Source organism: Xenopus laevis, chromosome 1S, assembly GCF_017654675.1.
Source record: "Xenopus laevis strain J_2021 chromosome 1S, Xenopus_laevis_v10.1, whole genome shotgun sequence".
NCBI classification, from domain to species: domain Eukaryota; kingdom Metazoa; phylum Chordata; class Amphibia; order Anura; family Pipidae; genus Xenopus; species Xenopus laevis.
The window spans coordinates 12,450,640-12,572,874 of NC_054372.1; the positions used below are offsets into that span (position 1 = coordinate 12,450,640).

The window sequence follows — 122,235 nt, forward strand, 5'->3', positions numbered from 1 at the left end:
GCCGAAAGTCGGCCAGATCTCGATCGGATGGGATTAAAAATCCCGTCGGATCGCGGCCGCATCTGTTCGTTGATGCGGTCCCGCGATCCGACCGCCCGTTTGGCGAACGCTAGGATCCGATCGTTGGGCCCTAGGGCCCACGATCGGATCAGCCCGATATTGCCCACCTCAAGGTGGGCATATCGGAGGGAGATCCGCTCATTTGGCGACATCGCCAAACGAGCGGATCTATCCGTGTATGGCCACCTTAACTATATTAGAAACATTTTTTTTATTTTGCACAGCCTATCTATTTACCCAGTTTTTATTTTTACACTGAACTGTTCCATTAATAAGCTAGAAAAATACATTTAGTAGGTCGCTTGTCAGTCACATCCTTGTAATGTCCAAGGGAAAGCTTCTGTTCATCTTAATCATGTTTGTCTGCAGGCATTCATAATTTTGAGGTGATACATCAGTGATATGGTACACTAGGGGTTCTAAAACTCAACATGCTGCTTACCTTTGGGGGAAAAGGATGCATTGCATTGAAAGCAGCCCGCTGCATATGGGCCTCGAGTGCTCCCCTCTTTCCCCGACAGGAAGCCCTTTTCAGCCCCGTGTGCCATAGCCCATGAATTGTTAGGTCACATTTTAATCCAGGGGGGAAAGCATATTACTCCTTAGCTTTTCATACGCATTTCACGCCCTCCCCCCCTAAAGGTAGCTTGCATGGACATAAAAGAAACCACTTAAAGACAACGCACAATCAAAATGAAGATGCCGAAATCCAAGAATCTCCACGGAAGAGGCTCCGGATGCACAATCGAAAGGTAAATTCAAATTTTTTTTCCTTCCTGAATCCACCTTGTAGCACTAATGAACTTCCATGTTTAGCAAAATGAGAAGAGAAAGCTTTGAGAAGAATTACTTTCTCCCTTAAACTCCCAGTATTCTCCACTAAAAAACCTTGCGGCCCCATATTGATAAAGTATCTGTAGAGGATCAACATTCAGTACCCAAACATTTCTCACTCTAGCTGTGTATTTACAGTTTGTATTCAGCTTTAAAAACAGTCATCTAATAAAGTCTGCAAATCACATAATTTACCCATAAAGGTCTAAATCATGTAGCCTTCATTAATATTTTATGTTAGTGATTGTGTGGTGGTATTCAGCAGTGCTTAGTTGTAATTTCTATGCAAAATCATAGGCAGGAAAATATATTACAAAACACTATAAATACTTTGGCAGGTTGAGTAATTGCATGACTTTCTACATGAATATTTCCCTACTAATGGGTCTTGCAGTCTGCTCCGAAGAGACCTTAAAGAATGGTTGGTTCTATTCAGAGCACCCTGTAGAATAATGTTCCTTTGTAACTGTTGCTGTTTGGATGCCCCAAGCACACTCATCGAAATAAATCTTTCTCCGGCACTCAAGCTTATATAAACATCACATTCTCAGTGACTTCCAGTGTCCTGTGCTACTATAATTGTTCCCACTAGATGGCATGAAAACACTTTTAATATGCTGGTACTCAAACTATCCAGTGAAAATCATCCTTTTTTTTAGAATGCTATAAATATTTATAAGCTTCAGCAGGCATACTAATTGTCCAGTTATTCCGCACTGCAATACGATATTATAGTATATTCGTACATGATCCTCGCCATCCGTTCATATTTGACCCTTTAAAACACTATGCCTTTAAAAGGCTGTCTCTGTATTCAGAATGTCTTGCATTCGGATCTCAATTTATCGGTTCCAAAGAGCTTTATATATTTATATTACAAGCACACCTAGCCTAGAGTGCAGTATATAAAGTATATGTACATATATATGGCTTATAGCCTTTACTTTTTCTCCTGTAGCAAAGGGAAACCTGCAAACATCCAAAAGCAAGAGCATCTGCCCCAGTAAAGAATTCTCCAGGTAACGACTCATGCATATATTATGTGCAATAATCTTACTACTCTGTGGCATCCAGTGGGCTCGAACTATAGGAAGCCACAACCCTTTGCTGCTTATTCTTCTGTAAGAGGAGGCATTACTGGTTTCAGTTCATCTACGTGTAGCATAATTAATGCACAACTGGATTTTATATTGGTAATACCTTGGTTCTTTGGGCTACGATAAACTTATGTAGGAGTGGCCTAGTTGGGATATTCCACCTAGCAATTGTGCATCACAGCTTTCGGCATCTGACTGACTGAGTAATGTGGGGGCTATAGCCAGGATGGGTGTAGATTGGATATTCCATGCCATATAGGGACTATAGCCAGGGACATTATTTGCAGTTAGTTTTAATTTTCATTGTTTGCATTATTTATTCTGCAACTCTCTAGTTTGTAATTTAAATTATATGGTTACTGGGCTCACTGACCTTGGCAACCAGTGTTTGATTTTTCAAATGAAAGAAGAGGTCATTTATACAATCTAGTTTCACAATTTTTCTATTTTTATCGCTAAGTTTCTTCACCCTGCCGACCATATAGCATTGAAAGTTTCTTAAGACCACTTGCAAAGGTTCTTTTATTTCTTCTACCTGCAGCATACTAAAGGTTAATATCAGTATGAACTTCCCCTTTAGAAAAACGTACACTGCCTTATTCTTATGTCAATTGTCCGCAATGCTATGGCACAGGGCTACCTGCATTCATTCTGTGCCAACATTAAATGAATTCACAAACAAAACACCAATGGCACATCCAATGCTGTGAAATCAGCTGTGGATTATTTATTGAATAAATATAATAATATAAATATAATATTGGTGTTTTGTTTGTGGATACTATTTTGGGCCCTTGGCAGATTTTTGGGGCCACACACCTAGAGGCACCTGATACCAAACAGGTAATACTGGAAGCAGCACTCCATTTTGGTACTTCTATAGAAATAAGTCAAATCAACTGGACTTGCTGTGTTTTTTCTTGAAGACGTTTCACCAGTCATCAGAAGTGAATTGAGAAAGCCAGTTGGGTGACTGGTGAAACGTCTTAAAAAAAAACAGTTAAGTCCAGTTGATTTGACTTATTTCTATAGATATGATCTGGATGAATGAGAACTTTCACAAACATATTGCAATCAATTCTGTATCAAATTATGTATGTATATGTATATATATAATATTAAATGAATTAACATGAAATAATCACTATAGCCTGAAATGGAAATGTGCCTTTTAATTTACCATGAATCTGTTGCGGGGGCCTCATTACTGTAGCTTGTGACCCATGCACCATATTATCCAGCATATTCTTTTGTGTTTTTACGTTCAACTGCCATTCCTGTTGTTGGAAATTGTTTCAAGCAGCAAATAAATAAGGTCTTGAGGCAATTTAGTGTTCTTGTTGAACTATAAATGCCTGTATTATATTTTGGACCCTAATGTGTAAATTTATTCCTAACAGCAGTCAAGTCTCGTATCGCACGGATTTTTTTGCTTAGACTTTGCTAAAAGGAACTTTTACATTTTCATGGACTGATGTTCTAACTGTATAACTTATTGTAAATTGACATAATTGGTGGGGTGGATACCTGCAATTAACGTATTTAAGGAAGGTGGTGGGTGGTTTTGAGCAACTGACGAAGGGGTACGCCCCGAAACATTATTATTGTTGGATTGACATTAAACACGGGAGTAATCCCTTGAGCATGTTACATGTGCTGGAGTTACTTTTATTCATTAAATCGTGATGGGGCCGTCCTCCTATACCCCAGGCACCGTACGTAACTAATTGGAGAGGCCAGGTGTGCGTGTGCAACTTTTTGCCTATTCAAGCAGCAGAAACAATATATTTTTGATTCGATACTAAATCGCGAGGCAACGGCAAGGCATTTTGCTACAAGTGTACACGTAGATGCAAGCAAAAGATGGCCAGAGATTAAGGGGAGTGTATTGGGGATGTGTATCTTTAGGTTAGGGTTATGTGTCTGAACATGTAGAACAGCTTTGTGGCATAGAAAGAATGAGCGTGTAGAATTTTCATTTTTGACTTAAAGGGTTTCTGTCATTGATTTTTATTCCTTAATGACACTGCTTACACTGCAAATAATTCACTCTACCACATAAAATTGAATTCCTGAACCAGCAAGTGTATTTAGTTGTAATATTGGTGTGTAGTTGCATCTCGGTGTCATTTTGCCTGGTCATGTGCTTTCAGACTTTAGGATGGAACTACTTTCTGGCAGGGTGTTGTTTCTCCTTCTCAATGTAACTGAATGTGTCTCAGTGGGACCTGGATTTTACTATTGAGTGCTGTTCTTAGATCTACCAGGAAGCTGTTATCTTGTGTTAGGGAGCTGTTATCTGGTTACCTTCCCATTGTTCTGTTAGGCTGCTGGGGGGGGGGGAAGGGAGGGGGTGATATCACTCCAACTTGCAGTAAAGAGTGACTGAAGTTTATCAGAGCACAAGTCGCATGACTGGAGGCACCTGGGAAACTGACAATATGTCTAGCCCCATGTCAGATTTCAAAATTAAATATAAAAAAATCTGTTATTTTGAAAAACAGATTACAGTGCAGAAGTCTGCTGAAGCAGCACTATTAACTAATGCGATTTGCACAATGCAGTGATAATGCCCCTGCCCAGTCCTTAATAGTGCTGTGTCTGATCATTTTAGTAATTCTATCCGCTTCCATGTAAACAAGAAGAAATAATCTTTTAAAGTATCATTCCTGAAACACACATTAAATCCAAACAGCTTCATTGAACCGTTCAGGCTAAAAAGCCATTTGTCTGCTGTATTGAGGTAACATAACATTTGTTGTCTTTTCTATCAAAAATAAATGCCTTAATGTTTTCCAGCAATGTACAACCTGTCGGATGCATGTAAGCCTTTAAAGAAGAGGAACAGGAGTTCGGCAGTTTGCTCGGTTGCCCTTCCTGTGAGCAAGAGTTCTTCTCCTGCTTCACTGACTGAGAATGAGGTAGAAACAGCTCTGTTGTAGGCACTGTTTGTTTTCATTGCGATTGAACAGAACTTTAATACACAGTAGATCTCTCTCTGCCTTATTAGATCTGTTACATTTAGATGTATTACACTCCAAGAAAACTACATTGGAGCACAGAAATATAACTAGCATCGAGGCGCTTACAAGGAGCTACTTTGTTCCCCACAGCTTTAATAAATATATATATATTAACCACTTACTAAAACTTACAGAGAAATTCAGCATAGGATCATATACCACCACTTTTCTTCAAGTGACTTGTACAGGTATGGGATTTGTTATCTGGAAAGGTCTCCCATAGACTCCATTTATCTAAATAATTACAATTTTTAAAAATAATTTTCTTTACCTTCTATTACAATTTTTAAAAATAATTTTCTTTTTTCTTTACCTTCTACTTGAGCCAAACTATGATATAATAATATAATAATCCTTATTCGAAGCAACACCAGCCTATTGGGTTTATTTAATGTTTATATGATTTTTTAGTAGACTTATGGTATAAAGATACAAATTACAGAAAGGCCCAGGTCCTCAGCATTCTGGATAAAAGGTCCCCCATAAATGTGTATACAGATATAGGACCTGTTATCCAGAATGCTCGGGACCTGGGGTTTTCCGGGTAATGGATCTTTCTGTAATTTGGATATTCATACCTTAAGTCTACTAGAAAATCATATAAACATTAACTAAACCCAATAGACTGGTTTTGCTTCCAATAAGGATTAATTATATCTTAGTTGGGATCAAGTACAAGCTACTGTTTTATTATTACACAGAAAAAGGAAATCATTTTGAAAAATTTGGATAAAATTGGAGTCTTTGGGAGATGGCTGTTCCGTAATTTGGAACTTTCTCGATAATGGGTTTCAGGATAACGGTCCCATACCTCTGTGTGTGTGTGTATGTATGTATGTATGTATGTATGTATGTGTATATATATATATATATATATATATATATATATATATATATATATATATATAAATATAAATAAAATTTTATTCATTTTTTTCTTTTTTTTTAATATATATAATATATTATATAAAATATCCTATGAAATCTCTGACTGTGGTGTCATGAACTTATCTGTGACCATATATTTTATAACAAAAGTGTTATGTAATCAGTACCGGGAGCTCGAGTATTAAAGGATTTCTTTCCATCATGAAACAGATTTCCATGTAAAATAAGGTTCATGCTCTGTGTGCACTAGAGCTCATCTAGAAAATTCGAATCCTGCTGAAAAAGGCTGAATCCTAAACCGAATCCTGGATTTGGTGCATCCCTAATAAATACATATATAGATTTTGAACCTTTTGCATTTGCCTTTTACATAGATCTTAATGTTTGTAGTACAAACTCTATTGCAGGTCTCTGATAGTCCGGGGGATGAGAGGTCAGAATCCCCATCAGAGAGCGCTGACGAGTCTCAAGCAGAAATATCAATGCTTTCCAGGAAGTCCGAGAGAGGAGCCATGAAAAAAGAACTTGTGTGCCAGGTAATGAGTTGTTCCAGGCAGCAGTTTCCTCCAGCAAAACACTCACAAAAATATGTATAAGTTTAAAGGACCACTAAAACAAAAATTACAAATTGCTTCAAGTTTCACAAGTCTGTTGTGTTTGTTAAAGCATCAGATTATACATATTCATAAACTGTCCCCAACATCCCTCCCAGAAAAGCTACAGATTTTGATCAGTGCAGACGTTTTTATATAGATTTTTTTAGTACCTACTTATTTCTTGGTCTTACAGGTGCTTAAATAATGTCGGTTTTAAATCCGGAGTGGCTAGATAATAAACAACAGTAAAAGCTTTAATTGACATGGTATTGAGGTTTGCCTCTTTAAAGTAATGCTGACACCGCTGTATTAATGGTAATATTTTATTATTGATAATAAACGAACCACAGGTTGTACAAATTGCCTTTTTCTTTTAAAGCTCTCCATAGCTTTGATGCTTTTGATAAGACATGCTTCTTAAAGGGATTGTTCACCTTTAAGTTTGATGTAGAATATTTGCAATTGGTTTTCATGTGCATGGGGTCTTATTTACCCTAGCAACCAGGCAGTGGTTTTAATAAAAGACTGGAATATGAATAGAAGAGGGCCTGCTTAAAAAAAGATAACCGTAAAATGATGGCCTCCCAGAGCAATCGTTTTTGGCTGCTTGGGGCAGTAACCTCCATTTTAAAGCAGGATCAGCAAAAATGTATAAACTATACAGTTGTAATGCAATGGGACATTTTATAACATACTAAATGGTAACTCATACGTGAGTTCATGTTCTTTAGAGAGCAAGCTCTTCTATTGTGAAAGACAAGAATGTGTATTGAGTGTATTACAGTAGGTAAAAGGGCCTTCTTAATAGAGCTCTTTTTGTAGTTCATTATTACTTTTCCTTTAAAGGGAAACTCCGGCTTCCAAAAAAAGAGGCCCACATAGCACATAAACCCCAAATATATCCATCAAAGTTACCGGTTTCTACAAAAAGCAGGAATACGTGCCATTTTCTTTCTTCATCATTTGAAATCCTGGCAGGGAAGGAGGGACTAAACACTGATGTTACAAATTGTAACAACTTCTCCACGGCTTACAGACAGCATGCAGGAACTACATAACCCACAATGCATTGCACTGGGATGTTCCTTTCCTTATTGAAATCACGTGTGCAGGGAATTATGGGGTTTGGAGGATACAGGAGGAGGACAGATGGCTGTTGATACAAAGTAACAGTAGTCAGCCAGCTCAGCAAAGTAGTCAGATAGATCAGCAGGGGGCTAGGCTTAGGGAACTGTCAGAAACTATTAAAAATCATGAAAACACTGCATATTTTTTAATTGATGTATAATGCAAAGTTGCTTGAAATTATGTTTACTTTTCAAAAAGCAAGTTATATTTTTGTTCCTTTTTAATCACAGTATGTTATTGTCTGAAAATGCTTTCCTCACGTTTTCTAGGTCTGTGAGAAGGCCGGAGACCTTTTGCTGTGTGAAGGAGTGTGTTGTGCTGCCTTTCATTTGTCCTGCGTTGGCCTTTCCAAGCGACCTGCTGGGAAATATATGTGCAATGAATGTACATCAGGTTGGCCTCACCTGTTTTAGTAAACTTTTTATTTATTTTGCTTCATTGTCACAATCCCGTTAACTGTTTCTTAATGTTCCTAAAATGTAAATATTTTTCTCTGCCTGTGACCTTATCGTTTTATATTCCTCTTGTGACTTCTAACATATAGCTGCTTGAGCGGAACAAGGCCCTCGGGTCTGCTTGTCTGCCTATTCAACTGCAGTTGCAGTAACCTGGATTGAAAATGTGTTTGGACATGCATTTCATTGCAAAAGTGCCTCTTTTGTACCCGTAAAAGCCAAGAGACCAGGTACCTTAGGCTAACGACAGATGTGGCTGATAATCAGTCTGCTGAAATATGAGAATCAGCCCCTACTCTGGCATTAGCATTCATACTGTCTGCACCTGGAACAACTGTCAGCTCTGTGTGAGCACCCGGGCTGAGACCATTGTTCCAGGTGTACACAGGACAGAATGCTAATGCCAGAGTAGGGGCTGATTCTCAGGCTGTATATTTTAAGAAGATTTTCAGCTGCTGATTTCCATGAATATCATGAATTAGAAAACCAGTTTAAATTTTGCAGTCTCTGAGACAGGAATAGCTTTCTTGTCACTGCCAAGCTGAGGCAGGCATTAACATCCGTCAGATCGTTCCAGAGTTAGAGAACTCTTCCAGCCCATTAGATTTCATTTTGCTGCAATCAGCTAACCTAAATCAGATCTGTCTGACTTGAATTTCACTCTCAACTAATGATGAAAAATGGCTTCAACCTTTATTCCCAAGCATAATTTATCCTGCCTGAAAAGTGCCGACTTGTGTATCTGTCTGGAGAATGGGGGGGAGGGGAGGACTGCTGTAAACTAAGGGGCAGAGTAAAGGAGAATTCAACCCACCCTAGGTAGACCCCCCCCCCATCTTCTCCCAGCCTACCTGCCCCCCGGGCAAATGCCCCTAAATTTTTACTCACCCCTCCGTGCAGTTTCTGGCCTCAGAGTTCACAGCAGCCATCTTCTTTCTTCGGTATTTTTCGGAAGTTTCAGAGCATGTCCAGTTGGAGTGAAGTTCCGCTCCTGAACCACCGAAATGCGCCGAAAGTCACAAAAATTTCCAACAAATTTACAGAAATTTTTGTGACTTTTGGCGCATTGGTTTGGGACTGGAAATGTACTCCAACTGCGCATGCGCTGAAAATGCCGTCAATGCACAAAGATTACTGGAGAAGAAGAAGAAGGCTGCTGTGAATTCTGAGGCCAGAATCTGCATGGAGGGGGTGAGTAAAAAAAATTAGGGGCATTTGGGGGGTCAGGTTTTTTAAACTACGGGTTGAATTCTCCTGTAAGGGTGGTGGTAGACGTGGCAACTGTGGGAGATTAGTCGCCCAGTGACAAATCGCCTCTTCTTCGGGCGACTAATCTCCCCAAAATGCCTTTCCGCTGGCTACAATGTAAATCGCAGACGGGACGGCACTCGGAACGCTTTGTTTTCTGAAGTTGCCTCATGAGGAAACTTTTGGCAACTTTGGAAAGCCAAAGCAACCAGAGTGCCGTCCCGTCTGCGATTTACATTTTAGCCGGCGGGAAGGCATTTAGGGGAGATTAGTCGAACAAAGAAGAAGCGACTAATCTCCCCCCAGTAGCCAAGTCTGCCACCACCCTTGTTAAGGGTCGAAGTGAAAATTAGAATTTACATTTTCTAAAACAAATTTGCGTCAAAACTATCAAATCCAAATTGTGAAGTATCTAAACTCTTGCCTGAAAAGTGCCGGCTTTTGTATCTGTATGGAGAATGGGGGGGGGACTGCTGTAAATGAAGGTGCAGATTTATTAAGGGTGAAAGTGAAAATTAGAATTCACATTTTCTAAAAAAAATATTTTGGGTCAAAACTCTCAAATTCAAATTGTGAATTATCCAAACTCTTGCCTGAAAATTGCAGACTTGTGAATCTGTCTGGGGAATTGGGGGGGGGGGGGGACTGCTGTAAACTAAGGAGATTTATTAAAGGTTGAAGAAAGAATTCGATTTTTTTGGGGGGTCAAAACACTCAAATTCGAATTGTGAATTATTCAAGCTCAATTCGAGTTTTAATTCAAATTTCGAGATTTATCATACTCTGGCCCTTTAAGACCTCGCATTCGACTTTTCGCCACCTAAATCCTGCCGAATTACTGTATGTCAATGGGAGACGTCCAGGGATCAATTTGGTGATGTTTGCAGCCTTCCTGACATTCACAGGGTTGGTTTTTTTTTTTTTCAGAGAAAAAAAAACTTGACCCAGGTTTTTTTAAATTTGAATTGAGTTTTTCTAAATCTAATTAAATTATAATTTTCGGGTATGAATTGAAAAAATTAGATTTTTTTTTTCCCTAATAATTTTCAATTGGTTGAATTTCAAAATGTGATTCTTTATAAATGTGCCTCCCAAAGTTGGCCAATGGTTTCCAGAATAGTTACCAGAAATATACTTTTTTTTTTTGTATTTCAGGTGCCCATTCATGTTTTGTGTGCAAAGAGAGTAACAGAGATGTGAAGCGGTGTATTGTGTCTCACTGTGGCAAATTCTACCATGAGTCCTGCTTGAGAAAGTATCCACTCGCTGTGTTTGAGAGCAGAGGCGTTCGTTGTCCCCTACACCGCTGCGCCAGCTGTTACATCTCAAACCCTTCCAATCTGAGATCATCTAAAGGTAAAGGTCCCTTTTTGCAAACAAAATTCTTTCTTTTCCTGAACTTTCTTGTAACTCATGGGGGGGGGGGGAATTCACAAAAGTGCTGATATTGAAACAAAATAAAAGTGGAGATAAAAATGTTGGTTTCCCCGCCAAATTCACAAACCTCTATCTCCACTTTAGTGAATTTGTCTTTTAAACAGACACTTTTCATAGTTAGTTACTTTTGCTCGACATTTTAAAGGGCATGTAAAGGCAAAACAATAAAATCCCACTTTTACTTTCTTTAATGAAAAAGAAACCTATCTCCAATATACCGTGTGTACCGTTTTTATATGAAACCTGACTGTATGCAGTGAAATTCTCCCTTCATTTACTGCTGTGGATAGGAATTGTCAAACGGTCCCTAACTGCTCTGCAGGGAAACAATCATACTTATGAACAGCAGGGGGAGCCTTACTTACAAGCAGCTTTGTTTGTTTCCCTGTAGAGCAGTCGGCGACTGTGTAGAGATTTGTATTGGATTTTATTTTTGCCTTTACATCCCCTTTACGGTTTCCAACTCCAGCTGCAGGGACAAAGATCATGGAGCCAGATTTAAACAGATAAACTGGGATTCTATTTGGAGGATTATTTTGCTGCAGCCACTGGTTCTGCAGAGTTGGAGAAAGTTTATATTAAACAATACAAAAACTATAAAATCCACATTAGATTACATGACAACACAGGACTCAGTACAGTCTGTATATTCTGATTATTAATCAGTCTTGTTGTATCGGCTTCTGGCAGATATTATTTGACTTGTGCGGTTTTGATCATTTATGACGATCCCTAAGCAGCCCAGACCACACTGAGCATGTGCACAGTCTTAGTCTTGCAAAGATGTATAACAAAGTTACAAGATGGTGACCCCCTGTAGCCAACTTTGAAATCATAAATTATTTGTTTGATTAGGCTTGTGGTGCAGTAAGTTCATATTTATGTTTAGTATACAAAATACAAAACATATGCACTAGTTCACAGTACTCGCCAGATAAAGTGCGGTCCGTGTGCTCCAGCCCCTCATACAAGGGAGCAGGAAACTGTAAATAATAATTCTGATGACCTGTGTGGATTCCTCGAGTTCCCGTGATCTATTTGTAACAATATTGCTTCATAGATAGTGTTCAGTCTTTTTCAAAGACCTATTGCACAGTGCATTGGAAACTCTATTTTGCATTGTGTGTGTTTTATTTTGAGTTATTAGTCTCAACGGTATAGATAGCAGCTCCCTGACACAAGATAACAGCTGCTTGGTAGATCTGAAAACAGCACTCAATAGTAAAATCCAGGTCCCACTGAGACACATTCAGTTACATTGAGAAGGAGAAACAACAGCCTGCCAGAAAGCAGTTCCATCCTAAAGTGCTGGCTCTTTCTGAAATCACATGACCAGGCAAAATGACCTGAGATGCACCTACACACCAATATTACAACTAGAAAATTATATACAGTACCTGTTAGATTAGGAAAAGGGATTTATACTTACGATAAATGTTTTTCTAGTAGGCCCGAACTGTCAGTGCAGACGTATGGGTTATGTCCAGGTTCACCTCTGGAGGCAGGACAGAAGAATTGGTCTCTTGGCCCCTCCCTCAGGATATATAGGCTGGCTCCACCTCTGTTCCTCAGTTCTGTTATAAAGCTCAGTGAGGTGGTTGAAGAGACAGCAGAATGAAGGAAGGGCAAGAGACAACAGTAGGAACATAGAGAGAGAGAGACAAGAAAACAGAGTCCACAGACCCATACTAAAATCAGCCTGGGTGGGACTTACTGCACTGACAGTTCGGGCCTACTAGAAAAACATTTATCGTAAGTATAAATCCTTTTTTCTCTAGTTGGCCCTCCTGTCAGTGCAGACGTATGGGACGTTCCAAAGCTGTCCCTCAATAATTTGGGTGGGTATAGCTGATTTAAGCCAAATGAATTTCAGACATGTCTCTCAGCAACTGCAGCGTGTAGAACTTTACGGCCAAACACGGCCGATGTAGAAGCAAAAACGTGTAACTGGTAAAACTTGATAAAAGTGTTGGGCGAAGCCCATGTAGCAGCCTTGCAGATTTGTTCTGGTGTAGCTGAATTCTGGAGAGCCCATGAGGTGCTCTGTGCTCTAGTAGAGTGGGCCACCACTCTGAACGGTTTCGGTTTGTGGCTGAGCAGGTAGGCTTGGTTGATAGTCTCTACGAGCCACCTAGCAATAGTGCGTTTGGACACCGCTAGGCCTTTGTGCGCAGGTGAGTAGGAAACCAAAAGAGAATCCGATCGTCGAAAACCAGCCGTTCGCTGTTTGTAAATCCGAATTGCCCTCACAACGTCCAACTTGTGAAGTTGACCTTCTTTGTCATTATGTGGATTCGGGCAGAATGAGGGAAGAACAATGTCCTGATTAATATGAAAAGCCGAGACGACTTTAGGGAGGAAACCAGAAACAGTGCGAAGTACAACCTTGTCGTTGTGAATAACCAGCCAAGGCTCTTTATGCGACAATGCCACTATCTCAGACACCCTCTTGGCGGAAGTGATCGCAATGAGAAAGGCAACCGTAAGAGTCAACCATCTGAGGTCACAGCTGTGAAGAGGTTCAAACGGCTCCTTTTGTAAGACAGATAAAACTAACGTCAGATCCCAAGGAGGTGTGGGGTTCCTAAAGGGAGGCCGGGCCCTCAATGCCCCTTGGAAAAACTGCTGAATATCCGGATGATCCGCCCATTTCACTTGGAATAGAACAGAGAGGGCAGATATGTGAGCCTTAAGAGTGCTAGGTGCCAAACCCTTTGCAAACCCTGCAGCCAGGAAGTCAGTAATAATCTGTGACGTGCTACTTTCCCATGACTGCTGATGGTTGTAGCACCAGTCAATGAACGTCTTCCAAACTTTGTAGTAAGCTTTGGCTGTATTCTTTTTTCGGGCTTGCAGCAGAATATCTACAGCCGCCGGGGAAAACCCCCGCTCGGACCACAACTTGGTTTCAAGTGCCAGGCCGTCAAACGCAACAGAGGCAGGTTGGGGTGACGTGCTGGTCCCTGCAGGAGAAGGTCGGACCGCATGGGCAGTCTCCAGGGCCTGGAAATGGACATGCTGATCAGATCTGAGTACCACAGTCTGTTGGCCCAGTCCGGAGCAATGAGGATAGTGGTCGACCCTTCCTGTTTGATTTTGGCAATGATTCTGGGTAGAATCGGAAGCGGTGGGAAAGCATAGACCTTGTGAAAGTTCCAGGGAATCACTAACGCATCCGTGAACGCTGCTCCGGGATCTTTGGTTCTGGAGCAATAACATGGAACTTTTAAATTGTGTTGGGATGCCAGAATGTCGATGTCTGGTACCCCCCACATGTTGGTGATTTGGGAGAAGACCTCGGGATGCAAACTCCATTCCCCCTGGTCCAGTGTTTGTCTGCTGAGGAAGTCAGCTTCCCAATTGAGGACTCCTGGAATAAACACCGCTGAGATGGCCGGAACATGGAGTTCGGCCCATGTCAGAATCTTGGTAGCCTCCAGCATCGCTTGTCTGCTGCGAGTTCCCCCTTGCTTGTTGATGTAGGCTACTGCCGTGGCATTGTCTGATTGAATCCTGACCGGGTGCGCCCGGAGAAGGCTGGACCAGCCCTGAAGGGCCAACACAATTGCTCGAAGTTCCAGCACATTGATTTGTAGTTGGGATTCTTGGGGATCCCAGCGACCTTGCAGAGTGTGTTCGCGCTAAACAGCTCCCCAGCCGAACAGGCTAGCATCGGTCGTCACCACTTCCCACTTGACTGGAGCCCAACTTTTGCCCGATTGTAGGTGCAATCGGTTGGTCCACCAAGAAAGGCTGCTCCTGGTGTGAGGAGAGATGGGAATGGGTTGCTGAAGGTCCTGATGATTTTTGTTCCAGCATTGTAAAAAATTGCGTTGTAGAGGACGCAGATGAAATCTTGCAAACAGAACTGCTTCGAGAGCGGACACCATGAACCCTAAGAGCTGAAGGCAATCGCCGGCCGTGACTGTGGTTTGTCGTAGAAATTTGGTGGTATTGTTGACAAGATTGTTGATCTTGTCCTCGGGAAGTTGAACCGTCTGGTGTTGGGAGTCGAATCGAAGGCCCAAAAAAAATTATGCTCTGGGAAGGAAGGAGGGAGCTTTTTCGGTGATTTATCAGCCAACCGTGTTGCGAAAGAGTTTGCAGAGTGATCTCTGTGTCCCTGACAGATTGCTCCTGAGTCGGAGCTTTGAGTAGGAGATCGTCCAGATATGGTAACACATGAATCCCCATAGTTCTCAAGTGAGCGATCAATGGTGCAAGCACCTTGTTAAACACTCTTGGAGCTGTGCAAAGTCCGAACGGGAGAGCCACAAATTGGAAGTGTTGGTCGTTGACTGCAAAACGGAGAAAGGGTTGAGAACTGGGGTGAATGGGAACATGGAGGTACGCGTCCTGGAGGTCGATCGACGTCAGGAAACAGTCGGGTTCCATGAAAGCTATGGCCGACCTGATCGACTCCATTTTGAATTTGTGGTTGTGAATGAATTGATTTAACCTCTTGAGGTTCAGTACTGGCCGGAAGGATCCTTCTTTTTTGGAGACCAGGAAGAGATTGGAATAGAATCCCTTGAATTTTTGAAGGTGAGGCACAGGAACGATAACTTGTGATTGTTGTAGGTCCAGGACGGCTTGTTGTAAGGCTTGTCGTCTGTGTGGAGGTACTACGGATGGAACAAATTTTCTTGGGGGCAATTTGGTGAAATGAATTCTGTAGCCATTTTGGATAATTTGCAGAACCCAATTGTCTAGGACGTGAGTTTCCCAGCATGACAGGAAGTTTGACAATCGACCTCCTACTTTGGATGCTGGGTCGAGGTGGGGGCAGTCAAGTAGAGGTGGGTTTAGTGGTGGTAGGCTTTCGGTGCCTACCCAGTTGTTGCCACTGCGTCTTATTACGTCTTGCACCTTGGTCTGAGCTGGTGTTACGAAAGTTAGGTGAGCGAAAGGAACGAAAATTGCGGGTAGGAGTGGACCATGTCCGCCTATTGGTGGATCTGTTGGGTTGATCCATGCGCCCTCTTTTTCCTGGTGGAAGGAAAGTACTCTTCCCACCGGTAACTTCCGTAATGATTTGCTTGAGGTCAGGGCCAAACAAGGACTCACCAGTATAGCACAGTTTCAATAGCTTATTCTTAGAGGCGGTATCCCCTGACCAGTGACGAAGCCAGAGAGCTCGTCTGGCCATCACCGAATTTGCGGAAGATCTTGCTGCTAACCGAATAATTTCTAACGCAGCATCGGCTAAAAAGGAAAGGGCCGTGTTCAGTCTACTCATGTCCCCTGTTAACTCCTGGGCTGAAGTAGGAGGGTTCTGGGCAATTTGTTGTGCCCAATGTCGAGCTGTGCGAGCAAGGCCTGCTGCCGCTGTGGCTGGTCTGAGGATTGCTGCCGTTTGAGAGTATGCTCGTTTGAGGGAAGACTCTAATTTTCTATCCATGGGGTCTTTAAATGCGGACTCTTCAGTTGGTAATGTAGTTTGTTTGGAGAGTCTAGAAATGGCCGAATCTACCCTAGGAGGCTTATCCCAAACTTTGCGCTGTTCCTCAGGAACAGGGTAGGTGTCATAAAAACGTTTTGACAAGGTAAAACGGCGGTCAGGTTGTGACCATTCAGTATCAATAGTTTTAGTGATGGATGTAAAAATAGGAAAAGCACGGGATTTCTTTTGATGGACCCCCAGCACCTTATCTGCTTTTGAGACTGTCACAGTTTCATCTTTTATTTCTAAAGTTGCCATCATCTCCCTCAGGAGTTTCTTTGAAATATCAGGTTTAGCAAAAGTAGGCTGTTCAGTGTCTGAATCACTCTGTGAATCTGAGCTCAACTCCCCTGACTCTGGTGCAACTGAGTCCAAACAAGACATGGCATCTATGCGGGAGGAAGGGCCTGCCTCAGAATCTGAAGCATCAGGTGTGGAGTCCAGCGCCTTGCGCTTAGTGGTGTGTTGTTGGAAAGTGGGTGGCTGAAGTGCCGTCTTTACCCATTCTAAGAAGTCCCCTAGTTGTGGAGGAACTTGTGGTGCTGCGCTGCCTGTGATTAGTGTATGAGGCAAAGAATTATCATTACTGTGTAATTCCAACAAGGGTGAATTGTTAGTTGTGAGCTGTTGAGGAGACAGGATGGGTGGCTCCATGGGGCTGCAGTCAGTACAGTATGTGGATTCTGACTTACGAAGTGTATGCTTACATTTCTTGCATTTGGCCCCTTTGACAGGCTTTTTAGCTGGTTTCTTAACAGATTTGGCAGCCTGTATATCCTCCCTGAGTTCTCTTAAAGAGTCTGTCCTCTCCATATTATAGAAATATGATGGCTTTACCAGATACTGGTGGCTGTAGAAGCTGGTGGCTGCTGAGATGCTGCTCCTTCAACTTAACTGTGATACTGGAAAACGCCAGAAGGGGTAGAACAGACTGCGCGCCCTGCAGGTATGCGCTCGTGGTAAAACCAAAATGGCGGCGATGACGTCATCGCGCTGCGCCATATAAGGAAGCCGCATGTGCGCGACCTAGGCGCGCCAATGCAAGACGCACTGTGATCGCGTCACCGTTGAATGGCGCGCTCACCACGCAGCCTGATCGCAGAATGGCCTGTAGTCAGGATGCTGCTGTTGTGGAGGGCGCGCCCTTACAGGAAAGGTATGCAGGGAATGAGAGGTATAGCGCAAAGCTGGGTAGAGTGCTGATTGAGGCAGCGCCAGTCCACTTGCTGCAATTGACAGCAAGGAGGGATAGGCAGACTAAGGAGTAGCCAAACAGAGCCCCGTGGTATTTAACCTCCTGATTCCACTTGCTGCAAACTGCCAGCAAAGGGAGAAGGCCCAGCAGGGAGGAGATAGCCAAACAAAGCCCCATGGTTTGTGGCCTTCTGATTACACTTGCTGCAATCTGCCAGCAAGGAGGGAACAGGCATAGTGCTAGTATATAGCACTGGATATATCCATAGGATGTGTGGTCAATATTCCACTTGCTGCACATGCCAGCAAGGAGGGAACAGACAAAACGTTGGGAGACAGCACTGCATGCCTCCATCTGTAAAGGAAAATAAAATAAAAAATTAGTAGTGAGATTTCTATCCTTCACCTCCAAGGCAGGACAAAAGAACTGAGGAACAGAGGTGGAGCCAGCCTATATATCCTGAGGGAGGGGCCAAGAGACCAATTCTTCTGTCCTGCCTCCAGAGGTGAACCTGGACATAACCCATACGTCTGCACTGACAGGAGGGCCGACTAGAGAAATGATATTTTATATGGTGGAGTGAATTATTTGCAGTAAACAAGTGTATTTAGGAATAAAAACGACACCAAAAAAATCATGACAGAATCCCTTAAAGGTGTTCATTTCTCCAGTGAAGATTTTTAGATTCTCACAATTTTTAACATCAGCTATAATGAGGGACTTAATTAATGGAAGTTATAGGTGTCAGCCCTTCCAGCATTCCTTGTAATCAGCCATAACGTCTTTTTTCCAAGGGTTAGGTTTCACAGGTACAGGTATAGGACCTGTTAACCAGAATGCTCTGGACCTACTGTATTCCGGATAAGGGATCTTTCCGTGATTTGGATCTTCATACCTTAAGTCTACTAGAAAATCATATAAACATTAAATAAACCCAATAGGCTGGTTCTGCTTCCAATAAGGATTATTATGGATCAAGTACAAGCTACTGTTTTTATTATTACAGAGAAAAAGGAAATACATTTTAAAAAAAAAATTGGATTATTTGATTTTAATGGAGCGTATGGGAGACGGACTTTCCAAAATTCAGATCTTTGGGGATAACAGATTTCCTGTAACGGATCCCATACCTGTACCTAAGAAATTAAGTACATGGCTGGTGACACTGTAATTTCTGGCAGATGCCTCTGATGCCCTAATATTCATACTGCTGCAAAGGACTAAATTAATATACATTTTTTTTTTTACTTTTTTATTACTTTTAGATACATGTTTTTAAGGGAAAGTCCATGTAAAATTTGCATCTGTTGCAGGTAAAATGATCCGATGTGTTCGATGTCCAGTTGCTTACCACGGAGGGGAATCCTGTGTCGTTGCTGGATGTACAATGTTAACTCCTACCAGTATCGTCTGTTCTGCTCATTTTGCTGCTGACAAAGCAAACAGCCATCATGCCCACATCAATGTTAGCTGGTGTTTCGTGTGCTCCAACGGTAACGCATTATATCTGTTCCCTTATTGTTCATAATTAAAGAGCATGTCAACCCAAAAATACAATTTTATCTACTGGAAGAAAAAGTAATTCTAAGCAACATTCCAATATACATTAAGTACATATTTACATTGTTCGTAAATGTAATTGGTATTGAAATGGGTAATTGTCCCTTTCTCTTCTCTGGCGTTGACTTTTGTAACGATATGTGAGAAGCCTGCTGATAACAAAAGCCAGACCCTGCAGCAAAGACAGGTCTGTTAAAGAAGTTAAAGGCAATAGTAGAGAAAGGGATAAAAAATACTGTAATTACATTTATAGATTTATTTTGCAAACACTTGGGGTGCGTTTACATCTTAAAGCTCCATTAAAGTGTTAATATTAAATATTCATGTTCTAGTAGGGATGTGCAGTCATGTGAAAAAGTTTGGGAACCCCTCTTAATTCTTTGGAGTTTTTTTTTATCATTGGCTGAGGCCTCCTATAGCCTTTGATGAGTGTCTGGATTCTGGATGGAGGTATTTTCGACCATTTGTCCATAGAAAATCTCTCCAGTTCAGTTAAATTTGATGGCTGCCGAGCATGGACAGTCTGCTTCACATCATCCCATAGATTTTCCATGATATTCAAGTCGGGGGACTGTGACGGCCATTCCAGAATATTGTACTTGTCCCTCTGCATAAATGTCTTTGTAGATTTCCAATGTGTTTAGGGTCATTGTCTTGTTGGAATATCCGACCCCTGAGTAACTTCAACTTTGTGACTGATGCTTGAACGTTATCCTGAAGAATTTGTTGATGTTGGGTTAAATTCATCCAACCCTCGACTTTAACAAGGGCCCCAGTCCCTGAACTAGACACACAGCCCCACAGCATGATGGGACCTCCACCAAATGTGACAATAGGGAGCAGGTGTTTTTCTTGGAATGCGGTGTTCTTCTTCTGCCATGCAAATCGCTATTTGGTATGACCAAATAACTACATTTTTGTCTCATCTGTCCAAAGCACTTTGTTTTCTTGGCCTGTCAGACCTGGGTTTTACAGCAACTGTGCCTGTGGCCTTCCATTTCCTGATTACATTCCTTACAGTTGAAACTGACAGTTTAAACCTCTGAGATAGCTTTTTGTAGCCGTCCCCTAAACCATGAAACTGAACAATCTTTGTTTTCAGATCTTTTGAGAGTTGCTTTGAGGATCCCATGCTGTCACTCTTCAGAGGAGAGTCAAACAGAAGCACAACTTGCAATTGGTCTTAAATACCTTTTCTCATGATTGGACACACCTGCCTATGAAGTTCAAGGCTTAACAAGCTAATCTAACCAATTTGGTGTTGCCAGTAATCCGTATTGAGCAGTTACATGCATTCAAATTAGCAAATTACAAACATTTTTGCACAGGCAGTTTTTCACATTTGATTTAATTTCATACGACTGAATACTGCTTCACTAAAAATATTTGTTCAGAAAACACCCCAGTACTCAGATGTTCCTGGGAAATGAAAGACATTCTTTCCTGAAAGAAATTAAAGACTGTTATCTTTTTTGTTGAAAATGGAGTAAATTATTATGCAGGCTGAGTGGTTCCCAAACTTTTTCATATGACTGTATGTTTCAATAAACAGTAGTAAGCGTTTAACAGAGAAGATTTTCTGCCACTTTTTTATTATTAATAAAATCTGCTTAGATGGAAAGCATGAAAGCTAAAATGTCTATAGCCATAGGCACTGATAATCGTATGCATTCTGGATAACGGATCTGTCTGTAATTTGGATTCATACCTTAAGTCTACTAGAAAATCATGTAAACATTAAATAAACCCAATAAGCTGGTTTTGCTTCTAACAAGGATTAATTATATCTTAGTTATGATCAATTACAGGCTACTGTTTTATTATTACAGAGAAAAAGGAAATCATTTTTAAAAATTTGTATTATTTGATTATAATGGAGTCTATGGGAGACTTTCTGTAATTCTGAGCTTTCTGGATAATGGTTTTACATAGAGCTCCATTGGTACATTTAACGCATGCCCTGCTTGTCCTGCTATGTTGTATGGTACAGTAACATGGATCTACAAGAGGTGGACAATTGGTTCTATGGCTGAAGAGTTGCTCTATGGGAATATTTCTTCAATTGTCTGCATCTGGTTAAGAGTTATGCATTATAGAGATCAATGCTTTATCTAATGGAGAGTGGTGATTAAAGGGATACGCATCAGTTAATAGTGCTGCTCCAGGACAATTCTGCACTGAAATCCATTTCAGAGCAAACACATTTTTTTATATTTAATTTTGAAATCTGACATGGGGCTTGACATATTGTCAGTTTCCCAACTGCCCCCAGTCATGTGACCTGTGCTCTGATAAACTTCAATCACTCTTTACTGCTGTACTGCAAGTTGGATCAGCCCATCATCAGAACAATGGGACGGTAACCAGATAGCAGCTCCCTAACACAAGATAACAGCTGCCTGGTAGATCTAAGAACAGCACTCAATAGTAAAATCCAGGTCCCACTGAGACACAGTCAGTTACATTGAGTAGGAGAAACAACAGCCTGCCAGAAAGCAGTTCCATCCTAAAGTGCTGGCTCTTTCTGAAATCGCATGACCAGGCAAAATGACCTGAGATGCACCTACACACCAATATTACAACTAAAAAATACACTTGCTGGTTCAGGAATGAAATTTTATATTGTAGAGCTAATTATTTTTAGAAATAAAAACGACATTGTAAAAATCGTGACAGAATCCCTTTAACTATTTCATGCAAAATCCTTTATTTATTGTCTTGTCTCTGTTATATTATCTGCGATATTTGAATGTATTCTTCGAGTGTTTAATATAACATTTTTGTGTTGAACACAGGAGGAAGCCTACTATGCTGTGAGTCATGCCCAGCAGCCTTTCATCCTGATTGCTTGAATATCGAAATGCCTGATGGCAGCTGGTTTTGCAATGACTGCAGATTAGGGAAGAAACCACGATTCAATGACATCATTTGGGTGAAGCTGGGGAACTACAGGTGTGTGTGTGTGTGCTTGGAATTGGGTTTTAGACTATTTTTCTTTAATTGTTTTGCCTGTTTTGGTTTAAAGGGCATGTAAAGGCAAAAAAAATAAAATCACATTTTTACTTTCTTTGATGAAAAAGAAACCTATCTCCAATATACTTTTTTTTAAAAAGTGTGTACCATTTTTATATGAAACTTGACTGTATGCAGTGAAATTCTCCCTTCATTTACTGCTGTGGATAGGAATTGTCAGATGGTCCCTAACTGCTCTGCAGGGAAACAACCATACTTATGTACAGCAGGGGGAGCCCCCACCTTACTTCCCAGCCATGCAGAACTCAAGCAGCTTTGTTTGTTTCCCTGTAGAGAAGTCGGAGACTGTAGCAATTTGTATTGGATTTTATGTCTGCCTTTACATCCCCTTTACTGTTTCCAACTCCAGCTGCAGGGACAAAGATCATGGAGCCAGATTTAAACAGATAAACTGGGATTCTAATTGGAGGATTATTTTGCTGCAGCCACTGGTTCTGCAGAGATGGAGAAAGTTTGTATTAAACAAAAACTATAAGATCCACATTAGATTACAGGACCCAGTGCAGTCTGTATATTCTGATTATTAATCAGTCTTGCTGTATCGGCTTCTTGCAGATATTATTTGACTTGTGCTGTTTGATAATTTATGATGATCCCTAAGCAGCCCAGACCACACTGAGCATGTGCACAGTCTTAGTCTTGCAAAGATGTTTAACAAAGTTACAAGATGGTAACATAGTAACATAGAAAGTAAGGTTGAAAAAAGACACGTCCATCGAGTTCAACCTTTTTTTTTATTTTATGGTGACCCCCTGTGGCCAACTTTGAAAGCTTAAATCATTTGTTTGATTAGGCTTGTGGTGCAGTAATTTCATGTTTAGTAAACAAAATACAGCATTTCTAGCCTTATTCAATTTAAGACTTTACTTCCCCTTTAAATAAACTGCTGTTGGACTGTGTGTATTCATATAATATTTTATATACCTATTTAATCTTTATACAATAGGTGGTGGCCTGCAGAAGTATGTCATCCTAAGAATGTACCTCCGAACATCCAGAAAATGAAACACGCAATTGGTGAATTCCCTGTTTTCTTTTTTGGGTCCAAAGATTATTATTGGACTCACCAAGCTCGGGTGTTTCCATATATGGAAGGAGACAGGGGTAGTAAACATCATGGAGGCAAAAGCATTGGCAAAGTGTTCAAAAATGGTAGGTACTTTTTGCCCTCTCCTCCGGTCCATTATTATAGCATGGTATAGTATTTTATTTGTTTACTTTATATTCCTGTATCTTGAAACAAAGTATTTTATATGAGTGAAATGAAAAATTCAAGTTTTCAAGGTTCAGGATTTTTTGTCCCATTTCTATCTGCATTTATCATAGCTCTGCAAGAAGCCGAGGCCCGATTCTGTGAGATCACACGCCAGAGGGAAGCAAAAGTTACTCAGGAAAATGATAAAAAGCCACCCCCGTATAAACATATCAAGGTACACCATTACTTAATAGAACACTGTAGCTCTTTGTCCGTGCCACCTTTTTACTTACTTGAAATATTTTTAAAACAGGTGAATAGACCTTATGGAAAAGTTCAGGTTTACACGGCTGATATATCTGAAATTCCCAAATGTAATTGCAAAACTACCAGCGAGAAACCCTGTGGTTTTGACTCTGAATGTTTAAATCGCATGCTGATGTACGAATGCCACCCTCAAGTGTGCCCTGCTGGAGACAGGTGTCAGAATCAGTGTTTTAACAAGCGCCAGTATCCAGAAACCAAAATCATCAGAACTGAAGGGAAAGGATGGGGGCTCATTGCAACAAGGGATATTAAAAAGGTAAGTTTTGGTGTTCAAAAATATATCGACGTTATATGGCAAATGCCATTGACTAAGCATTAAAGGGGTTCACCTTTAGGGCAGAGACACGCTGAAATTCGGTAAGATTAGTCGTCTGGCGACAACTGCCTTCCCGCCGGCTAGAATGAAAATTGCCAGCAGAGTGGCATTCGGAGCGCTTCATTTTTTGAAGTCGCCCGAAGTTTCCTCGTGAGGCAGCTTCAGGAAACAAAGATCTCCGAGTGCCATCTCGCCGGCAATTTTCATTCTCCTCGAATTGCAGCGTGTCTCTGCTCTTTAGGTAACTTTTATTATGTTATAGAATGGCCAATTCTACGCAACTTTTCAATCGGTCTTCATTATTTATTTTTTTTGGTTTTTTAATTATTTGCCTCTTTCTTCTAACTCTTTGCAGCTTTCAGATGGGCGTCGCTGACCCCTTCTAAAAAGCAAATGCTCTGTAAGGCTCCAAATGTAGTGTTATTGCTAATTTTTATTACTGATCTTTCTATTCAGGTCCTGTCCAATTCATATTCCAGTCTCTTATTCAAATCAATGCATGGTTGCTGGGGTAATTTGGACCGTAGCAACCAGATAGCTTAAAATGCAAATTGAAGAGCTGCAGAATATACAGTAAAGCTAAATAACTCAAAAACCTTAAATAATTATTAATGAAAACCAATTGCAATTTGTCTGAGGATATCTCTCTCTACATCATACTTGTTATTTCAAAGGTGATCAACCCCTTTAACACATCAATCTGTTTATTTTAAGGTGTAAAAAAAAGGGGCCATTGTTGCATGTTTGGTCTGATTTCTGATATCATTAGTACTGACTATCCAAGGACTTGTGCCAGGTCTTCCATCAGGGGGTAGAGGGCATACTCCAGAGAGGGCCCCAAGAGATGTAAAAGTGGGATTTATTGGCTTCAAAGTGGATGGGCCTTGGGTGTGGATGGGCTTTCTGCAGATTCTGGGCACAGGGTGTAAAAAGAAGTGTCTGGGGTAGGAATGGCCATGCTTTCATGGGACATTTTTTTTTTTTTATTATTGGAGCTTCATTCTACTTGTTGGCAGGGCCCACTGCCTAGGAGGTCTGCTGATCTGTGGCTATTTGACAGGAAGGGCCCTTCCAGCTTTTATGGGGGTCCAAGAGTACTGATGATGGCACTGCCTTGTGCATGCTAGAATTACTGATGCAGGATTGAGATGAATCTGTAAACACACTGAAATCAGATTAAAACTACAGGTACGGGCCTGTTATCCAGAATGCTTGGGATCAGGGGTTTCCTGGTTAATGGATCTTTCGGTAATTTGAATCTTCATACTGTTATGGGGAAAAATATTTTTTTCAAAATGAATCCATAAATAGTGCTGCTCCAGTAGAATTCTGCACTAAAATCCATTTCTCAAAAGAGCTAACAGATTTTTTTATATTTAATTTTGAAATCTGACATGGGGCTAGACATATTGTCAGTTTCCCAGCTGCCCCCAGTCAAGTGACTTATGCTCTGATAAACTTCAGTCACTCTTTACTGCTGTACTGCAAGTTGGAGTGATACCCCCTCCCTTCCCTTACTCCCCAGCAGCCTAACAACAGAACAATGGGAAGGTAACCAGATAGCAGCTCCCTAACACAAGATAACAGCTGCCTGGTAGATCTAAGAACAACACTCAATAGTAAATTCCAGGTGCCACTGTGACTTGAGTAGAGGAAACAGCCTGCCAGAAAGCAGTTCCATCCCATTTTATATTGTAGAGTGAATTATTTGCAGTGTAAACAGTGTCATTTAGAAATAAAAACTTCATCATAAAATCATGACGGAATCCCTTTAACTCTACTAGAAAATCATGTAAACATTAAATAAACCCAATAGGCTGGTTTTGCTTCCAATAAGGATTAATTATATCTTAGTTGGGATCAAGTACAAGCGACTGTTTTATTATAACAGAGAAAAAGGAAATCATTTTTAAAAATTTGGATTACTTGATTATAACAGAGAGACAACCTTTCCGGAATTCTGAGCTTTCTGGATAATGGGTTTCCGGATAACGGATCCCATACCTGTATTGCGGCACTGCAGCATATTACAACATTAGTGTGGACATCTAGTTCATAGCAATATTGATCTATTGGTAATTGTTTCCTTTTTTATAGGGAGAATTTGTGAATGAATATATTGGTGAACTTATAGATGAAGAAGAATGTATGGACAGAATCCGCCGTGCACAGGAGAATGACATCACACACTTTTACATGCTGACAATTGACAAGGTACTGTGCTATCCATGTTGGATTAAATTTACGCTCAACCCCGACAGCCCTACATTATTTCATGTCGGACATTGTTCAAGGGATTGAGCTACATAAAATGTATTGCATTGGGAGTGCCACTTCAAGCCTTACAGTGACACTACAGTAATCAAAACAACAAGTTTGGTTTTTATACTGTATGTTGTGGTAGGACTCGATCCATCAATTTAATTATATCATTTTAATGGTGCTTTATAAAATACGTAAAGGTTTAATTCATGGCCATAGAGGCTGAAAAAGCTACAACGGCCATTTTAGTTATTGAAAATGCAATTAAAGGGATGCTTTCATGGGAATAAATATTATTCTTTTTCAAAACACATCAGTTAATAGTGCTGCTCCAGCAGAATTCTGCACTGAAATCCATTTCTCAAAAGAGCAAATAGATTTTTTTATATTTAATTTTGAAATCTGACATTGTGCTTGACATATTGTCAGTTTCCCAGCTTCCCCCAGTCATGTGACTTGTGCTCTGATAAACTTCAGTCACTCTTTACTGCTGTACTGCAAGTTGGAGTGATATCACCCCCCCCCCCCTTTCCCCCCAGTAGCCAAACAACAGAAAAATGGGAAGATAACCAGATAGCAGCTCCCTAACACAAGATAACGGCTGCCTGGTAGATCTAAGAACAGCACTCAATAGTAAAATCCAGGCCCCACTGAGACACATTCAGTAACATTGAGTAGGAGAAACAACAGCCTGCCAGAAAGCAGTTCCATCCTAAAGTGCTGGCTCTTTCTGAAAGCACATGACCAGGCAAAATGACCTGAGATGCACCTACACACCAATATTACAACTAAATACACTTGCTGGTTCAGGAATGAAATTTTATATTGTAGAGTGAATTATTTGCAGTGTAAACAGTGTTAAGAAATTAAGAGTAGGGTGATTATATGGCTAGTTAAACAGAATAATTTTGAGAAATGAATTTGTTGGTATGTGGTTCAGAAGCTTCATCTTCTTTCTCTTTCAGGATAGGATTATTGATGCAGGGCCCAAGGGAAACTATTCCCGATTTATGAATCACAGCTGTCAGCCAAACTGTGAAACCCAGAAATGGAGTGTGAATGGAGATACACGTGTAGGTCTCTTTGCAGTGCGTGATATTCCTGCAGGTAAAAGTGTCACAATGATGCAATAAATTAAAACAAAGTCGGAGACCCCAACACAAGGCTTTTGGCAGCGATCAAAATGCCTCGACTGCTCCATATCGATTCCCACAAAGTAGGGATGCACCGAATCCACTATTTTGGATTCGGCCGAACTCTCGAATCCTTTGTGAAAGATCCAGCCGAACCCCCGAATCCTTTGTGAAAGATTTGGCCGAATCCGAACCCTAATTTGCTTATGCAAATTAGGGGTGGGAAAACATTTTTTATTTCCTTGTTTTCTGACAAAAAGTCACATGAATTCCCTCCCCGCCTCTAATTTGCATATGCAAATTCGGTTCGGCCGGGCAGAAGGATTCGGGCAAATCCTGCTGAAAAAGGTCGAAAACCGAATCCTGGATTCGGTGCATCCCTATTTTTTTGACAACTTTAATAGAGCTGTGCAACACGTAACCCGATACGAACACTTATATTTGCACATATAGAATATACTCTTGGCAGCAGAACACGTCACACAGGGGCAGGATCAGTTTCTTTTTTTTACATTCACTAGAAAGATCCGTGAACACCGCATCAACGAGCATTTCAGCAGTTCGAAAGATTAACATTATATTAAATCTGAACGTCTGACATTGCTAATAAATGTTGCTAATAAAACACTTGATCATATTTCTTTAAGATATTAAAGGGATATGTACATGAAATTAAATTGCTCTGTGACTGTATTCATTTATAAATTTGCACATTTTGTTACCTCGATATTGAGATCCAGTGTTTTCTTTCTTGTTAGGAGAGGAGTTGACCTTTAACTACAACTTAGACTGCTTAGGTAATGAAAAGACCATCTGCAGATGCGGTGCCCCAAATTGCAGTGGATTCCTTGGAGACAGGCCTAAGGTTTGCTGTTATATTTCTTTTCTTTGAAAATTTCCATTCCTTTTGCCTGATCAGCTTTTCGCTGTGTTTCAGAAATATAATCTTAAATATAGCTATTCATTTTGATGACTTAATTTTTAATGGGACCAGCTAGGCCCTCATGTAAATTCAGATTTGACTTTTAAGCCTATAATGGCTGCAGCAAGAGAGCAATGAATGTTGATATTCATACTATACAGCTATGGGACCTGTTATCCAGCATGCTCGGGACCAGGGGCTTTCCGGATAACAGATCTTTCCTTCATTTGACTCTTCATACCTTAAGTCTACTAGAAAATCATGTAAACATTAAATAAACCCAATAGACTGGTTTTGCTTCCAATAAGGATTAATTATATCTTAGTTGAGATCGAGTACAAACTACTGTTTTATTATTACAGAGAATTGTTTTTTTTTATATATAAATTTGGACAAAATGGAGTCTATGGGAGACTACCTTTCCGTAATTTGGAACTTTATGGACACCCGGTTTCCGGATAACATATCCCATACCTGTACCAAGATTTCACTGATTACCAGTGAGGCAAAGCATCAAACATTTCCATATAATATAACATTTCCATATACACTGGCTTTCAGATATAATCAGACCTTTGAAAAGTTCCATCATTTTAATAAATATTACATTTTCATTTTGTACTTAACTTTTATAGTATATATTATAGAGTTGCCAACTCTTTAACTGGTCTAAATTGATACATTTAATTGATATATTCGTTATCTTTGTCCCTGCAGAATCCCTGAGTTTCATTAAAGGAGAACTAAGCCCTAAAAACGAATATGGTTAAAAATGCCATATTTTATAAATAAATAAGATGCAAAGCAATTGAAAGGTGTCTTTATTTCTGGGGAACAATCTGAAAACAAAAAATAGTTTGGAAGGCGAACAACCTCTTTAAAGCTTTTGGAATAATATAGGGCTTCAATGGTTTAAAAACTTGTGCAAGGAATTGTATGTGTCTCAATGGCTATAGGAAGTAACATGATAAAAGTGCTGTTCATGTATAAAACCAACTAAACTGTATCCGTTGTGATGTTGTAGAACAACTCTGCTTCATCTCATGAAGAAAAAGTGAAAAAGCCCAAGAAAAAACAGAAGAGGCGTCGCACAAGGACAGAAGGGAGGAAACAATCTGAAGATTACTGCTTTCGTTGTAATGACGGCGGAGAACTTGTTTTATGTGACAGGAAATTTTGCACAAAGGCCTATCACCTTTCTTGCCTGTCTTTAACCAAGATGCCTTTTGGTAAATACATTCTCTTTCTGTAAAAGTTTGCTGCTGTCTATAGCCAAATACATGTATACCTTATTACAGTGATCCCCAACCAGTAGCTCGAGAGCAACATGTTACTCCCCAACCCCTTGGATGTTGCTCCCAGTGGCCTCAAAGCAGGTGCTTATTTTTGAATTCCAGGCTTGGGGGAATGTTTTGGTTGGATAAAAACCAGTTGCACTGCCAAACAGAGTCTCAATGTAGGTTGACAATCCACATAGGGGCTACTAAATGGCCAATCACAGCCCTTACTTGGCACCCCAAGAACATTTTTCATGCTTGTGTTGCTCCCCAACTTCTTTTACTTCTGAATGTTGCTCACGGGTTCAAAAGGTTGGGGATCCCTGCCTTATTATATAGCCAAATACATTTATGCCTTATTATATAGCCAAATATAATTATACCTTATTATATAGCCAAATACATTTATACCTTATTAAATAACCAAATACATTTATACCTTATTATATAACCAAATACATTTATACCTTATTATTTAACCAAATACATTTATACCTTATTATATAGCCAAATACATGTATACCTTATTATATATAACCAAATACATTTATACCTTATTATATAACCAAATATAATTATACCTTATTATATAGCCAAACACATTTTTGCCTTATTATATAACCAAATACATTTATACCTTATTAAATAACCAAATACATTTATACCTTATTATATAACCAAATACATTTATACCTTATTATATAGCCAAATACATGTATACCTTATTATATAACCAAATACATTTATACCTTATTATATAACCAAATATAATTATACCTTATTATATAGCCAAACACATTTTTGCCTTATTATATAGCCAAATACATTTATACCTTATTAAATAACCAAATACATGTATTCCTTATTATATAACCAAATATAATTATACCTTATTAAATAGCCAAATACATTTATACCTTATTATATAACCAAATATAAGTATACCTTATTATATAGCCAAACACATTTTTGCCTTATATAGCCAAATACATTTATTATATAGGTGGCCCTGCAACAATGTGGGAACAGCCCTTCTTTCCTGTATTATGTGACTAGAGAGAGGATACAGATTTACAGCTACTGAGCCCTAAGGCACCAGCTTATATGTGTGTTGTGTGTACATATATATACTGTACACTGGAGAAGGATGTCATGAGCATTCCTTTACAACATTAAAGGACATGTTAACCCCCTCTACAAAAATTTAACCAGTGAACAGTCTTTTTGAAATCTTTAGATAACTGCCTTTCTGGTAAATGGTAAGGCTGCAGCATCCCCTTAATCACTTAGAAATCCTTCTCCTCCTCTAACCCCCTCAGCCCCCTCCCTCAGGAATTTGCTTTGGCTGTTGATTTATGAGTATGCTCAGTTCTTCTCAGCTCAGATTACTAAACACACCCTCCAGTTTAACAGCCAATGGACAGATAGCATTGCTGGTTCCCATAGAAACTCTAGCTGTCTGATCCTGTTTTTTTCTCCTAACCACCTCTCCTGAGCTCAAAGTAACCATTACAGTGCTCAACCCCAGCAGAACTTTTTATCAGAGTATGTTGTGCCTGTGTAAAGCTGCATTCTGCATTGCATGAACTTTACAGCATACATGTCTCAATGTTACTGATGATGAGTCAGAGGGAAAATGGCCGCCAGGTGAAAGCTGCTATTTGTTTTAGGAAAATTTGTTGGTGCTGGCAAATGGAGGGGGGTACATGCAGTACAAATGATGTTGCGGGGGGGGGGGGATATGCCCAATTTATATACATGGTAGGAAAATGTAGGCTTTACGTGTCCTTTTAATTTTGATATTAGCACAATGGAATTTCTATGCTTTTACTATTTATTTCTGTAGGAATACTCTGATCTGATTGCTTCTGTTTTTTTTCTTAGGAAAATGGGAATGCCCATGGCATCACTGTGATGTGTGTGGAAAGGCTTCAGTGATGTGCTGCTCATTGTGCCCTAATTCTTTCTGCAAAAATCACTGCGATGACAGCCAGTTCACAAGGACAGCAGACGGACAGTTGTGTTGCCTGGAGCATGACCCCGAAGAGTCTATTGAAAGTGAAGTTGTTAAAAATCTGCCCAAGAAGAAAATAAAACAAAGAAAGAACAAAAAGACTCGATAGTAACCTTTTATCTTGTTAATCTAAAGGACTGCAGTTTCAGCTGCCAACACTAGTATGTAAATAGAAAGCAGTTTGTGAATAAGACACATTTTTTCCATTTTACACTGTAGAGTACATACTTCAATTCAGGACAAAAATGTTATTGCTGAGCCTTCACCAGCGGCAGATTCCGCTGCCTCTGCACTGATACTGAACTGTGATTGTTGCAGTTCATAAACTTGTCAGGAAAAAAAACACAATTACACAGCATTACCGTTATCCTTTATGGCACATGGGGGGCATCTTGGCCACTGCTTCGTTCAAGTGGAAGCAATCATAGCAGTGATTGGCAAATGCTCGGCATGGAATATGCTGGAGTCACCTTTTTGTGCCATAAGCAAAGATATTACAGATGTCTTCCACCCAGGGCCGGATTTACATAGCGGGCACCACTAGGCCCGTCCCCTCCTTCCCTTTGTTTGTGCAAATGCTCAAATTTTCATCGTTGGGTCCGGAGCATTGGGGATTAGCGCATGGGGAATGGAAAAAAACAATAGTATCTTCTGCCCATACCCAGTGCTCCCCAAACAATGCAGACTCTCCCCGATTTGTGGTAAGGCCACAAAGGTCCTGGCCTAGGGCGGCAAGATTTAAGGGGCAGCATGGCGCTCAGCAGCAACCTACAGAGCTCTGGGAATGCGTAATTACGCAATACCCAGCGCTCCAATGTTTGCGGAGGGAGGGGGATGTGTGGGCGCCAGAAGCCAGCGGCCACAGGAGCCGGTGCCCACGGGGTACCAACAGCCGCAGGAGCCAGCGGCCCGGAATCCAGACCTGAATGCAGATGTGGTGGTGCAGCATGCTGCTCCCTAAAATCCTGCTGCCCTAGGCCCAGGTGTTAGTGGCCTTTTCACAAATCCGGGCCTGCTTCCACCTGAGATAGCTACAATTAATAGCCCCATGTGGCATAGGTTTAAATTGTCATGAATATGGGTTGAGATTTATGGATGTAATTCCAGCACGTGTGTCGTGTAAAAAACAGAGACACTATTGCTGCAGTTAACCAGTGCCTAGGTCATTTAGTTACTTTTTTATAGTACAGACAATGCTTCTGTGTAACCCCTATTTTTTATACAATAATGTTACGTATAACTCAATGTTATTTTAATGTTTTTCAGGGGATTTTCAGTATTTTAAAGTTTTGGTATATCAAAAATCTGCATGCAATTATGACGCTCACATGCGGAGACCAGTTGTGTTTGTGAGCGTCTACGTTTCAAGTTATGACGACTGCATTTCTGTTGTGGAAGAGAATTTAAAGTGGCAGTGTAATCGTTTTACAAATGCACAGTTGCTACCTCACCTGGTTAAGATAGTGACCAGCGCTCTTTAAACTTTCTCTTTAAAAACTTTTCTGCACAGTTCCTTCAGGCAGCAAACAAATCACAATGGCAATTTGAAACGATCCTCTTCTCTTTTTTTTTTTTCAGGGTTGTTTTTACCCCCCTCCCCTGTTCTTAAACCCCTTAAAGTTGTCTAGTTTTAAGAAGTGTGAAGATGAATGTGGTTAGTGGCATTTATAAAAAGGGTGAAAAGCTTTTTTTGCAGTTTTACTTGAACGAGCCTATAACCCATAACCCTTTAATATAACTTTTAGTGTTGCACATAAAATAACATTTAGCTGTAGGCAGCCTTCTCTAAAAGGATAATCAATGTATGTACTCTGATAATAGGTGTTCAGTGTGAATCAAAACATTTTACATATGCCAAGGTTTTCTGTGGTTATTTTTTTAATTTGCGCTCTTATGCTCTTAAAAATAATAATAATAATGCAGCTGTGCTCTAAAAGGGATACCGTCACTTTTTCTGTTGCAATTGCGGATATGTCATTAAAGGAACAGTTCAGTGTAAAAATAAAAACTGGGTAAATAGATAGGCTGTGCAAAATAAAAAATGTTTCTAATATAGTTAGTTAGCCAAAAATGTGATGTATAAAGGCTGGAGTGACTGGATGTCTAACAGAACAGAATAGAACTTCCCGCGTTTCAACTCTCTAACTCTGAGTTAGTCAGTGGGGGTCATTTATCAACACTAGGGATGCACCGAATCCGGGATTCGGCCTTTTTCAGCAGGATTTGGCCAAATCCTTCTGCCCAGTCTAACCAAATCCTAATTTGCATTTGAAAATTAGGGGCGGGAGGGAAATAGCGGGGCTTTTTGTCACAGAACAAGGAAGTAAAATATGTTTGCCCCTTTCCACCACTAATTTGCATATGCAAATTAGGATTCGGTATTTGGACAAATCTTTTGCAAAGAATTCAGGGGTTCGGCCAAATCCAAAATAGTGGATTCAGTGCATCCCTAATCAACACCGGGCACATTTGCAATAACCCATGGCAACCAATCAGATTGTTGCATTCATTGCAGCTAGCTTTAAAAAGCTAATCACTGATTGGTTGCTATGGGTAACTGCCCATGGGCAAATTTGCCCAGTGTTGATGAATGAGCCCCTGTGTTTTTAAGGGGGGCCACGTGGGACATAACTGCTCAGTGAGTTTGCAATTGATCCTCAGCATTCAGCTCAGATTCAAAAGCAACAGTTATGACACGTGCTCCCATTGGTTACTGCCTAGTAACCAATCAGTAAAAACCAAGAGAGCTGAAAAGCAGGAAGTAGTGTTCTGGCTTTTATGTTACACATCCAGTCACTCCAGCCTTTATACATTACATTTTTGCCTAACTAACTATATTAGATACATTTTTATTTTATCTATTTACCCAGTTTTTATTTTTATACAGAACAATTCCTTTAACGTGACCTGATATCCTTATACTAGGATATTTATGCCTACGGCTATTCTTATTTCTAGGTCTAGAACTACCACCTTTTTTCCTATTTGAGTTAGAAATGTGTTGAATACAGGATTCGTTTCGGGATTCGACCTTTTTTAGCAGAATTCGGTCAAATCTTTGCACCTTGCCAAACTGAATCCGAATCCTAATTTGCATATGCATATTTGGATTCGTTTTGGTATTCGGACAAATCTTTCCCTAGGGATTTGGCCAAATTTAAAATGGTGGGATCTGGCGCATCTCTAATTTGAGTGCCCCAGTTGGTGAGAATTCTGGCTTTTGTAGCTCTACCAAAAAAGGTGATTTTTGCCAGACCTGGGCATGACCGCAATTTTTAGAAAACTGTCTGTATCCCTTTAAGTAACAATTCCGCTTGAAATGTTGTTTTGTTTTTTTTTTTACCTCAGTTGTTGATTTTTACTCAATGCACATTGCGAGTACTGATGTGATTCCTGCAAAATGTTCTGTGTATTCTTTGTTATTGTATGGACTTGTTTGGTCAGATAGAGTTGTCCATGCAAACAGGCACATTCTTAATAAATGTGTAAGTAAGATCCTCGCTTCTACAGCAGAAAGTCTGAACGATAAATGTAGCGAGTACAATGCACTGAGGCTTCACCGTGTCCCCCATAGAGATCACTGACGTGTCAAACAATTATCCAAGTTCTTTCTTCCCCCCTTTTTTTTTTATGCATAACTTCCTCTAATGTGATTATTCTTTACTGATCAATATAAAGGACGCACTTTATTCATTCCCAATATTTTAATCTCCATGCTAGATCCACAGGTCGTTCAGTTTTATTTATATATATATAATACACAAAAGCCATGAATATCCTGTAAATTACCGTATATACTCGAGTATAAGCCGTCCCGAGTATAAGCCGAGGTACCTAATTTTACCTCCAAAAACTGGGAAAGCTTATTGACTCGAGTATAAGCCGAGGGTGAGAAATGCAGCAGCTTCTGGTAAGTTTCAATCAACAAATTGAGGGTTTCTGCTCTCATTGGAGGTGCCTGCGTCTCGTTTTTGGATGCCGGCGACCATTCTTGGACGCCAGCGAATATTCTTGGAGACTATTCTTGTACGCTGGCGACTATTCTTGTACACCGGCGAACGTTTTTTGCGCTTGACCCGAGGTAGAGTTTTTCAGCATATTTTGGGGGCTGAAAAACTCGGCTTATACTCGTAAATACAGTATATCATTATAAACGGTGAGTTCTGATGTCATCAGTTATAAACGGTGAGTAGTGATGTCATTTCTGTCACATGACTCACTGAAACTTGTGTATTATAATAAATAAAGTACCCCCAGTTGTAAAATATGAGGATATTAGAAGTTACCTCGGAGTTCCATGACCTGTATAAAAACACTCGGCCTTCGGCCTCGTACTTTTATATGGTCATGAAACTCCTCTGTAACTTATAATATCCTTATTTTACAAAAGGGGGTACTTTATTCACTATATATATATATATATCTATATATATAAATATATATCCTGTTTTTTTTTAATTTTGTTGCTTATATGTTTTTAGTTTAATAATTTCCCTGACATAGTATTTTCTTCCCTTGCATCACAAGAACTGTGGTCATAATTGTAAATAATTGTTCCTGGCACTTCAGATCAGAGTCCTGAGTCCTGCTTGTAAATGGACTGGACATAAAGATTTTTACTAAAGAAGTAAATCATTTCATCAGCTCAGCCTTCGTTTTTATAGAAAAATGAAGGGAAGAAAATGTTTGCGCTATATGAAGAGCTGCTCCTAACAAATAGGTTGCTAATTAATAGATTCAATTGGACCTATTTGGTCTGCTCGCTGTTGCTTTTATTTCTTTGCAAAATGGCCATAAAAAAGGTTCCGATCACATGACTGGGGCACCAGATAACTAGGTGTGTAGCTAATTTGCACAGTTCTGGTTGTATAGAAGTCTGACCGAACAACTGAATTATAGTGGGACCAGGTATAATTTTTTTTTTTTTTTCAAATCGCAATTTCAAGTTTCCCAACCCGATTGGTTGAGGATTTTAAACAGAATGTTTTGACGACATACAAAGTTCTAATAAAGGTTGAAATATGCCCCAATTGGATGACCAGATCTGATTGGTGGGCAGCTATTGAGGGCTTTTCCAACGCACAAGAAGATAAAAGTAATGTTATCCATCCTTCAGAATAAATATTGTTTACTTTTCCTTTATTTTAACCACTTGAATAAAACATTCCCTTTACTCCGCTTGGCCACTGTCCCTTTTATAGATAAACAATGCAGAAGTTTTTTTGTTTTAAAGAGGTGCTTTCTCTTATTATAAACAATAATGTACAGGTATGGGACCGGTTATCCAGATTGCTTGGGACCTGGGGTTTTCCGGATGATGGATCTTTCCGTAATTTGGATCTTCTTACCTTAAGTCTACTAGAAAATCTTATAAACATTAAATAAACCCAATAGGCTGGTTTTGCTTCCAATAAGGGATGCACCGAATCCACTATTTTGGATTCGGACGAACCCCTGAATCCTTCGTGAAAAATTAGATTTGAATCCTAATTTACATATGCAAATTAGGGGTGGGAAGGGGAAAATGTTCTCTCTTTTGTAACAAAAAGTCACACAATTTCCCTCCCCCGCCCCTAATTTTCATATGCAAATTCGGATTTTTGTTCGGCCAGCAAAAGGATTCGGCCAAATCCGAATCCTGCTGAAAAAGGCTGAATCCCGAACCAAATCCTGGATTCTGTGCATCCCTACTTCCAATAAGGATTAATAATATCTTAGTTGGGATCAAGAACAAGACACTATTTTACTATACCGGAGAAAACGGAAATCATTTTTGAAAATGTTGAATATTTAAATAATATGGTGTCAATGGAAGACAGCCTTTCCATAATTTGGAGCTTTCTGGATAATGGATCCCATACCTGTATTTAGATCAGTAGCCTGATGTAATTTCAGACAGGACGGATGGATGCAGATCAGAACTTCATATATCTATGGGTAATACTTCCATTATTTTGAGCATCATTCCTTACAGGAGAACTAAACCTAAGAAAGAATCTGGCTAGAAATGCTTTACTTAACATACTACTGTACCAGCCAAAGGTTCAGCAACCCTATAATATTAATGATCCAGGGCTTCAAATTAATTTGCAGCGGCTCTCAATGGTATTATCTTTGTTAGGCCCTCATTTGAGTGTCAGTGGCACTGCACATGCTCAGTGTGCTCTAGGCTGCTGTTGAGAAGCTTAGGGTTCATCCGAAATCATCAAAACAGTAGTTCAGTTACATCCGTCATAGAAGTTGATGCCACAGGACTGATGAAGACTGAACTGGTTTCTCTGTGGCCATGTAATGTGAACCTAAATTTCTTACCAGGCCTTTATTGTGAATTGTAAATATACTGTATATTGTGAGTGAGTCCCTAAGCTTAGGTAAGTGACAGCAGCACAGAGCATACACTGTAAGGAAGACTGGGAGCAGCCAGGCCTTTGGAGGAACCGAGTACTCCAGCCGAAGCCCACTCTTTAGTAGAGAAGAAGCCCAAAATATGGTGTAGGAATTCTAGGCCAATTCTTTGTTGGATGATCTTTGGAGTAGCAGGTATGATTTTTTTCTTTATTCCCCATGCTTTATACTTGAGGAACAGTTCAGCGTAAAAATAGAGGTGGGTAAATAGGCTGTGCAAAATAAAAAAATGTTTCTAATATAGTTAGTTGGTCAAAAATATAATTAGGTGCACCGAATCCACTATTTTGTACTCGGCCGAACCCCCTAATCCGGTGATCCCCAACCAGTAGCTTGTGAGTAACATGTTGCTCACCAATCCCTTGGATGTTGCTCCCAGTGGCCTCAAAGCAGGGGCTTATTTTTGAATTCCAGGCATTGGAGGCAAGTTTTAATTGCATAAAAACCAGATGTTCTGCCAAACAGACCCACCTGTAGGCTGCCAATCCACATAGCGCTACCAATAGCCAATCACAACCCTTATTTGGCACCACCCAGGAACATTCTTCGTGCTTGTGTTGCTCTCCAACTCTTTTTAAATCTGAATTTTGCTCATGGGTGAAAAAGGTTGGGGACCCCTGCCCTAATCCTTCGCAAAAGATTTGGCCGAAGGGGAACAATTTTTTTACTTCTTTGTTTTGTGACAGTCACGTGATTTCTCTCCCCGCCCCCAATTTAAATATGCAAATTCAGATTCAGTTTGGCCTGGCAGAAATATTTGTCCGAATCCTACTGAAAAAGGCTGAATCCTAGCAGAGTCCCGAACTGAATCCTGGATTCGGTGCATCCATAAATATAATCAATAATGTCTGGAGTGAACAGATATGTAAGTTAATGAGAGGGGACATGATTAGACTTTACAAGTACATTAGAGGACATTATAGACAAATAGCAGGGGATCTTTTTACCCATAAAGTGGATCACGTACCAGAGGCCTCCCCTTCAGACTAGAAGAAAAGAACTTTCATTTGAAGCAACGTAGGGGGTTCTTCACAGTCAGGACAGTGAGGTTGTGGTCCCTCTTCAAGTCGCTGACTAACTCCGAGTTAGAGTTGCCCCAGAATGAATAAACAATGTACTGTATGTAATACTACATGGCATATTAAAGGAATTGATCAGTATAAAAACTGGATAAATAGTCTGTGCAAAATAAATAATATTTCTAATCTAGTTTAGGTAGCAAAAAATGTAATGTATAAAGGCTGGAGTGACTGGATGTGTAACATAATAGCCAGAACACTACTTCCTGCTTTTCAGCTCTCTGAGTTAGTCAGTGACTATAAGGGGAACCACATGGGACATAACTGTTCAGAGAGTTTGTAATTGATCCTCCGCATTCAAAAGTAACAGTTATGACTCATGTGGCCTTGTGTACCAGCCCAGGGCAACCACAGCCCTTTAGCAGTAAAGATCTGTGTCTCCAAAGATGCCCCAGTAGCTCCCCATCTTCTTTTCTGCTGATTCACTGCACATGCTCTGTGCTGCTGTCACTTACTGAGCTTAGGGACCCACTCACAATATACAGTACACATAGAATAGAAATGTCACAATATAAGGCTGATTAGTAATTAATACACATAATGACTACATGGCAGCACAGAAACCAGTGCAATTAGCATCAGAATTTAATAATCAGCAAACCTGTAGCATCAGCTTATATTACAGGGGAAGCTCATTTTCTGCTGGATAATTAGTGACGAGCCCTAAGCTTAGCTTCTCAACAGCCAATCAGAGCCCACTGAGCATGTGAGTGTCACAGACACTTTCCAAGATGGTGACCCCCTGTGACAAGTTTGAAGTCCTGGATCATTGCTGCTATTGACAAGCTCAAACTTTAGCCTCGTGCAATAAGTTCAGTATAGAAGCCTGTTTTACTAACATTGGAATCCCCCCAACAGGCACAGCTCCCTCTAATTGTTGGTCCGTGTTATATGGGACCTTCCTCCCTGTTATTAATCAGAAGCATCAGTATCACAGCACAGGGTTTATAGAACAGCAAATAAACAGTCGGCTGGAAAAAAAAAAGATACATTTTAATGACAGCAAAGAACACAGTTCTTAATATCGCGATTAAAAATGTCACCGCTTTAAATTTGATCAGAAGCTGCACAACCAGCATTATTATTCCCATTCTGACCACAAAAGCCAACCTTAAATTATATTCCATAACATTTACACCTAAATCTGGCTGTATTTTATATATTAGAAAGGAAACCTCTGTCATCAAAACTTCACAGAACAAACAGTGGAATTGGACATGCGAGGCCTGTGTTACTGTACCTTGGGCTGCGATCTTTCCCCTGCACACATCTGATTATCCGGAAACCCATTATCCAGAAAGCTCCAAATTACACAAAGGCCATAGACTCCATTTTATCCAAATAATCCAAATTTTAAAAATGATTTCCTTTTTCTGTAATAATAAAACAGTAGCTTGTACTTGATCCCAACTAAGATATAATTAATCCTTATTGGAAGCAAAACCAGCCTATTGGGTTTATTTAATGTTTACATGATTTTCTAGTAGGTTTAAGGTGTGAAGATCCAAATTACGGAAAGATCCATTATCTGGAAAAGCGCAGGTCCCGAGCATTCTGGGCAACGTGTCCCATACCCGTGTGTGTGTGTGTATATATATATATTTTTTTTTTATTTGTTTCTCTCCTTTAATATTCCACAGTAGATGCTCAGTAATCCTGATCCTACAAGTGCAAAGACTAATTTACTGGCTGGTGTCAGTATTGGGTTTTTTCTTAGGTTCATTCTTTTGGGAAAAAATAGGCACTGGCCCAAACTTACTCTGCCCCCAGCTTAGAGCTTAAAAGGCATGTAAAGTGTAAAATAGAATAAGGCTAGAAATGCTGTATTTTGTATACTAAATATAAACATGAACTTACTGCACCACAAGCCTAATCAAACAAATAATTTATGCTTTCAAAGTTGGCTACAGGGGCTCAACATCTTGTAACTTTGTTATACATCTTTGCAAGACTAAGACTGTGCACATGCTCAGTGTGGTCTGAGCTGCTTTGAAGGAGAACTAAACCCTAAAAAGGAATATGGCTAAAAATGCCATATTTTATATAGTGAACTTATTGCACGAGGCTAAAGTTTCAGCTTGTCAATAGCAGCAATGATCCAGGACTTCAAACTTGTCACAGGGGGTCACCATCTTGGAAAGTGTCTGTGACACTCACATGCTCAGTGGGCTCTGATTGGCTGTTGAGAAGCTAAGCTTAGGGCTCGTCACTAATTATCCAGCAGAAAATGAGCTTCCCTGGCTGTAATATAAGCTGATGCTACAGGTTTGCTGATTATTACATTCTGATGCTAATTGCACTGGTTTCTGTGCTGCCATGTAGTAATTATGTGCATTAATTACTAATCAGCCTTATATTGTGACATTTCTATTCTATGTGTACTGTATATTGTGAGTGGCTCCCTAAGTTCAGTAAGTGACAGCAGCACAGAGCATGTGCAGTGAATCAGCAGAAAAGAAGATGGGGAGCTACTGGGGCATCTTTGGAGAACACAGATCTTTACTGCTAAAGGGTTGTGGTTGCCTTGGGCTGGTACAGAAGCACAAAACATAATGTACAACAGCAACTTCTTTGGATAAGCTTTAGTTCTCCTTTAACATATCCCCCTCCCCCAAGTATCCTTGTCCTTAAAACGTGGCTTTTGGGAGATGCCAGCAAGTTGTTTACTGAAGTGTAACAGCTGAGTGAGTTGTTTCTGCTACTGGGGAACAAGTGAAAAGGAAATACTTTTTATAACATAAGTTCTAGCAAAAAATACAGAAAGCACATTTTTGATATACATGAAAACAAAGTTTTGTGAAGCTGCACTTTCTCTTTAAAGGGAAAAAGTGTTTGGCTTCTACCCGTATATAAAGCAGAATGTGAGAGTCACCACCCGGCATACACCGGCTCAGTATCGCGGGTAACTCCATACAGATAACTAGGGGACATCTGGGGGTCCAGCAGTCGGGACTTTGAGCTGCAGCTTCTCACGTTTCTTTCTACCCTAGTTCTCTGCTTCCTCACTGCAAACAAGATGACGATGATTAGGCCTGCAAAGGAGAAGCTATATATTATATAGTGAATAAAGTACCCCCTCTTGTAAAATATAAGGATATTATAAGTTACGGAGGAGTTTCATGACCATATAAAAGTACGAGGCCGAAGGAACTCCGAGGTAACTTCTAATATCCTCATATTTTACAACTCGGGGTACTTTATTTATTATAATACACAAGTTTCAGTGAGTCATGTGACAGAAATGACATCAGAACTCACCGTTTATAACTGATGACATCACTAGTCACCATTTATAACTGAGGACATCAGAACTCACCGTTTATAAGGATATAATTTACAAGATATTCATGGCTTTTGTGTATATCTCTCTATCTATATATCTATATCTATATATCCATGAATATCTTGTAAAATATATCCTTATAAACGGTGAGTTCTGATGTCATCAGTTATAAACGGTGAGTAGTGATGTCATTTCTGTCACATGACTCACTAAATATTTATTATAATAAATAAAAGTACCCCTTGGTGGAAAATATGAGGATATTAGAAGTAACCTTGGAGTTCCGTGACCTGTATATGTTTACAACCCTTCTATTTCTCACAAAGCACAAGTGACTCACACGTGGCACAAACGACCAGCAATACAATAGTGAGCGGCGCAACTTGGCACGTGTCTCCGGCTTTACGGAAGAAGGTCTCCATACAGTAACTCGGCTCTGTGCTTCCCGCTGGGCAGAAGGCATCTTCTGGGCATTGAATCGGATTAATGTCTGGGCTCTGAAATAATCAAAATACTTTCACTATAGAGTTGTTTTAATTAAAGGGGCGGTTCACTTTTGTGTTAACTTTTTTTTATGCTATAGCACAAGGCTGCCCAAAAGTTAGATCGGGATCTACCAGTAGACCTTTAGCTTGTAATCAGTAGATCTCAAGGCTGTTAACGAACCGCTTGACTAAATTACCCTTCTATTTCATGCTTTTCATTCAAGTATTTATTATGCCAAGATTACGTAAGAAATAGTAGTTTCTTAAAAATAGCAATATAAATCAATATAATATGTAAGTAATACTTTCCATGGAACAGAATGCCAACAATGATATTATGGATGTAGATCATTATGGGACAACATCACTAAAAGTAGATCTCTCAGTAAAGTATGGGCACTCCTGTTATAGAAAGACCAATTCTAAGCAACTTTTCAATTGGCCTTCGTTTTTTCTGTTTCATAATTTTTTAATGATTTGCCTTCTTCTGACTCCTTTCTGCTTTCAAATGGGGGTCACTGACCCCATCTAAAAAAAACAAATGCTCTGTAAGGCTACAAATGTATTGTTATTGCTACTTTTTATTACTCATCTTTCTATTCAGGTCTCTCCTATTCATATTCCAGTCTCTTATTCACATCAGTGCATGTTGCTAGGGTTATTTGGACCCTAGCAACCAGATGGCTGAAATTGCAAACTGGAGAGCTATGGAATAAATAGCTACATAACTCAAAAACCACAAAAAATAAAAAACAATTGTAAATTGTCTCAGAATATCACTCTCTACATCATCAAAAATGTTATCTCAAAGTTGAACAACCCCTTTAACTAATATTTAGCCTAGGGCAAACCACACTTTGGTTGACCCTAATCATCTAGCCCAGTGCTGTCCAACTTCTGTGGTACTGAGGGCTGGAATTTCTCTGGCCAAAGTGGTGGAGGGCCAATAAAAGAAGCCAGTGTGGACCATGCCCCTTTTAAAACAAACCCATGTTACCACAAGATCATGTTACATGGTAACACACCAAAAGACCCAAATGGTTGGTGCTCACTGTAAGGATATCACTTATCACTCATGTGAAAAATGTTAGTCATATCCTTTAATCCATAAGATGTTGCAGCCTCCTCCTCTGTCTATAAAACAGCACCCCCCCCCCCCAGCACACGGTTAAATACCTTAGGGGCCCTTAACAACAATTTCCAAATGCTGACAAACCCTACAAGGTTCTCATCTCACAAGGTACAAAGAACGACAGGAAACATAGGACAGGCAGAGTATGACACACACACACAGCATAGAAGAGGCAGAGTATGACACACACAGGGATCATAGGGAAGGCAGAGTATGGCACACACAGGAAGGATAGGACAGGCGTATGGCGCACACACAGGCAGCATAGGGCAGACAGAGTATGGCACACACTGGGAGCATAGAGCAGGCAGAGTATGGCACACACAGGGAGAATAGGACAGGTGTATGGCACACACACAGGCAGAATAGGACAGGTGTATGGCACACACATAGGCAGCATATGGCAGGCAGAGTATGGCACACACAGGGAGCACAGGGCAGGCAGAGTATGGCACACACAGGCAGCATAAGGCAGGCAGAGTATGGCACACACAGGGAGCATAGGACAGGCAGAGTATGGCGCACACACAGGGAACATACGGAAGGCAGAGTATGGCACAAACAGGGAGCACAGGGCAGGCAGAGTATGGCACACACAGGCAGCATAAGGCAGGCAGAGTATGGCACACACAGGGAGCACAGGGCAGGCAGAGTATGGCACACACAGGCAGCATAAGGCAGGCAGAGTATGGCACACACAGGGAGGATAGGACAGGCAGAGTATGGCACAAACAGGGAGCACAGGGAAGGCAGAGTATGGCACACACAGGGAGCACAGGGCAGGCAGAGTATGGCACACACAGGGAGGATAGGACAGGCATATGGCACACACAGGGAGCATAGGGCAGGCAGAGTATGGCACAAACAGAAAGCACAGGGCAGGCAGAGAATGGCACACACAGGGAGCATAGGGCAGACAGAGTATGGCACATACAGGGAGGATAAGACAGAGAGTATGGCACACTCAGGAAGTATAGGACAGGCAGAATACAACAGGAGACAGGGAAACCTATCAGGACTTTAAAGATGGCCAAAAAAATCTTACAGGACAATAGTGATATTCAGGACACACATCACAACTTGCTGCTCCCCATTTGGACTGATAATGACCATCTTGGCAGAACTTGCACATGGCGTCACCAGGCCCTTTATACGAACCTGAAGACAAGAGCAACGAGACACACGTTACATTTATGCAGAGATATATTCCTGGAGCAACAGAATGATCTCAAATGGAACAGTGGCTTCAGGACTTATCAGAACTTTGAGGCCTAACATTTAGTGAGGACCCCGTTAGCTTAGAAACATTGATTTCATTCACTCATAGACTGGTTGGCTGTTTCAGCCCTACATATTATATATACATATGGGATATACTGCATAACCAACAGGCTATAAAGTTCTGAATCCCAGCAAAGGGAAGACATACCTGGGTGACAAAAGGAACAGTCTGTGGAAGCTTGTGCTAAGGCTTCTTCTCCATTGGGACAGACAGTGCAGGTGAGGCAGCTGGAAGTGCTGGTGAAAGAGCAAGTTGAGTTATTCTTGCTGGGTAAAGTCAGAGTAATTAGTCTGCTAAAGCAACGAGCTGCCATAACTTGAATGTCAGTGTTGGGAAACCCAGAGAATTTAAGGTTGGCAGTGGTCCCTGACTAATCAAATAATCATATTGAATCATATTAGAATCATAGGTACATTGGGTTCTTAATTCAGTAGACAAAATAATAAAGAAAATATACAAAGTATAGGGGGCCCTATATGATAAGAAAATGTTCAAAAGAATACACAAGGCCCTGTAGCAAGAAAGCATTTAAAGGAACAGTAATACCAAAAATAAAAATTTTAAATAATACAAATACAATGTACTGTTGCCCTACACTGGCAAAACTGCTGTGTTTGCTTCAGAAACACTACTATAGTTTATATAAACAAGCTGCTGTGTAGCCATGGGGGCAGCCATTCAAGCACAGGATACACAGTAGATAACAGATAAGTACTACTATAGTTTATATAAACAAGCTGCTGTGTAGCCATGGGGGCAGCTATTCAAGCACAGGATACACAGTAGATAACAGATAAGTACTACTATAGTTTATATAAACAAGCTACTGTGTAGCCATGGGGGCAGCCATTCAAGCACAGGATACACAGTAGATAACAGATAAGTACTACTATAGTTTATATAAACAAGCTGCTGTGTAGCCATGGGGGCAGCTATTCAAGCACAGGATACACAGTAGATAACAGATAAGTACTACTATAGTTTATATAAACAAGCTACTGTGTAGCCATGGGGGCAGCCATTCAAGCACAGGATACACAGTAGATAACAGATAAGTACTACTATAGTTTATATAAATAAGCTGCTGTGTAGCCATGGGGGCAGCCATTCAAGCACAGGATACACAGTAGATAACAGATAAGTACTACTATAGTTTATATAAACAAGCTGCTGTGTAGCCATGGGGGCAGCTATTCAAGCACAGGATACACAGTAGATAACAGATAAGTACTACTATAGTTTATATAAACAAGCTACTGTGTAGCCATGGGGGCAGCCATTCAAGCACAGGATACACAGTAGATAACAGATAAGTACTACTATAGTTTATATAAACAAGCTGCTGTGTAGCCATGGGGGCAGCTATTCAAGCACAGGATACACAGTAGATAACAGATAAGTACTACTATAGTTTATATAAACAAGCTACTGTGTAGCCATGGGGGCAGCCATTCAAGCACAGGATACACAGTAGATAACAGATAAGTACTACTATAGTTTATATAAATAAGCTGCTGTGTAGCCATGGGGGCAGCCATTCAAGCACAGGATACAGGCCCGGATTTGTGGCAAGGCCACATAGGCCTGGGCCTAGGGCGGCGCAATTTCAGGGGCGGCCCAGCCGCATCAGTAACTAGCACTGGAGACTCACGTCAGTCTCCAGTGCTGTTCCCAAGTGTTAAGATGTGCGCATTCGCGCGCACACACTGAGGGGGAAGAGGACGGCACCTGGAAGGGGAGGGACATTGCTGGACAGGGGGAATCGAAGGGGACGGCACAGTGCTGTTCCAGAGTGTTAAGCTATGCGCAGAAAGCGGAAGTCCCTGGAAGGCAAGGGGACATCGCTGGACAGGGGGAAACCGGAAGTGGAGGTAACAGTGCTGGACAGGGGAAGCGAAGGGGACGGCACCGGCAGGGGAGCGATGAGTAGAGCCGGCCTAGGGGCGGCAAGTTTGTAAATCCGGGCCTGACAGGATACACAGTAGATAACAGATAAGTACTACTATAGTTTATATAAACAAGCTGTTGTGTAGCCATGGGGGCAGCCATTCAAGCTCAGGATACACAGTAGATAACAGATAAGTACTACTATAGTTTATATAAACAAGCTGCTGTGTAGCCATGGGGGCAGCCATTCAAGCACAGGATGCACAGTAGATAACAGATAAGTACTACTATAGTTTATATAAACAAGCTGCTGTGTAGCCATGGGGGCAGCCATTCAAGCACAGGATACACAGTAGATAACAGATAAGTACTACTATAGTTTATATAAACAAGCTGCTGTGTAGCCATGGGGGCAGCCATTCAAGCACAGGATACACAGTAGATAACAGATAAGTACTACTATAGTTTATATATACAAGCTGCTGTGTAGCCATGGGGACAGCCATTCAAGCACAGGATACACAGTAGATAACAGATAAGTACTACTATAGTGTATATAAACAAGCTGCTGTGTAGCCATGGGGGCAGCCATTCAAGCACAGGATACACAGTTGATAACAGGTAAGTACTACTATAGTTTATATAAACAAGCTGCTGTGTAGCCATGGTGGAAATTGAAAAAAGACTATATGTCACAGGTTAAATAGTGCATAACAGATGACCCCATTAATTTCCTGGAGTACAGGTATGGGATCCATTATCCAGAAAGCTCCAAATTACAGAAAGGCCAAAACAATGCAAATTTTTAAAATTTTAAATTTTCTCTAATAAAACAGTAGCTTGTTCTTGATCCCAACTTAAGATATAATTAATCCTTATTGGAAGCAAAACCAGCCTATTGGGTTTATTTAACATTTACATGGTTTTCTAGTAGACTTAGGGGCAGATTTATCAAGGGTCAAATTAAAAATTTAAATTCTAATTTTCGAGTTTTTTTTATGGTCAAAATTGTCAAATTCGACTAGGGGGGTTATTCAAATTTGATTAGAGTTTTTAAAAAAATTAGCATTCAATTTTTGTTATTTATCATTCTCTGGCCCTTTAAGAACTCAAATTCGACTATTCGCCACCTAAAACCTGCCGAATCACTGTTTAAATCAATGGTTGAGGTCCAGGGATGAATTTGGAATTGTTTGCAGCCTTCCTGAGTCGAGTTTCTAACATTCGAATCGAATTCGATGAGTTTTCGGGTAAATTCTATTCATCCAACTTTTAAAAATGAGATTTTATTAATGAATTTCGATTGGTCGAATTTCAAGTTCATGGGAGTTTTAAAAAAATTTGACCCTTAATAAATGTGCCTATTAGGGGCAGATTTATCAAAGGTTGAGGTGAATTTTCGAATGAAAAAAATCGAATTTTTAGCTATTTTTTGTGCACTGTCTCTTTAAAAATTCGACCATCTAAAACCTGCCGAATTGCTGTTTTTGCCTATGGGGGACCTCCTAGAACCTGTTTGGAGTCAAAGTTTTTTTGGGGGGAAAAACTTTGAATCTAATTTGATCAAATGCGCTATTCCTTCAATTCGTATGATTCTAATTCGGCCGATTACAGACCTATTCGATCGAAAACAGACCTATTCGACCAAAAAAAACCTTCAACTTAATTTTGGTTGGTCTTTTTGAATCTCAAAGTTTTTTCAATTCGAAATTTGACCCTTGATAAATATGCCCCTTAATGTATGGAGATCAAAATTACATAAGATCAGTTATCCAGATAACCCCAGGTCCCGAGCATTCTGGATAACAGGTCCCGTACCTATACTGCTCATTTAATGCTCTCACCCTACCCCTAAGTCTTCTCCAAATTCTAGGCCAGGGCTTATAAGGTGGGTATCTGTTACTATGGTAGGACAACAGCCAATCAGAGGCTGAGAATCATTCTATTATTAGCAGCAATAGATAAGCCATTGTTATTATTACTTGCAATAGGACCCCAGAGGGCAAGGCTCACATGATGTAGCATTCTCACGAGTGGCGTAAAACCCTGTTCAGAAAGAAACATTAAATTAAATCAACTGGTGGTAAATAGCACAGAACTGTCCATTATATTTTAATGAATTAAGGCTGATAAGATATAGATATAGATATAGATATAAAAGACACAAAAACCATGAATATCTTGTAAAGTATATCCTTATAAACGGTGAGGTCTGATGTCATCAGTTATAAACGGTGAGTAGTGATGTCATTTCTGTCACATGACTCACTGAAACTTGTGTATTATAATAGATAAAGTACCCCCAGTTGCAAAATATGAGGATATTAGAAGTTACCTCGGAGTTCCATGACCTTCGGCCTCGTGTTTTTATATGGTCATGAAACTCCTGAGTAACTTATAATATCCTTATAATTTACAAGAGGGGGTACTTTATTCACTATATAATACACAAAAGCCATGAATATCCTGTAAATTATATCCTTATAAACGGTGAGTAGTGATGTCATCAGTTATAAACGGTGAGTTCTGATGTAATTTCTGTCACATGACTCACTGAAATTCGTGTATTATAATAAATAAAGTACCCCCAGTTGCAAAATATAAGGATATTAGAAGTTACCTCGGAGTTTCCTGACCTGTATAAAAACACTCGGCATTCGGCCTCGTGTTTTTATATGGTCATGAAACTCCTCAGTAACTTATAATATCCTTATATTTTACAAAAGGGGGTACTTTATTCACTATATAATACACAATCATGTTCTCAGACTGAAATTGTTTTTCTTTGGGTTTGAACAGAAAAATACGTGTCCAGAATTTAAACTTGAACAACATTAAAAAGGGTGGTTCACCTTAAAGTCAAATTTTAGTAGGTTATAGAATGGCCAATTCCATGCAACTTTTCAATTGGTCTTCATTTTTCTTTATAGTTTTATAATTATTTTACTTTGTCTTCCAACTCTTTTTAGCTTTCAAATGGAGGACACTGACCCCCATCTAAAATACAAAAATGCTCAAAGGCTAATGTATTGTTATTACTCCTCTTTCTATACAGGCCTCTCCTACTCATATTCCAGTCTCTTGCCCGGTTGCTAGGGTAATTTAGACCCTAGCAACTGGATGGCTGGAATTGCAAACTGGAGAGCTGCTGAATAAAAAACCCTAAGTAACTTAATAACCACAAATAATAAAAAATGAAATCCAATTGCAAATTATCTCAGAAAATCAGTCTCTACATAATACTAAAAGTTGAACAACCCCTTTAATATAAAGTGCAGTAAAACGTACAAGCGTAGCCTCCATGTGCAGAGTCAGACACTTCAGTGGGAGTTTTTACCCATAATAAAGTATTTCTGCTTCTCCCACAATTCCACCGTAACTGCAGCCTCAGGCAATTCACTTGGCACAATGGAGTCTTATTAAAGCGCACACAACTACAACTGCTTGTTGTTACTATTTGGACACAATTGTTGGAAGTGGGGGTTTGGGTTACAGTTATGTTTTACCCTGAAGTTGAGTGGCAGTAGCTGTAGGTCGTCCTGCAGCAATAAACGTACTATCATGTGATTCATCAAGCAAACTGGGAGGGCACAATGGTGAGTGCAGTATTATGTTACAAGTACAAGGAGTGTGTACAGGGATTGTCATGGGAAAACTTGTTTTTTTCAAAACACATCAGTTAATAGTGCTGCTTCAGCAGAATTCTGCACTGAAATCAGTTTTTAAAAAGAGCAATATTTAATTTTGAAATCTGACATGGGGCTAGACATATTGTCAGTTTCCCAGGTGCCCTCAGTCATGTGACTTGTGCTCTGATAAATTGCCTCTCCTTGTGCTCTTCTCTTCCTCTCCCCACATCAGCTCATCAGCAGCCTAACAACAGAACAATGGGAAGGGAACAAGATAACAACTTAGATATAAGAAAAGCACTCCGTAGTAAAACACCCAAGTCTCACTGCGACTCCTCCCATTACATTGTGTGGGAGAAGCAATAGCTTATCTGAAAGCGGTTCCATTGTGAAGTGCTGGCTTTCTGAAATCTCAGGATTAGGCACAATTACCTGACATGGCTGCCTTCACACCAATATTACAGCTAAAAAAAAATACATTTGTTGGTCCAGGAATAACAATTTATATTGTAGAGTGAATTATTTGCAGTGCAAAAAGTGTAATTGTAAGGCGACCCCGCGGGGCCCGTGCGCTCGCTTACGGATATTTGCTCCTGCTGGGGGAGGTGTGTTCTGTTCAACGCAAGCTCAAAGTCCTGATTCGCCTTGTTGCATGTGCAATGATGTCACTGCATGCACGGTTACATGTTTTGAAGCCGTGGGCACCATCTTTGTTTTGGGCTATGCTCTATTTTGCCCTTGCTTACCGTTTCCTGGTTTTTGGTGCCAAATCTCCCTATTTGAACCTGCTCAGCCAATCATTCCTTGCCCAAGCTGACTTCTGGTCCTGTCCGATCCTGTTCAAGACTTTCGTGTGTTTCTGATCCTAGTTTTTGACTTTGGCCTGCCCTTTGACTACGAAACTCGCTGCCCGTCCTGACCTCTGCCTGTTCTTGACTCCGCTTCGTTTGACCCTTGTCTGTACCTCGTTTTGGAACTACTGACCTCTGCAGCGTCAGTGAAAACTGGGACTAGTTGAGCTCTTCTACTTTACGGAAGAGTCAGACTGATACCAGCAACCTAACTCCAGGTTCCGGCTTCACTAGTACGTTACAGAAATTTTGAGAGAAAAACTACACCATAAAAGCCATGAAAGAATCCCTTTAATGACTTCTTAATCAATAAGTGCAACAGTTGCTCCCATTTTTGTGCAACACAATATGCTCATTAATTGCCTGGGTTACTTCTCCAAATTAATATTTGCACCTGCTTTGTGAATCCACCCCCTTAATTACATCAACGGATTTCTTTTACAAGGACACAGTACTCAATTTCCAAAAAACTCTTTGCTTCATGGCCAGTGAGTGCAAACAGGTAACCACAACCAGCAGTGCAGAGACTGGCCAAGGACAAACAGATTCTCCTTTTGGCAGTGATTAAAGTTACAAATATCCAATAAAAATAAATGTGTAATGAATGTAAACAGGAAAGTTCATCATACAAAATGTTAAATTCTTAGTACAGCGCTCCGTAATATGTTGGCGCTTTAAAAATACTTAATAATAATAATAATAATGATAATAATAATAATAATTGTAAGCCATAATAGTAAATATGGAGCTTTACCTCTGTTGCAGGGTGCACACACGCTGGAGGCCGTTTGGTTGGAATAGTAGCCTGCCTGGCACGACTCACAAGCTGAGCTTTGGGTTCCACTACAAGGGAAACAGATATTATTTATGTGGATACAGGAAGGGAAAACTTTGGGATATAAGGCATAGCTGTGTCTCCCTCCATCCCATACTAATAACAGTATTCAGGCAGGTTGGTGCAGCCAATGAACGAAAGGGAGATCTATTCAATGAACAAACACAAAGCGAACATTGATCCAGATTGGAACCACGTATTATCTTTGTTGTGAGCTCTACAGGATTAGTAATTAATACAGATAATTACTACATGGCAGCACAGAAACCAGTGCAATTAGCATCAGAATTGAATAATCAGCAAACCTGTAGCATCAGCTTATATTACAGCCAGGGAAGCTCATTTTCTGCTGGATAATTAGTGGCCCCTAAGCTTAGCTTAGCATATTCATTTTTAGGGTTTATTTCTCCTTGAAAGGGGTGGCGGTCTATATAACAAAAAACACATTGAATTCAGATATATATTAAAAATATTATATTTACTGTATATACCTTTAATATTCATATAAACCTTTGACATTAAGCCTGAATCTGTGGGTTCTGGCACATCCCAGAGGGGCTACTGTAAGATGCCATAGACAGTCACTATTTATTGGGCTGGTGGGGGGGGGCTGTTTGGGCCTCTGAATAATTGAAACGCCAGGGCCTAGTTTGAATCCCAGTCCGGACCTGCTTTACATTGTTGATCTTATAAAATGAACAATGGGAAATGGAAATAAGAATAAAATATATAGGTGACTTACTTGGTATAGAATCCTTGTGGGCATGGGAAGCACAGCTGCTGGCCACTCTGGGGCTGGTAGTAGCCAACTGGGCAGGACAGGCAACTGGAGGAGTTTATACAGGAGCCACTTGTGCAACAAGTACAGTCTTCAGTGTCTGGGAGAGAATGAAAGGGAAAAGATCCGTAGCTTTATTATTATTAGGAAAGGAACAGTTCAATGCTGATTCTAATGCTCTGACTACAGGTTGGCTCTGAGCAGCCCAATGTGCCGTTACCTACTGTATATAGAAAATTAAAACAATAAGTCTCCCACCCAGTGGAAGATTGAGCAGTAGCCCTACAAGCCTGGACTGCCAGGCGCATAGCGGCCATTAGTCGCACATACCTCCCAACATTTTGGAAATAGAAAGAGGGACAAAAATATTTGCTGCACCAAGCGCAGTGACATTTTGACCACACCCATTTTGTAACCACACCCTCTAATTACCATGTCCATTTTACAAAATTTGGCAAGATATGAAAGTTTGAACACATTTCTGTGATTTTTATGTGTTATAACAGTTTTGCCAATGAAGGTAAATTTGCCCTTTAAGCTGCAACTGACAGTTTCCCCAAGAGACCCCCTTATCTTAAATTGTTGCCATTTTTTTGCTTATCTTAAATTGTTACAAATGCACCTGCCACATATTCTGGGCTCTCTGCCAAAAGCCAATCACGTTTTAGAAACGTTGTATCTTTTTCTGGCTGTTCAGTGCAGGAGATCAAAGAGAAAGTCGGGATATTTCAGTAACAATCTGGGACTGTGGGTTGAGCTGTCAAAATCGGGACTGTCCTGCGAAAAAAGGGAACAGTTGGGAGGTATGTTCCCAGAGTGTCAGGGCCTGATTTTTGATTCTCTGTAATCCCACAATTTGTGTCTCATACCCCCTTTTCTTTTTTTAAATTATAATCTCTATCATTCAAGGCCCTCTGTGTAGTTTGTGAGATACAGACTCTTCTGTTGTACAACACTGCTGAGCATGTTTATAGATAAGCGATAACAATAATACTAATGGACCAATTTACCAACGTTCGTATTTTTTTTTTTCTGTTCGTTTTTTTTTGGTCTTTTTTCCCAAATCTTATATTTTAGTGCTAAAAACTGTGGATTATTTTGTGAATATGGATTATTGCCAGTTACTCTAAACCATAAAAAAAATTGTAATTTATTAAATGATGAACCACGAAACGCACTATTACAATACTTTACCATCTATAAGCGGTCAAGGCCATATAGAAGTCAGTGGGCGCTGTCCTTATCTATTTCTGCCACTCATCTTTAATTCTGGTTTTTAAGGGTTTTTTCGCTACAGGTATGGGACCTGTTATCCAGAATGATCGGACCTGGGGTTTTCCAGATCATGGATCTTTCCATAATTTGGATCTTCGTGCCTTAAATCTACTAGAAAATCATGTAAACATTAAATAAACCCAATAGGCTGGTTTTGCCTCCAATAAGAATTAATTATATCTCAGTTGGGATCAAGTACAAGCGACTGTTTTATTATTACACAGAAAAAGGAAATAATTTTTTTTAAAATCTGGAGTATTTGATTATAATGGAATCTATGGGAGACAGCTTTTCAAAATTAAAAGAATTCAAGGTTTTCGTTATTTCGATTGCTCTGCATTTTTTTTTACACTTTTTTTATGCTTTGATCTTGATTTGATGTCTGGATCTTATAATAAATGACACGCCATTTGTGGTTTTATAGAAAATGAGTTAATTCTCTCTAAAACCACAAATGTAGATAAATGGCCCTCTAAATGTAGCAAGGTTTCTGATTGGCCCAGCCCCATGATTAGGGAAGTAATTCAGTTATCCCTGCGTCTCCTCCTTTCAGTGACTGCTGGACAAAATAAAAGTTGCCCTTTTCTCATAATAAACATGTTGTGTATATTGTGCTGGAGACATATTATTCTTCCGCCAGTGATTTCCAGCATAAATACAGCTTGTGAACAATAGAAACTCTCAGCACAGAAATTATTATAATCCTCCGTACGTACTACAAATTAAAGGCTGCAATGCTGAGCCCCTGCAATTTTATTTAATTAAAGGCTGTTTTGGTTCAGTTCCTATAAACTCACAAACCACCATGTGTCTGAATGGCCTTGAAGCCATGAATTATGAAGTGCAATGACCCACAACATTCTCAAAGTCCCATAGCTTTGTTCCCTAACATGCGGTTACTGCTGCACAACATGCAATTATCCCTGTAACAGTGAGAAACCGTGATCTTCAGTTCCATTCACAAATACAGGTATGGGAGCTATTATCCGGAAAACCATTATCCAGAAAGCTCTGAATTACGGAAAGGCCGTCTCCCATAGTCTCCATTATAATAAAAAATCCAAATTTTTAAAAATCATTTCCTTTTTCTCTGTAATAATAAAACAGGATCCCAACTAAGATATAATTAATCCTTATTGGAAGCAAAAACCAGCCTATTGGGTTTATTTCATGTTTACATGATTTTCTAGTAGAGATAAGGTATGAAGATCCAAATTACGGAAAGATCTGTTAACCAGTAAACCACAGGTCCCGAGCATTTTGGAAAACAGGTCCCATACCTGTATATACATCCAGATGCGATAATGGACGAATAAAGTGCCTCTTATTCACGACTTGGAGTCTCTGCCGTGACTGCTTTCGTTAAAACAAATTATATATAATTTATATATTTATATGTTGTTTAAAGGGTAAGGTATTTTTCAGTAGCAATATGCACAAAATGTCTCAATGTCTTAAATATATTGATAATGGATTGAGTGCAGAGGACTCTTGTATTTGACTATATGTATTTTGTGGTCACAGCCTCATTGCACCCCCGCCTAATGGTTTTAAAAAATAGTGGTGAGCACAACTTTCCCTTGTTTGTTATAGTTATACAGGAGCAGTGACCAGCCCCATGTTGTAGCTCCCACCCCTCCCAGCTATAGTCAGGTGATCCCACTGGTGTCTAATAAAAGGGCAGCCAAGTTTGGGAGTTTTAACTTTGAAAGCAGCAAGTAAGTTGCAGGTAAAACTTAGTCCCTGTGTAAAATGTATAATGAAGCAATAGAATTCTTAATGAATCAGATGAAAATTGAGCATAGGACTGGCCAGATATGGGATGACTTTGACGTAGTTTGCCAGCTTTAATATATTGCAATATATGGACAAACAATCCCTGTTTTGTTTAAAGGGTAAGGCATTTTTTAGTAGCAGTATGTACAAAATGTCTCTGTCTTAAATATATTGATAATGGATTGAGTGCAGAGGACTCTTGTAGTTGAATAGATATAGATATACACACACACTTGGATTTACACATGGATCTATATACAATATAATATATATTACCATTAGGAACAAGTAGTTTCATCAAAATCTGATGATCCTGCTCAAATCAGCATAAAGGCATTAGGCACAGAGTGATCACAGCCCTGAGCTATCACTGAATAACCTACAATAATAATCCGGTACTGAAAAGAAAAAAATGAGGTGTATGATCTGAACTAAAATTGACATTTTCTTATTGAAATCATAACGAGTGTTTCAGTAATTAAAATTAATTTACTATGTGGCCTCATATGCTGCAGCGTTGTACAACAGAGAGGAAGGGAACATGATACTGATTGACTTTCATATGGGGTTGGTAGGAGACAAGGTCACCAGAGCTAGCAATCTAGAGCAGTTTGGGGTCAGATACAAAAAGGGACAGTTCTGTAGACTATGAAATTGACTGGTCATTGGTTAGAGGGGTCCATGTAGGGACTGCTGGAAGGGTTTGGTAGAGAGATAAATGCACAACAGTGAGGACTGGGGGAGATGCAATATCCATGGTGGATCAGGGTTTAGACCCCCCCAATACAGACATCAGGTGGAACTGACCCAGGTTTGTTTGTCTGTTGGGGGCCCAAGGCCATGAAGTTATGCCCTTGGGTCCAGTCACATAATTCAGAGTATTTGAGATAAGCCTATAAAACATCCACAGGACAAGACCACAGTGGTGCCAGTCAAGAGCACTGGAACATTCATAAGGCTAGAGCATTATTTAACCAACCGTCTATTATGCAGAGCAGCAGCCAATGGAAAGTGAGAAGGATTTTTTTGGTCAATGCAGAGCACTTTAAAGCCAACACACAATATCTACTCACTTCCCATTGGCTGCTGCTCTGCTCAGTGGACATGAGTCTCCTTGTAGTATGGATGGAGCACCTACTTAGTATTAGAAACAAGAGCCGTATTCGCCATCGCTCTCCTTTAATGAAGCCAACTGCAACAATGGACTCAGCAAAGTAGGCTAGGATATCATGCTCCCATCTCATCAGCTATTTCCTTTTTTATCCCCAGTTATCAGTGAAAATAATAACAAAGGCATCAGGGTAGATGTAGAAGGGTTAATCCAGTTATTAACTGCCCCAGTTCTGTAGTTTTATGCCCCACCTGCCTGATGAGGGAAATCCCACCGGGATAAACAGGGATTTCCCCAACTGGGAAAAAAACCTTCAGTATCACTGTGGCCTTAACACCTCTGTGGTCACTAAACAGCGATTCCTCTCTGGAACCACAAAAACACACTCAGTCGTTTATTAATTAACCGTAGAATCTCCCTCTATTTCATTTCTGAGTTCAGTGAGAACTGAGCATCGAAATGAACACGTAGTGGGAATTAGTCGTTTCACTTTGGATCACTTATTGGGGGGTCCCAGCCTCCCTCTACTCCAGAATGTGAATCAGATATGTTTTCAAATAAACCCATCATTAAAGGGCCGCTGTCCCTGGATTCTATAGTTTATTGTCTAATATCCACCAGACAAAGAGGCAATGTGGGGTTCCTGGCGGCCAAAGAAAGATGATAGGGCTGAACCCCTTTAGTTTCATCGAGCAGTGATGCGGTTTTCAAATATTGCTGAATTGGTTATCCTTAAAAGCTCTGGGGGCAAAGAGTGGGAGTGTCCATCTAGAACCATTTATATATGTAGTGCTTGTACCCTAGGCCTCTTTTTATATAAGAATATCCTAAAAAGCTGCCGTTGAGATGTGCCATGGCATCTCAATGGGGTGTAAAAGGCTTTTCTATTCTGCTGCAGGTATGGGATCTATTATCCGGAAACTCGTTATCCAGAAAGCTCCAAATTACAGGAAGGTTGTCTCCCATAGATCCCATTTTATGCAAATAATCCAATTTTTAAAAAATAATTTCCTATTTCTGTGTAATAATAAAACAGTAGCTTGTACTGGATCCCAACTAAGATATAATTAATCCTTATTGAAGGCAAAACCAGCCTATTGCCAACATTTTGGAAATAAAATCAGGGACAAAAAAAGTTGGCGCGTGTACCGCGGCAAAATATTTATTGACCCCGCCCATTTTTTGTGGCCACACCCCCAAATTACCATGTTCACTTTACAAAATTTGGCAAGTTTGAACATATTTCTGTGTTTTTTTTCCAGTTTTGCTAATGAAGGTGAATTGCCCTTTAAGCTGTGAGTCTAAGATAACAGGTCTCTTGGGAGAAGTTAGACTGTCTAACTTCCCCCAAGAGACCGGTTATCTTATATTGTTACAATTACTTATTTGCTTATCTAGAAATTGTTACAAAAGTATCTTATCTGCAGCTGTGGCTGTTCTGGGCTCTCTGCCAAGAGCCAATTAAGTTAGAAACATTGTTACTTTTTCTGGCTGTTCAGTGCAGAGAAAAACTGGACTTTCCAGTATAAATGCGGAAAGTCTTTATACTGGAAAAAAGACTGTCCCGCTGAAAACGGGACAGTTGGGAGGTATGTTTATAGACTCACTATGATGTCACGGAAGGGGCGGGCCACAAAGGATTGAGTCTATAAAAAGCACTCACTATGGGCAGAAGCTGGCACAGTAAGTCACATGTTGAGGACGGCTTAAAAACGGGACATTTGGGAGGTATGATTGGGTTTAATTTTTAAATGATTTTCTAGTAGAAGTAAGGTATGAAGACCCAAATTACGAATAGATCCGTTATCCGAAAACCCCTAGGTCCCGAGCATTCTGGATAACAGGTCCAGTACCTATATAACTAACAAAGAGTCAGACAGTGAAGCAAGGTCCAACGATTGGACAGCCAAATAAAAGTGCCCCTAAGGTTCTATCATACTGTAGGGCAAGATGCAATAAAACTATTACTGTATGGGTATTCCCCTGTACTAAGAACAATCCTGAAGGTATACAGTAATTATCCTTTAAAATAATTTAAAAAGACTTCCTCCACATTGACTGTACTCACCATTGCTGGGGAATGTTCCTGCCGGACAGGCTCCGCACTGCGTTGTATTAACAAAGCTACAGTTTGCCTCTATTAACGTTGCCCAAGTAGAGTTGGCCGGGATCGGAGTGGTGAGGAGCTGGCTACTGACGGAACAGGCTGAAAGAATAAAGGGGAACAGTTACTATGGAGCCTGAGCTGTATTTGGGGTCGTCCCCAGTGCAACACTTAATCCAATCTTTTTTCTCAACCCAAATTCTCAACTGCAGGTGGAATTGTCCCTTCTAAATGCACATTGTATTTTTCTTGTGTAATGCAAGATTTGAGTTTTAAGCAAGTGAGTCGTCAGGCGTTGTGGGAGTAAAGGACTGGGGCGTAAAGTGCTGCCCACATCATACAGGACCTGCCAGAGGAGCACAATCAGAAACACTTTATTGTACTTCATGCAATTCGCCTCACTCTTAAAACACATTTTATATATAATGTGGCCATAAAATTCATTACCTCTGTGAAGATGCCCAAGTAACCTAAGGTGACAGACCAATTTTTCATGGAAATAAGGATCTATATATATATATATCCACTTCAACACTTTAGGGGTGTCAGAAATGTCATAAAATTTGCACCAGGTCTAGTAACCCATAGCAACCAATCAGCAGGAAGCATTTGCAAATTATATTACTCTGCATATATCATGGCACACAGTTGAACTGCTCTTAAAATTTCAAACCAGTTAGATGCTTTAATTAATTAAAATATATTCCCAGTTTCAACACTAACAAAGCATAAAGTGAGAGCTGTGGTGTCAGGCCAATAGGAATAGCTCAGTCCTGGCAGCCGTCAACCAGAACAAAGAGCGGGGAAGCCTTGACTATTTGACTTAGAGGCGCGATGGAAAACATTGAGAATTCCCACTTACATGGATGGGGGGGGGGGTTTGATGATGATGATGATGATGGGGCTGGAGCAGTGGCAGGGGCTCAACACGAAGGCTCAGATTTGGGGATAATGTCTGTTTGCTCTTCTAGATACTCACTAACACAGACAAGTCAGAGAGTGTTTTTATGTTTGGGAAGGATAATTAATCTACACATTTTCCTTTATGGTTTTTCAGGGCCAATTCTGTGTATGTCAGGATAAATACAGTAGCAATTCCGTGTATAATACCCCAGAACACTGGCAGGATAAATACAGTAGGGATGCACCGAATCCAGGATTCGGTTCGGGATTCGGATTCGGCCGAATCCTTCTGCCCGGCCGAACCAAATCCGAATTTGCATATGTAAATTAGGGGCGGGGAGGAAAATCACGTGACTATTTGTCACAAAACAAGGAAGTATAAAATGTTTTCCCCTTCCCACCCCTAATTTGCATATGCAAATTAGGGTTTGGATTCGGTTCGGCATTCGCCAAATCTTTTGCAAAGGATTCGGGGGTTCGGCCGAATCCAAAAAGTGGATTCGGTGCATCCCTAAAACACAGTGGCAATTCCATGTATAATACCCCAGAACACTGGCAGGATAAATACAGTGGCAATTCCATGTATAATACCCCAGAACACTGGCAGGATAAATACAGTAGCAATTCCGTGTATAATACCCCAGAACACACGGCAGATAAATACAGAGGCAATATCTCAATCCTGTTTGTTGTAGAACATTCAAAAGGGGGCTTAGCCCACCAAATCTTTCATTAAAAACCCAGCAGTAAAGGCCATTTAGGGTGAAAACATATTTTCTGCCCAAAGATATTCTTGGACCTGTGGCTGATACTCCAATATTTTTCCTGTAACCTTGTTATGAACTAAGGGGAATCCTGAATAACGTCTGAACCTCCATGGGGGTCTTGCACAAAATTCAACAAGCACCACCCTATGGAAGCAGAAATTAAAACGTATATAAACTGTATCTTGTGAAAGTGATCTCCCACTGCAGGGCCCAATACAATCATTTGAACAGTTGTGGCTGGTTATTAATTCTATTCCCACTCCCAGCAATTCACATCGCTCAGATTAATAAGGAAAGGTGGGGAGAGAGTTGCACCAAAGCCACCCAGCAGTTATATAGTGAGTAGCATTGGGCACATCTCACACAGGTTAGGGTTAACACCTTTTCTGGAAAAAAAATACCGGCCTTCCTAGATATTTATCTTTTTTCCCTATTAATAACAATGGGATCAACCATCATTTTTACCGGCCAGGCCATTAAAATACTGGCCAGGTGGCAACCCTACACACAGACCTATACTCATAATCCTGCATTTAATTAGCATTGGTGCCGAGCGACTGCCAGAAATGACGTGTATATTCCTTGCACAAGAATTGTTGATGTTATTGCAGATTTGAACTTGATAGACCAGTTGTCTTTTCCCATCCTCAGCTTCTATATTATCATGTAACTACTTCTTCCCTTCATTCAACTATGGGGGATGGAAACATCAGCCATTGTGCTGCTACTTGTTGTAAATGCTGCTAGTCAGTTAGTAACTTAGTAAATGCACGTTTACATTGGACGGTGCATTGAAACTAATCTTTTAAAAATGGGATTTGCCTTAAAATTAGCTCTCAGTCTAACAAAGCCACTGGAATTCTAAGCTTGCAAATTATGTTTTTATTATTATTATTAATAATAATACATTTCTATCAAGTCAATGGAATAAGTAAACATAATAACCAGGTAAGTAGTTGAGCAGGAAACTGAATGATGAAAAAAAATGCATAAATATTTAGCCTCAAAATTGAAGATTAGAGTTTGAAACTTCATATTAAAAAAAGAGAGACTGATAAACCTCCAAAAAGTAGAAACAAACAAATATCACTACCATTCTAGGATTTTGTTTTAATGACTTTCCCTTAAATAATAGGGAAAAATGCAGGTTGCAAGGCTTAAAAACAGCCCTTTAAAGTGATGTATATTTTATATAAACACACACTTAAAAACACTTCTATTTGGACCCATGCTGCTTTAAGGTTACCTGGTGGAAAGCAGCAGTTGGTTAGTGCTGCAGGGATTCACAGCTGACAGTTGCAGGAACTGTATCCCAATGTTAATGGAAGAGCAGGGAGCAGTTGAGGGACAGGGGAATCACTTACCTAGGAGGCAGACAAGTTGCAGGGATGTGTAGATGCTCATTTTCACTTCATGGTACTGAATGATTCTCCCTACAAGAACAGAACTTCCCCCTCTGCTGGGCTGTTCTCCTTCCCATGTATCACCTGACTCCAATCATGTGCTGTTTGTATTGAGCCAGGACTCCTTGTAAGTTCCACAGCAGCCACTGAGAGCTGTAATTATCAGCCGACTCCCAGGGCCATAACAGTGTGTTACTAACGGCCAACAACACAGTCACGGTTATTAGCAGTTTGTTACCACTACATTCTAACAGGCTGCTCCCAACTGTCACCCATTGCCCTGCGACACACTGTGACTCTGACCTGACTCCAGGCCTTTTTAAAGGAGATGTAAACCCAGAGGCAAATGAAAGAAAATTTAATTTTAATAAAACTTTCTTTCTATTCTCTACAATGTACCAGAAGCCTGCTGAATAACAGACCTGTGTTTAAATTTACATTTAAAGGGGAAGTAAAGTCTAAAATAGAATGAGGCGAGAAATGCTGTATTTTGTATAGTAAACATAAACATGAACTTACTGCACCACAAGCCTAATCAAACAAATAATTTATGCTTTCAAAGTTGGCCACAGGGGGTCACCATCTTGTAACTTTGTTATACATCTTTGCAAGACCAAGACTGTGCACATGCTCAGTATGGTCTGAGCTGCTTAGGGATCATCATAAATGATCAAAACAGCACAAGTCAAATAATATCTGCCAGAAGCCGATACAACAAGACTAATTAATAATCAGAATATACAGACTGCACTGGGTCCTGTGTTGTCATGTAATCTAATGTGGATTTTATAGTTTTTGTATTGTTTAATACAAACTTTCTCCAACTCTGCAGAACCAGTGGCTGCAGCAAAATAATCCTCCAAATAGAATCCCAGTTTATCTGTTTAAATCTGGCTCCATGATCTTTGTCCCTGCAGCTGGAGTTGGAAACAGTAAAGGCGATGTAAAGGCAAAAATCAAATCCAATACAAATCTCTACACAGTTGCCGACTGCTCTACAGGGAAACAAACAAAGCTGCTTGAGTTCTGCATGGCTGGGAAGTAAGGCGGGGGCTCCCCCTGCTGTTCATAAGTATGATTGTTTCCCAGCTCAGTAGTTAGGGACCGTCTGACAATTCCTATCCACAGCAGTAAATGAAGGGAGAATTTCACTGCATACAGTCAGGTTTCTTATAAAAACTGTACATCTTTTTTAATTAAAGTATATTGGAGATAGGTTTCTTTTTCATTAAAATAAAGAAAGTAAAAATTGGATTTTATGTTTTTGCCTTTACATGCCCCTTAACTGTGAAGAAAAGTTTCAATGAACATATATTGGAAGGCTGCTTATATCCCCTTTAACAGTGGATTTTACCTTCAAGTGGGTTCCCAGTTCCCAGTGTTCTCTGAACTCCCAGCAACTCCCATCCATTCCCTTGTCATTAAAGTTGCAGTAAAGTCACAAGCTGATTCCACATGACAGACACCCGCGCCTATTAGGTTTACATTCCTATTTTTTACTATTTCTAGTTAAATTTGATGGCTGCCGAGCATGGACAGTCTGCTTCAAATCATCCCATAGATTTTCCATGATATTCAAGTAGGGGGTCTGTGACGGCCATTCCAGAATATTGTACTTCTCCCTCTGCATAAATGCTTGGGGGTGGTTACAGCCCACGGCAGGGGGTAATGGTCCCCGCTAGACCCCAGACACCACAGTCCGACAACCACAACTTGGACAGCCCAGCCAACTCAGTAGTATGGCCCCTATGATTTCTGGTGGCAGTTTGGGCTGAAGGAAAGTGCCAGGTAACAACAGAGATTCAGATCACAAGGCTTTTTGGCAGGAGACCAAACTGGCAGTTCCCTGCAGAACAATAGATCTCTATTATGTGACAAAGTCATAACCTCCACTTGCTCTAAAGTGCTGCACTTGTGCCAAACCTGTTATGGAACAGACTCTCTTTCACTTTATTTCAGAAAAAATCCTGTCCTGCTGGAGAGTAAAGGTTAAAACACAGGGGTCCAAGAAGATTGGTAAATGCAAGTGCCAGTACGGTGTAAGCTCAGGTCTAACACAGCATTTTGCTCTACAGTCTGCATAGAAAGTAATGGTAGCTATTCATGCACCATTTTGACCCCCTGCCATTTGTGCAAATATATTGGCTCCTCGAGTGGGGGGGGGTTTGCTATTTAGACAGTCAGTCCTTCAATCCCATTGGCGCTTATCTGCCAATCCCTCTTTTCTAAAATGGACTGTGTATTTACAATACAAACAAGTTGACAAACATTACAACAAGGGCAGAGACACACGCTCAGATTTGGGGAGATTAGTTGCCCAGCGACAAATCTCCTCTTCTTCGGGTGACTAATCTCCCAGAACTGCCTCCCGCCTGGGATTTACATTCTAGCCGGCGGGAGGCAGTTCGAGGAGATTAGTCACCTGAAGAAGAGGAGATTTTTTCGCCGGGTGACTAAAGGTGGTCATACACGGGCAGATTAAAGCTGCCGATATTGGTATTTAAGACGGATTCGGCATCGGCCCCCCGATCATTATCAGGCCAAAAATCGGGCAGATATCGATCGCATCGCCTAGTGTATGCTGTCCGGCGACCCGTCTGTGCCTATTCGCAATCTAGTAATCTGATTGTTCGGCCCTAGGGCCAAACGTTCAGATTAACCCGATATCGCCCAGCCATTAGTGGGCATATTGGGTTAAGATCCGCTCGTTTGGCGACCTCACAAAAAGAAAGGATCTAATAGTGTATGGCCACCTTAAATCTCAACAAATCTGAGTGTGTGTCTCTACCCTTTGTATAAATAAATCCACAGAAATAATAATTAATTTAGGAGAAATGAGGTCTCTGTTCCGCAAAGTTTACAATCTAATGGGGCAATCAGTTGGATGACCAACATTGGTCTGTATATGAACTCCTTAAATTAATGAGACCCTTGTTGGTGCAAGATACGGACACATCACACACAAATACAAACTCAAAGGGATGTTTTATGGCCAATGGCAAACGTACAATGACATCGCTTGTGCCCTTGAGTGAATTTCACGCATTATGATGTCATTAGACAAGGGATACGCAATGTAACAGCTCCTTGTTCTCCACACTCTGCCCTTCACAAGGGGAACTGGAAAGTAATTAGCTAATCAGATTTAATAATTACACATGATCCTTTTAAATTGAATTAGTAAGCAATCAACCAGTTTCATAATACAAGTGGTTTCCATGAGACTCCAACATTCCTGAGTGGCTGCTTGGAGTCTCCTTGACATTCATTTTATTATTAAAGGATTTCTCTGTACAACAAAAAAAACATGCATTTTGTCCTTCTGTATCTGCAAATATACTGTGGGCTGATGTTTAGAAACTAAATCTAGTCCAACAATTTGCTCAATCAGATGGATAAAACATGAGGGGTCTACATTTGTGGTCACATTTGTATTGTTCCATTCATTTAGGCTGAGCTCTTTGACTCCTCTTCACTTATTTTTTTGTTCATTACAATACACTAGGTTTTCTAGACAGGTCCCGTGTTCTAGGCCAAAGGTATGAGCTACATATTGGCCCAGGTAAGTCTCAAATGCAGGACATCAACACCCAAAAACGGGCAGCTTAGTGATGGGCGAATTTATTCATCAGGCATGGATTTGGGCAAATTTCCGCACTTCATCGACTGCAAATGTTTTTGTGAAACTGCCGCCAAAAATTAGCGTGGAAAAATTTGCTGCGTCGACAAAAATCGTTGAACATCAAAATTGTCGCTGATCAAATTTATTCAGACACCCTATTCAGTGGTTTCCCCCCAGTTTTCATTGAGGCTCATCAACAGATTAATGGAGTAGCCATCTCCACAGCAATATCATATAGAAGAAAACCGGAGAGCCTTCAAAGTGAACTTGCACCAGAGGAAGGATCCTTGAGATCCCAAACATGTTGTGCTTCAATAAAACAACATTAATTCACTTTGGAAGGCTCTCTGGTTTTCTTCATTCTATATTATTCAGACACCCATTGACTTTAATGCATTTGGACAAAAGAGTCACGCGTATAATAATTGTCGCTCGCGTCAAAACTGCAAATTGTTTGGGAGTTTCGCAAATTTTTGGGTGAAGCGAAACAGGACAGATTTGTTCATCGCTAGCCCAGCTCTTCAATCTTATTCACTAGTTGGATCTCTCTAGTGAGAAACTGGATAATAGAACTCTCTAATGATGGGAAGGTACTGGGAGAGGACTGCCAAGGTTTGTGTGTGGGATATAATGGACTGTATTGATGCACTTGTCTTTCAGCCGGTGCCAGAAACTGTTTGGTGGAAACTTGTGGACCATAAACCCAAGTTGTGACCAGGGAGAAGCCACATGCTACAATAAAACACAGTCTGAGATTCCTTTCATTACTCTTTCTCATCTTGAGCTTCAGATAATGTCATTGTGCCCTATTCCTATGCCATGCCAAGCCTGCAGCAAAATATCTACCACCAAAACTTCTCATACAGATGAATGAATCACTATTAATATCTTATTTCCTTCCTTGATTTTGTTGCTTCACTCTATAACTCTTTCCTTTCTTATGTCACCCCCACTCTTCCAGCCCTGAACCTGGTAGCATTAGACACATTACTTTCCAAAGAGACTCACCACGTAAGCCGGGAGGCCCAGGTGCTCTGCTCCAGACCTTCAGCTTAAGGGAGCGGACATCACCGTATTGTTTGTAGAGTAGGCACTCAAAGAGCAATCCTCCAGGCAGTAGTAGTAGTAAAAAAGGTCTTTATTGAAGTACAAGTGTGGATTACAGCCTTACGCGTTTTGTGTTCTCACAACACTTAATCATAGTGATTAGGTAATTTTGCCTGTTCATGTGCAGAGAGAGCTAGTACTTTACATTGGAACTGCTTTCAGACAGGCTATTGTTTCTCCTACTCAATTTAACAGGGGGAGTCGCAACTTGGGTTAGACAGACTTGGATTTTAACTATTGAGTGTGGTTCTTATATCTACCACTAGGAGGGAGCATTTTTAATAATACAGGTGTCAGGCAGCTGTTATGAGGTTACTTTACCATTGTTCTGCTGATAGGCTGCTTGGGAGGAAAGTGCGGGGAGGATATCACTCCAACTTGCAGTGCAGCAGTGAAAAGTGATTGAAGTTTATCAGAGCACTAGTCACACAATTGAGGTCACCTGGGAAACTAACAAAATGTCTAGCCCCATGTCAGATTTCAAGATTAAATATTAAAAAATCTGTTTTAATATTTCAACGCAGAATTCTTCTGGAGCAGCACTATTAACTGATGCACTTTGTAAAAAACAACAACATATTTTCACACAACAGAATCCCTTTAATGGCTGAAGAACATAGTGAGGGCTGCCATTGTGCCCTGTTTGCCTGCAGTGAAGAGCAGTGCTTTACAGCAAGTCATAAATAGTAACACTTTTATAAATGATTCATTTTTGTGCCAGAGTGATGTTCCGTCTGTCTGTCTGATGATGAAAGGATCAGCCACCCCGACACATTATGTAACCCCCGCAGCAACACTAAGTTTAGCCCCCACGTGGGAAGAGTCATTATTTATTTATTGAGTATCGTTCTCACTTTTCATGACCCTGACTGCAAAAAACAATATGTTTTCAGTTTATCATATGACTGGGAGCAAAACAGATTCCATACACAACATGCAAACACAACCACATACAGAAACTCCTACAGCTCCATTGACTGCTCCAAACTGTCATCTACATAAATAAGCCGTGTATAACCTGTAAAACGTATATTTATAGAATGCGCTTAGTGATGTCATTCATCATAACTGGTCCATGGTGATGTCACAGACAGGACTGTGTTTAATAAGCAACGTGTCCTATAGTAAGAGGAATGGTCCCCCATTGGCTGGTTGTTATGTCTGTAGAATGGCTAAAGAAACCTACAATGCTGCATGCCGGGTGCCAACCACGAGACATGTTCATTGCTGGGCTTATACACTGTATAGAGAGTTTTATATGGAGGATGGTGATGAGGAGGTGGGGGACCTTTAATGGTCTGTCTAGCAATGTGATTGGTAGGGAATTAAAGGGCATGTAAAGGCAAAAAAATAAAATCCCATTTTTACATTCTTTAATGAAAAAGAAACCTATCTCCAATATACTTTAATCAAAAAATCTGTACTGTTTTTATGAGAAACCTGACTGTATGCAGTGAAATTCTCCCTTCATTTACTGCTGTGGATAGGAATTGTCAGACAGTCCCTAACTGCTGAGCAGGGAAACAATCATACTTATGAACAGCAGGGGGAGCCCCCGCCTTACTTCCCAGCCATGCAGAACTCAAGCAGCTTTGTTTATGACAATCCCTAAACAGCCCAGACCACACTGAGCATGTGCACAGTCTTAGTCTTGCAAAGATGTATAACAAAGTTACAAGATGGTGACCCCCTGTAGCCAACTTTGAAAGCATAAATTAATTGTTTGATTAGGCTTGTGGTGCAGTAAGTTCATGTTTATATTTAGTATACAAAATACAGCATTTCTAGCCCTATTCTATTTTAGACTTTACATGCCCTTTAATCAGGAAGATCCGTTATCCGGAAAACCCCAGGTCTATCTAAAATATGTTTTTTGTAGAAGCTCTGGGGGTCACTGTCTGGGCAGTAGTGATGGATGGGTGGGGCAGCTTTAAGCCGTCCTCAACATGTGACTTACTGTCCCAGCTTCTGCCCATAAAGAGTGCTTTTTATAGACTCAATCCTTTGTGGCCCACCCCTTCCGTGACATCATAGTGAGTCTATAAACATACCTCCCAACTGTCCTGTTTTTAAGCGAGACAGTCCCACTTTTGACAGCTCAACCCGCAGTCCCGCGTTTGTCCCGACTTTCTCTGCTCTGAACAGCCAGAAAAAGAAACAACATTTCTAACTTAATTGGCTTTTGGCAGAGAGCCTCGAACAGCCACCAGGTGCAACTAAGATGCTTTTGTAACAATTTAAGATAAGCAAAGAATCAATTGTAACAACTTAAGATAAGCAGATCTTTGGGGAAACTGCGACTTGCAGCTTCACCTTCATTAGCCAAACTGTAATAACTGAAAAAATGCCGTTGTTTTATTTCTGCTGCTCCTCTCCATGTGACATCACTTATACAGGGTAATGATATGGAATTCAGCATCAGAGACATGGTGCATTAGGGTTGCATTTAGGGGAGTAATGGCATTTGCCCTTGGGCCCCTGGGGGGAGGTTGTCAGATCTTCTAGCAAAAATTAAGGGACACAACAAATCCCTAATTATGCGAACTCTAACGAGAAGGGCCCTCACCCCCCTCCCCCTGTATCAGTCAGTATGTGGATGTTATTTGTATGTTTGATGGGTAGACCCCTCTGTTGTACAGCGCTGCAGCATATGTAGCACCTTATACTGTACATATATATGTGTTACTAATAACAAGGACCTGTAACCTTTGTCTAGACTCTAGGGGAATCGACTCTAGAATCAGAGTGTGTGTCTGCAATAATGTGGCCAGCAATGTGATCGGCCCAACAAGAATTGAGAGTGAAACAACGATGAAGCCTCGGAGATTTTGCTTCACTTGCTCTATTTCCATGCAAGTGTGGGGGTGGGGGGAATCTAAGCCATTTAATGAAAAGCCACTAAAATAGATGATTCCAGCAGTATGTACAATTATGGAACACAGTGAGTCTCATGACTGCCATCTAGCGGCAAACTGCCGGCTTTGACACACGCTAAATGTGACAAATCCTGCAGTTTGGACAATTCCACATCTTCACAGCTCTCACTGTAACAAACCCCTTCCCAATATTTAGCCGGAACCTCTTTTCTTCTAATCGGAATGGGTGACCTTGTGTCAGCTGGAAAGACCTACTGGTAAATAAATCATTAGAGAGATTATTATATGATCCCCTTATATATTTATACATAGTTATATTATTTATCATATATAAATAAATTACAACTTGAACGGAAATTATCCCAGATTGGGCTGAAGGAAGATCTTCTGGTTCTCAGACAGGTCAGTTTGACCATGGGGGACTAAGCTGTTATGTTGAGCTGCCTGGTGGACTGGTTTCTCCAACAAGGAAAGTCCCTCACAGTCTAAGTAGCACCAAGATCATCTGTAGTCTCCTGCTGGGTCTATCAGAAAGAGCTGTGGAATTGTCTCCCTGAATGAGTGGTACAGGCTGATACATTAGATAGGTATAAGAAGGGGTTGGATGGTGTTTAGCAAGTGAGGGAATACAGGGATATGGGAGATAGCTCATAGTACAAGTTGATCCAGGGACTGGTCCCATTGCATCTTGGAATCAGGAAGGAATTTTTCCCCCTCTGAGGCAAATTGGAGAGGCTTCAGATGGGTTTTTTGCCTTCCTCTGGATCAACTGGCAGTTAGGCAGGTTATATATAGACTTAAGGTTGAACTTGATGGACGTGTGTCTTTTTTCTTACCTGCCTGATAGATATGTGGGTGATTGTCAGGTATCAGTTGCACAGGTGGTTGGCATGCACCCATATATAAGCCAATCAGCTGCTGCCTTGGTCTCTGTTCAGTTCTCCAAGTTAACCACATGGAACTGGGCAGCACAGAGCAGACACAACTTGTGTGGGGAGAGAAAGGGCCACACTTAAAAGCACAGGCCAGACAGAACAGCTCATTCTATAAGTACCTCATAAACCCCCCCCCCCCAAAAAAAAAGAAGTTTTTTGGAGAGTTTAGATTCCTCAAATCCAATTGCGATTGCATTCACTATATACACAGTCATTTAGTTCCACTCTAGTGCAAAATAGGAACAACATTCCCAAAACAATAATAAAAAAAACGGGGAGAAGCAAACAAGCTATTTGTTCCCATGCGAGTGTGTAAATAAAATACACATCATTGTGAGAGCTGCTGAGCTTATCAGCACTTGAGAGAACAAGTATCGGTTGTAACAGAGTAAAAAGTCCCAGCCTAAATACAGAGTGGTTCAACATCACACCGCCGCTGCAACCAATAAAATAACGGGAAGGGGGGAATTAGAAGAAAAAAATTTTATATACTAAAAAATAAAAAAAAAACACATGAAATTCTAATCTCTGGTTTACTATAAATGGTTGGCAGCAGAAAAGCCATAGTCGGGTGTTTGTAGCTCACTTTGCCTTTGTTTCTGTTCTCCGGCATCAGGTTGGATGTGCTCAGCAACTGCCAGGTACAGACAGCAACTGCCACTTGGAACCAGAGATTGCAGAGTCTTTACTAGGCTGGAAATGCTGGAGAAAGCCAATGAGTGCAGAAATGGTCAGAAAACAATGCAGACATAGGATTGGGATATTCCAATATAGTTAGTTAGCCAAAAATGTAATGTATAAAGGCTGGAGTGACTGGATGTGTAACATAATAGCCAGAACACTACTTCTTGCTTTTCAACTCGATTGGTTACCAGGCAGTAACCAATAAATCAGTGACTTGAGGGGAGGCCACATGGGTCATATTACTGTTGCTTTTGAATCTAAGCTGAATGCTGAGGATCAATTACAAACTCACTGAACAGTTATGTCCCATGTGGCCCCCCTTATAGTCACTGACTAACTCAGAGTTAGAGAGCTGAAAAGCAGGAAGTAGTGTTCTGGCTATTATGTTACACATCCAGTCACTCCAGCCTTTATACATTACATTTTTGCCTAACTAACTATATTAGAAATATTGTTTATTTGGCACAGCCTATCTATTTACCCAGTTTTTATTTTTACACTGAACTGTTCCTTTAAGTGAATCTATTTCTGACCCATTGCTATTGGGCAGTGATATAAAGAAGACTGGGATATAAATTCCACGCTCCCCTGGGAGTAGCCACTGTATTGCTTTGGCTCTGCCTTGTGATTGTTCTCTCGCAGTAGAAAGAAGGAAACCTGGAGATGGGGACAAGGGTTTGTGCCCAGACAGCGGAATATAAAACTTAGGGATGCACCGAATCCAGGATTCAGTTCGGGATTCGGCCTTTTTCAGCAGGATTCGGTGGAATCCTTCTGCCCGGCCGAACTGGATACTTAATTTGCATATGCAAATTAGGGACAGGGAAAATCACATGACTTTTTGTCACAAAACAAGGAAGTAAAACATTTCTCCCCTTCCTACCCCTAATTTGCATATGCAGATTAAGATTCGGTTCGGTATTTGGTCAAATCTTTTGCGAAGGAATCCAAAATAGTAGATTCGGTGCATCCCTAATAAAGCTACAATGTTCAGTGACAATCACAGCAACAAAATACTCCCGGCACCCTCGGCTGCATCTGGAAAGGCAGAGAGTTTGGCATCACTAAAACAGTCCTATCAAATATTCCAGCCACTACTTTTAACTAAGAGGCTTTTATTGACATCCAATGACCAGCATAAAGATGTCCAAAACATGACCATGAACAATAGAGATGAGTGTGTAATACACAGGGAAATCAGGCAAGATATCCTCCTAACTGCCGCAGAACAGGCCACTTCCTGATGCTAATGGGAGTTTTTAATACCTGGTATTAATTAAAGGACAAGTAAACCCTTAAAAGAAGTGAATATAAAATTGATTATTCTAAGTACTTTTGTAATTTACATTCATTATTTATTTTCTTTTTATTCAAAGACATTGAGGGATACATGTGCTGTTAATATGAATTGATTTGTTTCCAACAGTGCCACCTGCTGGTCCGTTTCCCACCAGTCTGACCACCAAGTAGTCAAGGAAGTTGTCAGGAGAAAGAAAGAGGCTGCTCTGATGTTCTTCTGCTTAGGAAAGATTTGAGAAAGGTTTCTAGTATTTCCCTAAGCAGAAGAACATCAGAGCAGCCTCTTTCTTTCTCCTGACAACTTCCTTGACTACTTGGTGGTCAGACTGGTGGGAAACTGACCCAGCAGGTGGTGCTGTTGGAAAAAAAATAAATTCATATTAACAGTACATGTATCCCTTAATATCTTGGAATAAAAACAAAATAAATAATGAATATAAACTACAAAAGTACAGAATAGCACTCTCATCAATTTTACATTAACTTGTTTTAAAGGTTGACTTACCCTTTAAAGCAGGATATTCCTGTTGCAGGCTTTGCATTAAGAAAAAATGCAGGCTGAAACCGTGTAATGCAATTGGATCACAGAGCTCACATGAAGCCACAGAAGGGGGTGTAGTGCAGGAGACGGGGGTAACACATTGGAGTCCAAGGAGGGCAGGGGAAGCGCATCTGCATCCAACTGGGTAACATTAAAACTTTTCTTTTAATACAAAACTGGCCAATCACCATTAAGAAGTCCTGGGTGAATTGTGGGGGATCCGTCAGGTTTGGAAGGCATTTGTTCCTTGTCCAGCTGAAGAAGGAAATGTCCTTCACTTGATCAACAATGACCCGTTTTATTCTGACCAGTTACTGTGGATGGAAGGGTTGGCTTGGTTTTTTTTTGGTCCACAGGAGAATTCTGGGAATTCCTTAAGAGACATTGGTTATTGGCTTGTACTTCTTCAGCTTGGTCCACTGGCCGGTAGAATAGTTCATTTCAAACACTGTGTCCACTAACATGGTGGTGCTGCCTGTGCCGTCGGCCTTTGGCAGTTGCTCTGTGTATTCGCTGAGTTTGATTTGAATGATATCGCCCTGTTCTGGGCAAGGATTCTCTGTGACGGCAAAAAAGAGAGAGAGAATGTCATGATTTCAGGACTTTAATGAATTGCACATAGTAGGGTGACCCTTCCATGTGCCCAACTGATTGGCCTGTAAATGGCCACCTTGAAACTTATGCAACACTGGGATATTCATAGCTGCCATTTGCAGTGAAACTTCAGCAGGTATGAGATATGCTTAAAGGGTAAGTAAAATCTAAAATAGAATAAGACTAGAAATGCTGTATTTTGTATACTAAATATAAACATGAACTTACTGCACCACAAGCCTAATCAAACACATAATTTATGCTTTCAAAGTTGGCTACAGGGGGTCACCATCTTGTAACTTTGTTATACATCTTTGCAAGACTAAGACTGTGCACATGCTCAGTGTGGTCTGGGCTGCTTAGGGATCGTCATAAATGATCAAAACAGCACAAGTCAAATAATATCTGCCAGAAGCCGATACAACAAGACTGATTAATAATCAGAATATACAGACTGCACTGGGTCCTGTGTTGTCATGTAATCTAATGTGGATTTTATAGTTTTTGTATTGTTTAATACAAACTTTCTCCAACTCTGCAGAACCAGTGGCTGCAGCAAAATAATCCTTCAAATAGAATCCCAGTTTATCTGTTTAAATCTGGCTCCATAATCTTTGTCCCTGCAGCTGGAGTTGGAACCAGTAAAGGGGATGTAAAGGTTAAAATAAAATCCAATACAAATCTCTACACAGTCGCCGACTGCTCTACAGGGAAACAAACAAAGCTGCTTGAGTTCTGCATGGCTGGGAAGTAAGGCGGGGGCTCCCCCTGCTGTTCATAAGTATGATTGTTTCCCTGCTCAGCAGTTAGGGACCGTCTGACAATTCCTATCCACAGCAGTAAATGAAGGGAGAATTTCACTGCATACAGTCAAGTTTATTAGAAAAACAGTACACATTTTTTAATTTAAGTATATTGGAGATAGATTTCTTTTCATTAAGGAAAGTAAAAATGGGATTTTATTTTTTTGCCTTTAAATGCCCTTTAAAGGAAAACTATACCCCTCAAATAATGTAGGCCTCTATGAAAATATATTGCATAAAACAGTTCATATGTAAAACCCTGCTTTGTGTAAGTAAATCATTGTCATAATAATATACTTTTTTACTAGTAGGTGCCATTGGGTAATAATAAATAGAAAATTGCCATTTTAAAAAAAATAAGGGCCGCCCCCTGGGATCGTATGATTCACTGTGTACACAAACAAACCATACAGGTTAGGTCACATGAGCCAATTAACAGACAGAGTTGTGTCTTTTGCTTCCACACTTCTTCCTGTTACAGTTAGAGCTGCAGTATTTCTGGTCAGGTGATCTCTGAGGCAGCACACAGACCATCACGAAATGGTGGCTCAAGGCAAGAGATGTAAAAGGTCAATATTTACTTAAATATATATTCCAGTTTGATAAGATTTTTTATTATGCCACTTAATGATATAAACTATCTATTGCTTAAGTATTCATTTGGGGGGTATAGTTTTCCTTTAATTCACTGCATCCCAGTAGGAGGCAAGAAGGTGCCCATAGGGCTAAAGCTGGTTTCCTCAACTTGCTGTCAGAACTCCCTGTACAGAGGTTGGCAGGGGTATGTGTCTTGGGAACTGTTTAGAGAGGGGCAGATGTTATTGCAGTGGAGGCTGGGGAGGTTATGCTTGAAGGAAGAGTCGGTAGCAACAGAGGCCTTTAAATTCAGGTCTAGTGGGTCCAATGGACACTGGTGTGAATTACTCAGATTGGGGATCATATTGAACAGACCATCACATAATCCAATTCATCTAAACTAAAAATCTAACGATGCACCTTCAGTTCTGATCATTTGAGCTGACAAGGAGGAATCACGAGCCATTCTTGTGTGTGACTGGCTGAGTTGTAGCCATCCTCCCGGACTTTGGGCCAATCAGTCTGATACCATGGAAGGTTCCCACAGTGTATGAACAATTCAGTGAATATAGAGCCATCACTCAGAACTTTAACTCTCACAAATAAGTGTTGGATCCTGTCAATACACCCCCAGCTAGGGTTGTCACCTTTATGAATTATTATTTTTCTTAACGGTAGGTCGAGGGGTGGGCATTAAAGAGGGCGGATGCAAAAGGGGTTGGATTATGATGCAAAAGGGTGGAGCTATGACACCGCAATGGCAGAATTTAGAAGCGGGTCCGCATACAAATAAGGTAAAATTTGGGTGGATCAGGGGCAGGCCAAGGGCTAATCCCAAGAGTATTAAAAATGTACAGTGCCAGTAAATTTGTAATACTGGCCCCGGCCTTGGGAGGTGTTTTACCAGCTGCGCTGGGTGGCAACCCTACTCCCACCACAATACAAGCCTTACTGAAACTGAAAGCGCTGGGTTGCAGTTAATGAAACAGTAGCAAAGTCACAGATCTCCACACACACTCTTCTCTGCAGTTGGGGACATGGCCCACTTTTTTTTTATTATTATAATACCAACAACAAGATCATGATCCTGATGAAGCGGGGTCCAAAATGTTGATCGTGATAATCTTCCCCGACTGCAGAGAACAGTGTGTGTGTGGATCCGTGAATTTACTACTGTTGCTAAGGGACCTTGCCGAATCGACGGAGGAACAGCACCACCGTTGCAGTAAAAGTGGATTTGCGGGAGTTTAGTTAAAGGAGAACTAAAACCAAAAAATGAATATGGGTACAAATGCCATATTTTATATACTGAAGTTACTGCACCAGCCTAAAGTTTCAGCTTGTCAATAGCAGCAATGATCCAGGACTTCAAACTTGTCACAGGGGGTCACCATCTTGGAAAGGGTCTGTGACACTCACATGCTCAGTGGGCTCTGATTGGCTGTTGAGAAGCTAAGCTTAGGGCTCGTCACTAATTATCCAGCACAAAATGAGCTTCCCTGGCTGTAATATAAGCTGATGCTACAGGTTTGCTGATTATTAAATTCTGATGCTAATTGCACTGGTTTCTGTGCTGCCATGTAGTAATTATCTGTATTAATTACTAATCAGCCTTATATTGTGACATTTCTATTCTATGTGTACTGTATATTGTGAGTGGGTCCCTAAGCTCAGTAAGTGACAGCAGCACAGGGCATGTGCAGTGAATCAGCAGAAAAGAAGATGGGGAGCTACTGGGGCATCTTTGGAGACACAGATCTTTACTGCTAAAGGGCTGTGGTTACCTTGGGCTGGTACTGAAGCACAAAATATAATGTACAACATTTCTAGCACCTTCTTTAGTTAGGCTTTAGTTCTCCTTTAATGAAACCAGTTAGAACTCAGTAATGTAATAAAAACAATTACACCGTACAATTGAAAAACACCCCTAGCCACACGTTAGTGTCCAAACAGCTGACAAGCCATTAAGTAGTGGGACCCCCATACCTCTGGATCCAGCCATAAAGCCAAGAATAAGAGCCTTCTCTGGCCTCGTGACTTTGTTTGCGGTCTTGAACATCTCCTGTGCGGCGTACATCTGCTCCCTCTATAAAGAAGTACAAAGCAGTTCATTAATGGGCTGCATACAGGTAACCATCACCCAATGTGCACTTTATACAGTAAATTAAATGCATTTGATAATCAGAGATCAAGCAACACCATTATACTGATATATATATATCTCTCTCTCTCTCTCGATATATAGATATATATTAGAAGTTCTTCAAGGCAACTGAGTGAGGAGAAGACGTCAGTTAATCAAACTGCCAGTCCAGAAATACCCTCCTCCCAATCATTTTTTATACTGAGCTCTGTATCTTTATTACCCTGATTATTAGGGAGGGGGCTGGGGGAGGTAGTGTGAGGAAATAAAAACAAGATCTTTGCTTATGCGGTTCTGTCGGGTATGAAGACATCCACAGTGAAGTTCTGCCCAATGCAGATAATCTGCAAACTGTGCTAAATCCGCAGCAAATACTGGCACAGGTATGGCCATCTTAAAGGGGTTGTTGTTTACCTTTAAGGTAACTTATTATGTTACAGGAGAATTCTAAGCAACTTTTCAATTGGTTTTCATTATTTATTTTTTTTTATTAGTTATTTGCCTTTTTCTTCTGACTCTTTGCAGATTTCAAATAGGCGTCGCTGTCCCCTTCTAAAAAACAAAAATGCTCTGGAAGGCTACAAATGTATTGTGATTTTTAATTACTGATCCTTCTATTAAGGGCAAGGCGTTTCTAAATACATACAAAATCAAGCCCTATTGAAAATAATGGAATATGAACTATAGCAATTCCCATGGGGCACTTGCGAGCCAACATCCGCCACAAGACGCCAGTATTTGCCTTTTTTTAGCCAATACGCCAAGGAAATGTCATATTATTGAACTCTATGGGATCTGCAGGTTTGAAAATACACTTCACTGAAATACACTGCGTATTTTCAACATGGTGGCCAAACTCTTGCGAGATGGATTTCACATTATGTAGAGAGTCATATTCTGAGACAATTTGCTAATGGTTTTCATTTTTCATTATTTTTTAGCTTTTTATTCAGCAGCTCTCCAGTTTGGAATTTCAGCAATCCGGTTGCCAGGGTCCAAATTACCCTAACAACCATGCACTGATTTTAATAAAGGAGACTGGAATATGAATAGAAGAGGACCTGAAAAGAAAGACGAGTAATACAAAGTAGCTATTGTTTTTAGATGGGGTCAGTGACCATCATTTGAAAGCTTGAAAGAGTCAGAAGAAAAAAAAAAAAAAAACTATAAAAAATAAATAGCGAGGACCAATTGAAAAGTTGCTTAGACATTCTAGAACATACTGAAAGTTAACTGAAAGGTGAACCACTTTAAGCTTCTTGACATGTCTGAACACAGATCCTGTTTGGCACAAGTCAAGTGGGCACACAGTTTGCAGAATAAGGCAACTACACGCAAACAAGAACATTTTAAAATCTCATTTTACAAGAAAGAGGACATTAGCAAATAGAGGAGACCCTACCGTGAGAGAAAGGCTCTTCTTGGGTTGAGGCTGTGTTTGAGTGGTCAGCTGAGGAGCCTGTGCTGCTGGAGTTGCTGCTGGAGTTGCAGCAGGAGTTACTGGAGAGGTAGGGGTTGCTGCAGGAGAAGGGGTAGTGGTGGCAGCATTTGGATTACTGTGGTACATTGGTGTCCTTTGTTTAAACTGTGTTGGGAGAGTATTGTTGGCTGCTATAAGCTCCTCTGGCTGCCTTGTGGCTTGCGATGCTTCCCGAACTGGTCCAACTGTGTTGAGAATAAAACAGACGCAGTGAATTGTGAATATTCGTTTCTGAGATAAAGTTTAGGCTACAGGAAAAACACGTTTCTTAGCAACATAAGCTCCTGAGGCAAGGGGTTACTTTATTAAGTTTCAGCCCTGCCGGGTGAAAGCAAGCGTCTGTGTGGTTTCTCCTATTCACGGAATCAGTAACACCAAAAAATTTGAGATTTAAAGTAATGAAAATATAATGTAGTGTTGCCCTGCACAAGTAAAACTGAGCTGTTTGCTTCAGAAACTCTACTATAGTTCATATAAACAAGCTGCTGTGTAGCAATGGCGGAAATTAGAAAGGCTATATGGCACAAGTTAAATAGTGGATAACAGATAACACCATTATGTTCTACAGAGTTTATCTGTTATCTACTGTGTATCCTGTGCTTGAATGGCTGCCCCCATGGCTACACAGCAGCTTGTTTATATAAACTATAGTAGTACTTATCTGTTATCTACTGTGTATCCTGTGCTTGAATGGCTGCCCCCATGGCTACACAGCAGCTTGTTTATATAAACTATAGTAGTACTTATCTGTTATCTACTGTGTATCCTGTGCTTGAATGGCTGCCCCCATGGCTACACAGCAGCTTGTTTATATAAACTATAGTAGTACTTATCTGTTATCTACTGTCTATCCTGTGCTTGACTGGCTGCCCCCATGGCTACACAGCAGCTCGTTTATATAAACTATAGTAGTACTTATCTGTTATCTACTGTGTATCCTGTGCTTGAATGGCTGCCCCCATGGCTACACAGCAGCTTGTATATAAAAACTATAGTAGTACTTATCTATTATCTACTGTGTATCCTGTGCTTGAATGGCTGCCCCCATGGCTACACAGCAGCTCGTTTATATAAACTATTGTAGTACTTATCTGTTATCTACTGTGTATCCTGTGCTTGAATGGCTGCCCCCATGGCTACACAGCAGCTTGTTTATATAAACTATAGTAGTACTTATCTGTTATCTACTGTGTATCCTGTGCTTGAATGGCTGCCCCCATGGCTACACAGCAGCTTGTTTATATAAACTATAGTAGTACTTATCTGTTATCTACTGTGTATCCTGTGCTTGAATGGCTGCCCCCATGGCTACACAGCAGCTTGTTTATATAAACTATAGTAGAGTTTCTGAAGCAAACACATCAGTTTTACCAGTGCAGGGCAACACTGCATTATATTTTTATTACTTTAAAACACTTTCATTTGTTTATGTTGTTGTTGTTCCTTTAATTACATAAACATCCTAGGACAGGTACCTTTGCCTAACATCACAGACGAAGTGTAACTTTGGCTTTGTTACTCACCTTGCGGTGCTTCAGACGTTGGAATATAGGAGGAGGATGGCACCACACTGGGCGTTGCTGGCAAATAGCTTGTAGATGGAAGCGTACTCTCGTTGTTCAAGGCACCCAGTTTCTATGGAGTCACAAGAGACATTAGAAGGATGGATATTGTTGCCTTTAATTGATCCTTCTATCACCCTTCTACCCCTTTCATAATGTTATTAACGAGGAACTATCGTGAAAATGAAAATTTAATATTAGCCTCATCATACTGAAATAAGAAACTTTCTAAATACAAGTTTTCTAATACATCTTCTAGGCAAAGGGAGCCCCCCTATAAGATATATTGGCTCTAACTGTCAATGAATATCTGACACCCAACTGCTGCATGAAGACAGAATGAAGAGAAACAGATGCTGAGAGAGGGATAGTGAAGATAAACTTGATTATTTCAAAAACGTTACAGATTATTTTATTGATTGTATTTATAAATGTTCTTACTTCAGTATGAGGAAGCTTATGTTAAATTTTAATTTTCACGACAGTTCCCCTTTAAAGGATAAGTAAACCTTTAAAATAAGTGAATATAAAATTGATGAGGGAGCTATTCTAAGTACTTTTGTAATTTACATTCATTATTTATTTTGTTTTTATTCCAAGATATTAAAGGGGTTGTTCACCTCAGTTGTTCCCCAGAAATAAAGACTTCTTTCAATTACTTTCCATTATTTATTTTTTACTGTTTTTCCAAAATCTAAGTGTAAAGTTGAATGTTCCAGTCTCTGGTGTTTCAGTCTGGCAGCTCAGTAATTCAGGAGCAGACTCTAAACGGTTACGATTTTGCTACATTTAGTTGATCCATTTCTCAGCAGTATCTGTGAAATATTAGCAACTATTGTATCAATTCTAACAGCTGCCTGTAATGAAACCCAGAGATTCTGCTCAGCAAGGATAAAGATAAGAAACGTATCAACTAAATGTATCCATTAAGAACAGTTTACAGGGTCGGCGACCCCCCCCCCCGGGCTGCTTCAGAAGGTGAAAAAAAGACACTTGATACTTCAATATTAGAAAAATGGTCACACAGAAAATAGAAAGTCATTGGAAAAAAAGTCATGATTTCTGGTGATCTATCTGAAACCAACTAGTTCTTTGAAGGTGAACCACCCCTTTAAGGGATACATGTACAGTTAATATGAATAATTTTGTTACAACAGCGCCACCTGCTGGTCAGTTTCCCACCAGTCTGACCACCAAGTAGTCAAGGAAGTTGTCAGGAGAAAAAGAGGCTGCTCTCATGTTCTTCTGCTTAGGAAAGATGTGAGAAAGGTTTCTAATTTTTTTCCCTAAGCAGAAGAACATCAGAGCAGCCTCTTTCTTTCTTAAAGGAAAACTATACCCCCCAAACAATGTTGGTCTATATAAAAAGATATTGCATAAAACAGCTCATATGTAAAATCCTGCTTCATGTAAATAAACCATTTTCATAATAATATACTTTTCTAGTAGTATGTGCCATTGGGTAATCATAAATAGAAAACAGCCATTTTAAAAAATAAGGGCCGCCCCCTGAGATCGTAGGATTCACTGTACTGTATGTTAGGTCACATGAGCCAATTAACAGACAGAGTTGTGTCTTTTGCTGCCACACTTCTTCCTGTTACAGTTAGAGCTGTAGTATTTCTGGTCAGGTGATCTCTTCCTGTTACAGTTAGAGCTGCAGTATTTCTGGTCAGGTGATCTCTGAGACAGCACACAGACCATCACGAAATGGTGGCTCAATGTAAAAGGGCAATATTTACTTAAATATATATTCCAGTTTGGTAAGATTCTTAATATGCCACTTAATGATATAAACTATCTATTGCTTAAGTGTTCATTTTGGGAGTATAGTTTTTTTGGGGGAAAAATCTTTTAACTTTCTTGTTTTGTGCAGAAAAGTCACGTGATTGCTCTTCCCACCCTTATTTGCATATGCAAATTAGGATTCGGATTGGCCAGGCACAAGGATTCGGCCGAATTCTGTCGAAGGCGGCGAATCCCTAATTGCCAGAGAAATTGCAATCTGTGACACTAGCCTAGAGGAAGATATTTAACTTCTGTACAGTGGTTAGGAGAATAGAGCTGTCAATCAAATATCCCCTGACACTAACGACCCACCACACCTAAGGCATGAATTCCGCAGCTGGGACAGGGGAAACATGAGCAATAGAATTGTGAAGCATTCACAATCTTACCTGTGTAGAGACAAGGCCAGCAGCATAGTCTGGAGTAGGGTTTTCCAACACAGTCTCCTCTTTTGGTGTTTTTTCAACAACTTCTGCTTCTATTAAAAAAAATAAAAAAATGAAAATAAATAAAATTACAAACATGTGCAACAGACAGACAGACCGACAGAGGTCCAGCAACACATACCGACAGTCTTTCTTCTCTTCTTCGCTTCCCGACCACCTCCGACCATGTCAAGTTCAGATATGTCTAATAACTGAAAAAATAAAAAGGATTATACAGACTTAAATGTACATGCATGACTGAACAAAGTGTGTGGGTCATTTTGCCTGGTCATGTGCTTTCAGAAAGAGCCAGCACTTTAGGATGGAACTGCTTTCTGGCAGGCTGTTGTTTCTCCTACTCAATGTAACTGAATCTGTCTCAGTGGGACCTGGATTTTACCATTGAGTGCTGTTCTCAGATCTACCAGGCAGCTGTTATCTTGTGTTAGGGAGCTGCTATCTGGTTACCTTCCCATTGTTCTGTTGTTAGGCTGCTGGGGGGAAATGGAGGGGTGATATCACATGACTGGGGGCAGCTGGGAAACTGACAATATGTCTAGCCCCATGTCAGATTTCAAAATGAAATCTAAAATATCCTGTTTGCACTTTTGAGAAACGGATTTCAGTGCAGAATTCGGCTGGAGCAGCACTAAAGGGAAATGTTTTTTTCAAAACACATCAGTTAATAAACAACCCCCCCCCCCCATGCCCATATCATGTGTGCCTGCCTATTTATGCATCTCTGACTGAATGGCAGGTGGGCCACTAACCAAAGTATAGGAATCTAAACAGTTGCCTTCCTGGTGGAGAGGGAGCTAGTTTTCTTGTTTTGTACTTCACTTCAGTGACTTGACAGAGTCCTTTTAGCTCAGGAATACAACAGTAATCTTAGTTACATAGTTAAATTGGGTTCAAAACAGACAAAGGCCATCAAGTTCAATCCTCCAAATGAAAACCCAGCCCCATACACACACCCCTCCCTACTTTCACATAAATTCTATATACCCATATCTATACTAACTATAGAGTTTAGTATCACAATAGCCTTTGTATTATGTCTGTCCAAGAAATCATCCAAGTCCCTCTTATAGTCATTAACTGAATCAGCATCACAACATCACCGGGCAGTGCATTCCACAACCTCACTGTCCTCACTGTGAAGAACCCCCTACGTTGCTTCAAATGAAAGTTCTTTTCTTCTAGTCTAAAGGGGAGGCCTCTGGTACGGTGATCCACTTTATGGGTAAAAAGGTCCCCTGCCATTTGTCTATAATGTCCTCTAATGTACTTGTAAAGTCTAATCATGTCCCCTCACAAGCGCCTTTTTTCCAGAGAAAACAACCCCAACCTTGACGGTCTCCCCTCATAATTTAAGTCTTCCCTCCCTCTAACCAGTTTAGTTGCACTTAGTCTCTGCACTCTCTCCAGCTCATTTATATCCCTCTTAAGGACTGGAGTCCAAAACTGCCCCCATACTCCAGATGAGGCCTCACCAGGGACCTATAAAGAGCCAGAATTATGTTTTCATCCCTTGAGTTAATGCCCTTTTTTATACAAGACAGAACTTTATTTGCTTTAGTAGCCACAGAATGACACTGCCCAGAATTAGACAACTTGTTATCTACAAAGACCCCAAGATCCTTCTCATTTAAGGAAACTCCCAACACACTGCCATTTAGTGTATAACTTGCATTTATATTATTTTTGCCAAAGTGCATAACCTGCATTTATCAACATTGAACCTCATTTTCCAGTTTGCTGCCCAGTTTTCCAGTTTAGACAGATCACTGTGCAAAGTGGCAGCATCCTGCATGGAACCTATAGTTCTGCACAATTTAGTATCATCTGCAAAAATAGAAACAGTACTTTCAATGGCCACCTCCAGGTCATTAATAAACAAGTGGCCTACTTTTTAGTAAAGATTTGCTCATTTGGCAACCTGGCCATACAAGGGGCTCGCTACATTGCCTACAAATATGTATAAAAGAGAAAGCAGCTCACACAAGGTGGTTTACTAGTTATGTACAAAACAAAGAAGTGAACAGACCTTTACACCTCTCTCCTTGCGCAAGGGCGTTCTGGAGGGCGCTATAGGTGTTCTGTTAGTAGTCGGACTAAACACACTTGGTGTGGTTGGACTCCTGAAGGGGGCCTGCTTTGGTATACCTTTCAGAGGAGCTGCCACAGAAAAAACGATCAAAGTCAATATTCAATATGATTAACATTTGCGGGTACGTTCTGATATTAGTCTTGTAGTAAATATTCAGCTAAAGCTAGAGCTACTCAAAGTCCCAGACTCAATATTCAAGTATTGAAAGAGGTAGTTGACCTATAAATACATTTTTAGTATTATTTATATTATATTTTTGACATTATTTAGCTGCAGTTATTTAGCCTAACAACCAGTCCGTGGTTTGAATGAAGAGACTGGAATATGAACAGGAGAAAGATAAGTAACAATTACGACAACATTATAACTTCACAGGGAGATGGATTCGTGGCTGCCGGGGTCAGAGACCTCAAACCCCCCCGCCCAAGTGAAATAAAATATTTAAAAAAATAATTTAATAACTAAAGACGAATTGAACAGCTGCTAAGAATAGGGCATTGTACAATATATATTAAACGTGAAATATGCCTTTAAGTAAAGTTTTGAACCCTCCTAGCTTAAAGCCTAATTTTTTTTGGGCGGAAATAACTGGCATGGCAACAGTGGATATGAATTTGCTCACTTGTTGTATCCAGTTTTTTGACCAGGCCTCGTCCTTTTGAGTGAAATGGAACCCCTGCAGTTTTCTTCAGCTGCTGCGCTGTTTCTGTTGCTTTTATTGAAAGAAAATGAAGATTTACAATTTAAAAAATAAATAAATAAAAAAAATTTACTCAAATGTTTCCTGAAAACCCTAGCACAAGCAAGCTGTTCCGCCTGGCTGCTTTTCCAGGCTGTGAAGGTGAGTTGGCAGCAGCCAGTACCTTGCCAGCCAAGCCCCATCTGGTGGGCCGGGAGCCAGCAGGAAGGCAGACCGTAAAAGGAACACTAACACCTAAACATAAAGTGTTTTAAAATAATGAAAATATTATGTATTGTTGCCCTGCATTGGTAAATCTGGGGTGTTTGCTTCAGAAACACTACTATAGTTTATATAAACAAGCTGCTGTGTAGCCATGGGGGCAGCCATTCAAGCACAGGATACACAGCAGATAACAGATAAGTACTACTATAGTTTATATAAACAAGCTGCTGTGTAGCCATGGGGGCAGCCATTCAAGCACAGGATACACAATAGATAACAGATAAGTACTACTATAGTTTATATAAACAAGCTGCTGTGTAGCCATGGGGGCAGCCATTCAAGCACAGGATACACAGCAGATAACAGATAAGTACTACTATAGTTTATATAAACAAGCTGCTGTGTAGCCATAGGGGCAGCCATTCAAGCACAGGATACACAGTAGATAATAGATAGGTACTACTATAGTTTATATAAACAAGCAGCTGTGTAGCCATGGGGGCAGCCATTCAAGCACAGGTTACACAGTAGATAACAGATAAGTACTACTATAGTTTATATAAACAAGCAGCTGTGTAGTCATGGGGACAGTCATTCAAGCACAGGATACACAGCAGATAACAGATAAGTACTACTATAGTTTATATAAACAAGCTGCTGTGTAGCCATAGGGGCAGCCATTCAAGCACAGGATACACAGTAGATAATAGATAGGTACTACTATAGTTTATATAAACAAGCAGCTGTGTAGCCATGGGGGCAGCCATTCAAGCACAGGTTACACAGTAGATAACAGATAAGTACTACTATAGTTTATATAAACAAGCAGCTGTGTAGTCATGGGGACAGTCATTCAAGCACAGGATAAACAGCAGATAACAGATAAGTACTACTATAGTTTATATAAACAAGCTGCTGTGTAGCCATAGGGGCAGCCATTCAAGCACAGGATACACAGTAGATAACAGATAAGTACTACTATAGTTTATATAAACAAGCTGCTGTGTAGCAATGGGGGCAGCCATTCAAGCACAGGATACACAGTAGGTAATAGATAGGTACTACTATAGTTTATATAAACAAGCAGCTGTGTAGCCATGGGGGCAGCCATTCAAGCACAGGTTACACAGTAGATAACAGATAAGTACTACTATAGTTTATATAAACAAGCAGCTGTGTAGTTGTGAAGAATTCCATTATATACTACAGAGCGTATCTGTGATCGGCTGTGTATCCGGTGCCTTTTCTCCTTTTTCAGCTTTGAATGGCTGCCCCCGTGCCTACACAGCAGCTTGTTCATATATAAACTATTGTAGAGTTTCTGAAACAAACACACCAGTTTTAACAGTGCAGCGCAACAGTACATGATAGATGCATTCGTTTAAAAGACTTTCAATTTTGGTGTTACTATTCCGATAACAATGCTGTTCTCCACACACTCCTTTATAATAGTCAGTACAATCAAGGCATCACTCTAGAAACAATTCCTAGAGTCATTATAATTCTAGAAAGGATTACATTCCCTTTGCAGATTAAGCCATACAAAAAAATCACTTCAAAACAACACAAAACTTACATTTCTGTAAAAGTTCTGCTCGTAGTGTGGCACTTTTTGGCTTTCTTTTTAGCTGGAAATGTTTCACGGGGGGCGTGAGGGGTCCAGCAAGGGTGGTCAGGGCATTTTTGTTGAGGTACTGGCATTCAAGTGGCAGCATGGCAGATGCTTCACATTCACTGACTGATGAGAGGGAAAAAAATAGAAGAAATTAAAGGGTAGAAAGAAAACGTAGATCATATTTAAAGCAATGTCTATGGGTTGTGTAATGTTTCTCTGCCAGCTGATAAATACTCAACACGCTTTGTCATTTACATAAATGGAGAGGCCACTATTTCACTACTCCTGACAGGCCTGAAGATTGAAATCACCTGTCTCAGGAGGAGAAATGTGGTTTCCACTGATGAGCACAATAAGCTGCAATGATAGATGTGGAGCCTTTCACTGTCAGCTGAAACGATACAGAGGAGAAACGGCACATGTGTAGCAGTATTCCAAGATAAATGGCAAAAATTTAGTTTTTACACTGACGACAATTTTTATTCTGCAGTTCTTTGGCTTGGACTTTGCACAACCCAGGAGATTTGCCAAGAGTCATGAACTTACACAAGAAGCAAACTTAAAGGGCATGCAAAGGCAAAAAAAAAAATAAAATCTAATTTTTACTTTATTTAATGAAAAAGAAACCTATCTCCAATATACTTTAATCAAAAAATGTGTACCGTTTTTATAAGAAACCTGACTGTATGCAGTGAAATTCTTCCTTCATTTACTGCTGTGGATAGGAATTGTCAGACGGTCCCTAAATGCTGAGCAGGGAAACAATCATACTTATGAACAGCAGGGGGAGCCCCCGCCTTACTTCCCAGCCATGCAGAACTCAAGCAGCTTTGTTTGTTTCCCTGTAGAGCAGTCGGCGACTGTGTAGAGATTTGTATTGGATTTTATTTTTGCCTTTACATCCCCTTTACTGTTTCCAACTAAAGATCATGGAGCCAGATTTAAACAGATAACCTGGGATTCTAATTGGAGGTTTATTTTGCTGCAGCCACTGGTTCTGCAGAGTTAGAGAAAGTTTGTATTAAACAATACAAAAACTATAAAATCCACATTAGATTACATGACAACACAGGACCCAGTACAGTCTGTATATTCTGATTATTAATCAGTCTTGCTGTATCAGATTCTGGCAGATATTAGACTTGTGCTGTTTTGATAATTTATGACGATCCCTAAGCAGCCCAGACCACACTGAGCATGTGCACAGTCTTGGTCTTGCAAAGATGTTTAACAAAGTTACAAGATGGTGACCCCCTGTAGCCAACTTTGAAAGCATAAATTATTTGTTTGATTAGGCTTGTGGTGCATTAAGTTCATGTTTATATTTAGTATACAAAATACAGCATTTCTAGCCTTATTCTATTTTAGACTTTACTTCTCCTTTAAAGGTTTATAGTAAAATCAAAAAATAAGTGTGTTATTGTGGGGGCAGCCATTCAAAGGAGAAAAGGCTCAGGTTAGACAGCAGATAAGCTCTGTAGAACATAATAGTGTTATCCGTTATTTTTCCTGTCCTATATAATCTTTTTTCAATTTCTGCCATTGCTACACAGCAGCTTGTTTATATAAACTATAGTAGTGTTTCTGAAGCAGACAGGTAAGTTTTACCAGTGCAGGGCAACACTACATGATGTTTTCAGTACTTTAAAATAGGGATGCACCGAATCCACTATTTTGGATTCGGCCGAACCCCCGAATCCTTTGTTTAAGATTCCGCCGAACAACGAACCGAATCTGAACCCTAATATGCAAATTAGGATTCAGCCGAATCTGAATCCCGCTGCAAAAGGCCGAATCCCGAACCGAACCCTGGATTCGGTGCATCCCTAATTTAAAACACTTAATTTTTTGTTGTTACTGTTCTTTTAAACCTTCCAAGACCTACCCACTGAATCTCTTGTTCTTTCACTGGCCTTCTATGGTTGCCCTGTGAGATGAGACACCTTTCAATGTAGCTTTCATAGCAGAGTGACGTATTCAGAGATTTTGTATTTTCCGTAGTATTTCATTTTAATGACACATTGCTGTATGGCCTAGCTCATGTAACCAACCAATGAAGAATGTGCCAAGAGAGAGTATCACAGTTAAAGGAATTTTATAGAGAACAATTGTACCTTTCTCTCTGAGCTCTCCCAATATGTCCTGCACATTTGGATTCTGTTCCTCGAGCTCAAGGTTCAAGGATCCGGTGTCAGGGAAAGATTTCAGGATATCCGCTACCATCAGTATCCAGGGGTCAGAGTCGAGAGTGGCCAACTGAATGATCTCTGTCAGTGCCCCTTTCATCTGAAAAGTAATTGAAAAGTTGCAAGGTAAGATTCCTTTAAAATGAAAAGACGGAAAAGATATGTTAACTTTAAATTCACTGTGGGCCACTAACTGCAAAATAGATTCATCATAAGGCTAGCCTGATATGGATATCAATATTAACCATGTATCTATTATCTTTTTAAAGGAATTGTACAGTATAAAAATAAAAACGGGGTATATAGGCTGTGCAAAATAAAAATGTTTCAAATCTAGTTAGCCAAAAATGTAATGTATACATTGACTGGATGTCTAACATAACAGAACACAACTTCCTGCTTTTCAGCCGTCTTGGTTTCCACCGATTGGTTACCAGGTAGTAACCAGAGACTTGGGGGGAGGGGGGGGGGACATGGGTCATATCTGTTGCTTTTGAATCTGAGCTGAATGCGGAGGATCAATTGCAACTTATAGCCACTGACTAACTCAGAGTTAGAGAGCTGAAAAGCAGGAAGTAGTGTTCTGGCTATTATGTTACACATCCAGTCACTCCAGCCTTTATACATTACATTTTTGGCTAACTATATTACAAACATTTTTTATTTTGCACAGCTTATCCATTTACCTAGTTTTTATTTTTACTGGACTGTTCCTTTAACTACTTTAAAGGAGAAGGAAAGGCTTGGTGCACTTGGGGCTGCCAAATGTTAAGCACCCCAAGTGATTGTATTTACTTACCTGAAACCCCGGGCCGGTGCTCCTATCAGCAGAAAACTGCACTGGCCCGGGGTTATACCAGTAAGCACCACAGAGTGATACTCTTCCGGCTTCTTTTGTCTTCAAATTTCCCGGGGCAGATGCATGCGCAGTAGAATAAAATAGTCCACTTTTTAGTTAAAGTTTGGCTTTTCGTTCTATTGAGAATGCGCAGCCGCGAGAAGACAGAAGAAGATCGCTCCGTGGTGCTCACTGGTATAACCCCGGGCCGGTGCAGTTTTCTGCTGATAGGAGCACTGGCAAGTAAATACAATTACTTTAAAGAAGAAAAAAAGTCGTTTCACACTTGGGGGTGCCAAATGTTAGGCACCCCGAAGTGAATGTATTTACTTACCTTAAACCCCGGGGCGGTGCTCCTATGAGCAGAAAACTGCACCGGCCCGGGGTTATACCAGCGAGCACCACAGCTTCTTCTTGCGGCTGCGCATTACAGTGAAAAGCAGAACTTTAACTAAAAAGTCGCTATTTCGTTCTACTTCGCACGCGTCTGCCCCGGGAAATTTGAAGAAAGAAGAACCCGGAAGAGGATCGCTCTGTGGTGCTCGCTTTTGTATGTTTAAATATTCAAATAGAATATTTAGGGAAGATTCTTTAAAAACACAGGAGATAACTTTTAACTATCAAGGCTTGACACAATGTCACTTGCTAAACCAACAGAGCCCTATTTGTAGCCAGGCTTCCTTTGCTGAAGTATTTGTAGTTTGGAGAGCTCAACCCTCTTTGAATATACCTGTGTAGGTCTCAGGTGCCAATACTGGAAGCCCCTCACCTGCTTCAGGTCACCTGGTGCATACAGAAGAAGAAATCCAGTAGCACTCTGTACTTGGTGAACCAAATCCTTTGAAAAATTTTTAAGTCCATATACGTACAAAACAGGGGCAACGTTTCAGGTAGGGATGCACCGAATTCTCTATTTTGTATTCGGCTGAACCCCCAAATCCTTTGCGAAAGATTCAGCCGAATACCTAACGGAATCCGAACCCTAATTTGCCTATGCAAATTAGGGGTGGAAAGAGGAAAACGTTTTTTACTTCCTTGTTTTCTGACAAAAAGTCACGCGATTTCCCTCCCTGCCCCTAATTTGCATATGCAAATTAGGATTCGGTTCGGCTGGGCAGAAGGATTTGGTCAAATCCGACTCCTGCTGAAAAAGGCCGAATCCCGAACCGAATCCTGGATTCGGTGCATCCCTAGTTTCAGGCCCTCCTGGGCCCTTTATCAAGGCTTGATAAATGGCCCAGGAGAGCCTGAAATGTTGCCCGTTTTACTAATGACAGTTTGCTACTGGATTTTGTCTTCCTTTGCTGATGTAGGGGAAAGCTGAAAAGGCAGAAACTATTTACAGATTTACTGAGCCCCCGTCATAGCCGTGGTGGGGTCTCATTCTAAGCATCAGTTAGGGCAATATTTGAGGAGAATGCATACTTGCGTGCCTAGATTCATCAAATACCAAGCGTGAAGGCCAGTTATGGGGAGATTTAAAGGAGAATTCACCCCAGGTAGACCTCCCTCCTCCCCCCAGGCTAACTGCCATCGCCCGGGGAAATGCCCCATACTTTATACTTACCCCTCGGCACAGATTCTGCCAGCGGAGTTCCACGCATCCATCTTCCGGGTCCTCTGTAAACTGACAGAGATTGGCAATTTCCATGTAATTCCGCACGCGCGCAGTTGTCGCAAACTGCTCCAACTGCACATGCGCCGACATACCGATCTCTCAGTCAGTTTACGGAGGACCCGAAAGATGGATGCGTGGAACACCGCTGGCAGAATCTGTGCCGAGGGATAGGTTTAAAGTATGGGGCATTTCCTCGGGGGGAGCGGTACTCATGGGTTGAATTCTGCTTTAAGGAGAATGGCTATTTGCTGCCCAAAACATCCCAATCAAAATTAGTAATTTTCTTATAGATTGAGAATAAACGAACCAATGGCACGGGAGCCTAAAGTGCAGAAACCATATCTCCTATCACAGGTAATAGAACCACATATGTAGATATTGTGATTTCTATTTACATAGTTTATAATAAGATTTCCTTTGAGGTTAGTATGATATTGCAACCTTTCACTTCTCAGTTTCATCATGCGCTGGCGCACTGCTCCACGCCGTTACCCTCTCCCGGAAGAAAACATTTAGCTAGAGCCACACGTTGGTGCAGATGTGGGAAACATTGTTTCAGAGGCATGTGAAGCTCTACATTAGTTCCTTAAAGGAGGAGGAAAGCTACAGAAGCAGTTTATTGCCAATAGATTAGCCACAATAGTGCAAGCTATAACATTATATTTATTCTGCAGAATGCTTTACCATACCTGAGTAAACAGCTCTAGAAGCTCTGTTTGTTTAGGATAGCAGCTGCCATATTAGCTTGGTGTGACATCACTTCCTGCCTGAGTCTCTAACTGCTCACTCATAGCTCTGGGCTCAGATTACAGCAGGGAGGAGAGGAGGTAGAAGGGAGAGAGGAGCAAACTGAGCATGCTCAAGCCCTAGCCTTGGAGATTTAACAGGAAGTCTGATACAGAAGCCCATGAGTACACAATAGAGGGAAAGAAATGTGGTGTTTCTTTTGACAGAGGACTCTCTGAGGATTTACTGGTGTATTTATATAGACCTTTCTAATAAAGCTTACTTCATTTTAGCCTTTCCTTCTCCTTTAATATGATGGAGACCTGTGTCATTTAAATGCATAATACAGCCACAATGGTCTGTGTCTTTCCTTGCCCTTTATGGTAAAGACACATGGGGCTACTAGTAGCAGCTACTTGTGGCTACAGAATAGCAAAAAATACCCTGCAATACAGAGAAATCGCCTCTGCTAAAACACACGCAGTGTCTTCACAAATCCAATGATCACTATTGTCTATTTTGTAGCCTTAAATGTGTTATGGGTGCACAAGTGGTCTAGATTAGGTGCTGGGGAAGGGAGACAAACACAGGGACAGAACAATTCACAAACCAATAGAGAGGTAAAAGCAATTTTGATTTTAGGTGTAAGAAGTGTTGTGATGCTTATGGTGGGAGGGATACAGAATGAGCTTTACAATATGTCATTGGATAGACATTCAAGCACAGGACACAGTATACACACTGTAGAATCCCATTGTATACTACAGAGCTTATCTGTTAACTGCTGTGTATCCTGTGCCTTTTCTTCTTTTTCAGCTTTGAATGGCTGCCCCCATCACAGCAGCTTGTTTATATAAATTAAGTAGAGTTTCTGAAGCAGACGTTTTACCAGTGCAGGACAATAGTACATTATATTTTAATTAGTTTAAAAAATTCACTTATTTTTTGGGGTTAATGCTCCTTTAAGGTAGAAAAGAAGAAAGTCTATATTTCTGGTGAACAATTTGAAAACTAGGGATGCACCGAATCCAGGATTCGGTTCGGGATCCGGCCTTTTTCATAAGGATTTGGCCGAATCCTTCTGCCCAGCCGAACCGAATCTGAATTTGCATATGCAAATTAGGGGCAGGGAGCGAAATCACGTGACTGTCACAAAACAAGGAAGTAAAAAATGTTTTCCCCTTCCCGCCCCTAATTTGCAATGCATTTGCAAATTAAGATTCGGTTCGGTACTCGGCCGAATCTTTTACAAAGGATTCAGACGAATCCAAAATAGTGGATTCGGTGCATCCCTACTGAAATCAACTGAAAAAAAAAGTGCTTGGAAGGTAAACAACCCCTTTAAAATACTGAATGAAAAAAATTGTCATTCTACTTTCCAATATACATTTATTACAGTCAGTGGTTTTAACATCATTTGTTAACACTAAACATTTGCCACTAAAAGCACCATCTGTCTCGTTCTGCCAACTGCCCTTGTGGTACTGACTTTTGAAACAATGTGAAGAACATGCACGGCTGACTACTGCTCCAACAAGGAGAACCAGCAGTGCAGGAATGCACAGCCAAAAGCAATTACACTTACAAATTACTTGAATAACATTGAAAAACTTGAACTCTTATATAATGCAAATCTGCTGAACGGTCTTTTATTGGGCAAAATGTTATTAGGTTTGTATACCCTTAAAAGAGAACTAAAGTTAAACTAAAGAAGTAGGTAGAAATGTTGTACATGATGTTTTGGGCTTCTGTACCAGCCCAAGGCAACCACAGTCCTTTAGCAGTAAAGATCTGTGTCTCCAAAGATGCCCCAGTAGCTCCCCATCTTCTTTTCTGCTGATTCACTGCACATGCTCTGTGCTGCTGTCACTTACTGAGCTTAGGGACCCACTCACAATATACAGTACACATAGAATAGAAATGTCACAATATTAGGCTGATTAGTAATTAATACAGATAATTACTACATGGCAGCACAGAAACCAGTGCAATTAGCATCAGAATTTAATAATCAGCAAACCTGTAGCATCAGCTTATATTACAGCCAGGGAAGCTCATTTTCTGCTGGATAATTAGTGACGAGCCCTAAGCTTAGCTTCTCAACAGCCAATCAGAGCCCACTGAGCATGTGAGTGTCACAGACACTTTCCAAGATGGTGACCCCCTGTGACAAGTTTGAAGTCCTGGATCATTGCTGCTATTGACAAGCTCAAACTTTAGCCTCGTGCAATAAGTTCACTATATAAAATATGGCATTTTTAGCCATATTTATTTTTGGGGTTTAACTCTCCTTTAATGGCAGCTGCCAAACCCACAGTGCAGCTCCTACCAATAATGAGACAGTAAGAAGCACATTGGCTGATATTTAGGCTCCTCACTGAGCTGCACAGCAGCAAATCTAGAACATTTCATTTCCATCTCTCTCATGGCTAAACCCAGATGGTGCCAACCACATTTCACATTTCATTTTTCGATATGACTTTACACCTAACCACATGCAGACAATCTAATTATTGACACTTCCTTCCTGACAATATCTCAATCAGTCCCAAATTTCCTGTGTGTAAATAGCAATTAGCATGGTTTAACCCTTCCAGTGCTGGCCATCATATCATCTATAGCGCCACCAGTGCAGTACAGGTATGGGATTCATTACCAGAAAGCTCAGAGTTACGGAAAGACCGTCTCCCATAGACACTATTATAAGCAAATAATCCAAATTTTTAAACACGATTTCCTTTTTCTCTGTAATAATAAAGCAGTAGCTTGTACTTGATCCCACCTAAGATATAATTAATCCTTATTGGAAGAAAAAACAGCCTATCTGGTTTATTTGATGTTCTAGTAGAGTTACAGTAACAGCAAAAAAAAAAAATCGTATACATAGAAAAAAAAACAAAAACCACCAAGACAAATTAAACTTTAAAATCGCAAAGCCTTTATTAAGATATAACTTACCGAAACTATGCTTCCACTTCTCTTCAGAAAAGGTGACGATCCATCGTGCGGCGCTATCTCCTATAAGGAAGGCAGGGAGGAGAAAACAAGGGCCGCACAAAGAATCGCCCGATTGCTTTCAGAAGAAGAGCGCAAGCGGAGTTTCAGTATGTTATTTCTTAATAAATACTTTGCGATTTTAAAGTTTAATTTGTCTTGGTGGTTTTTTTTTTTTTTCGATGTATACTAACGAATTTTTTTTTAAAAAAAAACAAAACACACTTTTGATGTTACTGGTCCTTTAAGGTATGAAAAACCAAATAACAGAAAAATCCATTATCCAGAATACCCCAGGTCCCAAGCACTCTGGATAATAATAGGTCCCATACCTGTAGTTTTCACGCTTATATCTAAGCACCTAGGTTTTTCAATGCCAGATTTTAATTCATGTGAGAATATGGGTGAAAATGGCAATTTTTAAGACAATATGCAGCCTGTCTCGATTTGGTCTCAAAAGGGTTTTTGAATGATTTAAATTCAACATTGCTGCTCCCAGGCTTGAAATTTAAACAGTCTACTATAGAAGCTGAATAGTAGAAGGCCCTGAAAGAAAAGTAAAAATTTAGAAACCCGACTGTCACAGTTCAAACTGAAGCCTGACTGTCAATTTCAGGTTTTGTGGCTGGAGGTCAGTGACAACCGCAGGCTGGAAAGAGGCAGAATATGCAGGTTAATCAGAAAAAAATGTAAAATAGGGGTTCTATTGGAACATAACGTAGACCAGTTGAAAAGGTCCCAAAAGTTAATGAAAAGGTGAACTGCCCCTTTTAAGAAAAAAAAATACACGATTTGAAGTGGAGTTTACTTTCTCTTTGCTGGGATCAAAACACTCTGCTCACAGCTAAGCCCAACCTCATCCGCCACATATAAATATTAAATCTGTACAGTAAGTGAGCCCCCCACATGTATAGTAAGTGAGCCCCCCACATGTACCAGTCTGATTGCTTTCAACCAAATTGGACAGAGGCCGCCACTCTGCCCCGGTCATTGTTCAGGTTCATTTTAAACTGCAAGGGAAAGCTTTGCCTTTTTGGCACTGCTGGTTCTGACATTTGAAACAATGCAACTGAAGCAAGCTTCCTTGCAGCAAAGACTCAACTTCCCACAATGCTTTGCATGCTTCATAACAAGTCTGTTGATCAACTGGCTTCTGCTGCATAGTTTAAAGCGCAATACAAGGCGAGAACCGAAAAAAGATATAGCTCCTCACTTAACCACGTACAGGTCTGGGATCCTGTATCTGGAACCTGGTTATCCGGAGAGCTCTGAATTGTGAAAAGGTCCTTTCTGACAGATTTCATTTTAAGCAAGTGATTCTAATACAGGAATGGGATCTGTTATGACCAAACCAGTTATCCAGAATGCTCCGAATTACTGAAAGACCATCTCCCATTAACTCCATTAGAATCAATCCAAATTTTTAAAAATGATTTCCATTTTCTATCATAAAACAGTACATTGGGCTTGATCCAAACAAAGGTATGATTAACAGTTTGCAGTTAGTTGCCTTTAAAGACCCATTTTATGGCTGAGACTCTAGAGAACAGAGCACAGCGACCATTAAAGTCAGAGATCACATATTCAATGCTTATATCACAGCCAAGGGGCCTATCCCACTCCCATACCTTCCCAAAGGAGCCCGGGTGTAAAATTTAGCAACCTTGTATAAATATCGCAACCTTGTATAAATATCGCAACCTTGTATAAATATTGCAACCTTTCATTCCTCAGTTGCATCATGCACTGGCACATCAATCAATGACAACAGCCCACCCTTAAAGGAGAAGGAAAGCTACCGAAGCAGTTTATTGCCAATATATTAGCCACAATAGTGCAAGCTATAAAACTATATTTATTCTGCAGAATTCGTTAATATACCTGACTTTCAGCTCTAGAAGCTGTTTGTTTAGAATAGCAGCTGCCATATTAGCTTGGTGTGACATCACTTCCTGCCCGAGACTCTCCCTGCTCATTCATAGCTCTGGGCTCAGATTACAGCAGAGAAGGGGAGGGGGAGAGGAACAAACTGAGCATGCTCAAGCCCTAGCCCTGGAGGTTTAAGCTGAAAACAGGAAGTCTGATACAGAAGCCCATGAGTACACAATAGAAGGGAAGAAATGTGGTGTTTCTTTTGACAGAGGACTCAGAGCAGCATTACTTTGAGGATTTACCGGTGTATTTATATAGACCTTTCTGATAACGCCTACTTGATATTAGCCTTTTTCTTCTCCTTTAACAACAACATATACTTATTCCTTAGCCACATAGACACAGACCCAATCTTCCAGAGACTGGGCGTCCACTTGCCCTTTAGTCATTTTGATGCTCACAAAAAAGTAATCTGCAGTCTAGAATAATAAGTGCAATATACGGAGATAGGGTCAACTTTCCAATATACAGTAAAACCCCAGTTTTAAATTTCTCAAGGGGTCAGGAAAAGCAAATGCAAAATTCAGGAACAAACGAAGGGTGAATACGAGAGCGGGATCACAAACAATCCAGGAAAATATCAAATCGGCGTTCTAATGTACATTCATTGCGCAATTTCATTGGATTTAAAGGGGATGTAATGTCTAAAATAGAATAAGGCTAGAAATGCTGTATTTTGTATACTAAATATAAACATGAACTTACTGCACCACAAGCCTAATCAAACAAATGATTTATGCTTTCAAAGTTGGCCACAGGGGGTCACCATCTTGTAACTTTGTTAAACATCTTTGCAAGACCAAGACTGTGCACATGCTCAGTGTGGTCTGGGCTGCTTAGGGATCGTCATAAATTATCAAAACAGCACAAGTCAAATAATATCTGCTAGAAGCCGATACAACAAGACTGATTAATAATCAGAATATACAGACTGTACTGGGTCCTGTGTTGTCATGTAATCTAATGTGGATTTTATAGTTTTTGTATTGTTTAATACAAACTTTCTCCAACTCTGCAGAACCAGTGGCTGCAGCAAAACAAACCTCCAAATAGAATCCCAGTTTATCTGTTTAAATCTGGCTCCATGATCTTTGTCCCTGCAGCTGGAGTTGGAAACAGTAAAGGGGATGTAAAGGCAAAAAATAAAATCCAATACAAATCTCTACACAGTCGCCGATTGCTCTACAGGGAAACAAACAAAGCTGCTTGAGTTCTGCATGGCTGGGAAGTAAGGCGGGGGCTCCCCCTGCTGTTCATAAGTATGATTGTTTCCCTGCAGAGCAGTTAGGGACCGTCTGACAATTCCTATCCACAGCAGTAAATGAAGGGAGAATTTCACTGCATACAGTCAGGTTTCTTATAAAAACAGTACACATTTTTTAATTAAAGTATATTGGAGATAGGTTTCTTTTTCATTTCAGAAAGTAAAAATGGGATTTTATTTTTTGCCTTTACATGCCCTTTAACATTATGCATAAATGTAATGAAAGCAGTGTCTGCCCCTTTCTGTTCTCTGGTTTAGACTCATAAACCAATGTAGCAGGTCAGCTTTCCTCCAGGCAATGTCTGCTACACGATTCAGAAGTCCGAACCGGCAGTGCAGAGAAGTATAAACAGCCAGACGGATTCTACTTTCAACAGCCATTACTTTTCAGAGAACTTTAAGAAGCATGGGGCGTGCGTAATGAATACACACCAGAAAGCGGCTTTAAATTGCATTTTATTTTATTATTCACTTTAAAAAGTGACATGTTGGGACAAACTGCCCCATATCCCCTTTTGCTTCCACAACAGAAGCCATAAGAGTAGAGGAGGATGAGAGAACAGCTGTGTGCAATGCAATGCTCTGATTTGAATAATAAACACTGCTCCTGGACTGCCAGGGCTGCTGGGAAACGTAGTCCTCAAGGCAAGTAAGTCACAGCCAGTCAGTCAGTGGGTTCCTTTGCCTGTCACTGTCCCAGCAAGCAGCAACTCTCAGGGACTCACCTCATCCACTGTGCGGCGCGGGAGGTGCAGGATCCCCAGCAGCAGCTTCAGTTTGACGGCGTTGGACAAGTTATGGAAACACAAGCGCACGTTGTCTATGACGGAGGCAGTGAGTAAGGAGGCGATGCTCGGGGGCGCCCACAGCTCGTCAGCGGAGCCCAACTTATTGTGAAGCCACAGGCCGGTGTCACTATCCCTCATAGACGCCATCTTGGGAAAAAAGAAAAAACCTCGCGAGCAGGCATTTTATGAAGTCACCTAAAAAAACGGCCGCGAGGACCCCTGCTGGCGCTGTCGGGAGCCTACTGTCACAGGAAGTCTCGGCGCGCAGTCTCGCGATACTTGGACTGAACGCGGGACTTCGCTTTGTAGTGACTGAGCCTGACAGTCTATGACTAGCGTTATATAACAATGGCGCCCAGTTTGCGCTGGATCAGGTGCCCTTAGCAGCCAATAAAATGCTTCTATTTACAACACATGACCATTAAGTGGCACATGGTGATTGCTCACTGGGAATTACTTGCACAGAACCAGACTTTGCATCTTTCATTACATAATCTGTTGTGAAAGAGGTGGTTCACCTTTACATACCTCCCAACATTTTGGAAGTAAAAAGAGGGACATATAAATTTTTTTCCCCGCATGTAGCGCAGCAATTTTGACCACACCCCTTTCTGTGCCACACCCCCTAATTAAATATGTTTGTTTTACAAAATTTGGCAGGTTATGAAAGTTTGAAAATATTTCTCCTTATCTAAACTGTGTTTTTGTGTCTCAAAATTGTTACAAAGTATCTTATTTGCACCTGTTAGTTGTTCTGGGCTCTCTGCTAAAAGCCAATTAAGTGAGAAACTTTGTTTCTTTTTCTGGCTGTTCAGTGCAGAGAAAAGAGGGACTTTCCAGTACAAATGAGGGACTGCGGGTTGAGCTGTCAAAAGAGGGACTGTCCCTCCGAAAAAGGGACAGTTGGGGGGTATGACTTTAAAGGGATACTGTCATGGGAAAAAATTTTTTTTTCAAAATGAATCAGTTAATAGTGCTGCTCCAGCAGAATTCTGCACTGAAATCCATTTCTCAAAAGAGCAAACAGATTTTTTTATATTCAATTCTGAAATCTGACATGGGGCTAGACATTTTGTCAATTTCCCAGCTGCCCCTAGTCATGTGACTTGTGCTCTGATAAACCTCAATCACTCTTTACTGCTGTACTGCAAGTTGGAGTGATATCACCCCCTCCCTTTTCCCCCCCAGCAGCCAAACAAAAGAACAATGGGAAGGTAACCAGATAGCAGCTCCCTAACACAAGATAACAGCTGTCTGGTAGATCTAAGAACAACACTCAATAGTAAAAACCCATGTCTCACTGAGACTCATTCAGTTACATTGAGAAGGAAAAACAGCAGCCTGCCAGAAAGCATGTCTCTCCTAAAATGAAGGCACAAGTCACATGACCAGGGGCAGCTGGGAAATTGACAAAATGTCTAGCCCCATGTCAGATTTCAAAATTGAATATAAAAAAATCTGTTTGCTCTTTTGAGAAATGGATTTCAGTGCAAAAATCTGCTGGAGTAGCACTATTAACTAAAGTAAAGTTGAGAAAAATATAAATAAATATAGACTTCAGAGATTATATAGAAAATAACTTATAGGAACGTAATGTAAACGAAAATGAAATCTTTAGAACACAACAAACAGCTTCGAAAGAGTTAAGAAATTTTAAGGAGGAAGTACGTCTTCAATGACGAAAGCTTCCAATGCCTTTTTAAACCATGTGTATGTAATTGTTATTTAATGCCTATGATTACGTGTGGCAACACACGAAACGCGTTAGGATATATGTTTGTGCAATAAAGAAATAAGTTTTTACCGCTACCTGGAGTCCTGTGGAGTGCATGCCAAGCAGTTGTCTTAGCACTATTAACTGATTCATTTTGAAAAAAACATGTTTTCTGATGACAGGATCCCTTTAAGGTAACTTTTAGTATGTTATAGAACTGCCAATTCTAAGCAACTTTTCAATTGGTTTTCATTATTTATTTTTTTATAGTTTTATAGTTATTTGCCTTTTTCTTCTGACTCTTTGCAGCTTTCAAATGGGCGTCGCTGACCCCTTCTAAAAAAACAAATACTTGGTAAGGCTACAAATGTATTGTTATTGTTACTTTTTATTGCTCAGCTTTCTATTCAGCCCTCTCGGAGTTTCTCACTGTTATATTATTTAATATTTTTGTATAATTTTTGTGTTTTTCTTTTCCTTTTTGTAATACATTTTCTATTATTTTTTCAAATAGGGTGTGCTATCCATTACTCTGAGTATCTCCCGGAGTTTCTAGGGTTGCCACCTTTTCTGGAAAAAAAATACCGGCCTTCCTATATGTTTATCTTTTTTCCCTATTAATAACATTGGAATCAACCATCATTTTTACCGACCAGGCCTGTAAAATACCGGCCAGGTGGCAACCCTACTCATGGCAGCACCACCCCTAAATATAAGTAATTTCAGAGATTAAAAACGAAAGCATTTCTTTAAATAAATCTAATAAGATTATTTTGTCACCAATATGGATTCATGTAGTTTAGTTACCATCAAAAACCACCAATGTTTTACTGTTACAGAGAAAAACTGTCGAACAGAACAGAACCCAATTTCCTGCTTTTCAGCTCTCTAACTCTGAGTTAGTCAGCAAGTTGAACTGGGGGCCACATGGGACATAACTGTTGCTTTTGAATCTGAGCTGAATGTTGAGGATCAATTGCAAACTCACTGAACAGTTATGTCCCATGTGGGACCCCCTGACTAACTCAGAGAGTCTGCCTATAAAACCCCCTGCTCTGCTTTGACTCATTGCCCAACGTAGGTCTATGTCCTGTCAGGGTCGGACTGGGCCGACAGGGCACCGGGAAAAAACCTGGTGGACCCCGGCTCTTGTGGGCCGCCCTGGCCTAGGCCCGCTCCCTGCCCTTGCTGCCATGATCTCAGTGTCTGGTCGCGGCATTGCGTATGCTTGCGCCCACACACATATTTACGCAGTGGTGGGCATGCTGAAGGTGGCTGCGGCCAGGGCCGGAGGGGGATTTGCGTCAGTGTCGGGGCTCGGAGGGGCCCCGAGACATCAGCCTCGGTCGGCCCTGGGCCCCCCAGTCCAACACTTCTTGCTGTATTGCTGCCTGAACTAGCTATGAAAAGCTATGGAGCGATTGGGCTCATTAAGCTCTGCCAATTTTTAATAATTTTCTAATAAACGGATGTTTTAAACTTGCTGGTGCTCCGTGGTTTCAAGATTTGTGCTGCCTGAACTAACCCTTACCTGTTGACCAGTCTTCTGGATCCTGGCTTTGAACCGTGCTACCCACTGGTACTGTTCCGGCCTGTTTATCCTGACTACGCTCCTGACTCCTGATTCTGGACTGCACTGTCTGGTTGGTACTGTCACAGACTGTTCCACGACTTCACTCTCTGTTCACCATTCCTCCTGTATACGTTATGCTCCCCTTGCCTGCCCAATGTTTTCTCTGGTCCTCTCACTTTAAGACCTGGCGGCATCTGAACAGTGGTGGACCCTTCCAAAGCCAAATGCAGCAGCTATAGGCAAAAGTGTGAGCCGAGACTGAGACCCTGGGGTTTGTTCTGGGTTTTGGGATACCATACATTACAAAGGCCTAGCAATAGCAGAAGTTTGAGTATGTCAGTTCAGATAAAGGCCTAGCAATAGCAGAAGTTTGAGTATGTCAGTTCAGATATCCTACTCTATCTGCTCAGTATCCCTCCTCTCTTCCCCTTGGAGGGCAAAGTCTCATTTTCTGCCTTGAGAGCACAGCCAAATTGTTCCTATTTGAGGGCATCCTCACGCCTTATTTCTCTGGGGCAGAGCCAATTCTCCCCTCCACTCCTGCTCAAAGCTATATTATATCCTTATTCCTCCTCCCCCCTGGGGGCCACAGTCACTGGTGACTGTCCCATGTTTCTTACATATTTTCAAATGACAAGAATCCAAATGCTTTGATAAAGGGCCTGATTGGGCCTGAAATGTTTCTTGCTTCCATAGTCTAAGACACTGATCCCCAACCAGTAGCTCGTGAGCAACATGTTGCTCTCAGTGTCCTCAAAGCAGGTGCTAATTTTGGAATTCTAGGCTTGGGCATGAGTTTTAATTGCATAAAAACTAAGTATAGTGCCAAGTAGAGCCAAGTAGAGCCTCCTGTAGGCTGCCAGTCTACATAGGGGCTACCAAATAGCCAATCACAGCCCTTATTTGTCACCCCAAGGGATTTTTTCATGCTTGTGTTTCTCCCCAACTCTTTTTACATTTGAATGTGGCTCATGGGTAAAAAAGGCTGGGGACCCCTGGTCTAAGTCATTGCTGAATAAAAGCACTTTTAGAAGGAATATGTAGTGCTTTCTAAATGTACACTTTTATACTGGTGGAGAGTGATCATGCGGGACACACATGGTGAATGAAAACATATGCGCAGAGCCGACTTCTAGTCTTTTTACAATAATCCAAAAAATCCCCTTGTGTTTCAGGCAATTCCCTTCGACAGAAATAGAGACTAATGACCAGCAACTGCAGCATGAACAGACAAATGCTCCCCAAACCCCGACGTGTGCCATAATCTTTATGGCTCTAAGGATTAAACATGTTCCTATTTGCAGGGCTACGAGTTCTCAGGTGATTGTTAATCTAGTGATGCCATAAAATTCTGCAGCAATTAGAACTCATTCTCAGGATGCAGCGCTTTACATTGTCAGCCTTAATTAATTGTATTTGAATACAGAATGTTGAAACGAATGGAAAATGACTAAGAATGACGGGTACAATATTACAGCAGATGGGATAGAAGATTTGATTTAGCGCTGAGCACTTTTACTGTTTGAGTTCAGTGCCAATTCTATCACCAGAGCATCTGTTTTTAGCTTTTTGATGTAATATTCCAGAATTGTTTTTAAACTTGAGAGAATGGGGCTTTATTTGCACAATGTCTCAGTAGATGAAGATGCAATGTACATTTTCTGCTGGGAAAATAATAGTACTTGGCTCTGTTTTATGTAAGAGTTTGGTGTCTGGTACTTACTGGCATCTATCAGGTTTCCTATAGGTGGTCGGTGAGTGACCAACCAGGTAGGAAAATGCACAGTTATATATGGATATTAAAGTGCCACTATACCTTTATATAGGAATCTGTCCTGACAACTTCCATGCTCAGAATGCTCAGAAACCAAAAGGTGGAGCTGTTGTAACAAAATTAATTTATATTAACAATACATTTATCAAGCTACAAAATTCGTCATGCGTGTATAGTTAAAAAACAAATTATTATCACATATTAAAATCCTTTAGACCCCACAAAACAAGTTTCCTGCTTACCCAGAACTTAATCATAGGCATCCAAAGAAAAGATGTGAAGGTTTATATACATATAATACACAAAAACCATGAATATCTTGTAAATTATATCCTTATAAACGGTGAGTAGTGATGTCATCAGTTATAAACGGTGAGTAGTGATGTAATTTCTGTCACATGACTCACTAAAATTTGTGTATTATAATTAATAAAGTACCCCCAGTTGTAAAATATGAGGATATTATAAGTTACCTCGGAGTTCCATGACCTGTATAAAAACACTCGGCCTTCGGCCTCGTGTTTTTATATGGTCATGAAACTCCTCGGTAACTTATAATATCCTTATATTTTACAAGAGGGGGTACTTTATTCACTATATATATATATATATATATATATATATATATATATATATATATATATATATATATATATATATATATATATAGACAAATACAAGATTCCTCTGCACTCAACCCATTATCAATATATTTAAGACAGCGACATTTTGTGCATACTGCTACTGAAAATGCCTTACCCTTTAAACAAAACAGGGATTGTTTGTCCATATATTGCAATATATTTAAGATGGTCAACTACGTCAAAGTCATCCCATATCTGGCCAGTCCTACGCTTAATTTTCATCTGATTCATTAAGAATTCTATGGTTTAATTATCCATTTTATAAAAGGTACGAATACGTTTTACCTGCAACTTACTAGCTGCTTTCAAAGTAAAACTCCCAAACTTGGCTGCCCTTTTATTAGACACCAGTGGGATCACCTGACTATAGTTGGAAAAAAAAATTGAGCATAGGACTGGCCAGATATGGGATGACTTTGACGTAGTTGTTCAGCTTAAATATATTGCAATATATGGACAAACAATCCCTGTTTTGTTTAAAGGGTAAGGCATTTTTCAGTAGCAGTATGCACAAAATGTCTCTGTCTTAAATATATTGATAATGGGTTGAGTGCAGAGGAATCTTGTATTTGTCTATATGTATTTTGTGGTCACACCCTCATTGCACCCCCGCCTAATGTTTTTAAAAAATAGTGGTGAGCACAACTTTCCCTTGTTTGTTATAGTTCTACAAGAGCAGTGACCAGCTCCATGTTGTAGCTCCCACCCCCTCCAACTATAGTCAGGTGATCCCACTGGTGTCTAATAAAAGGGCAGCCAAGTTTGGGAGTTTTACTTTGAAAGCAGCAAGTAAGTTGCAGGTAAAACTTAGTCCCTCTGTAAAATGTATAATGAAGCAATAGAATTCTTAATGAATCAGATAAAATTGAGCATAGGACTGGCCAGATATGGGATGACTTTGACGTAGTTGTTCAGCTTAAATATATTGCAATATATGGACAAACAATCCCTGTTTTGTTTAAAGGGTAAGGCATTTAGTAGCAGTATGCACAAAATGTCTCTATGTATTTTGTGGTCACACCCTCATTGCACCCCCGCCTAATGTTTTTAAAAACTAGTGGTGAGCACAACTTTCCCTTATATATATATCTATATCTATATATATATATATATATATATATATATATATATATATATATATATATATATCCAAACAAAGAAGTCCAGACTCCAATTGCAAGTAAAAAAGTCCTTTATGTGCAAAAAATTGCTGGCAACGTTTCGAAGCTCCCGCTTCTTTGTCAAGCATCACATAACATCATGTCATCATTTCCTTTTTAAAGGTAACTAATTAACACACTCAACAGGTGAATTCAAGTCTCACAAGATTTAACCCTCGCTGTACTTAACTACAATTAGCTAGTACAGGCAATAGTACATATTCAGCACTATAGACATCTTAACATTTTATATCATATAACATTATTGAGTCAATCATGATAGGGTCAGAAAAGAGTAACAGTATCTCCCTGTGTGCTAACATACAAAGTCCCTTTGCCCACCCCATATTCACAAAATTCATATTTACATAAATGCATACAAATCGTATTCCCTATTGAGACCTCTAGGATGCAGTGTCTGTAATGCATGTATCCAAAATTTCTCCCTTCTTTGGAGTAACAAGAGTCTGTTGCCCCCCCGACGTGGGCGGGCAACAGACTATCACCAAAAATCTCAGGATCGCTGCAGTATGTTGTGCACACTGGAAGTGAAGTGGAACTGGTAATTTCACCATCTCTTTGCGTATAGTAGATTTATGTTGGCTGATCCTATCGCGGATCGGTTGTATGGTCTCACCAATATAAGCCAGCCCACATGGACACTTCAACATATACACGACATACTCCGAATCACAAGTGAAGTGACCCTGTATGTCAAACTTCCTTCCTGTATAAGGATGCGAAAAGGCATTGGTGCGTATCACACTAGAACACTGAGTGCATCTACCACACGGGTACATGCCATTCCTAAGTGGAGCCAAGAGTCTCTGAGGACTCACTTTCGCTGTGCCCAAATCTGATTTAACAAGCCTGTCTCTCAGACTGCGTGGTCGTTTATACGACATAAGTGGAGGTTCCAAGAACTCAGAAACATCCGGATATGCCCTCCTTAGCAACGGCCAGTGTCTATGTATTATACGATGTACCTTACGCACACAAGGATGGTAAGTGTGCACAAATGGAATACGCTTCCCTTCTCGCTTCACTTGTGTTCTCTCCTGAATAATTGCTCCGCGGTCCAACGTTTGGACCCGTGTCACCTCCTGACTCAACATCTCACTGGGGTACCCTCTCTCAACAAATTTAGAGGTCATATCTTCCAGTCTGGTGGTCAACTTCTCTTCCTCAGTTACTATCCTCCTGACCCGTAAAAATTGTGACCTGGGGAGAGAGGAGATATTAGCTCTTGGATGTGCACTCTCGTACCTCAACAGATTATTGCCGTCGGTGGATTTCACAAATAGATCAGTAAACAGATGTCCTCCTTTCCTGTATACCCTAGTGTCTAAAAACGTTATAGACTCCTCACTGTACTCCAATGTAAATTTAATAGATGGAACACAGTCATCAAAGTATGCCTTGAATGTCTGCAGGGATCCAACATCGCCCCTCCAAACCACCATTAAATCGTCAATATAGCGCCACCATTTGACGCAATGCTCCTTGAAGAGATCCTGTACGTACACATGCTCGCTCTCAAATTGATTCATAAATATATTGGCGTAGGTGGGGGCGACGTTAGATCCCATAGCCGTCCCTTGTAACTGCAAAAAGAAGGTGTCCTGATAAAGAAAATAATTCCTCTGTAAAACCAACGTCAATAGTTCCATAAAAAAGTCAACCTGTTGTTTCTCATACTCAGATCCCTCCAGCACCTTGTACACTGCTCTCAACCCCAGATCGTGGGGTATCGATGTGTACAAACTGCTCACATCAAACGCTGCCAATAGAATCCGATCCTCACCTAATTCCAATGTCTGGATGGCACGCAAAAAATGGGAGGTGTCTCTGATATAGGACATACCCATTGGTACAAACGGGGCAAGAACTTTATCAAGGAATGTAGCTATAGGGGCAAAAATCGAATTTACTCCTGCAACTATAGGGCGCCCTGGTGGGAAATGTAGATTTTTATGGACTTTGGGCAGAGTATAGAACACTGGGATACAAGGAAAATCCTGTGTTAAATACTCCTTTAAGCCTTCATTAATCACTCCACCCTGTTCATACCGGGTCAGTATCTCACCTATTAGGTTCTTTTATCCCTGTGTGGGGTCCCCCTCCAGAATGGCATACGTGGATGTATCGCTCAATTGGCCCAATATTTCCTGTATATACTAATCGGTATCTAGGACCACCAGTGCCCCTCCCTTGTCAGCTGGTTTATATACAACACTCTTATCGCTCATCAACTCATTCAATGATATACATTCCATTTTAGACATATTATTGTTAAACCTCATTGTTTTTAGGCCCTTCGGATCCTGCACCAATCGATCAATGTCCCGGGAAATCAGGCCAATTACTGTCTCAACAGGGTGTGATGAGGTTGGAGGTAAATACCTACTCTTTTTATGCAACCCAAATTGTTGTATGTTAAGCGAGTTAGTCACAACTGGTGTGGAACTTTTGTCCTTAAACTGCACCTTCAATCGTAGGAGTCTATAGAATCTCTGTAAATCAATGTCCAAAGAGAAAGTATCTAACTTTGAGGAGGGATAAAAAGAAAGACCCTTCTGTAACACACCCACTTCCGATTCAGACAGTACCTTTTTAGATATATTAATCACTAGCGATTCTGCTTCTTGTGCGCCGTTTTGCCGCCTGTCCGTGTCTGCCGTATGCTGGTTGCTGCCACTGCCCCGCCGTCCTCTCTTGCGGACCCTTCGCGCTCTCCGCTGCTTGATGGAGCACTGTCCACGTCTAAAAAAGACGACCCCGACGTATCCGTGTTCCTTTGTGGCAATGATCCTCCCGAAGCGCTGCGTGACGAATCCTGCCGTCCAGCCCTCTGTGTGTCACGTGGTCCACGCGTCGGGCGTGCTTGTCCCCTCTGATTGCGGAAATACCCAAGGACCAGGTTGGGTTGTCCCGGCGTCCACCGGTATACCCGCCCACCAACGTAATCCTCTGCGTCCCTGAGAAACTTATTCCGCTTCCGCTCCTCCGTCTCCTGGCGGAACTGTCGTATAGATTGTTCTATCTGAATCTTAAGTGCCGTGATCTCCTCTTGATTCCCCAGCTGTGTAAATTGTGTCTCCACAGCGTGTATCTGTTCACTCACAGTTATCAATTCCTTATATATATATATATATATATATATATATATATATATATATATATATATATATATATATATATATATATATATATATATATTATTATTATTATTATTAACATGTATTTATATAGCGCCAACATATTGCGTAGCACTGTAAAGTAAATGTGATTATACAACTACATCACATGAATTACATACATAGAATATATGGAGTAACAAACATCACAATCAATACAGGTACAAAAAGGTGAGGAAGGCCCTATGCATAGGCATACAGTCTAAAGGGAAGGGAGTAATACGCAAGGTGTGGGAGTGGGGCAAGATCGAATTGAGTGGGTGAGAAATGTGGTATTGCGTTTGGTAGTTAAGCAGAGTGAGGGTAGGCTTCTCGAAAGAAGTGCGTTTTCAGAGATTTCTTTGAAAGTAGAAAGGTTGGGAGAAAGTCGGACAGACCGTGGGAGAGCGTTCCAGAGGAGGGGTGCAGCCCTTGCAAAGTCTTGAATGCGAGCATGTGAGGAGGTAATGAGAGAAGAGTTGAGTAGCAGGTCAGTAGAGGAGCGTAGTAAGCGAGTGGGTGAGTATATAGAGATGAGTTCAGAGATGTAGGGTTGGGGCAGAGTTATGAAGTGCTTTGAAAGTCAGTGTCATTAATTTGAATTTGATTCTGAAAGGTAACGGAAGCCAGTGCAGGGATTGACAGAATGGCGAGGCAGAGGAGGAGCGGTTGCTGAGGTGTATGAGCCTCGCAGCAGTGTTCATTATGGACTGGGAGAGGTGACAGTCTCTGGAGGGGGAGGCCAATTAAAAGAGAGTTACAGTAGTCTAGACGCGATATGATGAGAGAGTGAATAAGAATTTTGGCAGCGTCTTGGGTGATAAATGATCGTATTTTGGATATGTTCTTTAGGTGGAAGTGACAAGATTTAATAAGTGACTGGATATGAGGAGTGAATGACAGGGCAGAATCTAGGATAACCCCAAGGCACCGGGCCTGGGGAGAGGGGGTGATAGTGGAATTGTTAACTATGATGGATACTTCGGGGATGCTACTGGTGTTAGTTGGAGGAAAGAGAACCATTTCAGTTTTAGAGAGGTTTAATTTAAGGTAGCGTTGTGACATCCAGGTAGAGATAGCGGACAGGCAGGAGGAGACGCGAGTTAGGAGTTCTGGGTTGAGGTCAGGAGATGAGAGATAGATCTGAGTATCGTCAGCATAGAGGTGGTAGTGGAAACCATAAGAATTTATTAATTTGCCAAGGGAGGAAGTATAGAGGGAGAATAGTAATGGTCCCAGGACAGAGCCTTGGGGAACTCCAACAGAAAGAGGTAGGGGAGAAGATGCTACTCCATTGTAGGAGACACTGAAGGAACGATTGGTGATGTAAGAAGAGAACCAGGACAGGGCTGTGTCACGAAGGCCAAGTGACTGGAGGGACTGGAGGAGGAGAGGGTGATCTACAGTGTCAAATGCGGCTGAGAGATCAAGCAGTATTAGTAGTGAGAAGTGATTGTTGGCTTTAGCGGTTAAAAGGTCATTAGTCAGTCGAGTCAGGGCAGTTTCCGTGGAGTGTTGTGGCTTAAAACCAGATTGTAGGGGGTCCAGCAGGTTATTGTCAGAGAGGAATGAGGTAAGTCGGTTGTAGACTAGGCGCTCAAGTAGTTTAGAGATGAAAGGTAGCAGAGAGATAGGTCGGAGGTTGTCAAGATTGGAGGGATCAAGAGAGGGTTTTTTCAGAATGGGGGTGACAAGAGCATGTTTTAGTTGAGAAGGAAATAGTCCAGTTGAGAGGGAAAGATTAAATAGGTGAGTTAAGGCTTTGATTAGACACGGATTGGTATTGCGGAGAAGTTTGAGGGAATTGGATCAAGCGGGCAGGTGGTAAGGTGAGAAGAGGCCAGAAGCTTTGAGACTTCCTCATCAGTGACAGGGGTGAAGGAGCACAGGAGGGACTGGGGAGTGTGGAGGAGGGTGGTGGAAGTCTAGGGGGTTGAGTTAGTGTAATGTCCCTTCTGATAGTGTCAATTTTGTTTTTGAAGTGCTCAGCAATATCTTGAGCAGAGACAGATGTGCATGGAGTGGGGTGGAGAAGGGGAAAGGAGAGTGTTAAAGGTGGAGAAAAGTTGTGCTGGTTTTTTAGAAAGGGAGTTAATGAGTGAAGTAAAGTATGTTTGTTTGGCTTGGAAGAGGCTGGTGTTAAAGGAGCGCAGGGCAGATTTGTAGCTCCAAAAGTCTGATTCTGAACGGAGATTTGCGCCAGCGACGCTCAAGTGCACGTGAGTGTCTTTGGAGCGCTTTTGTATGAGCAGTATGCCAAGGTTGAAGTGGCTTGGGTCGAGAACGTTAGTTTTTATAGGAGCAAGCTCATTTAGGGCAGTGGTGAGAGTACTATAGTAGACAGAGGTAGCCACATTAGGACATGAGATGGCTGAGATATTAGAGTGAAGAGAGTCAAAGGAAGAAGAGAGATGTGACACGTCTATAGCTTGCAAGTCACGGTAAGTACGTGTTTGGGGAATAGCAGGGGGTGAGGAGGGAGTTAGTGAGAGTTGAAATGTGAGCATATTGTGATCAGAGAGGGGAAATGGGGAGTTAGTAAAATTGGTGGTTGAACAGAGTCTGGTAAATATGAGATCCAGAGCATTACCATTGGAGTGAGAGGGGGTCTGAGCACAAAGATAAGCCTAGGGAGGAGGTTAGTGAAAGAAGTTTAGAGACAGAAGAGTTGTTAATGTTTTTAAACGGGTATATTAAAGTCACCTAATATGATGGATGGTATGTTAGATGAAAGAAAGAAAGGGAAAAGCAGGCAGCAAAGTTGTCCAGAAATTGTGCAGTTGGTCCTGGTGGTCGATATATAACAGCAATGCAGAGTGAAACCGGAGAAAAGAGCCTAAGCAGTGAGCCTCAAATGAGGAGAATGATAAAGAGGGAACAGGTGGAAGAACTTTTTAAAAGTACAGCGGGGGAGAGAAGCAAACCCACCCCACCTCCAGGTCTGTTACCAGGTCTGGGAGTATGAGTAAGGTGTAGGCCCCCATAGGACAGGGCAGCAGTGAGGCGGTTGTCAGTAGGAGAAAGCCAGGTTTCAGTAAGTGCGAAGTAGGTTAAAGGAATTTGCAATGAAATGGTCGTGTGTAGCGGTTGAGCTTGTTGCGAGCAGATCTGGCGTTCCAGAGAGCACAGGAAAGATTAACTGGGTTTTTGGGTATAGGAGTAAGTGTTCTGTACTGTTGGAATTTGCTCCGGAGAGAAGGAGCTCATGGTCGTGATATAACTGGGATGGGGTAAGGGCCAGGGTTTGGGGAAATGTCCCCAGCTGCCAGCAATAGAAAGGAAAGAAAGACTAAGTGTGAGTGGGATTTCATAAGTCCTTCCGTTTGTATGAAAAGGAGGAGTTTTGTGGAATAGGCTAAACAGAGTACTTTATAAACTTCATGTGTGGAGAGGGAAGGAGAGGAGAGTACAGAGGCTGAGATTTGTTATAGAAGTGGGACTTGCCGGGGAGGTTAGTGAAAAAGTTTTATGAAGCATGAGAGTGAAAAGGAGGAGAAATGCAGGATAAAGCATGTTTGGAATAAGAAGTAACAAACTAGCAGGTACAAACAAATCTGTTTTCTTCTTTATCCCAGATGGTTCACTGATGATTGCAGGGGGGTCCGGTTCCTTTTGCCTTGTCAATGCCTTGTCCAACTGTCTTGTTTAACTGTCATTTCTAAGCACTTGAGAAATTTTAGCACTTAGGAAAGGTTAGCACTCGTGCCATGCCCCAGACACGAGTGCCATCCCCAATACTGGGTCTGAATTTAATGTAGCTGATTGGGAAAACCAGAGCCTAATTAATCAATTAATCATTAAATAGCTAGCAAAGGCAGAGTTTTTACAGACACCAGAACCAGGTTTGGGGCTATAAAAATATCTCTTGTTCACTGAGGAGGGAAACAGATGTGTGCTTTAGATATTTATCAAAGAACTAAAGTAGAATAGGCCTGACAGACAAAAGTTATTGGGGGTTAACAAATACAAGTAGGATAAGCAGAAATTACTACCAGAATAAACAGTTGGCAGTATATGGATATGGCAGTATGTGGATATAGCAGAATTACCAGAATAAACAGTTGCAGTATATGGATATGGCAGTATGTGGATATAGCAGAATTACCTGTAGGAATGAGAAGAGATAGGAGTTAGTTCCATGGAACTGTCTTGTTTAACTGTCATTTCTAAGCACTTGAGAAATTTTAGCACTTAGGAAAGGTTAGCACTCGTGCCATGCCCCAGACACGAGTGCCATCCCCAATACTGGGTCTAAAATTTATATGTAGCTGATTGGGAAAACCAGAGCCTAATTAATCAATTAATCAATTAAATAGCTAGCAAAGGGCAGAGTTTTACAGACACCAGAACCAGGTTTTGGGGGCTATAAAAATATCTCTTGTTCACTGAGGAGGGGACACAGATGTGTGCTTTAGATATTTATCAAAGAACTAAAGTAGAATAGGCCTGACAGACAAAAGTTATTGGGGTTAACAAATACAAGTAGGGAATATAGCAGAATTACTACCAAAAAATTAGAAATACAGGGGGTTGCAAAACCAGTAAAGTTGGAGTATAGGGGGCAGTATTTTGGATATAGCAGAATTACCAGAATAAAACAGTTGCAGTATATGGATATGGCAGTATGTGGATATAGCAGAATTACCAGAATAAACAGTTTGCAGTTTATTGCAGAATAAATGGCAGTATAGTGGAGTTATAGCAGAATTACCTGTAGGAATGAGAAGAGATAGGAGTTAGTTCCATGGAACTGTCTTGTTTAACTGTCATTTCTAAGCACTTGAGAAATTTAGCACTTAGGAAAGGTTAGCACTCGTGCCATGCCCCAGACACGAGTGCCATCCCCAATACTGGGTCTGAATTTATATGTAGCTGATTGGGAAAAACCAGAGCCTAATTAATCAATTAATCAATTAAATAGCTAGCAAAGGGCAGAGTTTTACAGACACCAGAACCAGGTTTGGGGCTATAAAAATATCTCTTGTTCACTGAGGAGGGACACAGATGTGTGCTTTAGATATTTATCAAAGAACTAAAGTAGAATAGGCCTGACAGACAAAAGTTATTGGGGTTAACAAATACAAGTAGGGATATAGCAGAATTCTACCAGAATAAACAGTTGCAGTATATGGATATGGCAGTATTGGATATAGCAGAATTACCAGAATAAACAGTTGCAGTATATGGATCATGGCAGTATGTGGATATAGCAGAATTACCAGAATAAACATTTTGCAGTATATGGATATGGCAGTATGTGGATATAGCAGAATTACCAGAATAAACAGTTGCAGTATATGGATATGGCAGTATGTGGATATAGCAAGAATTACCAGAATAAACAGTTGCAGTATATGATATGGCAGTATGTGGATATAGCAGAATTACCTGTAGGAATGAGAAGAGATAGGAGTTAGTCCATGGAACTGTCTTGTTTAACTGTCATTTCTAAGCACTTGAGAAATTTTAGCACTTAGGAAAGGTTAGCACTCGTGCCATGCCCCAGACACGAGTGCCATCCCCAATACTGGTCTAAATTTTATATGTAGCTGATTGGGAAAACCAGAGCCTAATTAATCAATTAATCAATTAAATAGCTAGCAAAGGCAGAGTTTTACGGACACCAAGAACCAGGTTGGGGCTATAAAAAAATCTCCTTGTCACTGAGGGGGACACAGATGTGTGGCTTAGATATTTATCAAAGAACTAAAATAGAATAGGCCTGACAGACAAAAGTTATTGGGGTTAACAAATACAAGTAGGGATATAGCAGAATTACTACCAGAATAAACAGTTGCAGTATATGGATATGGCAGTATGTGGATATAGCAGAATTACCAGAATAAACAGTTGCAGTATATGGATATGGCAGTATGTGGATATAGCAGAATTACCAGACATAAAACAAGTTGCAGTTATAGATATGGCAGTATTGTGGATATAGCAGAATTACCTGTAGGAATGAGAAGAGATAGGAGTAGTTCCATGGAACTGTCTTGTTTAACTGTCATTTCTAAGCACTTGAGAAATTTTAGCACTTAGGAAAGGTTAGCACTCGTGCCATGCCCCAGACACGAGTGCCATCCCCAATACTGGGTCTGAATTTATATGTAGCTGATTGGGAAAACCAGAGCCTAATTAATCAATTAATCAATTAAATAGCTAGCAAAGGGCAGAGTTTTACAGACACCAGAACCAGGTTTGGGGCTATAAAAATATCTCTTGTTCACTGAGGAGGGGACACAGATGTGTGCTTTAGATATTTATCAAAGAACTAAAGTAGAATAGGCCTGACAGACAAAAGTTATTGGGGTTAACAAATACAAGTAGGGATATAGCAGAATTACTACCAGAATAAACAGTTGCAGTATATGGATATGGCAGTATGTGGATATAGCAGAATTACCAGAATAAACAGTTGCAGTATATGGATATGGCAGTATGTGGATATAGCAGAATTACCAGAATAAACAGTTGCAGTATATGGATATGGCAGTATGTGGATATAGCAGAATTACCAGAATAAACAGTTGCAGTATATGGATATGGCAGTATGTGGATATAGCAGAATTACCTGTAGGAATGAGAAGAGATAGGAGTTAGTTCCATGGAACTGTCTTGTTTAACTGTCATTTCTAAGCACTTGAGAAATTTTAGCACTTAGGAAAGGTTAGCACTCGTGCCATGCCCCAGACACGAGTGCCATCCCCAATACTGGGTCTGAATTTATATGTAGCTGATTGGGAAAACCAGAGCCTAATTAATCAATTAATCAATTAAATAGCTAGCAAAGGGCAGAGTTTTACAGACACCAGAACCAGGTTTGGGGCTATAAAAATATCTCTTGTTCACTGAGGAGGGGACACAGATGTGTGCTTTAGATATTTATCAAAGAACTAAAGTAGAATAGGCCTGACAGACAAAAGTTATTGGGGTTAACAAATACAAGTAGGGATATAGCAGAATTACTACCAGAATAAACAGTTGCAGTATATGGATATGGCAGTATGTGGATATAGCAGAATTACCAGAATAAACAGTTGCAGTATATGGATATGGCAGTATGTGGATATAGCAGAATTACCAGAATAAACAGTTGCAGTATATGGATATGGCAGTATGTGGATATAGCAGAATTACCAGAATAAACAGTTGCAGTATATGGATATGGCAGTATGTGGATATAGCAGAATTACCAGAATAAACAGTTGCAGTATATGGATATGGCAGTATGTGGATATAGCAGAATTACCAGAATAAACAGTTGCAGTATATGGATATGGCAGTATGTGGATATAGCAGAATTACCAGAATATATATATATATATATATATATTATATAGTTTTCCAAGGGAGAAATGCACACTGGGAACCTTAAATAGGTTATTTTAAAACCATAATTTTATTTAAGTTAATTAAAAACAGGCCGACGTTTCGGTCCACTTCTAGGACCTTTTTCAAGACCGATATATATATCGGTCTTGATATATACACTTAATAAACCTTCTCAAATGTAAAAAAAAAAAAAACAATTGGGATATTACTTCCCATCTGTTGCATAAATGACTAATACACATAGGGGCCCATTTACTTAGCTCAAGTGAAGGAATAGAGGGAAAAAAAAGTCGAATTTCGAATGTTTTTTTGGCTACTTCGACCATCGAATAGGCTACTTCGACCTTCGACTTCAAACGATTCGAACTAAAAATCGTTCGACTATTCGACCATTCGATGGTCTCTTTAAAAAAAACTTCGACCCCCTAGTTCGCCACCTAAAACCTACCGAAGTCAATGTTAGCCTATGGGGAAGGTCCCCATTGGCTTTGCTATTCGAAGTTGAAGGATTTCAATTCGGCAGTCGAATATCGAGGGTTAATTAACCCTCGATATTCGACCTTAAGTAAATTTGCCCCATAGCATCCTAGTGCTTAACTAGTGATATAAAGTATCCACATTCTGGGGTATAATAGACCAATCCAAGTTTATACAACCCTAAACAATATTACACAGTTTTCAAACTAAACCTAGTAAATCATGTATATCTTTTATACCTGTTCAAATGATTTGAAAAAAAAAAAACTGTGGTTTTTGATTTATTTAGCTTTTTATTCAGCAGCTCCACAGTTTGCCCGAATTCCCTAGCAACCATGCTTTGATTAGAATAAGAGACTGGAATATCAATAGGAGAGGCCTGAATAGAAAGATGAGTAATCAAAAGTAATGATAACAATAATTTGTAGCCTTATAGAGCATTTGTTTTTAGATGGGGTCAGTGACCCCCATTTGAAAGCTGGAAAGAGTGAGAAGAAGAAGGCAAATAATTAAAACACTATAAAAAACTAAATAATGAAGACCAGTTGAAAAGTTGATTACAACTGGCCATTCTATAAAAAAAGAAGGCAAATAAAAACTGTAAAAAAGAAAAAAATGAAGGCCAATTGAAAAGCTGCTTAGAATTCTATAAAATACTAAATAAAAAAGTAAGCTGAGACACCGTTATGATAGATGTAAAAACTAACAAACTAGGCTTGTTCACCTTTAAATGATCTTTTAGTATGATGTAGAGAGTGATATTGTGAGACAATCTATAATTCTATAAATGGTTATTTATCTGTTTTTCAGCAGCTCTCCAGTTTGCAATGTCAATCTGGTTACTAGGGTCCAAATTACCCTAGCAACCATGCACAGTGCTTGAATTACACAGCACTGATGATATGACTTGTTGTATATATTATGATGTGAAATCAGTCGACTTCTTTCTTTAGTGAAACCGGGTCAAATACATTTAACTGCTATAACTATAATCTCTCTTCTGGCAAATGTAGAACATGCCATTTATCACGTCCCACGTCCCATATTGTCCTGAACAAGCGACATGTTAATTAGTTGTCGGAATCTAAGACTTCAGATATATTATTATTATTAACATGTGTTTATATAGCGCCAACATATTGCGTAGCACTGTAAAGTAAATATGATTATACAACTAAATCACATGAATTATATACGTAGAACAAATGGAGTTACATACATCACAATCAATACCGGTACAAAAGGTGAGGAAGGCCCTATGCAAAAGAGCTTACACTCTAAAGGGAGTAATACACAAGGTGTGGGAATGGGCAAGATCGAATTAAGTGGGTGAGATATATACTTACACTAGGGGGCAGATTTATCAAGGGTCGAATTTCAAAGGTAAAAATACTTCGAAATTCGACCATCGAATTAAAATACTTCGAATATTGAAGTAAAAGTTTTTTTCATCAAATTTGGGTATCCTGCGGTCAAAGTAAAATTGTTTGATCGAACGATTAAATCCTTCGAATCGAACGATTCGACGGATTTCAGCGATCGATCGAACGATTTTACTTCGACTTCCAAAAACGTAGAAAAATGCTATGTTAGCCTATGCTCTAGAAGGTCCCCATAGGCTAACATAGCACTTCGGCAGGTTTAATTTGGCGAAGTATTGAAGTCGAAGTTTTTTTTAAAGAGACAGTACTTCAATTATCAAATGGTCGAATATTCGAACAATTTTACTTCGAATCGAATTCGGAGTCATTGTATCCTATTCGATGGTCGAAGTATCCAAAAAATGACTTCGAATTTCGAATTTTTTTACTTCGAAAATTCCCTCAAATTCACTTCAACCCTTGATAAATCTGCCCCGAGATATCATGGCTGGTGATATAACTGAGGATATACAGTACACTGAGTAGTAAGTACCGTGTATACCAATCATATAAATGTAATGTTCACAATCTGTCAGTATCTGTAGATATAACACCAGAAATTCTGCAGAACAATTTGTGCAACCCTGGATCTACCCGTAGGTAACAATACAATTCCCTTAATGGCGTATCAGGTGCAACACCACCAGCCATGTTGGATAGTGATGGGTGAATAAATTCGCGAAACCAGTGTCCGTTTTTTTTTTATGCCGGTGTATTTCCGCCGGGGAAATGTGCACCAGCATCCAAAAAAAAACAGACGCCGGCGTTAAAAACGGACGCCGGCGTCAAAAACGAGAAGCCGGCGCCGTTTCGCTAATTTTTCACCGGAAAATTCGCTAATTATTCAGCGAAGCGAAACACCTCAGATTCGCCCATCACTAATGTTGGACTGACTTTGGCTGATCCAAAACAATTAGTACTTCGCATCCAACACTAAATCTATAATCACTAGACATGCAGCTGGAAAGGGGTTTTAGTATGTTATAGAATGGCCAATTCTATGCAACTTTTCATTACTTAAGTTTTATAGTTTTATTTGCCTTTTTCTTCTGACTTTTTCTTGCAGCTTTCAAATGGGGGTCACTGGCCCCATCCAAAAAACAAATGCTCTGTAAAGCTACAAATGTAGTGTTATTGCTACTTTTTATTATTCATCTTTCTATTCAGGCTTCTCCTATTCATATACCAGTCTCTTATTCATATCAGTGCATGGTTGCTAGGGCAATTTGGACCCTAGCAACTAGATTACTGAAATTGCAAACTTGAAAAAAGCTAAATAACTCAAAAACCACAAATAATAATAAAATGAAAACCAAATTGCAAATTGTCTCACAATATCACTCTCTATATCATACTAAACGTTAACTCAAAGGTGAACCTTTAAAATACACTCCTTATCATACCTTTAAGATCAGCCTTAGACTGTCCGTTCCGGTGCTGTATGATGGGTAGATTTGTATGTATTCAGCCTCTTATGCAACAAATAAGAGAAAATGACTTCTGAGTTCTGACTACAGAGGAACGTACCATTTCTACTGAAGCGCATAACATTGTACATATTATCCACAAACATTTTATCAGGCATATACATTGTTTCTGACATAACTGGGGTAGCTGATTTATTGTTACCCACATCAGGGTGGTAGATTTTCTTCATTATTCAGAAAGTTAGTATGTTCCCCCACTAAGAGTGTGCAGTGCATCACTGGCTGAGCTTTCCCCAATTCTTTACCTACTCATCTCTATACATCTGCTGTGTGATGTCATGCCTTCAGCCGCTACACTATGATGTCACATCCACTGTAAATGGGAATGCTGTGGGCATTCTTGCTTGCAATTGAAACCCTGAAGGGTGTTTAGAACACGGCGGCAACATTTTTTGACCCTGCCCATATTTATTACCATGCCCCCGAATTACCATGTTTATTTTAAAAAATTTGTCAGGTTATGAAAGTTTGAACACATTTCTGTGGTTTTTATGTGTTATTACAGTTTTGCTAATGAAGGTGAATTGCCCTTTAAAGGGCATGTAAAGTCTAAAATAGAATAAGGCTAGAAATGCTGTATTTTGTATACTAAATATAAACATGAACTTACTGCACCACAAGCCTAATCAAACAAATAATTTATACTTTCAAAGTTGGTCACAGGGGGTCACCATCTTGTAACTTTGTTAAACATCTTTGCAAGACCAAGACTGTGCACATGCTCAGTGTGGTCTGGGCTGCTTAGGGATCATTATAAACAATGCTGCTTGAGTTCTGCATGGCTGGGAAGTAAGGCGGGGGCTCCCCCTGCTGTTCATAAGTATGATTGTTTCCCTGCAGAGCAGTTAGGGACCGTCTGACAATTCCTATCCACAGCAGTAAATGAAGGGAGAATTTCACTGCATACAGTCAGGTTTCTTATAAAAATGGTACATATTTTTTAATTAAAGTATATTGGAGATAGGTTTCTTTTTCATTAAAGAAAGTAAAAATGTGATTTTATTTTTTTGCCTTTACATGCCCTTTAAGCTGTAAGTCACAGTTTCCCCAAGAGACCCTCTTATCTGAAATTGTTACCATTGTTTCTTTGTTTACCTTAAATTGTTTTTTTTTTTACCTTAAAAGTATATAAGTGCACCTGCCATGTATTCTGGCCTCTCTGCCAATTAAGTTTTAGAAACTTTGTATCTTTTTCTGGCTGTTCAGTGCAGGAGATCAAAGGGAAAGATGGGACATTTCATTAACAGGACTGCCGGCTGAGCTGTCAAAATCAGGACTGTCCCGTGAAAAATAGGACAGTTGGGAGGTATGATTAAGGGCCTCCCTCCCAATATCCTGACCCCCCCATGCAGTGCAACATGTGCCCCGGACAACCCCACACACACACAATGTGCCTCTTTTACTTTTTTCCTCTGTCGCTGTGATAAAGGGAAAGGAGGCAGGGAAGGGGGAGCGGGCTTGGGTTGGGGGGGGGGGCTTCGCTGGCCCAGTTGGTGGTTGTGATTATAGGGGCAATAGACGTGCAACAAAAAAATTACACGTAATTTGTCATTTTAACTAGGGATGCAACGAATCCACTATTTTGGATTCGGCCAAACCCCCTTTGTATATGCAAATTAGGGGTGGGAAGGGGAAA

General features: G+C 40.4%; 2 protein-coding genes across 2 annotated transcripts; both read right to left on the reverse strand.

The window, feature by feature from the left end:
• Positions 1-41,643: 41,643 nt before the first annotated feature.
• On the reverse strand, positions 41,644-62,611 carry LOC108706515 (major surface trophozoite antigen 11). Its single transcript, XM_018243006.2, has 9 exons — positions 62,390-62,611; positions 59,320-59,457; positions 53,054-53,189; positions 52,231-52,319; positions 48,979-49,042; positions 45,257-45,345; positions 44,873-44,985; positions 42,551-42,707; positions 41,644-41,959 (listed from the first exon to the last, which is right to left on the reverse strand). Exons 1-9 carry the CDS (start codon positions 62,427-62,429, stop codon positions 41,796-41,798), a joined length of 990 nt encoding a protein of 329 aa, XP_018098495.1. The 5' UTR covers positions 62,430-62,611; the 3' UTR covers positions 41,644-41,795.
• An 11,177-nt stretch (positions 62,612-73,788) lies between these two features.
• LOC108706516 (negative elongation factor A) lies at positions 73,789-100,139 on the reverse strand. Its single transcript, XM_018243007.2, has 11 exons — positions 99,776-100,139; positions 89,607-89,778; positions 87,454-87,615; positions 85,596-85,685; positions 84,911-85,041; positions 83,006-83,075; positions 82,828-82,916; positions 80,612-80,723; positions 79,011-79,273; positions 77,452-77,551; positions 73,789-74,051 (listed from the first exon to the last, which is right to left on the reverse strand). Exons 1-11 carry the CDS (start codon positions 99,983-99,985, stop codon positions 73,867-73,869), a joined length of 1,584 nt encoding a protein of 527 aa, XP_018098496.1. The 5' UTR covers positions 99,986-100,139; the 3' UTR covers positions 73,789-73,866.
• Between the last annotated feature and the right edge of the window lie 22,096 nt (positions 100,140-122,235).

Bases quoted from the DNA above. Each gene is read 5' to 3' on its own strand.
- LOC108706515 (XM_018243006.2), bottom strand. From the start codon at position 62,429: ATGAGCATCTACACATCCCTGCAACTTGTCTGCCTCCTAG. The intron at 53,190-59,319 runs GTGAGTACAGTC...ATTCTCTCCCAG, and splicing joins AGGAACATTCCCCAGCAATG to ACACTGAAGACTGTACTTGT. The intron at 41,960-42,550 runs GTGAGTCACTTG...TCTCCTTTGCAG, and splicing joins GCTGGTCGTTTGTGCCACGT to GCCTAATCATCGTCATCTTG.
- LOC108706516 (XM_018243007.2), bottom strand. From the start codon at position 99,985: ATGGCGTCTATGAGGGATAGTGACACCGGCCTGTGGCTTCACAATAAG. The intron at 85,686-87,453 runs GTAAGTTTTGTG...TTTCAATAAAAG, and splicing joins AGCAGAACTTTTACAGAAAT to CAACAGAAACAGCGCAGCAG. The intron at 85,042-85,595 runs GTGAGCAAATTC...TTTCTGTGGCAG, and splicing joins CAAAAAACTGGATACAACAA to CTCCTCTGAAAGGTATACCA.